The 116620-nt window shown below is 48.0% G+C and overlaps 2 protein-coding genes and 1 long non-coding RNA gene across 5 annotated transcripts; 2 read left to right on the top strand and 1 right to left on the bottom strand.

Moving 5' to 3' along the window:
• The first annotated feature begins 20026 nt into the window (after positions 1-20026).
• LOC142931027 (uncharacterized) lies at positions 20027-26098 on the top strand. Its single transcript, XR_012947027.1, has 2 exons — positions 20027-20339; positions 25373-26098. It is a non-coding gene; the product is annotated as an uncharacterized LOC142931027 (long non-coding RNA).
• A 36531-nt stretch (positions 26099-62629) lies between these two features.
• On the bottom strand, positions 62630-83661 carry ZFX (zinc finger protein X-linked). Of its 3 annotated transcripts, none has more exons than XM_032971853.2 (7): positions 83466-83658; positions 72164-72269; positions 70991-71107; positions 69609-69761; positions 68247-68387; positions 67329-67478; positions 62630-64333 (listed from the first exon to the last, which is right to left on the bottom strand). In XM_032971853.2, exons 2-7 carry the CDS (start codon positions 72258-72260, stop codon positions 63153-63155), a joined length of 1839 nt encoding a protein of 612 aa, XP_032827744.1. In that variant the 5' UTR covers positions 72261-72269; positions 83466-83658; the 3' UTR covers positions 62630-63152. The 3 variants fall into 3 exon arrangements, with proteins under 3 accessions (XP_032827744.1, XP_032827745.1, XP_032827746.1); XM_032971854.2 differs by having other exon boundaries at positions 67329-67475; XM_032971855.2 differs by lacking the exon at positions 70991-71107 and having other exon boundaries at positions 83466-83661.
• Positions 83662-84727: 1066 nt separating this feature from the next.
• Positions 84728-115117, top strand: ACOT9 (acyl-CoA thioesterase 9). The gene is made up of 16 exons (XM_032972116.2): positions 84728-84878; positions 91079-91149; positions 93951-93974; positions 96312-96357; positions 99556-99726; positions 101105-101142; positions 102215-102304; positions 102957-103060; positions 104590-104663; positions 105003-105070; positions 105654-105765; positions 107282-107372; positions 107511-107596; positions 109403-109490; positions 110597-110747; positions 112334-115117. Exons 1-16 carry the CDS (start codon positions 84847-84849, stop codon positions 112381-112383), a joined length of 1296 nt encoding a protein of 431 aa, XP_032828007.1. The 5' UTR covers positions 84728-84846; the 3' UTR covers positions 112384-115117.
• The last annotated feature ends 1503 nt before the right edge of the window (positions 115118-116620 follow it).

Here is a 116620-nt window from a genome sequence, read left to right as displayed (position 1 = left end):
TTCCAACAACTACAAAGCCTCATTCAGGGTTGGTCAAGACAAACATCGGCGCCAGGAGCAGCGCAGTGTATCATGGCCGTGATGATGTCTCCTCCTTCGTATTGGTGGACGGAGTGAGCTGCGTGGCTTGCACCGTGAATTGTTAGTGTGCAAAAAGAGCTTCATAGCTCATCGGATTCCTCCAGTATACATTCATGTTCTGATTCTGAGTTCGGTTTTGTGTTTAACCTTTTGGCGGGAAGCACCAGTAACCTCGTCACTGGAATGTCCTTCTTCTTTGTGTCGTTTGTTGGCGACAGCTTCGCGGTTGCACAAACACATCCGTGGCACCGCCACCTGCACGCGCGCTTTTACGCGCGGCGTTTAGGGGCAAATGAGGGAAATTAGAGCGAGAGTTGCAGTTCGTGGCGAATGGGTTGCGTGCGGAGTCTACAGGATGCATGCACTCATAACCTTTAGTATGCACAGGCGTTCCAGTTGGCCTAGGACAGGGGTCGGCAAAACAAAATAAGAAGAGGGAGACATTTTTTGTTCGAATTCAGTAAAAAAGAAAACCCTCAATATTTCAAGAGTCGCAATACGTGTCAATGATTATATCACGAAGCAGTTCTTGAAGAGCCGCACGCGGCCTCGGAGCCGCAGGTTGCCGACCGCTGGCCTAGGACAAGGAAAGAGTCTGGACATGTTGCGACATGTTGTTATCGGGCACGCCTGGTTAAGTACGAGGCGAGTTACATCGCCAATGTATAAATATATACGTTATGGCTACGTGTTGGGTAACGCCCTTGCTTCACATCCGATCTCTCTGCTTTCTGAATTCCCGAAACAGTCATCTTTATTAATGTATTACGTGATTGTGCACCCCTGCCAACGCAGCAGCAGCAGAAGCATCGTCACACACAAACCACGAACTGTTTCATGATGGACAAAAATGACAATTCCAAAACGCAGCTCGTTACTTTGGGAGCTGTACAGCTAGAATTGTCCCTCAAATTGGGCCCCAGCCCAACTTTTGATCAAAATATTGGCAAAAGTAATTTAGTCTCCGTTCCCCAAGCTCTGGAGCCCAAGTGCCCGCCGATGTTCGGGATTCACCCTTGAGTGGCAACAGAGGAGCTCCACGGGGCTGCCTGTGCGTGAATCATCGCTGCCGAGGTGGGGAGATGTTAACTACCTCGCCCGGTGTACAGGACGTCGTGGGTTCAATCCCGACCCTGACGCATGCTGTATATTTGGAGCTTGCGTGTCTCTCTCCCCATGATCGCGTGGATTTTCTGCAGGTCCTCCCGATTTTCCCTACACATTTACAAACAACACGCGTTTGGAGTCTTTGGCTGCTATAAATGTTCACGTAAAAAAAAACACTTGGTTGAGCTATCATTTGTTGCCAGGTCGCTTCTGAGAAAGAACTACATAGCTCAGTGGGCCTTACCTGGGGAAAAATGACAAAATAGTTTAGGAGTTTTATCGTACAGTGGACTACCACGGGTTAACCTGCAGCAAACGAGACTGATTAGGGCCGCAATGATGTAATTTGCTACTCGTGTAGAGAGAGGCGTCTTGTCAGTGATTACATGCAAATCAATAGCGGAGCTGGCGGGTGGGAGAAGTCAGTTAGCAGAATTCTATTTGTTACAGTTACGAACACTAAAGATGGTATTTCCGGAAGAGGAAATATCTATCCACAAAAAGAACCGTAAATTATACGTTAAAAATAAAAAATAAATCCAGCTACACGATCGGGCTGTAGATGAGCGATTAGTTTAATATCCCGTAACGAGAAAGATACACGTAAATCACTTGACGATGCTCGCTTTTTTTTTATTCAGTCGCACGACGTTCAGAATTTAATGATTTTTATTCTTTTCCGCAGCGCAGTTGAAATTGGCAGGAATGGGGGTGAAGAGGTCGGGACGCACACACACAGAGAGTCGTTTGAGCAAATTCCCACGTGAATGAAATTGTTGACTAAACGCCGCGACATTCGTCTGATTCGGCACGCCGCTTCTGCCGGGGCCTTCGGCAGAAGGAATATTCCAGGAATAAGTGTCCATGAGAGAGACCACAGCAGTCGGTTGGGGCTACGAGCCCCACTACGTGGGGAGGAGCGGTGAGGGCGGGGGGGGGGGGGAGAGTCCTCTCTGTCCCCGGGACTCGCACGCGGTTTGTCCGGAGCCCTGCAGACGCCCCAGCAGCTGTGACCCCCCGCAGAGGAGGAGTTGAGCCGTCACCACCTCGACCGCGCCGTGGCTGGAGACGCGCACTGCTGTTAGCACCAGGACAAGGAAGGGATTTTACCCCACGTAGGCCTGATCGTATTCTTTGGGTCTTTCGGTAAAGTCACGTAGATAGGTTCAAAGGAAATAAACAAAAAATAGTAGTTTTGTTGTTGTTATTTTTTGTTATATTTTTTAGCCTATCGACGTGACTTTACCGAAAGACCAAAAGAATATGAATTCCTGCAGTCACGACAGCTTCAAGTCAAGATTTAGGCCAGATCCTGTTACCACCCTCACCCTGATAAACACAAATACAGTAATTCCCAAATTTACGTCTCTCTCCATTTTACGTCGTTTCGCAAATTCGTCGTCGTCGTCGTCACTTTATCAATGCCACCACCTGATTTGCGTCGCCTCATTCCACACTTACGCCCCTAACGTCATCGTCCGCCCTGTCTCGTCTTCGTGGCCTCTCGGCCTTCACCTCCACCTACTGCTGCCCTGTAAACCGCTTTGATTTGCGTCGTTTCGATATCCGTCGTCGCACATTTCAGGAACGCATCCCCGACGTAATACTCTGCCTCTATATATTAATTTACTTCACCGGCATAGTCCCTTGAGGCTCTCGCGTGATTTTGAACAAAGCGCGAGTTTGGACAACACCGACGGGGGTGGATAAATACGACCCTGGTCTCGCTGAACAAAAAAGAGATGAAGCAGTGAATCCGACAGCTGCGTTTACTCCGCACTGCAGCAGCGGCAGCTCTGGCAAGAAGAAGGAGGAGGAATAAAAGCGGTGCGCCCGGCAGGCACGTGTAAGGGGTCACTCACACGGATCGACAAAATCGTGACCCCACCTCCCTTCCTCCCTTGGGTGTCAATGCCCTCGCTCGCTGCCAGACTTAGCGACACAGCCAGGTTACACAACAACAACAACACAACCACCACATACTAAACAAATTGTGCAACAACGACAAGACTCGCCGTTCGAGCCCGCCCGCCGTGCGATTCGTGGATATTTAAATGAATGTCGCTTTCTCTGCATTGTTAAAAGATGTCACCCGTTTACCCTCGAAATATTGAAAGAAGAATGGGGGGCATCCCGCAGCTGTGTGAGTGTGTGTCTGTGTGTCTGTCTGTGTGTGTCTGTGTGTGTCTGTCTGTCTGTGTGTGTGGGGAGCGGTGGTGTAGCGGTTAGCGCGCTGCGCTGCGCTATGAACCCAGCGAGCCGGGTTCGATTCGCGGTCACGGCCAACACCAGCGGCAATTATCTGAACAGGTTCTGGGCCTCCCCTAGGTCGACTCAGCCTCAAATGAGTATCTGGTGGCGATGTTTAAACATCGCCACTAGGGAGACAAAGGCGGCCGGGCGTGGTGTTGTCCACCCACCCCCTCGTGTGCCGTGCCGTCCTTTATAGGTGCTCGCTAATACCACTTGCCCCTACAGTCTGTTACAGTCTATACGGGGGATCTTTGTCTTTGTGCGTGTGGAGTGGTGGCAATGGTTAGCACTGCACTGCGCAACTAATCCGGCGAACCAAGTTCGATTTCCGTTCGCGGCCCACTCCATCTGAACCGGTCTGGACCTCCTCTAGGTCGACTCAGCCTCAAGGGAGCCATGCTGCTGGGCGTGGTGCTGTCACCCCCTTCCCCTCGTGTGCCGTGTCGGTGCTCGCTAACAGCACTTGCCCCAACAGTCTATTAAGGCTACACGGGGGACCTTTGTCTTTTTTTGTCCAGATCTCTATAACGTGATTGACACTGGGCACGAGTTTGGAGTTGCGTCTTACTTTCCGGGGCGTCTGATAATCGTGGTAATACGGTGATGGTCCATTGCCCAAAACGTCGACTGTTGTTGGATGCGTTCCTTCCGTTGGCTGCAGGGTTCATACGCAGAGTGCGCTAACCGCTGCACTCACTCCACCGCTGCAAATGAATTACTCTCATCTACTCTCACCTCCTCCAAGACGCTTGGCCAACGTGGAAGAGTCGGCTATCGGGAGCTCCCACCAGCATTGCCCCGTGCTAGATGTTGCAGGGCCGCGCCTAAATCCTTATTACGTTGAGACAATTTTTCCAACAGCTTCATAACATCTCGCAACGGTGGCTAGGAGACGTTAACTACCTCGCCTGGTATGCAGGAAGTCGTAGGTTCGATCCCGATCCTGACGCCTGCTGCTGGATATTTGGAGTTTACGTGTCTCTCTCCCTGTGGTCGCGTGGATTCTTCTCTGGGTCCACTGGGGCTCCTCTCCACATTTTGAATCGACACGGTGTTGGAGCATTCAGCTGCCATACATTTCCAAGTGACAAGCCACTTCGTTGAGCTATCACGTGTGGCCAGGTCGCTTCTCAAAAGGAGTTACGGTACATAGCTCAGTGGACCTTGCCTGGTGAAGTAAAACGTAGTTTTTTAGTTGCATCGTTTTAAATAACAATCAACGAATGTTAAGTCGGGATTTTCTCTGTTGGAAGTTCACGTAGTTGTTTTTACTTTTTCTATTATTCCGCTTGTTTACCCAGGAGAGCCTCACCGAGTCATGGGACTCGGTGAAGAGGGTCCTGCCAAGTGTACGCAGTAGAGCGGGGGCGATGTTGCTGCTGCTAATGCTGCTCTCTGTGATCCCAAGTGAGTGATTGCCGGTGCTCTTTCAGTATTTGAATGTTTGGCCAATATCAGTGACATTGTGCGCGTGTGTTTTTTTTTAGGTATGGGAGAAATCGGAGAACCCGGTAGAAACCCATGTAGAACAGGGGGAGAACACACAAACTCCACTCACTCACTCTGTAGAACAGGGGGAGAACACACAAACTCCACTCACTCACTCTTTAGAACAGGGAGAGATCACACAAACTCCACTCACTCTGTAGAACAGGGGGAGATCACACAAACTCCACTCACTCACTCTTTAGAACAGGGAGAGATCACACAAACTCCACTCACTCTGTAGAACAGGGGGAGATCACACAAACTCCACTCACTCTGTAGAACAAGGGGAGATCACACAAACTCCACTCACTCACTCTGTAGAACAGAGGGAGAACACACAAACTCCACTCACTCACACTGCAGAACAGGAGGAGATCACACAAACTCCACTCACTCACTCTGTAGAACAAGGGGAGATCACACAAACTCCACTCACTCACTCTGTAGAACAGAGGGAGAACACACAAACTCCACTCACTCACACTGCAGAACAGGGAGAGATCACACAAACTCCACTCACTCACTCTGCAGAACAGAGCGAGAACACACAAACTCCACTCACGCTCTAGACAACAGAGAGAGAACACACAAACTCTACTCACTCACACTCTAGACAACAGACTTTTTGACTTTTAAACAACTTTTATTGCCGCCAGCAGCAACAGCACTGGTGGCGATTTCGATATGAAATACACAAAGTCACCAGCGAACAAATGAAAATAAACGTTACAAATCCACGTGCTTTGGGACTAAAAGCACTGCGCACAACACGAAAGAAAAGTCACGTGGTTGTGGTGGTCATCGCGCACGCCGCGTTGACGAGCGAGCGCTTCAGAAGGTGAACACGTGGGGTGCCGTCCACGCTGGTTACAGAGAGGGGCTTGTCCGGCTCCCCAGCGTTTGAAGAAGACACGCTGTACACCACCGACACGTGTGTGGTATGCGTGCTCCAGCCGGAGCTGCGCCTTGAGCAGGCCTCTGAACACTGGAAGCACGGAGCAGCCGTCATTGTCACCTTCCAGCATCTTCTTCCTCGTTCTGTACACCGCCATCTTCGCCTGACTACAGGCGAAGTTGGCGAGGTCATGGCGTTTGTTAGCCAAGTAGGGCACCCCCCATATACGAAGCTGCTGTTGTAGAAGGGTATCCTCAGTTTCCTGAAGATGTCCCCCAAAGGGCGGAACATTGGTTTGAGCCGCTGGCAGTGTAAGTACTGGTGGGGCAGATCCTCCTTGGCACCGCAGGAAATGCACAAGTCTGTTAGCCCTGGCGAGATTCGGCCGATGGCAACGTGCAGTGTGCCAACCTCCACTGGAGGTCACCGCAGCGTTTGGCTACGGGAGACTTGTACATTTGTTTCTACTGAGGGGCGGCCGCAATGAGAGGGGAGAAATGGTCTCTCCATTTTGTGGCCGGTAGGTCGGCCAGGTTCCGGGAATGCATCGCCTTGACACAGCCACGTGTAGATCGCTGTGTTTGGGGCACTCTACAGGGGCAACGTTCCTGCAGCCTCGGGGCTTCAGTAGCTTGCCGGAGTCGCTGTGGCCGCGGGGCTGCGCGCAGGAGAAGCACAACTCCTGGAAAGAGGAGGAGGGGAGGGCCGCCACCATCTCCCGGCGCCTCCAGCTTCAGGCGCAGCTCCTTCATGGCGTGGAGCATGTCCCGCAGCAGCTTCTCCCCAGCGAGCATGGAGCGGAGCCCTGCAGTGTTGGCGATCTCAGCTGTGGTCTTCCACTTGGGCTGGTGGGCCTGCACGAGGTGGAAGACTGACCGCAGCCCTACTGATGTGAGGCGTTGAGCCAGGGTCCCTCTCTCCTCTGATCCCCTGGAAAAGGCCGTTGCAGAACGAGGGGCTCGTTCAGGAACTGCGCGAGGTCGTAGGGCACGCGCATTCTGCTCCACTCGAAGCTCCGCCACGCGTCCAAGAGGCTCCGGTGATAACCTGGCAGCCTCGTGTAGTCGACCAGGCTCAGGTCCATCAGGAAGAGCTCCTTTCCATACCCCAGGCACCCCCCTGCATTCCTCAGCAGGGCGAGGGCCGGCGACTTCCAGGGTAGCTCCTCCCGGTGGTACAGCAGTCGCCTGACTGCCGTGAGCCTGAAACTCGTGACCCTGGCGGCGACGTCCACCAGACCCTGGCCGTCCTCGGCCACCGGCAGGCAGAGAACGCCCGGCCTGAGCCGGTGCTTCCCGTGCCAGACGAAGTGCGCGAGTGAGCGGTTGACTCTGGTGAGTAGTTAAGCAGGAGGCTGGAGGGCATTGGTCTTGTGCACCAGCACGGATGCAGCCAGGGCGTTAGCGACGAGCACTCGGCCCCTGAATAACATCTTCGGAGTGAGGCGTGCCCATGTCAGTAATTTAGCCTCGATTGTGGCGGCCAGCTCGGTCCAGTAGACAACAGAGAGAGAACACACAAACTACACTCACTCTGCAGGGCGGTGATGGCCACACTTTGTTTGGCCCACCGACCATTCAGCCGATGCGCACATTTAGGCGGACCACCCAGCCAGCCCGTGACCAAACGAATTCACTGACATCTCTCTCTTAATACCAATATTGCAAAATTATTCATATTACCGAACCATCCATAAACTGAGGGCACCCCAATGGGCTCCCCCCTATCTCCGGTTGTAGCCAACATATTCATGGAAAATTTTGAAACTCACGCCATCCAGACTGCCACTCTACGCCCGACCTTATGTAAGAGGTACGTTGATGACACCTTTGTCATCTGGCCACATGGCCAGCCTGCTCTAGACCAATTCCGCGACCACATCAATTCCATACACCCAGCCATCAGATTTACCATGGAGGTCGAAAAAGATGGCAAACTACCCTTTTTGGATGTCTTAATTAAAAGGAGACATGATGGTTCAATGAGCCACTCTGTCTACAGGAAAGCTACCCATACAGATGCTTACTTGAAACCGGATTCCCACCACCATCCATCCCAGAAGAACTCCCTCATCAAGACTCTATACCATAGAGCCCAATGCATTTCCGACCAGGAACACATTACCAGTGAACTCAAGCACGTACACCAGGCTCTCAGGGCTAATGGTTACTCCGACTACACAATCCGCAAAGCCATCACTCCAGTCATGAAGAAGGATCCTCTTGTGGAGCCACTCAAAACCATCACCTTACCCTACATTGCAGGGGTCACTAAAAAGATCTCCAAAATCCTGAATAAACACAAGATCCAGGTCCGATTCAACACAGTACATAAAATCCGTGATTTAGTTCCATCTGTAAAAGATGCTGTTCCAGACATACAGTACCCGGGCGTTTACAAACTAAAGTGCCTCTGTGGTAGTAGCTACATTGGAGAAACCAAACGACATATCTCGGACCGCATCCGCGAACATAAAGCAGACTTGAAACACGGTAGGACGAACTCCTCTGCCGTGGCAGATCACTGTTATAATTCAGTGGGCTCACATGACATTGACTTCTCCAAGACGGAGGTTCTTTGCAAACCAACCGGCTACCATGAGAGATTCGTTCATGAGGCCATTCACATATACAAGCACAGAGACAATTTCAACCGAGAAGATGGATTCTGGCTTAGTAACCATTGGAAAGATGTTTTAAACCATTTCTGTTCTTAATTAATTGTATTTTACGATGACCTTCAGACCGCAGCTCTTTCGCCAGCATTGACTCTTAATACCTCTCACGCCACGGTTAATGGTATGGTTTACAACATGGAGTATAATAGCGCCTCGCAGCTGTCTCTCTCCCCCTCCTCTGTTCCGACCATGGATGAACTCGTCCGTCTGAACGGGGCCCGTAGCTATCCGTGGTGCTAAAGTTGAGGGTAAGAATCCACCCATTTTTTCGCCATATAGCATTGTGATATATAACGACTTATTGTTGGTAGCTTAGCTGATTGGAGAATATAGAGTTTATTGATAACATTAAGGTAATTTATATTTTAGTGTTTTATTGGTTCACTATATAGTACTGTGAATAGCTCAGATGTGTAGGCCTTGACTTCAACATAGTCATTTCTGTGACCAGTCACTAGCTAATCACTCAGTTATTTCAATGCTAAATTCGCCTAGTTATTTCAATGCTAAATTCTCCTGTTTGATTTGTACTAAGTGCCTCGGTGAATGTGTATGCTCTGACTTTAACGTAGTTATTTCTGTGATCAGTTACAAGGTAATCACTCAGCTATTTCAATGCTAAATTCTATGCTAATTCCTTTGTCAAGGGGTGCCTCTGCTGATGTGTATGCTTTAACTTTTAACATAGCTATTTCTGTGACCAGTCACAAGCTAATCACTCAGCCATTTCAATGCTAAATTCTATGCTAATTCCTTTGTCAAGGCACTTTATTTCCTCTCACACAGCTTAAAGGTCGTGATCTGAACGTGGCTTTTTTCACTCCAGCGCTGTCCTACCATACAGTCTCGTCCCTTCACCTGATGAAGGCCGCTTGTGTTGTGGCCGAAACGTCGTGAGAATATTATTGTGTTATTTTATTTTATCAATTTATTATTTTATTCTCATTCTACGTGACTTTACCGAAAGAACCAAAGAAGAAAAAAAACATTCATCTATTAAAACACAGGTATAAGAAGACTAAATCATGACGTTTCGATCGCAACACAAGCAATCGTCATCAGGTGGGACAATCACAGCAAGACAAAACTGCTGATGACGGTTGCTTGTGTTGCGATCGAAACGTCGTGTTCTATTATTTTTCTACCTACGTGACTTTATCGAGAGAACCAAAGAGTATGGATTCCTGCAGTCACGAAAGCTTCAAAACCAGGACAGTTATAAGAGTTTTGTGGCGGTTGCATTTATATACTGTATCATGGTTAAGGTCGCTTAATCAGGGTAGTTTACCTAACTTCATTTTTTAAATGAAATATAAGTGCAATATTATTTTACGCCCGAAACAAAAGGTAGAATTAACGTCGCCATTGTTGTCCGGATCAAGCTGCGTTTGCATCACAGCCTTCGCGGACGGCGTGGAGGAGACCACTCGCTAATGCTGCTGCTGGTGGTGTCGGGACTGCACTCTCGCAAATGCCGCAGGAGACTTTAGATCTTTAATTTTCACTTGAAGCCCGCTGCAGTACGAACGTCGTGTCACCTCCCCCGACCCCTCTCGACTTCCCAAACAAGCGGCGCGCAGGAGAATTCCCATCCACCCGGCGAGCGAACTCATCATCATCATCATCGTCGTCGTCGTCACGATCCATGGGCAGGTAGCCCGTAGGTGTCCACTGCACATTTCGTCATTTGTTTCAACTTTCCTCTTTGTCTTGTAGCGCCGATCTGCGCAAGTAGTGGCCACATCTTTTTCGGCACCAAACTCTTTGTGTAATCGTCACGCCGTGCTCCTCTGTGAGGTCTTCCTGTCTTCCGAGTGAACAGGAGAGCCAATGGCTGTGAGGGCCCCACGGCGTTCTCGCGCACCGCGTCACCGCCAATTCAAAGCCCCCGGGGGGAACGTCGAACCCGGCCAGCTGACAGGGAAGCCCCCCATGCTCCCCCCACACGGCCCCCCATCCCCCCCCCTCGCTGGCCATCCCCCCACACTGCCCCCCCATCCCTCCCCCACCACTCCCCCATCCCCCCACCCCATCGCTCACCTCCCCCCACACTGCCCCCTTCTCCCCACACCGTCCCCCTCCAACCGTCTTCGATTGAAATGTTAATTTCCTTTCGCAGTCCCCGCGGCAGCTGAGAGTTAATCGGTTATTTTAAGCCGCACTAATTTTGATTAAAAAATATCAACAATGGGGGGGAAAGGTATCCCAATTGACACGCGAAACACACAACCGAATATAATACACACACACACGCATAGACGTGGCCTCGCAGATAGGCAGACAATAAAGCGTCTCCCCTCTGTCTTTGCTAATGAGACAATCAGAATCGTTCGATATATTTAAGTCTACATTGAAAACTCTCCTCTTTAAATTGGCCTTGAGCCCCAAGTTCTGGCCGCTAACCCGGCATGTTCTGTTTGTTTCCGGACTTTCCATACACGGGCACATTGGGATCTACCAATGAAATGCCCCTTATAATTGTTAATCATTATTATATCGGTACTGTACCTCCATATATATATAAAAAAAACAAATATCGCGTAAATATAAATGTGTCGTTAATCTACCCCTAACCGACTTAGCCAATTAGTCACGTAAACAAAACGTTCCAATTAGTGACTACTTCAGCACACCGGTGTGTTGGAGAGTAAACCCACAACATCTACACTTCGAGTTCACGACGTTTCGCTGGTGATTACAGCAACCAGCTTCATCAGGCGATATGCCAGGTGGTGATGGATTAACGACACATTAATATTGACGGGATCTAACCCAAAACACCTTTAATATGAATAATAATATTCGTCGCGAAAGCCCACGTATTCAACTGAATAAAACATCCAGTCAACCACTCGGCCTTCTGGGAGTGCCATAACTCCATTACCCATTGGTTCAACACACGCACAAATCTGCACCGGTGCTGACATGCAGTGTCTCGTCAGCAGTCAGGCGCATTGCTTGAGCCAATGCTGGTGAACTGTCAGAATGTTTTCGGCGAAGACCCCTCTCTTTACGATACGGGGCCCTAGGTGGACGCGAAGTCAAATAAGCCCACAGCACGGAGTCACCGTCAGCGTCGTCGTGGGGAATGCTCTCACAGCGTTGTGTTGTGTGTCATTATTTAGAGTTTTGTACTCTATATATTGGTTAAACCGTGTGTATGTGTGAGTCTTGTGTGTGTATGTATGTTGAACTTCTTTCGCACCGGATGTAGTCAACCACGCTAATCGAAGGTGGGGGCGGGGGGGAACAAACTCAAAACAAAAACCAAACTAAACACAATATGAGAATCTGAATCTGTATTTATACTGGAGGAATCCGATGAACTATGAAGCTCTTTTTTTTACAGATTCTATTAGCTTCTTTTTTAGAAGCGACCGGCTATCACAAATGATAGCTCAACGAAGTGGCTTTTCACGTGGACATTTATAGCAGCCACATAATCTCAATGGTATTGGTCGTGAAAGCCTGCGTTTGATATATTTTAAATTCCCGCCGTTTGTGTTTTTTGCCTATGTTATTTTGAATTTACTAGAATAAATGGAAAATTTACAGATTTGTTTAATTATAAATAATCAAACGTTAGGTGTGGAATGCGAAGGCCTGTGTACGCTACGATGCAGTTTATCAACACTTGGCTCAGATCGCCGTGTAAGTAAAATGTGTGTTGTACACCCTCCTCCACCCGACACAGAATTAACAAAGTTGTCACGTGGTGAACAAACGTACCAATTTGTTACTGCTGTATCGGGTGGAGGAGGCCGTACGACACCACACATTTTACTTACACGCGATCTGATCCCAAAAAAAAAATCAGTTATGCATCGTAATTATTGGTCGCCAGGAAAGTCCCGCGCCTTAAATTGATCCACATTGCCCTATAATGGGGACGTGGAGTGAGATTTGTAAGCAAATGCGCGGTGCGTAAAACCTACAGCACTCAGAAGTGAACAAAGCCACCACTGGTTTGCGCGGTAATTCACCTCGTGAAACAACAACAACAGCGCAGTCCGAATATCACAGCCGTGTCAATCCACTGCTGGATGAAGTCAGCCCTCACGTATGGGGGCTGTCCATAAATGACGTCACGCACCTGGGGGGGGGGGGGTCAGACATTTGTGACGATGTGTGACGAGGAGGGGGGGGGGGGGTGAGAAATGTGACCGCACATCAAAATGCGAAACTTTAAATAAATATACACATGTTCTACTTAATTAAATAGACTTTATTTTAAATAAATGATTTCTCCTACAACATCGCCACATTAAATACGCACTACAATGACAATAGTTTAAAGCGATTTGAAGCATATTTTATATTTTTTTTGGGGGGGGGCAGAGCTTTGTGACGTCATATTTTAGGGGGGGATCTGACTTTTTGTGACGCCGTGTGACGAGGGGGGGGGGGGCAAAAATCGTCCAAAATCGCGTGACGTCATTTATGGACGGCCCCGATATCGACGACGCTGCATTTCAGACGGCGCCTCTAACTCCTCGCGTGTCACAACGGCAGCAGCAGCAACCAAAATGTTAAATTGACCGCGAACCTGAACAACCGCTAAGCATTAGCTGTACGAGTGGGTGGCTCGTTGGGGCGCATTAATAAACACAGCTAATTCGAGGTCGTTATCTCGGTGAAGCGGGTGAGCGAGCGTGTGCGGTGGATGTCCGCGTGGTTTACAGAGGGGCTCCGCCGCTACGGGAGGGTGCCCACCACCCACCATCCACAACCCACCACCCCCCCCCCCCCCCTAATGGAGGAGATAACTGCCTCGCTCCTCCATCTCCCCCCGGCTCCTCCATCTATCCGCTCCATCTCCCCGGCGCTCGCCCACCGAAGCGAGGGTTTCCATGACGTGGGTAAAGTCCACAGGAGCCCAGCAAGAGCTCACCGGGGGCTCGAGACCAAGGGAGTGGCCAGGCGACAACGCGCAGCCGCACCGAGTCACAATCGGAATATTTATACTGGGGGAATCCGAGGAGCTATGCAGTTATTTTTCACAGATGTCCACTGGGTCCCTAACCCAGGCGACGTTTCGGGCAATGGCCCTTCTATATGGCACATACGTAGAGATGCCAGAAGGGCGCCACGGTGGCTAGGAGATGTTAACCACCTCGCCTGGTGCACAGGAGGTCGTGGGGTCAACCCCGACCATGACGCCTGCTGCTGTATATTTGGAGTTTGCGCGTCTCTCTCTCTCTCTCCGTGGTCGCGTGGATTTTTCTGCGGGTCCTCCGGCCTTTCCCCTCCACATTTAGAATCAAGATGCGTTTACAGAATTTGTCTGATATACATTTTTTACGTGATAAACCACTTCGTTGTGCTATCATTTGTGATAGTCAGGTCGCTTCTGTAAATGAGCTGAGTAGCTCAGTGGGTCTTACCTGGTCAAATAAAAACTGTGTAGTATAAAAGAGAGACAAAGTGGACGATAACAGTTGTGGACTGCACTTGTTGACACCATGCGGACCTGGTGAGACCTACAATAAAACAAACTTGTTTTTAATAAGCGTATGAATAGTTACACTATGAGGAGCTACTGAGTACCAGGCAAACCCACTGCAAAAATGAATAATAATGAAGTCATATGTACCATAAATAAACTCATTGACGTTAAATGTAAACTCATGAAAAATGTACGGAACATTACCTTGTGGGAATATTATGTAGAGTAGACGGTGTAGAGTCGCAATAATGTTTAAATACAGCACGTTAAAGGTGCGTGGTGGTCAGGGAATCACGTGTTTGGACATCCAGAATGGTTGGGAACCACTGGACAATAGCGTACACACATCGAGTGTGAGTGAGCGTGTGTGGTACAGGTGGCGGAGCTGGTGCGTCTGCCAGTTATCTCAGTCAACCCATGGCACCTGCTGGATCTGCCCCGTAACCTCCTTGCCAGCAGTCAGCCTTGGACACCTCACGTGGCCTCGGAGTGCACTTGGTCTGGCACAAGCGCCGTGGTGACGCCACTTTGTGGCGAGTGGTTGTTGTTGTTGTTGTTGCGTGTGGCAGTTATCCTGCTGCGCTACGCACGATTTCCCTTCACGGCCAACACCGGTGACGATTATCTGAAACGGTCCTGGGCCTCCCCAAAGGCCGACTAAGGCTCAAATGAGTATCTGGTGCGGTGTGTAAACATCGCCACTCGGGGAGACAAAGGCGGTCGGGCGTGGTGCTGGCCACACACCTCCTCGTGTGCCTTTCCTGCCTTCATAGGTGCTCGCTAACAGCAGTTACTCCGACAGTCTGTTAAGGCTATAGGGTGATCTTTGTGCAAAACGATTGCCAATCTCCTGCTGGATGAGGGCCTCCCCACTCCGTACGGATCGACGGGGTTATTTTAGCACACTTCACTCACGCCTGATCAGTGAGAGTTGGCGAAGGCAGGGAGCAGAGGCATGGAGGTAGCGTAGGAGATGTGATCTCCCTCACCTGGTACGCAGGAGGTCGTGCATGTTATCCCGGAGCCTGATGATGCCCGTTGTATATCTGGAGTCCGCGAGTTCTCTCTCTCCCCGTGGTGGTCGCGTGGATTGTTCTCCGGGTCCCCTGGGGTTTGCCCCCCTCCACAATAAGAATCAACACGTGGCTTAGATTATTTTGCTACTGCTATACATTTAGACGTGTAATGATGATGACATCGGCCACTGTGATTTGAGCTGTCATCACGTGTGGCCAGGTTGGGTTAGTGGGTTTAGTTGATGGGTTTGGTGGGTGGGTTTGTTGGTGGGTGGGTTTGGTGGGTGGGTGCACCACTGTGTGGATGCCACGCGCAAGAATTCTCCACGCATGAATTTCGCGCCGTCTTTCTCAAAGCGACAAAACACCCTTCGGGACGTCTTTGAAGCCCAATTAACGTCGAATATGTGGTTAGCACACTTACTTCATGAACCCGCTATCTTTGAATAACACTGCCTCGTGTGCCACGAAGAAGGCCCATTGCCCAAAACGTCGCCTAATATATACATTTTTAGTTTTAAGTACACACACACGGTGTGATTATTGATTAATGTGGTGAGTTTTTTTATGTTAATTGTGCACCACTGCCAACGCAGCAGCAGCGCCACCAAATCATTCGCGATCGTTGATCCGATGTCACCCATTGCCTTGCAGTCACTTCCATCCATATGCATTGGCATGATCCACATGAGTCTAGAACGCACCCAATGACTCGTCTTAATGATGCCAATCCAGTACTTGCATGCGCTGTCTTACACGGCCGATATCCTGGACCATGATCGGTTTCCGTATGGCTCGGATCGCGTGGGTGTGACGTCAGTCAGAGCTAGAACCCTCCGCCACCCGACGCAGCCAGGCAAATAAAGCGGTCACGTGAACTGATTTTTATTGGATAGGCCCCGTGGGGGTTACACGTGGGCGAGTCCTGTCGACGTTTGTCGTGCTGAGGCTGCCTGGGAATCTGTGAAACAACGAAAACGGAACCGGCGAGTATTAAAACTACACCGAGGTAAGGCCCACCGAGCTGTAAACCTCTTTTAAGAAACGACCTGGCCACAAATGATAGCTCAACGAAGTGGCTCATCGCGTGGCAATATACAGCAGCTACATAATCTAAACGCGCGTTTCTAAATGTGGAGGGGAAAAACCCGCAGGACCCGGAGAGAGAAACACGCAAACTCCACATTGACAGGCATCGTCATGGTCGGGATCGAACCCACGGCCTCCTGTATACCAGGCGAGGTTGTTAACATCTAACCACCGTGGTGCCCCTTCCACCGCGCATCTGCGTTCCTCCTCCAGCTTTGAGCATCGTGCCCTTGGTGGCGCTGGAGTCTGATGTCAGCCGCGCGGTGGTGGCGGCTGCCTGGAGTTCTCCATCAGGGTGGAGGTAGCAGCGAGGGTTGGTGGATTGCTGCACTGCTGTCGCGAAACTACCCTTCCATCTGTGGGTGTCGAGGAGGAGCCATTCCCTGGCTCTGCCAGGTGAAGATGGTACAGCAAAGTGCAGACTCTTCTTCATCTGTTCCACACTCCCTTCTACCCGCGCGTCGAGGAGGAGGAGCCGGACCCTGCCTCTGCCAGGAGACGGCGGTACAGCAAACATGCGGGCTCCACTTGTCTCATCTGTTTTGGGATAGAGTGTTGCACCCTCGCACGCGTGGGTTTTCTCAGGTTGCTCCGGTTTCCTCCCACGTAGAAACACTCATCAATTGGTCGATGACACCTTAATGCATAGAGGACTGTAGAGCTTGGGCAACTGTAGGTAGCGCCGGCTCACTGCGTGGCTGCTGCTGCTGCTGCCTTAAAGCTCGTTCCTTGGTTCCTCCTCCTGGCGCCTTCGAGTCGTCCTCCTGCCCCCCTCCCCCTCTTAGAGAGCGAGCGGCTACCGTGCGTTACAAGGCGACACCACCGCCACCATCATCGCTATTATCGCCAATATCAATATTCATATTCCAACTCCTCCCGGCTCCTTGTGACGTCACGGAGAGCTGTCGCCGCGTCGGTCCCCTGCTCGGTGGGTGAGCAGTGGGGGATGGAGGGGGGGGGGCGCGGGATTCTCCGCGGTTGGTAACGAGGAGCCGTCGTTGATGATTGAATTATGACGTCACGGCTCTCGGTCGAACCCCCCCCCCTCCCCCCGCGATGGCGAGGGGGGAGGGGCTGCGGTTAGCGAACCGTTAGATGGGAGACGGTAGTCTGAGGATAGGAGCGCAGTGGGAGTTGAGGAGGAGGAGGAGGAGGAGGTGGTGGGTGGATGGCGTGGGAGGGGTTGAGGGATTGCCAGGCGCTGAGGCTGCGGTGGCGCTGTAAACGGAAGCAAGCCAAGCAAAAGCTCGGAGGCCCCAGGTAGCTCAAGGGGCATCCGATTCATGAACAAGATGGGGTGCGTGGAATAATCATCTCGAGTTCCGATCCGAATACAATTCACATAACGCAGCCGCACAATCTCTCAGCGACCTTGGTTCGCCTTCTGGTCTGACACTTGCGAGGCAAGACCACAAAGAAGGCTGTCTCTGATGTTGGACAATCAATACAATGCATCTATATTATCAGAGCATGTTTGTATATTTTTGCCACGTGTTTGTGTAATTAATGCAGACTTGACGCCTTGCAAAAGGTTTCTATTTTGTGTTTGAACATCTTAACACCTGTTTTATTGTGAGAAAGGGTAAACCCTATTCTTAATTTTCCACAATTGCTCTCTCAGCTCTACCTTGTATTCCCCTTCGCTCGTCTCGCTTCGTGTTCGCACCCCCCATTAGCACGGTTGTCTACGTAAGGTGCGAAAGAAGTTCGACACATATAGTGACTCTTCATTTATCCCATCTCACCGCATTGTCCCCTCTTGTCTTGCATCTGCTCTGTGGTCTCACTGGAGGGAGGGAGGGATGGCACACTGTTTATCAATCACATTTATGTTCCTAAATTGTCTTTATAAACACAACTCATCGCATAGATCTAAGTCACGTGACCCCACGCAACACTGGGGCATCGGGAGGTGGCCATTATAATGTTTTGCTATAACCCTGAGCTATTCATTGAAATTCCACATTCGTATGACAGGGCCGAGTCTATTCTCAGACAGGACAGTCCCCTGCTGTTGCGGTCAGCAGAGTACATACACGGGCAATGCGCTCACATTGAGTCAATGGAAGACGTGGAACGCCTCTAACAATTCTCGTTATTATTCACAACGCTTGTTCGTACCATAACCTTGGTGCCCACAGTTTCAATATTTCTCGCAACATTGTAAACATTGCCAACACGGTCCCGTGTTTCGTGGTGAAGACAAAGAATCCCCGTATGTTCATAATAAATGTTGTTGGGTGAGACGGCGTGATCATAAATGCGTCGCAACCTTCCACCACCCGACACGGCCAATCAGTAAACAAATGTGTCACGTTAACAAAACGCCAATTTTTATTATTTTATTTGTTTCCCTTCTACGTGACTTTACCGAAAGAACCAAGAATAAAAATGCCAATTAGTTACTTCTTCAACCCACCGGCATAATCACGTGATCTAACCCGAAAACATTTATTATGAACTAGCTTTACTACCCGGCTTCGCCCGGGACTTGGATTCACGACGCCCGGCCGCCTTTGTCTCCCCAGTGTCGATGTTCACACAACACACCAATTACTCGTTTGAGGCTGAGTCGACCTAGGGGAAGCCCAGGACCGGTTAAAATAATCGTCACCGGTGGTGGCCGTGAGCGGGAATCGAACTCGGGTCGCCGGGTTCGTGGCACGGCGCGCTAACCACTACACTACAATGCGTTACGCTTCCACATGCGCGGGTCACGTGACAGATTTTACGTTACAGCTCACTTGCTGTGCAAAAAATAAATGCATTATTGAGCTCCCCCCCCCAAAAATAAAGTGTATTTTTATAATTCTGCATGGTGTACAGTCTGGAAAGTAATCCACATGGCAAATTTCAAGTTTGTTGCATATTCAGGAAGTACGCTAAACATTTTGAACAAACACATAATCACAATTTTACCTTTTATATATGGAGATAATAGGGTTTTTCTCATTTTTCTGGCAACAAAACTGACATCTTTTTACAAGGAATCATGTGTGCATTAACCACAATGCTTGTGGTCAAGCACACTGATAATATGTATTATGAATAATACTGGCCGCGAAATCCTACGTATTAAAATCCCCGTGTAGCCTTAACAGACTCGCGGGGTCAAGTGCTGTTAGCGAGCACCTATCAAGGCCGGTACGGCACGCGAGGGGATGGGTGGCCAACACACCACGCCCGGCCACCTTTGTCTCCCCAGTGGCGATGATTTTACACATCGCACCAGGTACTCGTTTGAAGCTGAGTCGACCTAGGGGAGGCGGCCCAGGACCGGTTCAAACAATCGTCACTGGTGTTTGCCGTGAACGGGAATGGAACTCGGGTAGCCAGGTCCATAGCGCAGCGCGTTCACTGCTGCGCTACCGCTCACACTCACACACTCATTACTCTGCAGCGTGCTAACCGCTACACAAAGACAAAGATCCCCCGTATAACCTCGACAGACTGTTGAGGCTCGTGCTGTTCGCGAGCACCTATGAAGGCCGGAACGGCACGCGAGGAAATAGGTAGCCAATACCATGCCCGGCCGCCTTTGTCTCCCCAGTGGGGATGATTCTACACATCGCACCAGGTACTCATTTGATTCTGAGTCGACCTAGGGGAGGCCCGGGACCGATTCAGATCATCATCACTGGTGTTGGCCGTGAACGGGAATCGAACTCGAGTCGCCGGGTTCGTAGCACAGCGCGTTAGCCACTACGCAGACATGCACTCGTGACTCTGCAGCATGCTACAACAACAGCAACCGCCATTCACTTCCGATGACGTCATCACGGCGCTTGTGCCAGGCTACGTGCACGTTAGGGCCACGTGAAGTGTCGAACGCCCGCTGGCAGGAGGTCACGGGGCAGACCCAGAGGTGCCACGGGTCGACTGACTGAGATGACTGAGATGACTGGCTGATGCACCACCTGTGCCCCCTACTGTGCCAACTTGCTGTGCTTTAGACACCCGGCGCTCCGCTCGTTGTTGTGAGCGTCGCTCCTCTGCCCTCCGTTGTTGTTGGAGGGCGACTGCCTCCAACTGCCCAGTAGCGTCCTTCACGAGCCTCCTCCACAGAGGCCGATCTTGACACCGCTGGTACCAGTCATCGGCAAGTCCACTCAGCTCCACGTCCTCCTGTACCACATCACTCCATCTCTTCTCTAGCCCGTGCCGCGTCCGTTTAGCCCCCTCAATCCGGCCGAACAAAAGCTGTTTAGGCATGCGGTGGCTGGGCATGCGGGCTACATGACCCAGCCATCGCAGCCTTGCCTGCCGGAGGAGCTCGCCGATGGATTTGTGAGCTCACACAATCCAGCCTGGTTAAACCAAGGGTGCCACACACACAGACACACTCACTACTCTACAGTGTGTTACACACACACACTACTCTACAGTGTGTTACACACACACAGACACACTCACTACGCTACAGCGTGTTACACACAGACACACTTACTACTCTACAGCGTGTTACACACAGACACACACTCACTACTCTACAGTGTGTTACACACAGACACACTCACTACTCTACAGTGTGTTACACACAGACACACTCACTACTCTACAGTGTGTTACACACACAGACACACACTCACTACTCTACAGTGTGTTACACACACAGACACACTCACTACTCTACAGTGTGTTACACACACACACTCACTACTCTACAGTGTGTTACACACACACAGACACACACTCACTACTCTACAGTGTGTTACACACACAGACACACTCACTACTCTACAGTGTGTTACACACAGACACACACTCACTACTCTACAGTGTGTTACACACACAGACACACACTCACTACTCTACAGTGTGTTACACACACAGAGACACACTACTCTACAGTGTGTTACACACAGACACACTCACTACTCTACAGTGTGTTACACACAGACACACTCACTACTCTACAGTGTGTTACACACAGACACACTCACTACTCTACAGTGTGTTACACACAGACACACTCACTACTCTACAGTGTGTTACACACACACAGACACACTCACTACGCTACAGTGTGTTACACACACATACACACTCACTACACTACAGTGTGTTACACACACACAGACACACTCACTACTCTACAGTGTGTTACACACACATACACACTCACTACTCTACAGTGTGTTACACACAGACACACACTCACTACTCTACAGTGTGTTACACACACAGACACACTCACTACTCTACAGTGTGTTACACAGACACACTCACTACTCTACAGTGTGTTACACACAGACACACACTCACTACTCTACAGTGTGTTACACACAGACACACTCACTACACTACAGTGTGTTACACACACACACTCACTACTCTACAGTGTGTTACACACACACAGACACACACTCACTACTCTACAGTGTGTTACACACACAGACACACTCACTACTCTACAGTGTGTTACACACACACACAGACACACTTACTACTCTACAGCGTGTTACACACAGACACACACTCACTACTCTACAGTGTGTTACACACAGACACACTCACTACTCTACAGTGTGTTACACACAGACAGACACACACTACTCTACAGTGTGTTACACACACAGACACACTCACTACACTACAGTGTGTTACACACAGACACACTCACTACTTTATAGTGTGTTACACACACAGACACACTCACTACTCTACAGTGTGTTACACACACAGACACACACTCACTACACTACAGTGTGTTACACACACAGACACACTCACTACTCTACAGTGTGTTACACACACAGACACACACTCACTACTCTACAGTGTGTTACACACACAGACACACTCACTACTCTACAGTGTGTTACACACACAGACACACACTTACTACTCTACAGTGTGTTACACACACAGACACACTCACTACTCTATAGCGTGTTACACACAGACACACTCACTACTCCACAGCGTGTTACACACACAGACACACACTTACTACTCTACAGTGTGTTACACACACACTCTGTGTGTGTGTTACACACACACACAGACACACACTTACTACTCTGGGTGGAGGAGGTCAATGCCTTCTCTCTTTTTTTATTTTTTTCCGCAAAAAATTTCAACTCAAACAAAATTGTAATTTCCATCGACACGGACAACACGGCCGCTGCCTCATCCACCCCCTCCTCCTCCTCCTCCACCGCCTCCTCCTCCTCCTCCTCCTCCACCGCCTCCTCCTCCTCCACCGCCTCCTCCTCCACCGCCTCCTCCTCGTTCCCCAGTGTTGGTGGCATCCATCACCGTGTGTGCTCGAGGGCTTCCCAATGATGGCCAAACGAGTTTGTGTAGACAGGCCATTAGCTAACATTTGCAGTTGCTATAGAGCCTCCGTGTGTATTTAACTGTACCATGTGCAAAGCCTCAGCTGCTCCTTGGTTTGGAAGTGACATGTTCCACAAGGATGAACAATTTTGAAGCTTCCACGCTTGGCTGGGCTGCATCAAAGCAGCTGTTAAACTGCATTCGAAAAGGCTTTAACCTGAAGCATCGCTCCTATAAAAGGGTCTATTCTTAACAGTCCATTACTTTGCCCTATTTCCCCCCCCTCCGCCCCCCCCCCCAACCCACCCCCCCTCAAAAGCAAGCTTTAAAAAAAATTGAAATTTCGGTAACTATGATAAATTGTACGTGATAGCGTCGCACAATACATTTAGTAGTTTTCCAGACGGCAATTTTGCCCCTGCTATTTGGACTATGGTATCGATTTGTATCTCGCCGCGCATTCAGAGAGTATCCCCACCACACCTTGAATTGCACGTGTGAGAAATGAGAGAGAGAGAGAGGAAGATGTTCCTCTACAATGACTCGAGTAGACAAAGAGAGAAAGTGAATTATAAGATTAGTCGTCTCTGCTCCCCCCCCCCCCCCCTCAAAAGTTGCATGCGATATTTGAATTCTCCACATTACAACGGGACAATGTAGAATCACCCAGGAGAGAGAAGACCGGGTCGGACCGGTCCGGCCACGCCAGGCGTAACCGGTCCGCCGACTTGGTCACAAATCGAGCTGTGCAAAATTGTGATCCGGAAACTTGCGAGATCTTTCTACATTTCTCCAAGCATTCAAAATAAATTAACACTTTAAATGTTTTTGTTTTAAATAAAATGTATTATTAGAATTATTTTGTTTTAGCCGCACACAGGGTTGTCCTGGAATTATATTTTAAAAAAAAGTATCCCTCCCTCCCTCCCACCCACCCCCAAACAACCCACAAAAAAAATAACTACGGTAAATGTCGCGGCGAGCGCTAGAAAGACGCGCATCTCGCTCGCTCGCTCGCTGGCTTAAATGCAAATCTTTACTCTTGGCACACGAGCGAGCGAGCGAGCCTGCGACATCTTCTCTCGGGCTGCTGAATTTGATTTCTCTCTCTCTCTCCGGCTTTTCATTGTGCGGATAATTTCCCCATTTAAAGGCGGTAAGTGCCTCGCATTCGGCAATCATTTACGCTCAATTTTAGCTGCTATTTTCAATTGAGAAAATGTAGCAATGTCACTTTGGCTGAAAGGGGTTTGATTTCAATTATCTTTGCTCAAAGGACTATGATTTCCAAATACACTTAAGCAAAATTATGACATGATTTTTGTTCCCGAAATTTGTAGTTTAAAGCCCAATTAGTTGATAAATGGTCCCTCTGCAAGTCAAAATGCAATCTGCTGCTTTCCATTTGAAAGACACTCAATTATCCATGATTGCTCCAGTTACAATGCATTAAATACAGATACCCGCTATTGTGGTAATTTGCACAGAAATTAACGTGCCGAGATTTCACACGTTCAAGCCAAATGCCTGTTTCCCATTAAATCAATAGGAAAGATGAAAAGCAATTGCTGAAAATATTAGAGAATGCACCTGCCTGGTACTGTGGCCAATTACAATACAATCAGCTCAAGCTGACATTACTCGCTATTGAATTTTGGACAGAATAATTGTGCTAATCTTTTCAATTTAAAACGAAAATACAGGCGGGCAGGAAGGCACCGCAGCTGCACAGCGTGAGACAGCCACGGAAACGCGCTGGGGGTAGTAGCTCGAGAGAAGAGACAGAGGGGAGGGGGTTAGTGGTGGTGGTGGGTGGTGGTGGTGGTGTGAGGATTGTGAGGTTTTTAACACAAGAGCGAGGCGAAGGCGTCGTGTGCACGATAGGGGCCCGCGGCGCATTCTCTCAGCGAGGAGGCTCGCGAGGCGGTTCCGTGAGCCCCGCCGCCTCCGCCTCGTGCCGTATTTGTCGACACGAATACTGGGGCCAAATAATACATAATACAATAGTACATTGTTACATCACGAATATGATGATGATGATGACGCGCGCGCGCGCGAACGTGCGTGCGTGTGTATTACTCTCCCCGCACACACACACACACCGTTACACACACACACACAAAACAATGACAAAGATCATCCACATAGCCTTAACAGACTGTTGGGGCAAGCGCTGTTAGCGAGCACCTATGAAGGCCGGCACGGCACATGAGGGGGTGGGTGGCCAACACCGCGCCCGGCCGCCTTTGTCTCCCTAGTGGCGATGTTTACACATCGCACCAGGTACTCATTTGAGGCTCAGTCGACCTAGGGGAGGCCCAGGACACACACACATACAAACACGTGTGTATGTGTGTGTGTAACGGCCTGTATACAAGGCGAAGGCGTGCGTGATTCGTGTACGTCGATAGGTTTTTTTGTGAAAACAAATCTTGTTGTTGTACGGGAGGAGCGGTGCTACAGCGGTTAGCGCTGGTTGCGCAACGCAACACAACACAGTTGTCCCGAGTTCGATTCCCGATTGCGGCTAATATCACGTGGCGAGCGATATGTGAACCGGTCCTAGGTTCCGCCCGCCCCGACCAGTGTGGTGAAGTGGTCAGGCAGCCGCTATGGCCGACACGAAGTGCACAGGTCATCCATCCAGCAGTGGATATTGCGCCTTACCGCGTGATTTGATAATTTAGTTCGACAGGGCTGCGCATTGCCACGACCACCGCACGCGAATACTGACAAAACTGAACCAGTTCCAGTGGCATGTGGTTGGAACCGATGGGCCAATGTTGGACCAACGTTGTCCGAACGTTCCATGTTAACTGGAACAGAGCTTGTCCTACCTAAAGCGGATGGTAGGCGCTTGTGGTGCCATGTCAGTTGCGCGTGTGGATGAGCTAAATGTCTTAACGTCTCCAACCCGAACGAGACACCAGGGAGGACATTTCCCGCAGCAGTCCGGCATAGGAGCGCCGTCGGCCCCTTCTGACGGTGCCACTTTATGTTTCATTTGCCCACCACCCCCGCCACCCCCCCACCCCCAGGCCCAGCCCGCCAGGAGTCTAAGAATGACAACGAGCAGCTGCAAAGAAGCTGATGAGACGTCAACGTCACCGCAGAGCCGATACCTCGGGCGCTCATCGCAGCGGGCGAGCGAGCGCTGTGGGCGCTGTTCCTCCCGCGCGGGGTGGTGGTGGTGGGGGAAGGGGGAGAGAGTTGTTCGTCGTCCACGATGTTTGGCCGCAGATCGCTCGGCGCCTATCGGACAAACAAGGGCCCCCGCGTTCCGAGTCGTGGTGACATTTCGAGCAGGAGCCCCGTAAGCGTCAATGCCGACGACGTTTCCTGCCGTGCGGGCACTGCCCTCGTGAGCCCAGCAACCCGAGTGGGACGTCCGACCGGGTTCTTGCGCGGCCAAGGACCGGGGTTTGTAACGAGTTCACGTTGGGTTGAAGACGTTTAATGGATAACGACACCGAAGACTGACCATGGTTCAATTAACGTCGCTCCAACTTTTCCATGCGTGCTCCTATCAATGCTATTCTTTGGCCAGAATATTCTTAAAAGTCCTCGAGAATATTCAAACGTGAATCTCACTATACACATTATCTTGACATTTTATTATACATTTTTAAAGCGGATTAATGTCAGTGCTCCGAGTAGGATTCTGAGAAGGACAGGAAAATAACAGCGGCCTCTTCATTTCTGTTGCAGATCCAAGGGGTTTTGCTACTCGTTGGGATTTCAAAAAATAAAAACTTTAATCTGTACGACCGCTCGCTCGCTCGGCGCGTGATGATAGCTGCGTGAGGTCTTAAGGGGGGGGGGCGGAGGAGGAGGCGACAGAGTGGGGGGGGGTGCCCAGCCTGCCGGGTGCGCGATGGAGACCTGGGGAGAGGAGGAGGGGGGAGGAGGAGGGGGAGGAGGAGGGGGGAGGAGGAGGAGGGGGGAGGAGGGGAGAGGAGGAGGGGGGAAGAGGAGGGGAGAGGAGGAGGGGGGAGGAGGAGGGGAGAGGAGGAGGGGGGGGAAGGAGGGGAGAGGAGGGGGGAGGAGGAGGAGGGTGGAGGGGGGTGACCAGAATTCGCTGACGACTGCCGCAGGACACCGTGAGCGCAGAGAAAGTCCTCGCGACACCTTGACCAATATCGACTTCTTACAAACGGGTACCGACTTTCTCACTTTATCTACCCTGTTTGGGGGATGGTGGACATATTCTCCGCATATTGGGCCACGGGGTCACACCTGCGGCTGTCCATTAGCGCCACTTCGTGGTGTGGTGGGTTCGTGAATCTGTCTGTGTGGATCTGTCGGCGTTTTGTCCCCCGTGTACGCGTGGGTCTCCTCTGGGTACTCAAATCCCACAACCCCTCATCCCACCTCCCCCTGTCCCTCGGCATGCAAATTAGTCGTGAAAATGCGCCTTGAGACTCGTCTCGATAAATAAAAGTCATTGCGACTCAGAATTTATACTGGAGGAATCCGATGAGCTAAAAAGCTCTTTTTCACATATTGTATCATCGCGTACTGTTCGCTCGCTCCCGTAGAGAGAGGACGACTCAGAGGCGACAGGAGGAGGAACCACGGACGAGCAGGAAGGCAGCGCCAATTGACACCCCCCTCCCAAGCTCTGCGGTCCTCTATATGTGAAGGTGTTACTAATGAGTGTTTAAGCATGCGCGAAGAAATCGGTGCACCCGAGACAACCACGCGTGCGAGGGGGCAACACTCTGTCCCAGTGTTCATCGTTGCAATACCCGCGGGATGCTGAGTGAAAACATCCCCCATCATCATCGTGCTGCTGTCAAAACCGCAAATTATTTCAAATGCGTGGCGGCCCTCACGCTGATGATCTTATCGGCGAAAGTGGCCCCTCTGAAAATGAGTGAAGAACACCGCTCTATCCAGAAGGGACGGTTGATATTAGTCCGCAATTTCGCTGTACCACCAATCCTCGCCAGTGCCTCCACAGAGCTGCATTACAGGCCACGTGCAGTGGTAGCCACCACCACGGCTAAATAAATTACTTGGACAATTAATTATATATTTTGTCAGGATTAGATGCTGTGTGTAGTTGGAACTCGATTTTTACTCGTGGGATAGCAGGGGATCTATTTAAACCGCAGGGACAACGACGCTGCGATGATTACATAAATGACACACACATTAACTGCCTGTAATTCATTAGGGCATGCAATGAAATCGTGCGCGGTCTCAGCGATATATCCAGTTTCGCGGCGTTCCAACGCGTGCCCGATGTTTGACACGCGAAGTGTGTTGGTGTCGAGTTCGCCTCGACGCCACGTAATGCTCAGATCGCTCGCAACGTGCAATCAGCGCGCTCAACAATGCTGCCACCGAATCGCGGCAATTCACGAAAAATGATACCGCGGACAGGATCGTCGACGACTTATAATTTTATTTAAATTGCCACAGCCATTTGTGGCAATTTAGCCGTTGTAATATGCATAGCAATTAACGACTGCGTCCGACTGCTGCTCAAGCTCTTGATGATAAGAAGGGGGAAGAAACCCCAAGAGCATCGCTTCCACGTCGCGTGCCTGCGTCCGCTACCGTCCCAAGCATGCGGCGCGGCGAGCGTGTGCACTCTCGCACACCGCTGGGCCGGGTAGGGTCGGGCAACTTTCCGTTCCCTCGTGACGACAGGAGCGGGAGGTGGTGTACATCATCCAGCAGTGGATAGACAGCGAGGGCTCGACAGTACAATAGTGACGGGCGGGGGGGGGGGTGGGAGAATGATTTTGCCGATGTGAATGGTCCACGTGATAAGCCACTTTGTTGAGCTGTCATTGGTGGCCAGATCACTGCTGAAAAATGAGCTCATAGACTCAGTGGGTTTTCCCTGGTAAGAAAAAGTAATGGTTTATTTTTTTTATTTTTAAAGTGACTTGTTTCTTTTTTCCTATACTTTGCACTCCTATTGTGCTTTTGTATTGTTTGTTGTTGTGACGCTCTGACCCGCCTCTACTGGACGTCTGTGAAAAAGAGCTTTATAGCTCATCGGATTTCTCCAGTTCCGAATCAAGATTCAGATGATAATGAACGCAGCACTCACGAACGGGGAGCTCATGGCCAAATATCCTTGACCGGATCAGGCGCCCCAACCCGAGAGACAGAGATTCTTGAGACCCTCGTGAAGCCTCCCGTGGGTAAATGAAGGTAAACAAAGGCCATCGCTGTTGTTGTTGTTGCTGCTGCTGCGTGAGGCCGGCTGAGTGAGCACGGTTGTGGTGGTGGCGGTGGCGGTGGTGCTCGCTCGCGGCACTTGCCCTTATACAGTCCATAGGAATAGGTTTTACCCTTTTAACTGGCACAAAAACTGACACCTTTATTCAAGGCATCATGTTTGCAATAACCACAACACACGCAGTCAAAATGCAAACAAAAAAGACAACTCTGATAACAATATGCACTGTCCTTGAATTTGATTGGTCCACACCCGAGACAGCTTTTCTTAGAGCCTAGTCTCCATTGGTGTTGGACCAGAAGACGCCAAAAGGCGTACAACTCAAAAACAGCGCACTATCAGAGTATTGAGGGCTCGGGGTGAGCATTTACATTATGAGACCTCCTTTGCCAGAAACAAAATATAGGAATAGGTTTTACCCTTTTAACTGGCACAAAAACTGACACCTTTATTCAAGGCATCATGTTTGCAATAACCATAACACAAGAAGGCTATACGGGGGATTTGTCCCTTGTCTTTGGTAAGAGAGCACGGCTCCTGGCTGAGAAGAAGGGCCTCGCGTTCAGACCCCGTCATGTATGTCCCGTACGTTGAACTTCTTTCGCACCGTACGTGGCCAACCGCGCTAATCGGAGGTGCGGGGGATCTGAACGCGCCCCTCCCCTCCCTTCCGCCAGCGTCCACAAAACTTGCCGCCACCTTTACGCCAAATCAAAAGTGGTTCGTCCAATGGATGAACTAGCTCCTGCCACGGGAATGTGGAATTGCCACCGCTGGCTCCTAAGAAGCGTGATTGGTAAATGAGTGCCACTCGAGGTGGGAGGGGAGGGGGAGGACGGGGGGGACAGCCGCGTCACAGTGCTTTGACGCAGCCAGGAGGTGACACAGCGAGTGTCGTCTCAGGGTCAATCAGGGTCAATCAGGGTGCGTGTGAAGAGATGGGGCGCCACGGTGGCTACGAGATGTTAACTACCTCGCGTGGTGTAGAGGAGGTAGTGGGTATCAATCCCGACCCTGACACTTGGTGTATATGTAGAGTTTGAATTTCTTTCCCCGTGGTCGCATAAATGTTTCCCCCAGGTCCTCCGGTTTCTCCTTCCACATTTAGAAATATGCGTTTAAGAGTGTTTGGCTACTGTACATTTCCACGTAATAAGCCACTTGGTTGAGCTATCATTTGGGATAGCCATGTGGCTTCTGAAAAATAGCTACGTAGCTCAGTTGACCTTACCTGGTACAATAAAAAAAATAGTTTAGTTTAAATGAAGCCCCCCCCCCCCCCCCCATTCCATCGCGCTGTAGAGGGGCCACCTCTGCCGAGGTTCGCCCGGGGTCACGGCAAGGGTCCCGGACGAACCCGCCACGGGTCCCTACATGTGTCAGTTGAAGAAAAGGGGGATACAATTGTCCACATTCTACTCACGGGATACTTTTATTCATTTGGCTGTGTCGGGTGGAAGGAGAGTTGACGACGCAGATTTATGCACAAACTAACCCCAAATAAACGAATTATGAATCAGAATTATTGGTCGTGAAACCCTACGTATAACCATAAACACGTATAATGTTAGGCCCTTTGTTAACCTACTGCTGGATTAAAGCCTATCCCCGGTAAATATGGAACCGTTGGGACAACATTGGGCTAACGTTGGTCCAACGGATCCAACGTTCGCGTGTGTATGCGTGTTGAACGTCTTTCGCGCCGCACGTAGTCAACCGTGCTAATCGGAGGTGCGGGGGAAGGAGGTCAATCACACGCCCAACGTTGGGCAAACGTCGGGCCAACGTTTGCTGGGTCCATGTTCACGGCCTCGGTGGTTGTTTGACTGCTTCAGCCGAGCCGGCGAGTGCGGGTTGCCGAAGCGCGGTGGGCGGGCGTGCAGCAGCGATTCAGATGTGGATCGTGAATCCAACTCGGGTTGCTACGCGTTCACAGCAGTGCCCGCGTTGGCAGAAGCGTTGTCTCCTAATCCACGTGGTGGTTAAGGAGAATACGGATATTTGAGTATCACTGGCGAATATTTGAACCCGTCCTGGGCCTCCCCTACGTCGACTCAACCGCTCGAATGAGTACCTGATGTGGTGCGTAAACACAGACACTCGGGAGATAAAGGCGGCCGGGCTTTGTTGCTGGCCACCCACTCCCTCGTGTGCCGTGCCGGTCTTCATAGGTGCCGCTCGCTAACACCACTTGCCCCAATAGTCTGTTAAGGCTACACGGGGGATCTTTGTGGAGAGTACAGGCGCGTCCCGATACGAGCCGGGCTACGGGATGGGTAGCACAGCCATCCCGCGTCTCGCTGGCGATCCGTAGTCTCTCAGTGATGAACGATGGGACGTTACTCATTCATATCCAGCTCTTCTTCAAGCGGGGCCCGCATAAACGCAGCGCGAGTCACACCCCGGGTTGCCGGAATATTTGAGCGCGTGGACGAGGAATGCCACCAGCCGTAGCCTTAGCGACTGTGCAAACAGCGATCCCACGGATCAGGGGAGCTTGAGCCCCCGAAGTTGCTAAGTGATCGTTTGTTGAGACGTGGTATACTTGGGAGGGCCACACTCCTCCTGAGCAAACCTCTCGAGCCAGCGCCGACAATCAATTTTCTGGCAGTTGGTGGCAAACAACCCATGCAGCGATGCTCTCAGCACTTTTTGTCCGGACCTCTGTAGAGACACTAAAGTTGGCACTTTAGGCCTAATTGGACTTTTAACCTTGGTGATTAGCGGCGAAAGAATGTTCAGCCTCGCTTGTGCAGTGGAGTTGAGATTAAAAGCCCCGCAATTCACATGGCAGTTGTATCAATAGGCCGCGTCCACTCACCGGGCCCTCCTCCTCCTCTTCGGGCTGAACGATTCGTGCCACTTTGGGAGATGCGTGCTGGTACATTTTCCCTTCATTCTCAAGTACAAACTCTCTCCCGTGTGTGTGTGTACATATATTACTTTATTTAGACCGAATGGCGTGCACACACACCGCCACCTTAACCCTGTTTTTAAACGTTGCATGTGTTTTAACTCTCTTTGAGAGAGCTTCTAGCTTTGCTGCTGCCGATGGTGTGGCTGCACCACACCTGGAGCACAGGTGGAAGGAGCAGCTCTTGCAACTGCTCGCTCACGGCACCCGCTGGCGAACAGTGCCTCCACATTTAGACGGGGTACTCAAGGAGACAGCCCCCTCGGAGACGAACACTTTTGGCACGATACTTTTCCACTCTGGCTAGGCGCTTCGGAAGATTTCGGGAGTAGGTACCCACACATTACCAACTGCCAGTGCAGATACCGATATACTCTCTGTGTGGATAGACGCAGTCCGGGTTTATGTGTGGATAGATAGAGACAATCTGGTTATAAATACAACACACACATGGAGCACTATTTAAACTTCCGCGCTCGAAGATGAGACCGATTCCAATATTCGATATTTGAAGTCCGATGTTGGTGCCAGCCATAAGGGTCCCCACGATGGCGAGCCTGGTATGCGGGAGGCCGTGGGTTCGATCTGGACCCTGACGCCTGCCGCTGTATATTTGCAGTTTGCGTGTCTCTCTCCCCGTGGTGGTCGCGTGATTTAGAATTCAACGTCAAAGCGTTCGGAGTATTTGGCTGCTGTAAATTCCAACACGATGATAAGCCACTTCGTTGAGCTATCATTTGTAATGGCTAGGAGGCTTCTGAAAAAAAAAACCCGATATAGCTCAGTGGACCTTACCTAGTAAAATAGAAAATAAATATTGGTCACATTATTACTCCACTGCGGCATTACCCACCCCGTCCTCCCACCTCCGCCTCCCCTCTCCCTCCACCGTTCTGACCCTAAAGTACTTTTCACAACACCAGACGAACGTATTTCGGGTTCTCGGTGCTCAAACTTGTTCGGACTGAACATCTGATGCCCTCTCTTGCTCCTCAAGCGCTCCGTGCCCCCATCCCGCCTGTGTTCCGTGTTTGCACCCCGAACGGGATTATTACTTCCCATCTGTCTCCCCGAGGGACCACAAAGCGGAGTTAATTACGAAAGTCTGCGTCGCTCCAAGGCAACAGGAGATGGCACCACACGCACACAAAAACCACCACCACCCCCACCACCATCGCCACCACCAGCAGCAGCAGCATCAGAAACTCGGCCCGGTAGCCGAGACGGAGATAAACTCAACTAAACTTTTTGTATTTTTATTTTACCAAGTAAGGTACCACTGAGATATGTAGCTCTTTTTCAGAAGTGACCTGGCGATCACCAATGATAGCTCAACGAAGCGGCTCGTCATTATGTGGACATATTCGTTGGGTCTTTCGGTAAAGTCACGTAAGATAGTTTCAAAGAAAATAACAAAATAACCAAAAAACTACGACGTTTCGATCGCAACACAAATTAGTCGTCATCAGGATATGGGGGGGGGGGGGGGTTAGCTTCTAAAGGCAAACTCTTTTAAAAGGTTTTAAATGGGCGTCCCAAATGTCAGCAGTCAACGTTAATGTAAGTGGTGGGCTACCAGGTAAAAACGAGCATGTGAATGTAAGATCGCCGAGCATCCTCCACGGCGAGCGTGCCAAGGTGGCCATGTTAATGTGAGACATTGTGTGGACATTTATAGCAGGCCAAATTCTCTAAACGCCTCATGTTGATTTGAAATGTTGAGGTAAAACCCGGAGTACCCGGAGAAAAATCCACGCGACCACGGGCAGAGAGACATGGCAACGTCAAATATACAAGCATCAGGGTGGGGATCGAACCCCAGATATCCTGTATACCAGGCCACTGTAGCGAGATGTTAACTACCTTTGTGGCCGAGCTCATGATGAATTGGCCACGTATCGCAATGTGTGGCAGGATCCTCTTGAAAATAGTCTGAGGACTCGGTGAGACTTTCCTGGGTAAAATTTAGGGCAATTTTACAAACTGGACGCACTGAATATGGTATGCACATACAAGGACCGGGACCAGGGTGAGTTTGTGGGCAGTGTTTTAGTCTATGGGCAGTGTCAGTCTATGGGCCTCGTGAATATATGAACAGTGTTAGTCTATGGGCAGTGTGAGTCTGTGGGCAGTGTCGGTCTATGGGCAGTGTGAGTCTGGGCAGTGTTGAGTCTACGGACCCTGTTAGTCTACGGGCAGTGTGAGTCTATGGACACTGTTAGTCTATGGGCAGTGTGAGTCTACGGGCAGTGTGAGTCTACGGGCAGTGTGAGTCTACGGGCAGTGTGAGTCTACGGGCAGTGTTAGTCTACGGGCAGTGTGAGTCTATGGGCAGTGTTGAGTCTATGTATAACATCTGCACCGTCAGAGGACGCACGTGAAATAGAGCCTAATAGCTCATTGGCACAGGCGGCGTTTAGGGCCTGGACAAAGCACTGAGCCAGCACAGCCGAGACCCTGGCCTTTGAATGCCGGCAGCTGCCACCTGCTGATTTTACCGGGATCCCAGGGGTAACCATCAGTCAATCAGATCGGGTTCCCAGGGGTAACCATCAGTCAATCAGATCGGGTTCCCAGGGGTAACCATCAGTCAATCCGACCGGGTTCCCAGGTGTAACAATCAGTCAATCCGACCGGGTTCCCAGGTGTAACAATCAGTCAATCAGACCGGGTTCCCAGGGGTAACCATCAGTCTATCGGACCGGGTTCCCAGCTGTAACAATCAGTCAATCAGACCGGGTTCCCAGGGGTAACCATCAGTCAATCAGACCGGGTTCCCAGGTGCAACCATCAGTCAATCAGACCGGGTTCCCAGGGGTAACAATCAGTCTATCAGACTGGGTTCCCAGGGGTAACCATCAGTCAATCAGACCGGGTTCCCAGGGGTAACCATCAGTCTATCATACCGGGTTCCCAGCTCTAACCATCAGTCAATCAGACCGGGTTCCCAGGGGTAACCATCAGTCAATCGGACCGGGTTCCTAGGGGTAACCATCAGTCAATCAGACCGGGTTCCCAGGGGTAACCATCAGTCAATCGGACCGGGTTCCTAGGGGTAACCATCAGTCAATCTGACCGGGTTCCCAGGGGTAACCATCAGTCAATCAGACCGGGTTCCCAGGGGTAACCATCAGTCAATCGGACCGGGTTCCTAGGGGTAACCATCAGTCAATCTGACCGGGTTCCCAGGGGTAACCATCAGTCAATCAGATCGGGTTCCCAGGGGTAACCATCAGTCAATCAGACCGGGTTCCCAGGGGTAACCATCAGTCAATCAGACCGGGTTCCCAGGGGTAACCATCAGTCAATCAGACCGGGTTCCCAGGGGTAACCATCAGTCAATCAGACCGGGTTCCCAGGGGTAACCATCAGTCAATCGGACCGGGTTCCCAGGGGTAACCATCAGTCAATCAGACCGGGTTCCTAGGGGTAACCATCAGTCAATCAGACCGGGTTCCCAGGGGTAACCATCAGTCAATCAGACCGGGTTCCCAGCTGTAACAATCAGTCAATCAGACCGGGTTCCCAGCTGTAACAATCAGTCAATCAGACCGGGTTCCCAGGGGTAACCATCAGTTGATGGTCTCAGCTTAGTCACGAATGATTGCACACAAATAATAATTTGCGGCAAGGTAATTCGGCAAGACTCTGAGCCCTCCCAAGGTTCATTTTCACGGCCATGTAGAAAAAGAACCCCACGTTCTGTGAAAGTCTACCAGCGTATCTGACATCAGTGCACAATACGTTGCAACTGACGTTGAACATAGCATTCATTCGCAGCGCTAAGTCTCGGAACAAATCAATGAATTCTGCCATCCGCACACAGGTGCCAATTCCAGGACTGTCCAAGTCAGGCGGCATGGCTACTCTGTCGCACAATTCACAAAAACTCAACGCACGTATCAACAACAGCCTTAAAATAGTAGATATATAAACAGCGACGTTTCGAGCAATGACCCTTCTTCATAGCACATTAACGACTACTTCGTAGCACACTGCTCTATAGCAGAGCACGTGATGTGTGAGGCAACTGCAGAGGTCTCAGACGTAGTTCTGTGATGTCATCTTCCACAGGCCGTTCTCGGACACGGGGTGAAGAGACACTGCTTTCTGCTGAGAGTTTCACATGGATATCACAGTGTCTGGTGAACCCAACACAGTGAACACAACACAGTGAAAACTACACACTGAACACTAGACACTGAACACAACACAGTGAACACAACACAGTGAACACTACACACTGAACACAAGACAGTGAACGCAACACACTGAACACTACACAGTGAACACAACACACTGAACACTACACAGTGAACACAACACACTGAACACTACACAGTGAACACAACACTGAACACTACACACTGAACACCAAACACTGAACACAAAACAGTGAACCCAACACAGTGATCACAACACACAACACACTGAACACTACACACTGAACACTACACAGTGAACACAACACACTGAACACAAAACAGTGAACCCAACACACTGAACACAACACAGTGAACACAACACAGTGAACACTACACACTGAACACAACACACTGAACACAACACACTGAACACTACACACTGAACACTACACAGTGAACACTACACACTGAACACACCACACTGAACACAACACAGTGAACACAACACACTGAACACAACACAGTGAACACAACACACAACACAGTGAACACAACGCACTGAACACAACACAGTGAACACAACACACAACACAGTGAACACAACACACTGAACACTACACACTGAACACAACACACTGAACACAACACAGTGAACACAACACACTGAACACAACACACTGAACACAATACAGTGAACACAACACAGTGAACCCAACACAGTGAACACAACACACAGCACACTGAACACAACACACTGAACACTACACAGTGAACACAACACAGTGAACACAACACACTGAACACAACACAGTGAACTCAACACACAACACAGTGAACACAACATACTGAACACTACAAAGTGAACACTACACACTGAACACAATAAAGTGAACACAACACACTGAACACAACACACTGAACACAACACAGTGAACTCAACACACTGAACACAACACACTGAACACAACACATTGAACACAACACACTGAACACAACACATTGAACACAACACACTGAACACTACACACTGAACACAACACACTGAATACAACACAGTGAACCCAACACAGTGAACACAACACACTGAACACTACATACTGAACACAACACAGTGAACACAACACACTGTACACAACACAGTGAACCCAAAACAGTGAACACAACACACAACACACTGAACACTACACACTGTACACAACACAGTGAACCCAACACAGTGAACACAACACATAACACACTGAACACTACACACTGTACACAACACAGTGAACCCAACACAGTGAACACAACACACAACACAGTGAACACAACACACTGTACACAACACAGTGAACCCAACACAGTGAACACAACACACTACACACTGAACACAACACACTGAACACAACACAGTGAACACAACACACTGAACACAACACAGTGATCACAACACACAACACACTGAACACTACACACTGAACACAAAACAGTGAACACTGCACACTGAACACAACACAGTGAACACAACACAGTGAACCCAACACAGTGAACCCAACACAGTGAACACAACACAGTGAACCCAACACAGTGAACACAACACAGTGAACACAACACACTGAACACTACACTCTGAACACAACACAGTGAACCCAACACAGTGAACACAACACACAACACACTGAACACTACACACGGAACACAACACAGTGAACACAACACACTGAACACAACACAGTGAACCCAACACAGTGAACACTGCACACTGAACACAACACAGTGAACCCAACACACTGAACACAATACAGTGAACCCAACACAGTGAACACAACACACAACACACTGAACACTACACACTGAACACAACACACTGAACACTACACACTGGACACAACACACTGAACACAACACAGTGAACACTACACACTGAACACTACACACTGAACACAACACACTGAACACAACACAGTGAACACAACACAGTGAACACTACACACTGAACACAACACAGTGAACACAACACACTGAACACAACACAGTGAACACAACACAGTGAACACAACACAGTGAACACAACACACTGAGAAAAACATACTGAACACTACACAGTGAACACTACACACTGAACACAATTCAGTGAACACTACACACTGAACACAACACAGTGAACACAACACACTGAACACAACACAGTGAACACAACACTGAATACTACACATTGAACACAACACACTGAACACAACACAGTGAACCCAACACAGTGATCACAACACACTACACACTGAACATAACACACTGAACACAACACGGTGAACCCAACACACAGTGAACACAACACACAACACACTGAACACAACATACTGAACACTACACAGTGAACACTGCACACTGAACACAACACAGTGAACACAACACACTGAACACAACACAGTGAACACAACACACTACACACGGAACACAACACAGTGAACACAACACACAACACACAATTCAGTGAACACTACACACTGAACACAACACACTGAACACAACACACTGAACACAACACACTGAACACTACACACTGAACACTACACACTGAACACAACACACTGAACACAACACACTGAACACAACACAGTGATCACAACACACTACACACTGAACATAACACACTGAACACAACACGGTGAACCCAACACACAGTGAACACAACACACAACACACTGAACACAAAACAGTGAACACAACACACTGAACACAACATACTGAACACTACACAGTGAACACAACACACTGAACACAACACAGTGAACCCAACACAGTGAACACAACACACTACACACTGAACACAACACACTGAACACAACACAGTGAACCCAACACACTGAACACAAAACACAACACACTGAACACAACACACAACACACTGAACACTACACACGGAACACAAAACAGTGAACACAACACACTGAACACTACACAGTGAACACAACACAGTGAACACAACACACTGAACACAACACACTGAACACTAGACAGTGAACACAACACAGTGAACACAACACACTGAACCCAACACAGTGAACACAACACACTGAACACTACACACTGAACACAACACAGTGAACACAACACACTGAACACAACACACTGAACACATCACAGTGAACACTACACACTGAACACAACACAGTGAACCCAACACAGTGAACACAACACACTGAACACTACACACTGTACACAACACAGTGAACACAACACACTGAACACTTCACACTGAACACTACACAGTGAACACAACACACTGAACACAACACAGTGAACACAACACACTGAACACTACACACAACACAGTGAACACGACACACTGAACACAACACACTGAACACAACACACTGAACACATCAAAGTGAACACAACACACTGAACACAACACAGTGAACACAACACTCAACACACTGAACACTACACAGTGAACACTACACACTGAACACAACACAGTGAACACTACACACTGAACACTACACAATGAACACTACACACTGAACACAACCCAGTGAACACAACACAGTGAACACAACACAGTGATCACATCACAGTGAACACTACACACTGAACACAACACAGTGAACCCAACACAGTGAACACAACACACTGAACACTACACACTGTACACAACACAGTGAACACAACACACTGAACACTACACACTGAACACAACACAGTGAACACTACACACTGAACACAACACAGTGAACACTACACAGTGAAAACAACACAGTGAACACAACACAGTGAACACAACACTCAACACACTGAACACTACACAGTGAACACTACACACTGAACACAACACAGTGAACACTACATACTGAACACAACACAGTGAACACAACACTCAACACACTGAACACTACACAGTGAACACTACACACTGAACACAACACAGTGAACACTACACAGTGAAAACAACACAGTGAACACAACACAGTGAACACAACACAGTGAACACAACACAGTGAACACTACACACTGAACACAACACAGTGAACACTACACAGTGAAAACAACACAGTGAACACAACACAGTGAACACAACACAGTGAACACAACACAGTGAACACTACACACTGAACACTACACAGTGAACACAACACACTGAACACAACCCAGTGAACACAACACACTGAACACAACACAGTGAACACAACACACTGAACACAACACAGTGAACACTACACAGTGAAAACAACACAGTGAACACAACATAGTGAACACAACACACTGAACACAACACAGTGAACACATCACAGTGAACACAACACACTGAACACAACACACTGAACACAACACAGTGAACACAACACAGTGAACACAACCCAGTGAACACAACACACTGAACACAACACACAACACACTGAACACTACACACTGAACACAACACACTGAACACTACACACGGAACACAACACAGTGAACACAACACACTGAACACAACACACTGAACACAACCCAGTGAACACAACACAGTGAACACAACACACAACACAGTGAACACAACATACTGAACACTACAAAGTGAACACTACACACTGAACACAACACACTGAACACAACCCAGTGAACACAACACACTGAACACAACACAGTGAACACTACACACTGAACACAACACAGTGAACACAACACAGTGAACACAACACACTGAACACAACACACTGAACACAACACAACGAACACAACACACTGAACACAACACACTGAACACAACACAGTGAACACAACACAGTGAACACAACACAGTGAACACAACACACTGAACACAACACAACGAACACAACACAGTGAACACTACACACTGAACACAACATAGTGAACACAACACAGTGAACACAACACAGTGAACACAACACACTGAACACAACACAACGAACACAACACACTGAACACAACACAACGAACCCAACACAGTGAACACTACACAGTGAACACTACACACTGAACACAACACACTGAACACTACACACTGAACACAACACAACGAACCCAACACAGTGAACACAACACACTGAACACAACACACTGAACACAACACACTGAACACAACACACTGAACACTACACAGTGAACACTACACACTGAACACTACACAGTGAACCCAACACAGTGATCACAACACACTGAACACTACACACTGAACACTACACACTGAACACTACACAGTGAACACAACACAGTGAACACAACACACTGAACACTACACAGTGAACCCAACACAGTGATCACAACACACTGAACACTACACACTGAACACTACACAGTGAACACAACACACTGAACACAACATACTGAACACTACACACTGAACACAACACAGTGAACATAACACACTGAACATAACACACTGAACACAACACAGTGAACCCAACAGTGAACACAACACACAACACACTGAACACTACACACGGAACACAACACAGTGAACACAACACACTGAACACAACACAGTGAACACAACACACAACACACTGAACACTACACACTGAACACAACACAGTGAACCCAACACAGTGAACACAACACACAACACACTGAACACTACACACGGAACACAACACAGTGAACACAACACAGTGAACACAACACACTGAACACTACACACTGAACACAATTCAGTGAACACAACACACTGAACACAACACAGTGAACCCAACACAGTGAACACAACACACAACACACTGAACACTACACACTGAACACAACACAGTGAACCCAACACACTGAACACAACACACTGAACACTACACACTGAACACTACACACTGAACACAACACACTGAACACTACACACTGAACACAACACACTGAATACAACACAGTGAACCCAACACAGTGAACACAACACACTGAACACTACATACTGAACACAACACAGTGAACACAACACACTGTACACAACACAGTGAACCCAAAACAGTGAACACAACACACAACACACTGAACACTACACACTGTACACAACACAGTGAACCCAACACAGTGAACACAACACATAACACACTGAACACTACACACTGTACACAACACAGTGAACCCAACACAGTGAACACAACACACAACACAGTGAACACAACACACTGTACACAACACAGTGAACCCAACACAGTGAACACAACACACTACACACTGAACACAACACACTGAACACAACACAGTGAACACAACACACTGAACACAACACAGTGATCACAACACACAACACACTGAACACTACACACTGAACACAAAACAGTGAACACTGCACACTGAACACAACACAGTGAACACAACACAGTGAACCCAACACAGTGAACCCAACACAGTGAACACAACACAGTGAACCCAACACAGTGAACACAACACAGTGAACACAACACACTGAACACTACACTCTGAACACAACACAGTGAACCCAACACAGTGAACACAACACACAACACACTGAACACTACACACGGAACACAACACAGTGAACACAACACACTGAACACAACACAGTGAACCCAACACAGTGAACACTGCACACTGAACACAACACAGTGAACCCAACACACTGAACACAACACAGTGAACCCAACACAGTGAACACAACACACAACACACTGAACACTACACACTGAACACAACACACTGAACACTACACACTGGACACAACACACTGAACACAACACAGTGAACACTACACACTGAACACTACACACTGAACACAACACACTGAACACAACACAGTGAACACAACACAGTGAACACTACACACTGAACACAACACAGTGAACACAACACACTGAACACAACACAGTGAACACAACACAGTGAACACAACACAGTGAACACAACACACTGAGAAAAACATACTGAACACTACACAGTGAACACTACACACTGAACACAATTCAGTGAACACTACACACTGAACACAACACAGTGAACACAACACACTGAACACAACACAGTGAACACAACACTGAATACTACACATTGAACACAACACACTGAACACAACACAGTGAACCCAACACAGTGATCACAACACACTACACACTGAACATAACACACTGAACACAACACGGTGAACCCAACACACAGTGAACACAACACACAACACACTGAACACAACATACTGAACACTACACAGTGAACACTGCACACTGAACACAACACAGTGAACACAACACACAACACACTGAACACAACACAGTGAACACAACACACTACACACGGAACACAACACAGTGAACACAACACACAACACACAATTCAGTGAACACTACACACTGAACACAACACAGTGAACACAACACACTGAACACAACACACTGAACACTACACACTGAACACTACACACTGAACACAACACACTGAACACAACACACTGAACACAACACAGTGATCACAACACACTACACACTGAACATAACACACTGAACACAACACGGTGAACCCAACACACAGTGAACACAACACACAACACACTGAACACAAAACAGTGAACACAACACACTGAACACAACATACTGAACACTACACAGTGAACACAACACACTGAACACAACACAGTGAACCCAACACAGTGAACACAACACACTACACACTGAACACAACACACTGAACACAACACAGTGAACCCAACACACTGAACACAAAACACAACACACTGAACACAACACACAACACACTGAACACTACACACGGAACACAAAACAGTGAACACAACACACTGAACACTACACAGTGAACACAGCACAGTGAACACAACACACTGAACACAACACACTGAACACTAGACAGTGAACACAACACAGTGAACACAACACACTGAACCCAACACAGTGAACACAACACACTGAACACTACACACTGAACACAACACAGTGAACACAACACACTGAACACAACACACTGAACACATCACAGTGAACACTACACACTGAACACAACACAGTGAACCCAACACAGTGAACACAACACACTGAACACTACACACTGTACACAACACAGTGAACACAACACACTGAACACTTCACACTGAACACTACACAGTGAACACAACACACTGAACACAACACAGTGAACACAACACACTGAACACTACACACAACACAGTGAACACGACACAGTGAACACAACACACTGAACACAACACACTGAACACATCAAAGTGAACACAACACACTGAACACAACACAGTGAACACAACACTCAACACACTGAACACTACACAGTGAACACTACACACTGAACACAACACAGTGAACACTACACACTGAACACTACACAATGAACACTACACACTGAACACAACCCAGTGAACACAACACAGTGAACACAACACAGTGATCACATCACAGTGAACACTACACACTGAACACAACACAGTGAACCCAACACAGTGAACACAACACACTGAACACTACACACTGTACACAACACAGTGAACACAACACACTGAACACTACACACTGAACACAACACAGTGAACACTACACACTGAACACAACACAGTGAACACTACACAGTGAAAACAACACAGTGAACACAACACAGTGAACACAACACTCAACACACTGAACACTACACAGTGAACACTACACACTGAACACAACACAGTGAACACTACATACTGAACACAACACAGTGAACACAACACTCAACACACTGAACACTACACAGTGATCACTACACACTGAACACAACACAGTGAACACTACACAGTGAAAACAACACAGTGAACACAACACAGTGAACACAACACAGTAAACACAACACAGTGAACACTACACACTGAACACTACACAGTGAACACAACACACTGAACACAACCCAGTGAACACAACACACTGAACACAACACAGTGAACACAACACACTGAACACAACACAGTGCACACTACACAGTGAAAACAACACAGTGAACACAACATAGTGAACACAACACACTGAACACAACACAGTGAACACATCACAGTGAACACAACACACTGAACACAACACACTGAACACAACACAGTGAACACAACACAGTGAACACAACCCAGTGAACACAACACACTGAACACAACACACAACACACTGAACACTACACACTGAACACAACACACTGAACACTACACACGGAACACAACACAGTGAACACAACACACTGAACACAACACACTGAACACAACCCAGTGAACACAACACAGTGAACACAACACACAACACAGTGAACACAACATACTGAACACTACACAGTGAACACTACACACTGAACACAACACACTGAACACAACCCAGTGAACACAACACACTGAACACAACACAGTGAACACTACACACTGAACACAACACAGTGAACACAACACAGTGAACACAACACACTGAACACAACACACTGAACACAACACAACGAACACAACACACTGAACACAACACACTGAACACAACACAGTGAACACAACACAGTGAACACAACACAGTGAACACAACACAGTGAACACAACACACTGAACACAACACAGTGAACTCAACACACAACACAGTGAACACAACATACTGAACACTACAAAGTGAACACTACACACTGAACACAATAAAGTGAACACAACACACTGAACACAACACACTGAACACAACACAGTGAACTCAACACACTGAACACAACACACTGAACACAACACATTGAACACAACACACTGAACACAACACATTGAACACAACACACTGAACACTACACACTGAACACAACACAGTGAACCCAACACAGTGAACACAACACACTGAACACTACATACTGAACACAACACAGTGAACACAACACACTGTACACAACACAGTGAACCCAAAACAGTGAACACAACACACAACACACTGAACACTACACACTGTACACAACACAGTGAACCCAACACAGTGAACACAACACATAACACACTGAACACTACACACTGTACACAACACAGTGAACCCAACACAGTGAACACAACACACAACACAGTGAACACAACACACTGTACACAACACAGTGAACCCAACACAGTGAACACAACACACTACACACTGAACACAACACACTGAACACAACACAGTGAACACAACACACTGAACACAACACAGTGATCACAACACACTGAACACTACACACTGAACACAAAACAGTGAACACTGCACACTGAACACAACACAGTGAACACAACACAGTGAACCCAACACAGTGAACCCAACACAGTGAACACAACACAGTGAACCCAACACAGTGAACACAACACAGTGAACACAACACACTGAACACTACACTCTGAACACAACACAGTGAACCCAACACAGTGAACACAACACACAACACACTGAACACTACACACGGAACACAACACAGTGAACACAACACACTGAACACAACACAGTGAACCCAACACAGTGAACACTGCACACTGAACACAACACAGTGAACCCAACACACTGAACACAATACAGTGAACCCAACACAGTGAACACAACACACAACACACTGAACACTACACACTGAACACAACACACTGAACACTACACACTGGACACAACACACTGAACACAACACAGTGAACACTACACACTGAACACTACACACTGAACACAACACACTGAACACAACACAGTGAACACAACACAGTGAACACTACACACTGAACACAACACAGTGAACACAACACACTGAACACAACACAGTGAACACAACACAGTGAACACAACACAGTGAACACAACACACTGAGAAAAACATACTGAACACTACACAGTGAACACTACACACTGAACACAATTCAGTGAACACTACACACTGAACACAACACAGTGAACACAACACACTGAACACAACACAGTGAACACAACACTGAATACTACACATTGAACACAACACACTGAACACAACACAGTGAACCCAACACAGTGATCACAACACACTACACACTGAACATAACACACTGAACACAACACGGTGAACCCAACACACAGTGAACACAACACACAACACACTGAACACAACATACTGAACACTACACAGTGAACACTGCACACTGAACACAACACAGTGAACACAACACACAACACACTGAACACAACACAGTGAACACAACACACTACACACGGAACACAACACAGTGAACACAACACACAACACACAATTCAGTGAACACTACACACTGAACACAACACAGTGAACACAACACACTGAACACAACACACTGAACACTACACACTGAACACTACACACTGAACACAACACACTGAACACAACACACTGAACACAACACAGTGATCACAACACACTACACACTGAACATAACACACTGAACACAACACGGTGAACCCAACACACAGTGAACACAACACACAACACACTGAACACAAAACAGTGAACACAACACACTGAACACAACATACTGAACACTACACAGTGAACACAACACACTGAACACAACACAGTGAACCCAACACAGTGAACACAACACACTACACACTGAACACAACACACTGAACACAACACAGTGAACCCAACACACTGAACACAAAACACAACACACTGAACACAACACACAACACACTGAACACTACACACGGAACACAAAACAGTGAACACAACACACTGAACACTACACAGTGAACACAACACAGTGAACACAACACACTGAACACAACACACTGAACACTAGACAGTGAACACAACACAGTGAACACAACACACTGAACCCAACACAGTGAACACAACACACTGAACACTACACACTGAACACAACACAGTGAACACAACACACTGAACACAACACACTGAACACATCACAGTGAACACTACACACTGAACACAACACAGTGAACCCAACACAGTGAACACAACACACTGAACACTACACACTGTACACAACACAGTGAACACAACACACTGAACACTTCACACTGAACACTACACAGTGAACACAACACACTGAACACAACACAGTGAACACAACACACTGAACACTACACACAACACAGTGAACACGACACACTGAACACAACACACTGAACACAACACACTGAACACATCAAAGTGAACACAACACACTGAACACAACACAGTGAACACAACACTCAACACACTGAACACTACACAGTGAACACTACACACTGAACACAACACAGTGAACACTACACACTGAACACTACACAATGAACACTACACACTGAACACAACCCAGTGAACACAACACAGTGAACACAACACAGTGATCACATCACAGTGAACACTACACACTGAACACAACACAGTGAACCCAACACAGTGAACACAACACACTGAACACTACACACTGTACACAACACAGTGAACACAACACACTGAACACTACACACTGAACACAACACAGTGAACACTACACACTGAACACAACACAGTGAACACTACACAGTGAAAACAACACAGTGAACACAACACAGTGAACACAACACTCAACACACTGAACACTACACAGTGAACACTACACACTGAACACAACACAGTGAACACTACATACTGAACACAACACAGTGAACACAACACTCAACACACTGAACACTACACAGTGAACACTACACACTGAACACAACACAGTGAACACTACACAGTGAAAACAACACAGTGAACACAACACAGTGAACACAACACAGTGAACACAACACAGTGAACACTACACACTGAACACAACACAGTGAACACTACACAGTGAAAACAACACAGTGAACACAACACAGTGAACACAACACAGTGAACACAACACAGTGAACACTACACACTGAACACTACACAGTGAACACAACACACTGAACACAACCCAGTGAACACAACACACTGAACACAACACAGTGAACACAACACACTGAACACAACACAGTGAACACTACACAGTGAAAACAACACAGTGAACACAACATAGTGAACACAACACACTGAACACAACACAGTGAACACATCACAGTGAACACAACACACTGAACACAACACACTGAACACAACACAGTGAACACAACACAGTGAACACAACCCAGTGAACACAACACACTGAACACAACACACAACACACTGAACACTACACACTGAACACAACACACTGAACACTACACACGGAACACAACACAGTGAACACAACACACTGAACACAACACACTGAACACAACCCAGTGAACACAACACAGTGAACACAACACACAACACAGTGAACACAACATACTGAACACTACAAAGTGAACACTACACACTGAACACAACACACTGAACACAACCCAGTGAACACAACACACTGAACACAACACAGTGAACACTACACACTGAACACAACACAGTGAACACAACACAGTGAACACAACACACTGAACACAACACACTGAACACAACACAACGAACACAACACACTGAACACAACACACTGAACACAACACAGTGAACACAACACAGTGAACACAACACAGTGAACACAACACACTGAACACAACACAACGAACACAACACAGTGAACACTACACACTGAACACAACATAGTGAACACAACACAGTGAACACAACACAGTGAACACAACACACTGAACACAACACAACGAACACAACACACTGAACACAACACAACGAACCCAACACAGTGAACACTACACAGTGAACACTACACACTGAACACAACACACTGAACACTACACACTGAACACAACACAACGAACCCAACACAGTGAACACAACACACTGAACACAACACACTGAACACAACACACTGAACACAACACACTGAACACTACACAGTGAACACTACACACTGAACACTACACAGTGAACCCAACACAGTGATCACAACACACTGAACACTACACACTGAACACTACACACTGAACACTACACAGTGAACACAACACAGTGAACACAACACACTGAACACTACACAGTGAACCCAACACAGTGATCACAACACACTGAACACTACACACTGAACACTACACAGTGAACACAACACACTGAACACAACATACTGAACACTACACACTGAACACAACACAGTGAACATAACACACTGAACATAACACACTGAACACAACACAGTGAACCCAACAGTGAACACAACACACAACACACTGAACACTACACACGGAACACAACACAGTGAACACAACACACTGAACACAACACAGTGAACACAACACACAACACACTGAACACTACACACTGAACACAACACAGTGAACCCAACACAGTGAACACAACACACAACACACTGAACACTACACACGGAACACAACACAGTGAACACAACACAGTGAACACAACACACTGAACACTACACACTGAACACAATTCAGTGAACACAACACACTGAACACAACACAGTGAACCCAACACAGTGAACACAACACACAACACACTGAACACTACACACTGAACACAACACAGTGAACCCAACACACTGAACACAACACACTGAACACTACACACTGAACACTACACACTGAACACAACACACTGAACACTACACACTGAACACAACACACTGAATACAACACAGTGAACCCAACACAGTGAACACAACACACTGAACACTACATACTGAACACAACACAGTGAACACAACACACTGTACACAACACAGTGAACCCAAAACAGTGAACACAACACACAACACACTGAACACTACACACTGTACACAACACAGTGAACCCAACACAGTGAACACAACACATAACACACTGAACACTACACACTGTACACAACACAGTGAACCCAACACAGTGAACACAACACACAACACAGTGAACACAACACACTGTACACAACACAGTGAACCCAACACAGTGAACACAACACACTACACACTGAACACAACACACTGAACACAACACAGTGAACACAACACACTGAACACAACACAGTGATCACAACACACAACACACTGAACACTACACACTGAACACAAAACAGTGAACACTGCACACTGAACACAACACAGTGAACACAACACAGTGAACCCAACACAGTGAACCCAACACAGTGAACACAACACAGTGAACCCAACACAGTGAACACAACACAGTGAACACAACACACTGAACACTACACTCTGAACACAACACAGTGAACCCAACACAGTGAACACAACACACAACACACTGAACACTACACACGGAACACAACACAGTGAACACAACACACTGAACACAACACAGTGAACCCAACACAGTGAACACTGCACACTGAACACAACACAGTGAACCCAACACACTGAACACAACACAGTGAACCCAACACAGTGAACACAACACACAACACACTGAACACTACACACTGAACACAACACACTGAACACTACACACTGGACACAACACACTGAACACAACACAGTGAACACTACACACTGAACACTACACACTGAACACAACACACTGAACACAACACAGTGAACACAACACAGTGAACACTACACACTGAACACAACACAGTGAACACAACACACTGAACACAACACAGTGAACACAACACAGTGAACACAACACAGTGAACACAACACACTGAGAAAAACATACTGAACACTACACAGTGAACACTACACACTGAACACAATTCAGTGAACACTACACACTGAACACAACACAGTGAACACAACACACTGAACACAACACAGTGAACACAACACTGAATACTACACATTGAACACAACACACTGAACACAACACAGTGAACCCAACACAGTGATCACAACACACTACACACTGAACATAACACACTGAACACAACACGGTGAACCCAACACACAGTGAACACAACACACAACACACTGAACACAACATACTGAACACTACACAGTGAACACTGCACACTGAACACAACACAGTGAACACAACACACAACACACTGAACACAACACAGTGAACACAACACACTACACACGGAACACAACACAGTGAACACAACACACAACACACAATTCAGTGAACACTACACACTGAACACAACACAGTGAACACAACACACTGAACACAACACACTGAACACTACACACTGAACACTACACACTGAACACAACACACTGAACACAACACACTGAACACAACACAGTGATCACAACACACTACACACTGAACATAACACACTGAACACAACACGGTGAACCCAACACACAGTGAACACAACACACAACACACTGAACACAAAACAGTGAACACAACACACTGAACACAACATACTGAACACTACACAGTGAACACAACACACTGAACACAACACAGTGAACCCAACACAGTGAACACAACACACTACACACTGAACACAACACACTGAACACAACACAGTGAACCCAACACACTGAACACAAAACACAACACACTGAACACAACACACAACACACTGAACACTACACACGGAACACAAAACAGTGAACACAACACACTGAACACTACACAGTGAACACAGCACAGTGAACACAACACACTGAACACAACACACTGAACACTAGACAGTGAACACAACACAGTGAACACAACACACTGAACCCAACACAGTGAACACAACACACTGAACACTACACACTGAACACAACACAGTGAACACAACACACTGAACACAACACACTGAACACATCACAGTGAACACTACACACTGAACACAACACAGTGAACCCAACACAGTGAACACAACACACTGAACACTACACACTGTACACAACACAGTGAACACAACACACTGAACACTTCACACTGAACACTACACAGTGAACACAACACACTGAACACAACACAGTGAACACAACACACTGAACACTACACACAACACAGTGAACACGACACAGTGAACACAACACACTGAACACAACACACTGAACACATCAAAGTGAACACAACACACTGAACACAACACAGTGAACACAACACTCAACACACTGAACACTACACAGTGAACACTACACACTGAACACAACACAGTGAACACTACACACTGAACACTACACAATGAACACTACACACTGAACACAACCCAGTGAACACAACACAGTGAACACAACACAGTGATCACATCACAGTGAACACTACACACTGAACACAACACAGTGAACCCAACACAGTGAACACAACACACTGAACACTACACACTGTACACAACACAGTGAACACAACACACTGAACACTACACACTGAACACAACACAGTGAACACTACACACTGAACACAACACAGTGAACACTACACAGTGAAAACAACACAGTGAACACAACACAGTGAACACAACACTCAACACACTGAACACTACACAGTGAACACTACACACTGAACACAACACAGTGAACACTACATACTGAACACAACACAGTGAACACAACACTCAACACACTGAACACTACACAGTGATCACTACACACTGAACACAATACAGTGAACACTACACAGTGAAAACAACACAGTGAACACAACACAGTGAACACAACACAGTGAACACAACACAGTGAACACTACACACTGAACACTACACAGTGAACACAACACACTGAACACAACCCAGTGAACACAACACACTGAACACAACACAGTGAACACAACACACTGAACACAACACAGTGCACACTACACAGTGAAAACAACACAGTGAACACAACATAGTGAACACAACACACTGAACACAACACAGTGAACACATCACAGTGAACACAACACACTGAACACAACACACTGAACACAACACAGTGAACACAACACAGTGAACACAACCCAGTGAACACAACACACTGAACACAACACACAACACACTGAACACTACACACTGAACACAACACACTGAACACTACACACGGAACACAACACAGTGAACACAACACACTGAACACAACACACTGAACACAACCCAGTGAACACAACACAGTGAACACAACACACAACACAGTGAACACAACATACTGAACACTACAAAGTGAACACTACACACTGAACACAACACACTGAACACAACCCAGTGAACACAACACACTGAACACAACACAGTGAACACTACACACTGAACACAACACAGTGAACACAACACAGTGAACACAACACACTGAACACAACACACTGAACACAACACAACGAACACAACACACTGAACACAACACACTGAACACAACACAGTGAACACAACACAGTGAACACAACACAGTGAACACAACACACTGAACACAACACAACGAACACAACACAGTGAACACTACACACTGAACACAACATAGTGAACACAACACAGTGAACACAACACAGTGAACACAACACACTGAACACAACACAACGAACACAACACACTGAACACAACACAACGAACCCAACACAGTGAACACTACACAGTGAACACTACACACTGAACACAACACACTGAACACTACACACTGAACACAACACAACGAACCCAACACAGTGAACACAACACACTGAACACAACACACTGAACACAACACACTGAACACAACACACTGAACACTACACAGTGAACACTACACACTGAACACTACACAGTGAACCCAACACAGTGATCACAACACACTGAACACTACACACTGAACACTACACACTGAACACTACACAGTGAACACAACACACTGAACACTACACAGTGAACCCAACACAGTGATCACAACACACTGAACACTACACACTGAACACTACACAGTGAACACAACACACTGAACACAACATACTGAACACTACACACTGAACACAACACAGTGAACATAACACACTGAACATAACACACTGAACACAACACAGTGAACCCAACAGTGAACACAACACACAACACACTGCACACTACACACGGAACACAACACAGTGAACACAACACACTGAACACAACACAGTGAACACAACACACAACACACTGAACACTACACACTGAACACAACACAGTGAACCCAACACAGTGAACACAACACACAACACACTGAACACTACACACGGAACACAACACAGTGAACACAACACAGTGAACACAACACACTGAACACTACACACTGAACACAATTCAGTGAACACAACACACTGAACACAACACAGTGAACCCAACACAGTGAACACAACACACAACACACTGAACACTACACACTGAACACAACACAGTGAACCCAACACACTGAACACAACACACTGAACACTACACACTGAACACTACACACTGAACACAACACACTGAACACTACACACTGAACACTACACACTGAACACAACACAGTGAACCCAACACAGTGAACACAACACACAACACACTGAACACAACACAGTGAACCCAACACAGTGAACACAACACACTGAACACAACACAGTGAACCCAACAGTGTACACATCACACAACACAGTGAACACTACACACTGAACACAACACACTGAACACAACACACTGAACACTACACACTGGACACAACACACTGAACACAACACAGTGAACACTACACACTGAACACTACACACTGAAAACAACACAGTGAACACAACACAGTGAACACAACACACTGAACACTACACACTGGACACAACACACTGAACACAACACAGTGAACACAACACAGTGAACACTACACACTGAACACTACACACTGAACACAACACAGTGAACACTACACAGTGAACATAACACAGTGAACACTACACAGTGAACACAACACAGTGAACACAACACACTGAACACAACACAGTGAACACAACACAGTGAACACTACACACTGAGCACAACACAGTGAACACAACACACTGAACACAACACAGTGAACACAACACAGTGAACACAACACAGTGAACACAACACAGTAAACACTACACACTGAACACAACACAGTGAACACAACACACTGAACACAACACAGTGAACACAACACAGTAAACACTACACACTGAACACAACACAGTGAACACTACACACTGAACACAACACAGTGAACACTACACAGTGAACATAACACAGTGAACACAACACAGTAAACACTACACACTGAACACAACACAGTGAACACAACACACTGAATGCATGTTGAGCTTCTGTCGCACCGTACGTAGCCACTCGTGCTCAACGAAGGTCAAATTTGAATCCCTATAGGAACGTACGTTTTGACCTCATGTACTTGTTCATGAATGTTCACGTGGCTTTCTTACGCCAAACAGTGCATTACCGCCATCAGTCGTGATCTATACACTGCTGGATGAAGCCTCTCCAACGCCGTCGCCTGAGATACATTGTGCCGAGATGTTAACTACCTCGCCGGGTATGCAGGAGGTTGTGGGTTCGATCCCGACCCTGACGATGCCTCTATGTTTGGAGTTTGCGGTGTCTCTCTCTCGCTGTGTTAGCGTGGAATTTTCTCCATGGTTCTCTGATTTCTCCCCCCCCCCCTCCACATTTAGAATGAACACGCGATTAAAGTATTTGGCTGCTATAAATGTCCACGTGCCATTAAGCCGCTTCGTTGAGCTGTTATCTGTGATAGCTGATAGCCAGGTCGCTTCTGAGAGAAGAGCTAAGAAGCTCAGTGAGCCTTGGCTGGTCAAATATAAAAACAAGCGTCTAGTTTCGTTTAAGAACGACGTGATGTCACGCCGCAGTGAGCATTCCCGCGGGCGCTTTTTCCCCGCGTTGGCTGCCACTCAGCGGCGAGTCTCGGCCACGCGCCGAGCAGAGAACGTTCCTGACGGCGCCCAACACTCACCACGTCACTTGCACGCAGTCGAAACGACGCCCCCACTACCCGGAGCACGTGCCCCAATACCACGTGCTCTCAATGGCGGCGTAGTGACGACACTATCAGCACGTGCCCCAACACCACGTGCTCCTAATGGCGGCGTAGTGACGATTCTATCAGCACGTGCCCTAACACCACGTGCTCCCAATGGCGGCGTAGTGACGACACTATCAGCACGTGCCCCAATACCACGTGCTCCCAATGGCGGCGTAGTGACGATAGTATCAACACGTGCCCTAACACCACGTGCTCCCAACGGCGGCGTAGTGACGACACTATCAGCACGTGCCCCAATACCACGTGCGCCCAATGGCGGCGTAGTGACGATACTATCAGCACGTGCCCTAACACCACGTGCTCCCAATGGCGGCGTAGTGACGACACTATCAGCACGTGCCCCAATACCACGTGCGCCCAATGGCGGCGTAGTGATGATACTATCAGCACGTGCCCTAACACCACGTGCTCCCAATGGCGGCGTAGTGACGATACTATCAGCACGTGCCCCAACACCACGTGCTCCCAACGGCGGCGTAGTGACGATTCTATCAGCACGTGTCCTAACACCACGTGCTCCCAATGGCGGCGTAGTGACGATACTATCAGCTCAAGGGGATGCAGCAATCGTTCCGGTGGGGGGGGGGGGGGGGGAGCGATATTTTATTTGCCTCGCACGGTTGCACCCAGGCTATTGTATATCACGGCTCACCTTGCATATAATAATCACATCGTGGTTTGCGCTCACGGTCTCGAACATTTAACGTCGTAGGGAGGTGGCGCTCCGTATTCGCAAAATGCGACCATGACAGCTCCGTACGATGATTAGCTCTTTGCAATATGACGTTACCGCTTCATACTCTTTGGTCCGACGCGACTTTAGCGAAAACAACCAAAGAGAAATGGATCCCTGCAGTCACGCAAACTTCAAATCTAGTTACTGCTCCAATTAAATGAAAACAGTGGGAACGTAAATGAAAACATTGCCGTAACAAGTGAATTGAAAGCGCGTCTTAAATAAGTTGTGGTTCCTTTCCACTGTTGAAAGCAAATCTCATGGTGGTTGATAAGGGGCCGTCCATAAATGACGTCACGCGATTTTGGACGATTTTTGACCCCCCCCCTTCATCACACGGCGTCGCAAAAAAGTCAGACCCCCCTCAAATATGACGTCGCAAAGCTCTGCCCCCCCCCCCCCAAAAAAATATATAAAACATGCTTCAAATCGCTTTAAACTATTGTCATTGTAGTGCGTATTTAATGTGGCGCTGCACTCTGATGTTGTAGGAGAAAACATTTATTAAAAAGTCTATTTAATTAAGTAGAACGTGTTGCCTATATTTATTTAAAGCTGCGCATTTTGATGTGACGTCACATTTCTCAAATCCCCCTCCCCCCCTCGTCACACATCGTCACAAATGTCTGACCCCCCCCCACCCCAGGTGCGTGACGTCATTTATGGACGGCCCCATGCTCACAACGCTCCTGCCTGCTCCTTTTGCCGTCTCTCGCGGCATCCCTCCACACTTCCCTCTGCCAACTTTTCAACTTTTGCTGCCACACTCTTTGGTTCTATTGGGTAAAGTCACGTAGGTAAAAAATTAAATAACAAAAATCACGACGTTTCGGCCACAACACAAGCGGCCTTCATCAGGTGAAGGGACGAGACTGTCTGGAGCTAATCACTCAGCTATTTCAATGCTAAATTATATGCTAATTCCTTTGTCAAGGGGTGCCTCTGCGGATGTGTATACTTTAACTTAGCTATTTCAATGAGCCATTTCAATGCTAAATTATATGCTAATTCCTTTGTCAAGGCGCTTTGTTTCTTCTCACACAGCTTAAAGGTCGTGATCTGCGCGTGGCTTTTTTCACTCCAGCGCTGTCCTCCAGACAGTCTCGTCCCTTCACCTGATGAAGGCCGCTTGTGTTGTGGCCGAAACGTCGTGATTTCTGTTATTTTATTTTTTACCTACGTGACTTTACCCAATAGAACCAAAGAGTATGGATCCTAGCAGTCACGAAAGCTTTAAATCTAGAATTTGCTGCCACAGTTCACCCTTGGTCGCTCATTAGCGCCCCGATAAAATCTCTCTCTCTAAAACCAGCTCGAGCCCTCCCGCAGACCGCGTGGCTCGTTTGTGGCAACAGCCCAACTCTGCAACCTCTCCCTGCCCACTGAGAGCCTGATGCAGCCTCTTACTGCTCCCTCTCCTCGTCTCTCCTGACCCTGCGCGATGCCGTTCCTTTCCCATCATTTCCTCTAAATCCACATTCCTTCTCTTGCCTCTCCCCCTTCAATTACTCCCATTACCGCGGTGCGTGCCGCGGTGGGGGGAGGGGGGTACACAGCTGTTTGTTAGAACCACGTCCTTAATTTGTCACCACATTGCTTTCCTTAACGCAGCGCTCTGTTACGTGTTTTTTTTACATTTCTGAATGCATAACTCAGTCGGTGGTGCAGCGGGAGCTAATGTAAACCCGGCAGCCAGGCCGTGTGACGCAACGCCAGTGTTTTAAGATTTGGAGTGGTGAATGAATTTCCGTAACTTTCATTATAACAATAATCACTGTTCCAAACTGTAAAGGGGAAGACCTACGAGACGGTACAGATCGCAGCGCTGATGAATCTCTCTTGGGCCACTTTCCGCTTTGGGGTGCCACGAGAGGCAAGTTACCGCCCTCTCGCGGTGACTCTTCAAAGGGAGCGCGACTTTCCAGCAGCAGCAGCGGGCCCACGTGCCAACACCGCCAATCTCACGCGAGCTCAGTGGCGATGGTGCCATCTCTCCATCTTATTGTATTGATCTGTGCTCGTCTCTTTGGGTCTCTATGCCTCTGTGCGTCTGTGCCTCTGTCTTTGCGTTTCCGTATCTCTCTGTCCCTGTTATCTCTTTGTGAATGTCTCTGTCTGTCTCTCTGTGTATCCACGCGCCTCTGTCTGTCCTCGCTGCATCTCTCTGGCGTTTCAATCTTGATTTGAAGCTTTCGTGACTGCAGGAATCCATACTCTTTGGTTCTTCGTTAAAGTCACGTAGGTATAAAATAAAGTAAATCACGACGTTTCGGGCGCAACACAAGCGTCCGTCATCAGGTGGGAAAGCAACCCATTCATCCACACGGCCGCTTGGCTGGACACAGGTAGTAGGGAATTGAAGAATCTGCCGCTCCGGTAGATTGAATCGAATCGAAATATCAAGTTTCACAGCGGTGGTGAAGCTCCCTTGCCTTTTCTTAGTTATAAAATGTTGCAATGTGTGATTTGTGTGCACAGATCGGAGATGTATCTCATATAGAGTACTGTGTATGATGTATCCATCACCCATTCCGCTTGGGGGAGCTGCCAAGGCGATTCACTGATTCGCAGATCACAGGGCCTGCGATTCAGAGGTCACCCGTTCGATTCAACCTCCCGAAGGGGGAAGTTGAGACATTGAAGGCCACTTCCTTAAACGGCACCACAGCCGCCTCCGTTCACCGAGCAGCGGTAACCAGAGCGGCACGCCAAGTGTTGATCGATCGGCAAGCTTACTTATGGCTGCTCTAAAATGTCCACGTGATTAAGCCACTTCGTTGAGCTTTTGTGGCCAGGTCGCTTCTTGAATAATAAGCCAACAGCTCAGTGTGCTTTACCTGGAAAAATAAAAGTTTTTTTTTTGTGATTTCCTTACCTTTCCTAAACTTTACTCTCCCAACGTGTTTTTGTAGTTTGTTGTTGTAACTTTCTGACACGCCCCTTCTGGACATCTGTGAATAAGAGCCTCGTGGCTCATCGGATTCCTCCGGCAGTCGAAATATTCAGATTATGAAAACATGGGTACGCCTACAATTGTTAATCTCAACTGGCGTATCTCTGGCGCCATCTGCTGTGAGTGCGTGGTGTTGTGTCGGCCACGCGGTGGTGAGGAGCGGTGGTGGAGTGGTTAGTGCGCTATGTTACGAACACGGCGACCAGAGTTCGATTCCCGCTCACGGCCAAAATCGGTGACAAATATATGAACCGGTCATGGGCCTCCCCTGGGTCGACTCAGCCTTAAAGGAGTACCGGGTGTCATGTGTCAACATCCCCACGAGGAAGACGACGACGGCTGGGCGTGGTGCTGACCACCCACTCGCTGCTTCGTATGCCGTGCTGGCCTTCATAGGTGCTCGCTAACAGCACTTGCCCCAACAATCTCATGGCGATACGGGGAAATTTTGCCTTTGATGTTCTGGGGCGCGGTTGCGCAGTGGTTAGCGCATTGTGCTGCGAACTACGCGACCTCCAGTTCGATTATCGCTCTCGGCAAAAAAAAGAGGTCCTGGATTTCTCCCAGGTCGACTCATCCTTAAATACACACATTGTGCGGTGTGGAGACATCAGAACTAGGGAGACAAAGGCGGCCGGGCGTGGTTCTTGCCACAACACCCCGTCGCGTGCAGTTACGATTATCTGAACAGGTCCTGGGCTTCCCCTTGGTCGTCTCAGCCTAAAATGAGTATCTGATGCTGGAGACAAAGGCGGCCGGGCACGGTGCTGGCTACTCACCCCTTCGTGTACCGTGTCAGCCTTCATAGGTGTTCGCTAACAACACTTGCCCCAAAAGTCTGTTGAGTTAATATGGGAGATTTTTTTTATTTAAAGCTTTCGTGACTGCAGTAATTCATATTCTTAGCTCTTTCGGTAAAGTCACGTTGAAGGGAAACAATAACATAATAAAATGTATAAAACAATAAAAATTCTCACGACGTTTCGACCATAACACAAACGGTCGTCATCAGGTGACACCAGGTCGAAACGTCGTGAGAATTTTTATTGTTTTATATATATTTTATTATTTTATTGTTTCCCTTCAATGTGACTTTACCGAAAGAGCTAAGTATATGGGAGATTTTTGTTTGGGTGTTCCAAAGGTCAAAGAGACAAATGCGAATGCACGTGTACACGGTGGCTTTTCAATTGGCTAGATTCCAGGTCTGAGAATCAAAACATGTTGCTTTGACTGTGTGGAAAATGGACTGCCTAGTTTGTTTTTAAATATAAATATAGCTGAACACAGGGCCAAATGGCAAAGCGGCCAGCGGCAAACGACAATTAACGTTGCAACAGACGAGCGTGAACTCGCTTCCTGAAACGAGCCGCGGGTATTCTAAGGGCCTGGGTAAACGGGACGATTGGAGGGAATTCCAAAGTGGAGCGGTTGCACTTTAAGTGGCAGATGTGCCAGAAAAAGCACCACGTGGTTTAAGCAAAAGTAAAAAAAAAGAATTTACTTTTGACTTGAAAGTAGCAGAAATGTGGATGAACCAAACATACTCCTCCCTCACGGATCCCGTGGCGTCATTCAAGAGAGAGGCGTGGGCTATCGTGGGCCGACGTTGTCGTCCAAATCCGCCAAAATAAAACGCGTTACCACCACTGGGGAGAAACAGGCGGCGATTGCCGCCACCTACGGCGAAAACTTAGCAGGACCCCCTCCTGGGGACGTCTTGAAGAGGCCTTCCTGGCTCAACAGTCGGTGACACGCGACCCAACTTTATCGACCTACACGTGTCCGTTCAACATGCGCGCCGCGAATGCCGGCAATGACGCTGTACGATCCCTATTGGTGGCAGGCGGCGCGGTGGTAACAGCTCGCGCCTCACAGAAAGACATGCCTGGGATCGACTCCCAATCGGGGCGCCCACTTCCTGTGCGGAGTTAGTGTGTTCTCCCCCCCTGTTCCTCATGGCTTATCTCCTAATTCTCCGGTTTCCTCCGATAGCTAACAAAAAAGATCATGTAACTGGTACTGGCCAAACATCCCCAATGCTAATAAATTAAATGCAAAATACTCAATTAGGGTCACACAGCAGCAACATCGCCCCCCTACTGCGCAAACTTGGCAGGACCCTCCTGAAAAGTATCGAGGCTTTCCTGGTTAAAGCTTGGTAGTAATAATAAACAAATAATGTCATCCAGCGCTAATAGACACATATTGGACACAATCATCAGCACTAGCCTGGTCACTTGTGCAACATGTACACATCTGTACATTGAACAGGAAATGCGCTCCTGTGAAACAAACAAAAACACTCAACACACGAGTCAATAACACCAAACTTATTTAAAAAGCATAAAATCCGTATAAAAAAATACGTAATTGGTCACCAGGTGGTTCAGTCATGAAAACATGAAACATTATTTTGCGGCGAGAATATTTTCATATCTTCGTTAAATGCAGAGGGACAAACGTATGGAAAATAGGCGACGATCTGTATAAATAACACAAGGCAGGCCCGCAGGATGGGCGGCTACGTCCGTCAAACCAACCGCGCGCGACCCCATGCGCCCCAGTGAACAACGCGTGCGTCATGCTGTCATGGCCCGCAAACCAAATGCTAAATTGTACAAAAGCGGTTTTATTTTTTTTTTAATTTCGTTCACAACTGACAAGCATTTACAGGTAGGTGGGACGCTCACTGTAATAGAAGTAAAAATTACAAGTTGAAAGTAAAGAACGAGATACGTTCAGCCAGGTGTTGTTTTTTTTTGTTTTGTTTACCCCCAAATACTACCTTTCCCAAAAACAAAATGGGAGAATAACACCTTTACCCTTAAATGATAACTATTAATTCTTATTATGTTACAGCTTTACATTTACAAATATAATCCACAAACACAATACTTTGTAAAACATACAAATATACACAAGAAATGTGTGTGTGTGTGTGTTTTTTTTGTGAATAACGCACGCACGCACGCACGCGCGCGATGTGCGCGTGCGTGCGCAGTAGATTTCAATATAGATGATGATGACGACGACAGAATAACCAACAACGTCGTTCGGTAGGGCAAAGCGTTCGGGGCCAAGCATCTCAAGGGCCCACCACACACCACCACCACCTCCCGCCTCCCCGCAGGCCTACACTTGCCCTTTGTGTTGTTTTATTACGTGCGCGTTTTTCTCCGAGGGCCGGCGAAAGCCCTTGTTGCAAAAATCGCAACGGTGCGGGTACTCCTTGGTGTGGATGGAGATGATGTGCCGCTTGAAACCCGACGCGTCCGTCGTGTTGTAGTCGCAGTACTCGCACTGGTACACCTTCTTCGCCTGGTGCTGGCGCATGTGCTTCTTCAGCTCCTTGTGCTGACGGAACGAGTTCTTGCAGCGCTTGCACTTGTAGGCCATGTCTTTGGTGTGCACCGACAGGATGTGCCGGGCGATGCTGAACGGGTCCGCGCTGCGGTAGTCGCAGTGGCGGCAGTGGTGCTGCTTCTTCCCCGTGTGCGCCACCATGTGGCGCTTGAGGTCGGAGGGCCGGTAGAAGCCCTTGCCGCACACGTCGCACTTGTGCGGGAAGTCCTCCGTGTGCACCGACACGACGTGGCGCTCCAGCTCGCCCGCAGTGGCGCTCAGGTGGCTGCAGTGCTGGCACTGGAAAACGCGGTCGGTGCCCAGGTGCGCCGCGGCGTGCTTCTGCAGCTCGCCGCCCGTGAGGAACGCCGCGCTGCAGTCCTCGCACCTGTAGGGCAGCGCGCTGGCGTGGCGACAGCGCATGTGCGCCTTGAGGTTGGAGCTGGACGTGCTGCGGTACTCGCAGTGGGCACAGGCGTAGGGCTTCTCGCCCGTGTGGATGCGCACGTGCTTCTTGAGCTCCGACGGGTGGCGGAAGCGCTTCCCGCACTCGGGGCAGCAGTGCGGGAAGCTCTTGCTGTGCACCGCCTGCAGGTGGTGGCTCAGGAGCGACGGCTCCGCCGTCTCGTAGTCGCAGAAGCGACACTTGTTCATCTTGGCGCCCTTGGTCTTGTGCGTGAGCTTGTGGTTGGTGAGCGCGACGGGCTGCGGGAACTGCTTGCCGCACTCGTCGCACTCATACGGCCGGTCCTTGGGGTGGCCCAGGCGGTGGCCCTCGAGGTGGGTGTGCAGGTTGGCCTTCTTGTTGGTGGTGTAGTCGCAGTCGGTGCACTGGTACTTCTTCCGCCCCAGGTGATCCTCGGGATGGTTTAGCATGTGCTTCTTCAGGAATCCCTTGGTCTTGAACTTCTTCCCGCACACAAAGCAAGGGTGCACTCGGATCTTTTCCCCATTCGGGCCTACGATAATACCTGTTAAGAGACGCAAACAAAACGCATTTATGAGCATTGTTGTACGTGGGCCCGTTAACACGCGCAGTCACTTCATTACGTATCGTCGGACGGATTAACGTGTTCGCTTGAGCGCATTAAAGTTGGTAGTTATGGATAAAATACATAAAAAAGGCATCCGTTCTGAGCTAATTGGGAATAGTCTGACATGGTTCCTCTTATATAACAGGTATCCGTCATACATCGGACTGGGAGCTCTGCCCGAGTTTGGACATTTGAAGAAAATTGGAAGACAGTCCTCATGATAGCAGCTCCGATGTTTTCTCAACACCCATCGATCTCTTCCTGCCAATTGGCCGGGAATGTATCCACTCCCAAGCGAGCTACGTGGCTGGTGCACGGTGGCCGCCGCCATCATCATACCACCTCGAGCGTGGCCCGCTGGGCCTCTCCTCCCCTCTCGTTCAGCGCTGTCCCCCTCTCCCATGTGCTCTCGATTATAAACAACGCCCGGGCCGTTACGTCACGCACGCGGCGCGCTATGGAGAGCTCGCGACAACAGGCGAGACAACTCATTCAACTTGCAAAGCGGCCGCCACCGCCACGCAGCATTCGCTCGCTCGCACAGAGGAGAGGAGAGGGAAAAGGAGGGCTCAGAGGCGCCAGGAGGAGGAACCGCAGACGAGTTGGAAAGCAGCAGCAGCAGCAGCCACGCGGTGAGGAGTCCAGCGCTACCAAGCATTGCCCAATCTCTGCGGTCCGCATTATATGAAGGTGTCATCGGCCAATTAATTATGATTCATTTTGCCAAGAAAGGCCCACTGAGCTATATCGCTCTTTTTCAGAAGCGGCCTGGCCACAAATGAGAGCTCAACATAGTGGCTTATCACGTGGAAATTTATCGTAGCCAAATACTCGAAACGCACGTTGAGTCTAAATTTGGAGAGAAAAACCAGAGGACCCGGATAGAAATCCACGCAACCAAGGGGAGAGAGACACGCAAACTCCACACATACAGACATCAGGCTCAGGATCAAACCCACGACCTCCTGTATACCAGGCAGTCCACGCTTTGCTGCATTGCACAATAATTAGGTTTCAAAAAAAGAAGTCGTTTAGGAATATTAACTTGACACTCACTCATGGTGTGCTGAACTGTGGTAGTCACGACCTGACAACGTCACAGCACACTCACTCATGGTGTGCTGAACTGTGGTAGACACCAGCTGACTACGTCACAGCACAGACACTCACTCATGGTGTGGTGAACTGTGTTAGACACCATCTGACTACATCACAGCAAAGACACTCACTCACGGTGTGCTGAACTGTGGTACACTCGAACTGACTACGTCACAGCACAGACACTCACTCATGGTGTGGTGAACTGTGGTAGACACGACCTGACTACGTCACAGCACAGACACTCACTCATGGTGTGCTGAACTGTGGTACACACGACCTAACTACGTCACAGCACAGACACTCACTCATGGTGTGGTGAACTGTGTTAGACACCAGCTGACTACGTCACAGCACAGACACTCATTCATGGTGTGGTGCACTGTGGTAGACACGACCTGACTACGTCACAGCACAGACACTCACTCATGGTGTGCTGAACTGTGGTACACACGACCTGACTATACGTCACAGCACAGACACTCACTCATGGTGTGAACTGTGTTAGACACCATCTGACTACGTCACAGCACAGCCACTCACTCATGGTGTGCTGAACTGTGGTACACACGATCTGACTACGTCACAGCACAGCCACTCACTCATGGTGTGCTGAACTGTGGTAGTCACGACCTGACTACGTCACAGCACAGACACTCACTCATGGTGTGGTGAACTGTGGTAGAGACGACTTGACTACATCACAGCACAGACACTGACTCATGGTGTGTTGAACTGTGGTAGACACCATCTGACTACGTCACAGCACAGACACTGACTCATGGTGTGCTGAACTGTGTTAGTCACGATCTGACTATGTCACAGCACACTCACTCATGGTGTGGTGAACTGTGATAGAGACGACCTGACTACATCACAGCACAGACACTCACTCATGGTGTGCTGAACTGTGGTACACACGATCTGACTACGTCACAGCACAGACACTCACTCATGGTGTGTTGAACTGTGGTAGAGACGACTTGACTACATCACAGCACAGACACTCACTCATGGTGTGTTGAACTGTGGTAGAGACGACTTGACTACATCACAGCACAGACACTCACTCATGGTGTGCTGAACTGTGTTAGTCACGACCTGACTACGTCACAGCACAGACACTCACTCATGGTGTGGTGAACTGTGGTACACACGACCTGACTACGTCACAGCACAGACACTGACTCATGGTGTGCTGAACTGTGTTAGTCACGACCTGACTACGTCACAGCACAGACACTCACTCATGGTGTGTTGAACTGTGGTAGACACCATCTGACTACGTCACAGCACAGACACTCACTCATGGTGTGCTGAACTGTGTTAGTCACGACCTGACTACGTCACAGCGCAGACACTCACTCATGGTGTGAACTGTGTTAGACACGACCTGACTACGTCACAGCACAGACACTCACTCATGGTGTGTTGAACTGTGGTAGACACCATCTGACTACGTCACAGCACAGACACTCACTCATGGTGTGCTGAACTGTGTTAGTCACGATCTGACTACGTCACAGCACAGACACTCACTCATGGTGTGGTGAACTGTGGTAGACACTATCTGACTACGTCACAGCACAGACACTCACTCATGGTGTGCTGAACTGTGTTAGTCACGATCTGACTACGTCACAGCACAGACACTGACTCATAGTGTGCTGAACTGTGGTAGACACCATCTGACTACGTCACAGCACAGACACTCACTCATGGTGTGCTGAACTGTGTTAGTCACGACCTGACTACGTCACAGCACAGACACTCACTCATGGTGTGCTGAACTGTGGTAGACACCATCTGACTACGTCACAGCACAGACACTCACTCATGGTGTGCTGCATCCGAGTGGCCACGTTCTTCTTTCGGCTTTGCCTGCGATGGTCGGTTTTGTTTGTGGGAGTCAAGATCACTTCATCGGCCTTGCTCGACAGGCTCAGCACACCGTTGCTGTCCACTGCATCCACGCCGCCTTCTGCTGAAGAAGCAATTCACACGTTTGTACATTTTACGGCAATAATCAAACATCTCTCCCCCTTGACAAGTTCATGCAAATTAGCCAGTTCATTCACCAATCGAGACGCTTCGACGACATCAAGGAGGATCACGATTTACCGCAGGGTCCGAAACAGCCCATTGATGTGTTCCCAAAATAAAGGTATTTATGAATATGTTAAAATAGTTTCGCACTCAGGACAATGCTGTCGTTTTTCTTACACCTGTAAAAGTGCAAACTCTGTCACCTGCATCTTGTTGATATAATTCGCATAAGGTTAAGGCACAGCCCAGAAATGGCATGCTCATGACACTGCTCGTGGAAGAGGCCTCCACTAGAGCAGGGGTGGGCAACCAAAAGAACAAGATGAGCCATTATTTTAGAATTCAGTAACAAACTAAATATTGCAAGAGCCGCAATGTTCTGTGAACACGAGACGGTGGGTCCATAACGAATAACGTCACGGAGCAGTTCTTAAAGAGCCGCACGTGATGCCGGAGCCGCAGTTTGCCAACCCCTGCACTGAGAGGGTGTTTTGACCGACTCTTCCAAGCTGGCCAAACAATGTGGCAAACTTTCCCAGGTTAAGTCTGTTCATGTCAAGACATTAGGCAATCATACACAACATTTCCACACACACACACGAATATGCCCAGCTATGGTGATGCAAATAAAAAATGTTGTTTTTTAAAGATAATTGTAAAGAGGCTTATTATCACAGCGATTTGCTCTGACGTCCTAACGGCATACCGTATGCAGACGTCCAGGACACGGGCAGGATCTCCTCGTTGAGGGCGATTTCCTCCACTCGGGGCTCCGACTCCAGCGTGACCGCCTCATCATCACCAACAATCACCTCCATGTACACGTCGTCCGTCATGTCCGCACAGCCTGGTTGAGACATTTCAAAGATCGGCAAAAACAGCCTTTACCAGACTGTTGGGGTAAGTGCTGTCCGCGAGCATCTACGAAGGCCGGCACGGCACATTAGGGGGCGGGTGGCCAGCACCACGCCCGATCGCCTTTGTCTCCTTAGTGGCGATGTTTACACACTGCACCAGGTACTCATATGAGGAAGAGTCGACCTAGGGAAGGCCCAGGAATGGGTTCAGATAATAGTCATTGCTGTTGGCCGTGAGCAGGAATTGAACTCAGGTCTCCGGGGTCATAGCACAGCACACTGATCATGACACTACCGCTCCCCACATTAAGCACGTACACACACAATCATGAACACATTCTTACAATAACACACAGCGTTTCGCAGTCAACGTCCTACCTAAGCACGGTTAGCTACGCATGGTGAGAAAGAAGTTCAACACAGTTACATAGAACCAGCGCTAAATATGGCTGTGAGAACTGTTGTTCAATTTACCGATGAGATTAAACATTAATTGACACGTTAAACCTTTGTACACGTGACTATTTAATTTGCTGAGGGTCTTGTATTATTTGCTTTCTTACGCAACAAAGACTTACTGAGACTCAAGAGCATTTTTTCAGGAGAGTCCTACCAAGTGTTCGCAGTCGTGGGCAATGTTGTTGCTGCTGCTGCCGCGTGCGACCCCAATTGAGAAATTTGCAGGCATATTTTTCAGCATTGGGATGTTTGGCCAATACCAGTCATATTGTATGTGATTTCTTTTTTTTTAAAGCTATGTGAGGAAACTGGAGACCCTGAAGGAAATCCATACAGAACAGGGAGAGAAGATACAAACGCCACACATATAAACTCACTTAATCTCACTCAATCACTCACTCTCTTAAACCCTCTCAACACTCTCTGCAGAACAGGGGGAGAACACACAACCTCCATGCAGAAAAGCACCCCGAGTCAGCAATTCGACCCAGGCTCTTCTTGCTGTAAGGCACCAGTGCTACAACTGCGTTGCCACGCTGCCGCCTATCTAACGACACGAGTTTAGTCAGATCATTACGTGGACGAGCTCCCCCAAAATAATACATTATTAATCGCATTCAGACAAATTAACGCACTAATTTTTTTCAAAACAATCCACCAACCCTTGCCTACAAATCGCCGGCTTGCAGGCGTGCGATGTGCTCTTACCGGGCGGTCCGCTAAGTGTGACATCGCACGGGCGTGTAACTTACTGATCTCCTGCACTTGATCCTGCGGACCATCCATTGCCATGTACACGAGCTCTTCCTGTGGAACTGTGGTGATGCTCGTGGAATCCAGCACTCCCACATCTTCCTGCTTGATATGCACATGCGAAGGGTCGATGGCCACACCGGACGCTGCCCCTGCGTCATGCGCACAATCCGCCACGCGATCCACAAAATCGTTACACTTTCACAAAATTGGACGTAAAATCCCCGCCACCACCCTCTGCCCGAATGAAATCGAGACGTCCGTTGCGGACACGCGCCTCGACTCCTCCGTCGGCCGCAAAGGTCCCTCGTGTCACCCGACGGCGTGCGGGACGTGAAGAAAAACAGCGGCGTCCCAGTCGAGAGCATCGCCCAAGGCCCGAGGGAGGAACGGCCGCTGTCTCTCTCTGCTGCCCCAACGGTAGCGGGGACCGCTCTCAACCGCGGCCCAACAATAACACGACATGGAAGATGAAGGTGTGGGGATATTTTATCCACAAGTAGAACGATCGGGGGACTCCCCTCCACCAAACTGCGAATGCGGTGAACTGAAAACCACCAGTCACATATCACTGATGACTCCCAATACAACGTGCTGTATTTTGGTGGAACAAGTGGGACTCCGCTCAGTTATCCCACATGCCATGGAACGGCTTAAAACATTACACGTACATTGTAGCCTGCTGCTTTTTTTCAAATGCCATACCAAAGAAGATGCACCAGGTAACTCTTTCAGGCCTCACTATGCACAGAGGGCACAATGGTCCACTCAGTGTTTATCTTATATGCATGCACATTCTTTGATACAAAGGCAATGATCAATTAATTTAACATTAAACGTCAAAGAGTTTGCATGGATTTTGAATTCCGTCGCCGAGTACCGGGCAAAGTGTGCTCACATTACATAAATATGTATACAGAGGAAGTCAAGCTGATATCAAGCGCCGAAAAAGGATGAATATTATGCAATAATCGTTAGATGATTGTATTCCTTGGTGTCTCTTCTCTAATGACTGTCTAATCAGACCTATCACAGCTCAGCCAACACACTTAACTTCAGTCAATCAAGCAAAGTGAAATGGTAACGTGTACACCTTGTTGAAAACTCCACGCGTCCGTGAATAACACAGCATGGCCTAAAAAGTTAGAACATATAATAGGCGACGTTTTCGGGCAATGACCCTTCTTCATAGCAAACAAAAGACTTGGATTACATATTCGATGATGTGTGCAGAGCATTTATAGGCACAACGAGCACTATTTTTTTCCCAATGTCAATTAGTGGTAGATTTCTTTTTTGAGAGCAATGAATGCGTGACTAGGGCACGGAAGGGAGGTTTGCATGCAAAGATTAGGTTATTCTCTTTTTCTGCTGTTCGTACCGGAGTTGTAATGCCCATTTTCCGTCTTGAAGATGTAAACTTTGATAATGTCAGAGCAAGTATTTCCATCTCTCTTGATGTCAATGTCCGCCTTCAAATGGGATCCATCTATATCGCCTGTGGAAATGTAAATGTGGTGACACGGACAAAGTCCATTTAAAAACTGGACAGGTTCATCAATAGCACTGTGTACGTGTGTGGCATTATAAATAAATATATATATTACAGCCAATGTTTGGGGCGCACAGAGTGGGCCAAGGGAGATGGAGTGGATAATAAGAGTTGTTATTCGTGCACAAATTCCAACATAGCATCACCAAATAACTTATTTCAACAGAGCAAAGGTTAAAATAAAGGCTGAAAGCAGTCAACAAGGCAGATGTACCGGCCGGTTAATGACCACTTATCTGTGGCAATGCTCACTTCTCTGCGGAAACATGATTTCTGTTACCTCCTTCCACTGACCGCTTTCTTCAACTTCAAGTGTTTCGATTCTCATGTGCGTGTTACAAGTGACCGACTTCACCGGAAGACCGGAGCCATCGGTGGAAAATTACACATTACCCTGATGGAGGCCAGACTCTCCATACAACGACCCAACGTTTGACCTCCCACAAAGTGGTAGTTATTTTATTGCCCCAAAAGGGATGATAGGCTGAGTCAGGGTTTTTGTTTGCATTGTTTGTTGCATGTATGCTGAAACTTCTTTCGCACAGTACGTAGCCAGTGCCGATGCGAAGATTTGAGGATCGAAGGGAATAGATAACGTGTCAGCGCGTGCATTCACTTACGCCAAGGGGTAAATGCTAACCCGTTAGAAAGTAAGAGGAAACCTTGAGGTGGGAGAGGCAAGGGGGTTAATAATGATGACTGAAACGGCATGACGGTGTCTAATTTTAAGGAAATTATTCTGGTAATGCTGCTGCGTTGGCAGCGGCATGCAAACCACAATTAATGAAACAACTCGACGCGTTCCGTGTCACTAATAACGCTTTGTGTGTTTGCAGCCTTAAAAGGAAACATATATAATGGGTGACATTATGGGCTATATAAAGAAGGGACATTGCCTGGAACATAGCCTATTATATAGTTTTTATTTCAAAGACACGGATAGTGCTATTGTCCAACGCGCAGAGTTGTTGTTTACTGCGGACACGGTGAGGTGTGGCTTACCCATTGGCTGATCTTGTTCCATTTCTACCAAAGTGGCGATCACATTCTCCTCTTGGAATTGCAGTTCTGTGTTGATGCTGTCCTGATCCATATTCATGGTTCAGTTCTACACCAACACGAGACACAACATGTGCATGAGCATTGTCAGAAACCTTGCTCGGTTAAGAAATGTAGAATATATTTACATATACAGAATGCATTTTGTGTAGAATTACATTAATGTTTGTAATGTGAGGTAAAAATGTGAAATTCCTCCTTAACATTTGGTCGAATTTTTTTTCCTTCTCTCAATTCTGTTTATGATCTCAGTTTCATGTCAAGCGATGAAGCGATTTTTCTTCAGGGCTGTAGAAGCGAGCGTTGTACCACCTCGTTGGCACAAGAACGGCCCAAACAATAACATCACAAAATGACAGAGGAGGGGGGGGGGGGTTAATTCATTATTTGCAGTTTGCCAAACGTCCACCGGAACCGGAATGGCTCTCGCCCCTCCCAACAATCCACCCTGCACAAGCTTCACTGCCGTTGATTCATTCTCACAACCCTTGTTGCTGCTGCCGAGCGACACCGCCACACGGCACCACGGAAGTATAAACTAGTTTTATCGACCTTGCCTGCTGTTGATATTTTTTTCCCCAGGCGAGGCTGAAATAAAATTCAGCTGCGCCAGTGATACCCGGTTACGTGGAGCCGCGCGGCGTGCTGTATTGGGCTTGCGTTTTGTTAAAATAAAAGCAAAAAATGTACATTTTGCTGTACTGAAGCAGAAATCAAGTGCAACAGCAATGAGGTGCAGCAGTGGTGAAGTGGCACTGCGGTGTAGCTGTGCTAGAGCCCAATGTGGTGCACAAAGCTGCAATACAGTGCAGGCACAATAACATGAAACTTCCCACGCTTTGTTTGCACATTTCAGAACACTGGCGACCCGCCGCCAACCCCCCCCCCCAGACTTGCTGCACAAGCCTGGGTCCCTCGCCAGTCAATAATTGTTGTTGTTTTTGCTCTTGTTAGTTTGCACATTCCCACCCTGCAATGTCCTGTAAATGCCACCACTGCCGATGGTCTTGGGCTGTGGTATTGTGTAACAGCGCTACTTAGTGCTACTTAGTGCTACTTAGCTTAATGGGGCCTCACCAGCTGAATTAATAGTGCCCGAGTCTGAGAAAGAAATAGATAAAGTGTCAGCGACTAGCGATGGATGGTGTTAGCAGGAGGCTTAATGAACTCCAGTGGTTAGTACCGTCTACCAGGCGCAAGATTGCCATACTGAAACACATGCATAGAATTTACATCGAAGGGAGAGCATGGACTGAACTGAATAGGTTTAGTCAACAACCGTCTCTCATGTTGGTGAAATGGACCATGATATAACAAAAAAAGTAATACAAAAAACACGTGACTTGTGATACAGGGGAATACCGCTCTATGTATCGTACAGCCACTGACTGGAACGAGGAGGATTTTCCAAACACCAACATTTTATGTAAAATTTTTTTAATGTGATATAGAATAAGTTTGACTGGTGATAACCTTTGGTTTTTGAAAGTGATACATTTGTAATATTTCTATAGTTTTTTTACCACTGGACAAAGGTCCAGTGACAATGGTCCAGTCTTTTCCCCATTATTTGAATCAACGACAATGTTTCTGAGCCATAAGTCATAGCAGGCAGTACACACTGAACACAGCGACTGGAGAGCATTTGCAGGTGAATACAATAATTATAAATATCAAGAAAGGTAATTGGGATTGGGCAGAACACGTCTCTATGTGGGATGATGGCCGATCGCCAAAAAAAAGTAGCTAGATTTGCAGCCAAGCAATAACGGATAGGTGCCTGATGGCGCGTCCACCCGCGGAGATGGAGCGACACAATCAGATTGTGTGCAGGTACTAGGTGGATTATTAAATCGTACGATTTGCGAATGGTGGCAGCTTGGGGAGGCCTTCATCCAGCGGTGGATTGACTATGGCCGATGCAATAATGTGCAGCTGCATTAAAGTGCAGTTGAATATGAGTCTATCCCTTGCTCCTGCATAAATGTATATTCCTATTATTCTTGTGAACGACAAACTATAACGGCATTCATATTCTTGGTTCTTTCGGTAAAGTCACGTAGAAGGGAAACTTTACCGAAAGAACCAAGAATATGGATCCCTGCAGTCACGAAAGCTTTAAATCAAAATATAACAGCATTAGCAACAACTGCAGTGGCAAGGTTAAATAAATACCTTCTTGCCCGGCCTGTGGTGTGCCAATCCATTAATCAGAATCTTTTTTTTTTAATCCTGGAAAAATCCGATGAGTTATGAACCTCTTTTTCACAGATTTCCAGTTGGGGGAGGTCAAAAAGTTCCAAGAAAATGTAGAAAAACCGATAGGAGTGCTATAGGATTGGAAAGGTAAGCAAAATAACTAAATATAGTCAAATGATAATGAAATAAACATTTGTATTTACGCGCTAAAGCCCACTGAGCTTTCAGTTCTGTTTCAGAAGCCAACTGCCACAATTGAAAGCTCAACGAAGTGGCTTATCATGTGGAAATGTATAGCAGCCAAAGACATGTTTGTAAATATGGACCAAAAAAACCGGAGGATCCGGAGAAAAATATGTAAGCACACGAGTTAAGTTGTTTCCAAGAATGTAAACCCAACACAAAGGATGGCTCAGTAAACAACGTCCAAGACATCTGCTGGTTCGTACCGTCACGTTTTAAAAATGTTTTTCTTGTGACACCATAAACTGACTTTGTCTCGCTTAGTCCACGAGGCGGCGCCAGAGAGCGTGACAGACGCACGACAACAGCACGTTGTACGTTGTCAGAATCAGAATATTGGCGGAATCCGATGAGCTATTAAGCTTTTTTTTCACAGACGTCAAGCATCTATGTTGAACTTCTTTCGCACCGTACGTAGCCAACCGTGCTGATCGGAGGTGCGGGGGAAGGAAAACAAACGAAACACACTAAAAAAAAACTAAACACAAAAAGGTAAAACATATTTTTTTTGATTTAAAGCTTTCGTGACTGCAGGGATTCATATTCTTGGTTCTTTCGGTAAAGTCACGTAGAAGGGAAACAATAAAAATAATAAAATATATAAAGCAATATGTTTATTATTTTTATTATTTTATTGTTTCCCTTCTACGTGACTTTACCGAAAGAACCAAGAATATATATTTTGTTTAACCAGGTAAGAAATCAAGAGGCCAGGATAGTCTCTCATTTGTAAGAGTGACCTGGCTAGTGAGTGACTGGGTAGTGAAACACCGAGGCTGCAGTGTGAATTTCACTCAGCCACGGCACGCCGCATCACCACAAGTGAACTCGAGTAACAACAACGCCACTGCAAAGGTGATGGAAGTTCCAAGTTTATTTTTTGTTTAACTAGGCGAGAACTTAGGAAGCTAAGACGGGACTCTCATTCGAAAGTGACGAGCTGCTAGGCGCGTGGGCGAGACTCGCCACGGAGTGGCAGCCAAAGCGGGGAACGCGCCCACGGGAATGTTCACCGCGGAGTTCGCCTTGCGGGTGAAATCAGCTCGTTCTTAAACTAAACTATACACTTGTTTTTATTTGACCAGCTAAGGCTTCACTGAGCTTCGCAGCTCTTTTTCAGAAGCGACCTGGCTATCACAAATGATAGCTCAACGAAGTGGTTCATCATGTGGAAATGTATAGCAGCCAAATACTCCAAACGTGTGATGTTGATTCTAAATGTGGATGGAAAAACCGGAGGACTCCAAGGAAAATTCACGAGAACACAAGGAGAGCATGCAAACTACAAATATACCGGTGTCAGAGTCGGGATAGAACCCACGACCTCCTGCATACCCCGGTGATGGCGTTAGCATCTCGCCACTGATTGAATCACGAGTCTGAATCACGACAATTCATTGGAACCGCAGGGAGGTGAATCGTTACAGACCCCTCCAGGAGGCAGGCCATTAAAGGAACGTCCAACTCAAACCAAAACTGTCGTTTATTTAGTAAACACACCGACACTGTACGCCGTTATCTGCAGCGCGCGCATGTAAAGGACTGTTGCTGAGAAAGTTGCGCTTTTGTGAGTGATATCCAGAGGCAGTAACAGAAAACGAGCTCCTCAAGATGTCCCCAGCAAGGACTCGAAATCACCCGTCCGAGAGAATCTATGAACTGTCATGTTTGGGGTCAAGTTTACAAAAAACTGAATCGATAAACAATTTTTAATTTTGCCAGGTAAGGCCCACTGAGCTATATAGATATTTTTCAAAACCAACCTGGCTACAAATGGTAGCTCAATGAAGTGGCTCATCACGTGGAAATTTGTAGCAGCCAAATACTCTAAACACGTTTATAAATGTGGAGGGAAGAACCGGAGGATCCAGCTAAAAATCCAAACGATCACGAAGAGACACGCAAACTCCAAGCGTGCAGAGGCATTAGGGTCCAGATCAAAACCACGACATCCTATGCACCAGGTGAGGGAGTTAACATCTGGCGGAGTAGATCCTTTCATCGTTTTGTTATTAGAGAATACGTGCAGGTTCATGACATCGTCCAAACTGTCAAGCAAAGGACGTGTGCTTGGACACTGCACGTTGCTATAAAGCATGACGGATGACGGTCAACATTAATAACCGAGTGGCAGGCAAGGAATGGAATAGGCCCCTAGATGTTGTCTAGTTTGTTCCATCAGTCTCAACATGACATTTCCCTCCAGTTTTCTTATGATCAATATCTCACATTTACAATTCAATGCATGTCATGAGGATAATAATAAATGTAATCAATTAGTAATTAACTGATGACATGCCCAATTACGAGGGCAAGTTATACGGGTGAAATGATGCACCACCCGATGTGATGAAATGTCATAATTAATGGTCGTGATTAAAATAAAGAATTCTCATCAACGTTGTGGTGTTGCTAATGGCTGCGCTGCCAAATAAACCCATTCAACAGAGTACAAAACAAAAAAATTATTACCAATTAAATTCAGCGTATGCGTCTTCGGCTTACTCGGAATGTACCGCAAAGTATCCGCTCGCTCTCGAAGAGAGATAATGACTCAGAGGCACAGGAAGGAAGAACTACAGAAAAGCACCAAAGGCAACAGCCAGGCAGTGAGGCAGCACCAAATTCTTCCCCAAGCTCCGCGATCCACTATATATTAAGGTGTCATTGGAAAACTCATGAGTTGTTTATACATATGGGAGGAAACCGGAGCACCCAGAGAAAATGCACGCGTGTGAGAGGGTTACACTCGATCCTATATAAACAGGACAGGTGGAGTCCACATATTTGGGCTACTGCCCTCTCCTGGCAAGCAAGGGTATGCCTTCTCGATGTCCACGGGGAATGACATTTCACAAAATTCGTGTGATCCACCCACTCTTGCTGCCTCCACAGTGCTGGATTACAGGTGTCCATAGACACCACTATCAGACTCATGCGCTTTTGAGTACCCAGGGAAAAATCTCAAATATGGGTAGGGGGGTGATAACTAAAAAATCCACACATTAAATTCACAAACCCATTCGCTGTCCTGTCAGCTCTTGGCCACCTCACAACCCCAGTGAGTCTCCGAGTCTTACAAATCATAAGCGTGCTCCACCACGCCTGGCTAAATGTGCACAAATGGTTCGCGCACAAAATCTACATGGAGCGGACTTAGCGAGTTCACGGTGTGCTAGGGTCGTGAGACCAGCGGACTGTGAAGAGCGACGAGGATTGCAATGCAGGGGTACGACGAAGAAGGGAACTGTTGTATCAACTGGCTCTCCTCGATAGTGGGGTGCAAGATGTATGCATGTTAAACTTCTTTATAGCACCGTACGTAGCCCACCGTGCTAATCGGAGGTGCGGGGGAAGGACAACAAACTAAACACAAAAAGCAGTTCTAAAGAAATTTGTTTTCAATCTAGCACGTAAGACTGTTGACGCGAGGTCAACACATACATGACCCCTTATATTTTATAATCATAACGTAGAACGTTTAACGCGAAACACTTTTCCTTTAAATATAAGATAAGATTTTCACATGAAACAAAGTGATGGGAAATGCATTATTTACCAAGGTCTCATTACCATAATGTTACAAATATCAGCGTACATATAACATGTAATTACGGAGGTCAGTTTAAGGTCACACTAAGTTGGGAGCACATTTGAGACAGGAAGTTGCCAGAATATTTATTCTTAACATACAGAGAGGCAAGTTATTTTCCCAGAGCTTTGGGATGTTGCTCTGGAAGGATTCGGGCAGTGGTCCGAAAAGACAAGCAAAGTCTTTCAGAGGGGTGCAGGCAGTAGCATGGATACAGTGCAGGATAAATTACTGATAGATTACTGATGAACCACCTGTGGAGTTTTATCAGATTGACATCCTAACACTTTCAGCTCTGTATGCAGCCAATGCCGCTATTGTGTGTAACATAATATCAAGACATTAGAATAATGCTCGCAGCAGCTGCAACCGTTTTAAGTTTAATCCTATAATTTTTGGCTCCTGACCATATCTGCCTCCAGGCAAATAACTGCCAGTGCGAGAGGCGCCTACTTCCAAAAGTTAACAGTTACGTTCCAAGAATGATTCTAGTTTTCGTGACTGCAAGGATCCATACTCTTTGGTTCTTTCGGTAAAGTCACGTAGATGAAAATAAAAATAATTAAGTTATTTTCATTTTATTATTTTCATTCTTTTTAATTTTCATCTACGTGATTTTACCGAAAGAACCAAAGTGTATGGTTCCAAGAATGGTTTGGTATTTTATTTTCAAGCTAGGATAAGTGGACATTAAATGATGCTTAATATTGATTTATAAGTACATGGAATTGTGATTAACCCGTCGAAAGATGGGATGACGGCCAGTGGTCTAAACATTTTTTTTCCAGGAAAGGCCCAATAAGCTATGTAGCCCTTTTTCAAAAGCAACCTGGCCACAAAGGGTAGCTCAACCAAGTGGCTTATCGTGTGAAAATTTATAGCAGCCAAATACTCTAAAAGCATGTTTCTAAATGTGCAGGGGAAAAACCGGAAGACCCGGAGAAAAATCCACGCAACTACGGGGAGAACAAGCAAACTCCAAATATACAGCAGGCGTCATTGGTTGGGGTCGAACCCACGACCTCCTCTATACGAGGCAAGGGCGTTAACACTTCGCCACCGTGGCACCCCGAGAGATTTTCCTCACCAGTTTTTAGATCTATACGTTCAAGAACCACATGTATGCCAAAATATGTTTTTAAAATTGAGTGGGGCTCGGGGCAGCGTCCAGATCGAGGGATCTCCACACCACAGAAGTTGAGAATCCCAGGATTAGAGCAGGCGTTAAGTGTTTAAAGCCAATACATGTTTTTCATGCGTCAATACATGTTTGCTATGTATGTGTCAATGGAGAAACCCTTGCAAACGAGATGCTCCAACGCAAGGGATTTCCAGGTGATTTTTTTACTCGTAAATTCAGCAGCTTCAGAAAATTGTCAAGGAAAGGCATAACTAATGCTGAACACGAGACACAATGTAATTACAGAAACATAAACGTTGAAATTCGTGAGCAATAGTCATTCAACTCAAATGGGATTTAAACACGGATTGATTTCTCAACACCCACGTGGTGTTCATATTCTTTGTTTCTTTCGGTAAAGTCACGTCGATAAAAAAATAATTGTAATAAAAAAAGTGAGCGTACTGGCAGTCTAGAATGTAGCCTGGTAGACTGTTTTTAAACTGGTGAGCGTATTGGCAGTCTTTTTGTGTTTATTTTATATTTTATTTTTATTACTGAAAGAACCAGAATAAGTCTACATTATAGACTGCCAGAACGCTCACTCAGGTTCAGTTTAATAACCATTGCTACAGTCTACATTATAGACTGCCAATACAGTCTCACTTTTATTATTTCTATCTCCGTGACTTTACCGAAAGAACAAAAGAATATTAATTCCTGCAGTCACGAAAGTTAAGTAAAAATTTACCCATGTGGTGACTTAAAATGGGTTGACAGTCAGTGGAATGGCATGCATATATTTACGCAAATAAGTAGGTTAATATTCGATACTCTATTTGTCCTGTGATTGAGAAATACATATTTTTCAAAATTTGTAAAATATTATGAATCCACATAATCAACCTCACAAACCTCGGTTATTCAAATAAATATTAGTTATTCAAGCAAAGAGAGGAAGTTGTCAATTCTCATCAATATGACACTGTAATTTGTGTGAGTTGCGTCTGGTAAGAGCTGAACCCACCGATGAACACGTTTCTAGATGCGAGTGATGCAGGGTGGGCTTCAGGGTGTGAGCAACAGCAGCGGCAAAACTCTGGAGGAGGAATCATCGCAAGCTTTTATTGCGTGTCCCAGCGTGTGTTCTGCGCATAGCTTAAAACGTGAATGTCAGTAACGTGTGCACGCTTAACACCTGACTATATACAGTACTGGAGAACCCGTTACATGTTGTAACATCCTTGCATTACATCAACAGTGAGTAGGAAACAAACTAAACTATTTTCCATCACGTAAGGCCGACTGAGCTGTATAACTCTTTTTTCAGAAGTAACCTGGCCACAAATGATAGCTCAGCGAAATGGCTTATCACGTGGACATTTATGGCCACCAAATACCGGAGGACCCGGAGAAAAATTGACGCGACCACGGGGAGAGAGAGACACGCAAACTGCTAAATATACAGACGTCAGGGTCGGTATTGAACCCACAACCTCCTGCATATCAGGCGAGGTAGTTAACATCTTGCCACCGTGCTGCCCATGTTTCCATGCCCTCATCTTACTGTCGTCTGCTGCCCTCCACGACACCAACAAACACTCGTTTCCTCAGCCTGCTATCTTGGTTCTCTTCCCTCTTATCCCCAATTCAACTGACTCACCTTGTTAATCAGTTCCCTCCTCTCCTGTCTCAGTGTGACTGTACCACTCTCGCCTTGCACGCCCCCATCCTCTCAAGCAGTTCTCCTTCTGCTGACATGCCCGATCCCAAAAAAGGTGCATGCGTGTTGCAGCCCTGGATGAGAGTGGACCACTGAGGGGTACGGCAGCTGTGTGAGCAGGCCCCAGTTCACTTAACTGACATGCCAGGTGAAAGTCAAGGCGGCTTTAGATTACAAGTAAAACATTTACAACTCTACGGTACAACTCAAGTAGCAGAGCACCAAAGCTAACGTTCATCAATTTAACCCGCGGCTCCATCCTCACATTTGACCACCTATTTGGTCTTTTGAAAGATGTCCTCTCATTCATACGCATGGGGTCATCTGCCTTTGACCAATACTCAACAATGAAGTGAGAAATTAGACCAACGCAAATCAAAATTGCCAAAATGCAACACACACGGCTGTTGTTATTGTGAGCCCTGAGGCAGCGGTAGAAATGTCACATTCCTGGGGCGTGGGTCAAGGGTTTCTCTCCATATAGAACTGCTGCAGACCTCACACACACACAAGTGGTACTCGTTTTATCGCCCATAAAGGTATGGATGATGATGACGATGGTGATCATGGGCGGATCCGACCCATGCCCGAGACCTGAACTCTTGACCTTTTGATGTCTCCTGACAGCAGCAGCAAGAGCAGCAGCAGCAAGAGCAGCAGCAGCAGCAAGAGCAGCAGCAGCAGCAAGAGCAGCAGCAGCAAGAGCAGCAGCAGCAGCAGCAAGAGCAGCAGCAGCAAGAGCAGCAGCAGCAGCAGCAAGAGCAGCAGCAGCAGCAAGAGCAGCAGCAGCAAGAGCAGCAAGAGCAGCAGCAGCAGCAAGAGCAGCAGCAGCAGCAAGAGCAGCAGCAGCAGCAGCAAGAGCAGCAGCAGCAGCAAGAGCAGCAGCAGCAGCAAGAGCAGCAGCAGCAGCAAGAGCAGCAGCAGCAGCAGCAAGAGCAGCAGCAGCAGCAGCAAGAGCAGCAGCAGCAGCAGCAAGAGCAGCAGCAGCAGCAGCAAGAGCAGCAGCAGCAGCAGCAAGAGCAGCAGCAGCAGCAGCAAGAGCAGCAGCAGCAGCAGCAAGAGCAGCAGCAGCAAGAGCAGCAGCAGCAGCAAGAGCAGCAGCAGCAAGAGCAGCAGCAGCAGCAGCAGCAAGAGCAGCAGCAGCAAGAGCAGCAGCAGCAGCAAGAGCAGCAGCAGCAAGAGCAGCAGCAGCAGCAAGAGCAGCAGCAAGAGCAGCAGCAGCAGCAAGAGCAGCAGCAGCAGCAAGAGCAGCAGCAAGAGCAGCAGCAGCAGCAAGAGCAGCAGCAAGAGCAGCAGCAGCAGCAAGAGCAGCAGCAAGAGCAGCAGCAGCAAGAGCAGCAGCAAGAGCAGCAGCAGCAGCAAGAGCAGCAGCAAGAGCAGCAGCAGCAGCAAGAGCAGCAGCAAGAGCAGCAGCAGCAGCAGCAAGAGCAGCAGCAGCAGCAAGAGCAGCAGCAGCAGCAGCAGCAAGAGCAGCAGCAGCAGCAGCAGCAAGAGCAGCAGCAGCAAGAGCAGCAGCAGCAGCAGCAAGAGCAGCAGCAGCAGCAAGAGCAGCAGCAGCAGCAAGAGCAGCAGCAGCAGCAGCAAGAGCAGCAGCAGCAAGAGCAGCAGCAGCAAGAGCAGCAGCAGCAAGAGCAGCAGCAGCAAGAGCAGCAGCAGCAAGAGCAGCAGCAGCAAGAGCAGCAGCAGCACGCAGCCAACACACCGAGTGGATATGAAAGGACCCGACCCAGGTATTGCTGGCAAAAGCCCGCTATTATTAATTGCCCATTACCAATCCAGAAGAGTCCGTGCAACATATAACGACGCAATGCCCGATCCACACACACACAAAGGAGACATCGCAGCGATACATTCCGCTACTCCTGACGCGGTTTTCTGTCTTGACCACCTTTCGTGTGAAATTGTAGTGGTTGCTCTGCATCTACATCAGCCATACAAAAGGACCACAATAACCACTACCGTCCATCACCACAATCTGCACAGATCGCCGCCGAGCATCAACAAACACCCCAACCAACACCACCACCCGTCATCATCCCGTATCACGGACACCACCACCACCACTATCACCACGGGGCCGCCACCGCCACTACTTTCACCACGTCTCCCGCGTCTCTCTTGCCGCCGGGCCTTACGCTTCAATGCCCGCGCATCCTCGCCTGTGCCCCTGACTGCAGCGACGGGACGCGACGCGGTAAGCGTGTGGCGGGACCGCGCTAAGGCCTCGCGGGAGGCCCTCGACTCGCCTTGAGCGCGGCCCGCACAGGGGGCCCCCCGCTACGGGGTGGCGTTGGACCGCGCGGGACACCCCCCCCGCCGCCGCCGCCGCCGCCCGCGTTCATCGCCGCGTGTCGGCGCGCGTCCTCACCGCCGCGTGGCCGCTGCGCCGCGCTCCCTCCTCGCTGCTCACTCCATGCGCGGCCGCGCGGCGCCGCGGGTCCTCCGCCTCCTCCTCCTCCTCGTCGCGAAAAGGGCGCGGGCTCCGCTCCGCAGGCCTCGACGAGGATAGCGCGCGCGTCATGACGTCACCGCGCAGCGGGCCTCAGCGCCGTGGCGTCACCCCGCCGTACGTCATTGCGCAACAGGCACACACACACACCCCCCCTCCCCCCCTCGGGTGACGTGACGTCATCGCGCAGAGCGTTGGACGAATTTGACGTAGCGCTGGGATCCGCCAATGCCGAGAGGGCTGGACATTACGTCATGCGTATCCCGTCACTTATTTGCACTATTGCGTGATGTATGCATGTATGTTGACCTTCTTTCGTATCGTGCGTAGCCAACCGTGCTCATTGGAGGTGCGGGGGATGGACAACAAACTAAACACAAATGTCCTCATATTCTTGGTTCTTTCGGTAAAGTCACGTAGAAGGGAAACAATAAAATAATAATAATATAAAACAATACAATTCTCACGACGTTTCGACTGCAACACAAGCAATCATCATCAGGTGTGAAAACCACGAGGATAGCGCGCGCATCATGACGTCACCGCGTAGCGGGCCTCAGCGCCGTGGCGTCACCCCGCCGTACGTCATTGCGCAGCAGGCACACACACCCCCTCCCCCCCTCGGGTGACGTGACGTCATCGCGCAGAGCGTTGGATGAAAATGACGTTATAGCGCTGCGGTTTTCACACCTGATGATGATTGCTCGTGTTTCAGTCGAAACGTCGTGAGAATTTTTTTTATTTTATATTTTTATTGTTTCCCTTCTACGTGACTTTACCGAAAGAACCAAGAATATGAATCCCTGCAGTCACGAAAGCTTTAAATCAAAACAAAGATCCTCTATGACGCCATCTACGTTCATCACATTAATCGCGCAATGACATCATTATATTTTCTCCGCACGGTGTCAATATATATAAATTTCGTCACAGACACAAACAGCTACCGGATTATAAGGCGCGCCCCCAACTTTTTATTTACAAGACAAGGAGAATAAATGCGACTCATGATCCGGAGAATTATGCAAATGCATCGTCATAACAAAACGACGTAATTTAACCTCTAAAAGAACGACATTACGTGTGACGTCATCACGTTCTATATTAATGTCGACGCGCCTGGTTTCTTACGCAACTGACTTTACGCCATGACGCCTACTTGTATCGCTCGTGACGTCATCGCGCACTGGACCATCCAAGTGCCGCGTTTTGCGCGTGACGTCACCACGCGCGTGACGACGACGTCACCGCGTGAGAGTTGAGTCACACCCGTGGGTGCGCGTCCGCCGGGTGTTCTGTCATGGCCGCGATAAGTCGCATCGCTGTTCGCAGGTGGGAGCGCGGCACTTACACTGAATACACTCCCTTTCATTCACTCACTGTCATTCACTCTCATTCACCTCCTCCGTCGTTCACTCACACTCCCTTTCATTCACTCACTCTGTCATTCACTCTCATTCACCTCCTCCGTCGTTCACTCACACTCGCTTTCATTCACTCTGTCGTTCATTCACACTCCCTGTCATTCACTCTCATTCACCTCCATCGTTCACTCACACTCGCCTTCATTCACTCACTCTGTCATTCACTTTCATTCACTTCCTCCGTCGTTCACTCACACTCCCTTTCATTCACCCAGTCATTCACTCACACTCCCTGTCATTCACTCTCATTCACTTCCTCCGTCGTTCACTCACACTCGCTTTCATTCACTCTGTCATTCACTCACACGGCCTTTCATTCACTCACTGTCATTCACTCTCATTCACCTCCTCCGTCGTTCACTCACACTCGCTTTCATTCACTCTGTCATTCACTCACACGGCCTTTCATTCACTCACTCTTTCATTCACTCAATTCACTCCCTTCGTCATTCACTCACACTCGCTTTCATTCACTCGCTTTCATTCACTCACACTTGCTTTCATTCACTCTGTCATTCATTCACACTTCCTTTCATTCACTCACTGTCATTCACCTCCTCCGTCGTTCACTCACACTCGCTTTCATTTACTCTGTCATTCACTCACACTGCCTTTCATTCACTCTGTCATTCACTCACTCTGTCATTCACACTATTCACTCTCTCCGTCATTCACACTATTCACATCTCTCCATCATTCACTCACACTGCCTTTCATTCACTCACTCTGTCATTCACTCTCATTCACCTCCTCCGTCGTTCACTCACACTCGCTTTCATTCACTCTGTCATTCACTCACACGGCCTTTCATTCACTCACTCTGTCATTCACTCTCATTCACTTCCTCCGTCGTTCACTCACACTCGCTTTCATTCACTCTGTCATTCACTCACACTCCCTTTCATTCACTCACTCTGTCATTCACACTATTCACTCTCTCCGTCATTCACTCACTCCCTTTTATTCACTCACTCTGTCATTCACTCTCATTCACCTCCGTCGTTCACTCACACTCGCTTTCATTCACTCACACTCGCTTTCATTCACTCTGTCATTCACTCACACTGCCTTTCATTCACTCACTCTGTCACTCTCATTCACTCACACTCCCTTTCATTCACTCACTCTATCATTCACTCACACGGCCTTTCATTCACTCACTCTGTCATTCACTCTCATTCACCTCCTCCGTCGTTCACTCACACTCCCTTTCATTCACTCACTCTGTCATTCACTCTCATTCACCCCCTCCGTGTGAGTGAATGAGTTGCACGGTGTTGCTTTTATACTGATGACAAATGAGAGTTAAGCGCTCGGTTCACTGGCCATCACAGCACTGTACCCAATTAGGCGTAACGTAATAAAGTCCCCAGGGTCATGCAAAGTACCACCACCACCACCGCTAAACCAAAGGGTCGTGATGTCGACCGAGCGACCCGATCCATGCGTTGCTCTTATTTTGAGACGTTTTTGGGCCGGGCCACGCGACCATCTGGCCAAACCTGCGGAGTTGTTCGAGCATTCACCCACCACCGCCCGACACGGCCAAACAAATTAAAAAGTCGCGTTGTACAAGCGGTGCAACACGCCAGTTAATTATTGATCGTTTCAGCTCACCTAGGGTTAGTTGGAGAACAATTGTCGCAGCTGTATTCGGCAATTGGATAAATGACTGGTTCACTTGAAATATTGTCAAGCATGTTGAGGACGCAGAGGCCAGGAAGTCATTTCTGGTCGTTGAGTTTTGGCTTTGTAAACGCAGAAGTCGTGCTTCTGACACGAGCTTTCTCTCCCCTCTCATGTCTGCTGTGTGTGTATTATGCATGTACTGTGTGTATACTGTGTGTGTATTATGCATGTACTGTGTGTGTACTGTGTGTGTGTACTGCGTGTGTACTGTGTGTGTATTATGCATGTACTGTGTGTGTGTACTGTGTGTGTACTGTGTGTGTGTGTGTACTGTGTGTATTATGCATGTACTGTGTGTCTGTACTGTGTGTGTGTACTGTGTGTGTATTATGCATGTACTGTGTGTGTGTACTGTGTGTGTACTGTGTGTGTATTATGCATGTACTGTGTGTGTGTACTGTGTGTGTACTGTGTGTGTATTATGCATGTACTGTGTGTGTGTACTGTGTGTGTACTGTGTGTGTATTATGCATGTACTGTGTGTGTATACTGTGTGTGTATTATGCATGTACTGTGTGTGTGTACTGTGTGTGTACTGTGTGTGTATTATGCATGTACTGTGTGTGTACTGTGTGTATTATGCATCTACTGTGTGTGTGTGTACTGTGTGTATTATGCATGTACTGTGTGTGTGTACTGTGTGTGTACTGTGTGTGTATTATGCATGTACTGTGTGTGTGTACTGTGTGTGTACTGTGTGTGTATTATGCATGTACTGTGTGTGTGTATATGTGTGTACTGTGTGTGTATTATGCATGTACTGTGTGTGTACTGTGTGTGTATTATGCATGTACTGTGTGTGTGTACTGTGTGTGTAGTGTGTGTATTATGCATGTACTGTGTGTGTGTACTGTGTGTGTACTGTGTGTGTATTATGCATGTACTGTGTGTGTATTATGCATGTACTGTGTGTGTGTACTGTGTGTATTATGCATGTACTGTGTGTGTATTATGCATGTACTGTGTGTACTGTGTGTGTACTGTGTGTATTATGCATGTACTGTGTGTGTATTATGCATGTACTGTGTGTGTACTGTGTGTGTGTACTGTGTGTGTATTATGCATGTACTGTGTGTGCATTATGCATGTACTGTGTGTGTATTATGCATGTACTGTGTGTGTACTGTGTGTATTATGCATGTACTGTGTGTGTGTGTACTGTGTGTGTGTACTGTGTGTGTACTGTGTGTATTATGCATGTACTGTGTGTGTACCGTGTGTGTGTACTGTGTGTGTACTGTGTGTATTATGCATGTACTGTGTGTGTACTGTGTGTATTATGCATGTACTGTGTGTGTACTGTGTGTATTATGCGTGTACTGTGTGTGTGTACTGTGTGTGTGTACTGTGTGTGTACTGTGTGTATTATGCATGTACTGTGTGTATTATGCATGTACTGTGTGTGTACTGCGTGTGTGTACTGTGTGTGTACTGTGTGTGTATTATGCATGTACTGTGTGTGTACTGTGTGTGTACTGTGTGTGTATTATGCGTGTACTGTGTGTGTATTATGCATGTACTGTGTGTGTACTGTGTATGTATTATGCATGTACTGTGTGTGTACTGTGTGTGTACTGTGTATGTATTATGCATGTACTGTGTGTGTACTGTGTGTGTATTATGCATGTACTGTGTGTGTACTGTGTGTGTATTATGCGTGTACTGTGTATGTATTATGCATGTACTGTGTGTGTACTGTGTGTGTATTATGCATGTACTGTGTGTGTACTGTGTATGTATTATGTGTGTACTGTGTGTGTATTATGCATGTACTGTGTGTGTACTGTGTGTGTATTATGCGTGTACTGTGTGTGTATTATGCATGTACTGTGTGTGTACTGTGTGTGTATTATGCATGTACTGTGTGTGTATTATGCATGTACTGTGTGTGTGTACTGTGCGTGTATTATGCATGTACTGTGTGTGTACTGTGTGTGTATTATACATGTACTGTGTGTATTATGCATGTACTGTGTGTGTGTACTGTGTGTATTATGCATGTACTGTGTGTGTATTATGCATGTACTGTGTGTGTACTGTGTGTGTACTGTGTGTGTATTATACATGTACTGTGTGTGTGTACTGTGTGTATTATACATGTACTGTGTGTGTACTGTGTGTGTACTGTGTGTGTACTGTGTGTACTGTGTGTGTACTGTGTGTGTATTGAGTGCGCTATTCGTGCCGTTTCGTTTTGTGCATCCCCATTTTTGGGAACTAAACTCAACACAACTATTTTTTAGAAACTAAACACATTTTTTTTTATTTTACCAGGTAAGGCCCACTGAGCTATATAGCTCTTTTTCATAAGCAACCTGACCACAAGTGATAACTCAACGAAGTGGCTTATCACGTGGAAATGTAACACTCTAAAGGCGTGTTGTTGATTCTTAATGTGGAGGGAAAAACCGGAGGACCCCTGAGAAAAATCCACGCGACCACGGGGGAGCGAGAGAGAACATGCACACTGCACATATACAGCAGGCGTCAGGGTCAGGGTTCCAACCCATGTAATGATACATCAGTGGTAATCGGTTTCATTATTTATAAATGAACTAATTGCACGCGTAAGGATGAGAGAATTGCATTAATGCTGTGATCCCCATCCCCCTCTCTCTGTGTCTCCATGTAATTCTAGATGTAGTCTCCATGTAATTCTTCGCTTGCACCTTTCCACACTTCTGCTCAGGCTTTGTTTCATTCTCTTTCTCAGAGTTTAATGTTTCCGATTTTCACGCCGTATACACTGACACTCTTAACAGGGCATGTTACCCGTTATATATACATTCAAGGCCGTAATTATAATATATATTATATATATCACATCCCCCCCAATATTCAAATATTCTCAAAATGCCCCCCCCCCAAATATATTGCTATTAAGAAATATTAAAAAGTAATAATAATTGCTATGCTATGTAAATAAAATCAACAATTTGTTAAACCTTGGCCACAATATCTGGACTTGTCTTCATTTACATCAATGCATAGATTGCTGTTCATATGATTGTGGTTATGGTTGTATTTTATTAATCCCTAATCTCTACCATTACATATAATGAAACAAGAAATTGTAAAAAAAGCAAAAACAGAGCAATGTAATACAATACACTAGTAGACATTGTAAAAAAAAAAAAAAAAGTATATCCCATGTGTTTTTTTAATATTTTAGGCAGGAAATTAGTTTTCAAATTTAGATATTTTTCTGGGTTGAGACCCCCAGACCCCTGAAAGATTTGGTCCCCCCCCAAATCAGAGACTTCGTATCGTATTGGCAGGCATGGGCGGACCCCGTTGCTATGAGGGATCATCATCGTTGTATCCCTCGATAAACCAGGAGGTGAAACTAACCCATTGAGATAGAATCAGAATCTTTATTTATCCTGGAGTAATCTGATGAGCTATGAAGCTCTTTTTCAAAGGTATTCAGTGGTCAATGTGAGGCACGCGAAACCACCATTTTGCAAGGGACCACCTGGGCTATGATGTATGTGTGTATGTTGAACTTCTTTTTCACCGTACATAGCCAACCGTACTAATTGGAGGTGTGGGGGAAGGACAACAAACTAAACACAAAAATCAGTTTTTAAGACATTGGTGTTCAATCTAGATTTAAAAGTGCATAGCCCCATTGACTTCCTAATATCGAAGGAAGAGCGTTCCCAGACGGCCTCAGAAGCTCCAGTGGCTTCGTAATATCAGAGGGAAGAGCATTCCAGACGGCCGCAGAAGCGTGGTGATGGTCGTAGGACGATGGCCGGTGATCGGGACTAATGATAGAGCGGCAGCTGAAGGGGTGGACGCATCCGAGAGCACGTTTAGCGCGGAGATGGAGCCATGAGACCAGGTTGTGTGCAGGCCGCAAAGTGGATCGCATTGCATCGCAGGACCGCGGGAGATGTTACGGCTCGTAGAGGCTTTTAAAGTTCAACGTACATACACCCAGCGGTGGATACTCTACCACGTTCAGGTTAACGGGGCAAACAAAGCTACGAGGAAGACAACAACAACAACTCGGCACGTTCGTCAACAATGCTGCGTGTGCATCACCTGAAAAGGAAAATGATAAAGCAGTCGACGGTCCGGGCAATGGCCCTTCTTCATACCGCGAAAAATAAATTGATAGTTCAGTGGTCTTTACCTGGTGAGAATAAACACAGTTTAGTTTTATTTGTATATATTTTTTAAAGTAATTTGTTTTCCTTTCCTACACATTGTATTCCTATCGTTTTTTTGTAAAGAGCTTTATAGCTCATCGGATTCCTCTGGATTCAAGCTGAAAGCGAGAAGCCGAGTGTGTGCTGCGTCAACAAATGACGCTGGCACGCACCACGCACACTCGCGTGCCCTGTTGACCTTAGCGGGCGCTCCCTGACAAGCGAGCATGACCACATGGAGGCTTTGTGTCTCGTCCTGCAGGCTGGGATGGTACCTGCAGACGCAGCTCCCCGCGGCCGCCCGCAGGGAGTTTTCAAGCAGCCAGGCGGCAGGTCAGTACGGGTGAAGCATTCAATTTGTTTGCACGGTGATCTAACCTAAAATAAACCAGTGATGTACGTATGAATGTTTGACTTCTTTTACACCGTACGTAGCCAACCGTGCTAATCAGAGGTGCCGGGGGAGATGGACAACAAACTAAACACAAAAGCGGTTCTAAAGAAATTCGTTTTCAATTTAGTGGAAAGTAGTGTAGTGTGTATTGTAGTGTATAGTGTGTGTAGTGTAGTGTATAGTAGTATAGAGTGTAGTATGTATGTTGAGCTTCTTCACACCATGTGTAGCCAACCCTGCTAATCTTTTGAGAGTTTTGCTAAGTGATGCGATGATCCCAATGTTGTTACGACTGTGCAAGGTCTAGTCATTTGACTTTCATAAAAGTTGGTTAAAGGTACAGGGTCAGCCCCGCAATTTCTTGCTCACAGCACTGCTGTCAGAATGGCCTCCATTGTCGGCATGGTGTCTGGCACGTGCCTGTAATTCAGTGCTGTGGAGGCAGCAGCTAGGGTTGGTGGATCGCTCCACACAATCGTTGTGCAACTCCTTTCCCACGGGCGTCGAGGAAGAGCCACACTCTGGCTTGCCAGGAGAGGGCGGGACGGCAAAATGTGTATCCCACCTGTTCCATCTGTACGGGATAGCGTGAGTTTGTGTCCCGTTCACTGCTGAATCTCGGAACGCGTAAGCGGTTTAGCGTTAATTTTATTTAGAGGCGTAGCGCCGTTGTTTTTAAAGACATCACTCACCGCAGAGAACCGATAGCGACACGACCTCACTCTACGATAGCCGGCGACAAACTGTGCCACACGCCCCCATGCATGGCCTTGTGGGAGCCTCGGTACCGATAAAGTTATTTTAATTTTAGTGTTCCTTCCAGTTTCCAATGACGTGTGTATCATCATAACAGTATCAGAAAATAGACTTATGACGTACACGTATGTTATTGTAATGGCAAAGAGTTAATATGTATAGAGGATCGCAGAGCTGGGGCAAATTGTTGGTAGCGCCGGTTTAGCACGTGGCCACTGCCTTCCCCTGCTAGGTTGAAGCCTCTCAGTCGCTCTCTCCCAGAGCAAGCGCCATGCGGCACTGCCGCAGTGCTACATGTTGAAACTATAGAGTCCCTCTACGGGGGGACGTATAAAATAATCAAAATAACCAATTGAGAAATTGGTCACGTGGGATTCCAATTCATTAACAGCATGAGCAACATAATTATAGGTTGGTTTAAGTAATTGATTTGCAAATGATAGAATGAATATTTTAAAATTGACATCGTGTTCTCCTTTCAGAGAGAGGAAGACATCTAGTAATTTTCCTCGTCCTTGATGTGTGGCTTTTGAACCAGAGAAATCATAAACATCTCACCACGGTGGCTAGGAGATGTTAACTACCTCGCCTAATATACAGGAGATCATGGGTTCGATCCCGGCGCTGACACCTCTATATTCGGAATTTGAATGTTTTCCCTGTTGTCATGTGGATCTCCAGGTTCCTCTGGTTCTCTTCCATATTTAGAATCGACATGTTTTAAGGGTATTTGGCTGCTATAAATGTCCAAGTGATAAGCCACTTCCTTGGGCTATCATTTGTGATAGCAAGGTCGCTTCTGAACAAGAGCAGAATAGCTCAGTAGGCCCTTATCTGGTAAAATCAAAAATAGTTTTTAGCAACAATATATTTTTTATTCACTCGGTGATAAAAAAAAAACCTCAAGGATTCACCAAACCCTGAGCAATGAAATCTCCTTTGACGTCCTTGTTCAATTAAACTTGTCTGCCTCTGAGACAGCTGAAGTGGCAGGTAAAGGCCATACGTACAACCCGAGAGCATGCTCTGCCAGGATAGACGGCGGGAGACCGTGTTGGCGGTGATACACAAAGTGTAAACAATCTGGCAAACAAGTCCATCATTCATTCAACCTTTATTTTACGTGCCAATAGCGCCCTCAATAAAGTCGGCATCAGTGCACATTACTGTTGATGGGGAACGGTACAGGGGGCATGCAGCAACAGCAACGAGAAGGGAAATCTGTCATGATCTCAGCGGCTAACACCGACTGCAACCACGCGCAAAATCATGTGCAACCGTGCGCAACGCATAGCGCGAGGGTAAGTAGTAAATATAAATAAATAAAATTACAAGTAAAGAGACAGTTTTATGTTGTATTTTATAGCAAGGCGAGTCTGAGTCGGCGCGTCTTGCACACACCACGGAATTGAGAGGCACTCGGCACGTTTCGGATGTCCATCAAGAGAGCATAGCGCTGAAGAATATTGGAAAGAGCAAGCAACGTTGTACCCGTGGCATACACCACGGGTAGGGGAGTGGGGTCAAGGATGGAGGGATTCTCTTTCAGCTCAGTGACTTTGGTTTAACAGGCAAATGAATACAACCAGGGGGCGTGACTTTCAAACTAACACATTCACGTTTTCAATGGCACCCGAGTGTGGCACGTTAACAGGTTGTATGTATGTTGAATTTTCTTTGCTCCGTACGTAGCCAACCGTGCTAATTGGAAGTGTGGATATTAGCATTATGTTGTTGATATACAACATTATTAATACATTTATTATATTAATAGCATGGTTGCCAAAGGTGTGCTTCAGTCACTCCATACAGAAGAAAAACACACTTGATTTAAATAGAATATGAAGAATAATACGCGACCATTTAAACATTAACCATTTTGATTTTTAGTGTCCACGTTGCTGAAGCAAGATTAATGAAACGTATTCCTCTATCCTGACATTGCATTGAAATACTCATTCTCTCCTCACCCCCGTTTGTGTAGGTACTGGCATGATAATGACTGAAGGTATGTAATATGTTTGTTTGTAATCTTGACCTGTGTTCCAGTTTGTTTGAACGTACAGTCCCTGAGGGACGGAAGTAAAGATTGTATGTCATCCGAGCCAACCGCAACCACCCCATAGTGCCAATTCGTTCACGATAACGATTTTGACTTTGATGTGCTATAAAGAAGGGCTGTTTCCCAAAACGTTGGTAAAAATATATATTTTTCCTTTTATTGACGAGCGCGGTGAGTTACGTTGGTTGTGCTTTGTGCACCGAATGCAGCAACAGCAGCAGCAGCAGCTTCATAAAACAAATTGATGGTGATGGAGCCACGCTCTTTTACACCAGGGCGTCTCCCACATCTCACCGCTACTCGCTTGGAGCAGGCACCCCCAGTGGCAGCTGTCCTTGTGCAGCACAAGGAGACAGCACCGGGCATGCTAGCGGGCATGAGCCTACCAGTAGGGGGTGATAATTGCTGCAATGTTTGATCCCAGTTGATTAATTGAGTAATTGGGATCACACGTGGGCGTATTGGCGGTACGCCAGTGCAGCATTACAACACGCCGGCCCTTGCAAAACAGCGTGACGATGTCGCTGTTGCCCTTCGGTGAGCTGCAGACTCTTCATGAGAAGTTACCTTCGGTTCAGCAGCTGCTTTCCCATTGGAACGTGTGGTGACAAGAGTCGTAATCTTTTGATGCCACAGTCCACCAACAAATTATTCCGGAAATGAATCGAGGAATTGTCCTACCAAGTCTCGGGTACGAGAAGTCAAATCTGCTTTTGGAACATGGAGCAGCCAATTGTCATCAGGCTGGGTGCTGCTCTACGGCAACAGACTGTGAAGCTTCGTGTTCAGCTACTCGTGACTTTCGTCTTCCGACCGCTTCGACATCTCGAGAGCTGATTTTGACGCACACCACCCCGCAAGATTTTCTGACTTGGGTTGCGAATCGCAGGAAAATAAATTATTATTGTGAATTTTCTTTTTTTTAATTCCGCCTACCGGTGTACCGCGAATACGTTCATTTATTCACCCAACAAAGCCAACTTTCATCACGAAGTGTCGTGGAGTTCATCTGGACTACGTGCGGTGAACTGTGTGACTACGAAGCGTGCCGAAGGCTTGCTGACAAAGGTCGTATCAGAGCCACGTGTGTTATTCTAGCTACGATGGTGGGATGCCCCATACACAATGTCACGTGTTGTTTTAAACTTCTAAAAATATGGTGACCCATGGGAACACAGTCACTGTTTTTTTCTCAGCCGTGGGGCTGCTAATTAAACTCACGCGTGTTCCAACTAACTCTCAAGCTGTGCTGCTCACGGCGCTCTTAGCACGTAGAGTCCATAGTCAATCTTCGGATTTGGCCTGATAACTTACAGTTGCCTTAAATGGCCCTCGTTCAAATGACATTGGCTTCCCAATCGTAAGAGAGTGTGTACGATTGCCAACGTGTGGTTCATCACGTGCAAGCTTGTTCAGCGTGGCAGAGAAAATTAGTAAGTGGAACCATTCGAGGCGGTGTTTGGAAATAACCCCAATTGCGGTGAGCGTAACGCGTGCCTCCAACTGGCAGATAGAAGCCGTTGCCGCGTGTCCATAACACGACCAGTCACACTCTTCAGGCAGCGATTATAATAATAATTTCAACTTGTAACAGCAACAATAATAACGCCGACTTGTAACGCCGCTCCACTACCCCACAGTGTTCACTCCTCGCTTGCGTGGAGAGAAGATGACAAGCCACAGACGAGCGGCAAGGCAGCAGCAGCAGCAGCCACGCGATGAGCTGGCGCTAAAAAAACTATTGCCCAAGCTTTGCCGGTCCTCTATTTATAAAGTAGTTTTTGGCCAATTTGGTAATGGCCCACCACATGGCCGCTTGCTTGTGGTTCCTCGTCGCGCCTCTCAGTCGTCCTCTCTCTGTGACCCAGAGCGAGCGAATGCGGTGCGGCGGCGGTGGCGGCGGTGGTGGTGGTGGCGCACCGTTACAAGTTGACGTTACTGTCCGTTTACAGTCATACGAAACAATTGGCAAAATTAACAAAATAATTATTTTAGTCTTGATTTGAAGATTTCGTGACTGCAGTAATCCATACTCTTTGGTTATTTCGGTAAAGTCACGGAGGTATAAAATAAATAAAAAATATATCACGACGTTTCGATCACAACACACTGCTGGATTATTTTTTCCGCCTTAGGATGACCGCTTGTGTTGTGATTATTTTATATTTATTTTATACCTACGTGACTTTACCGAAAGAACCAAAGAGTAATTATTTTAGATTATTTTAATAATGTGTCATTTGCGATCGTTTGATAAGTGTTTGCCAAATCTTTTTTTCACAGTACGGCAAAAGCTGCAAGAAATCATCGGTGTGTCCGACTTGTGGAGGTAAAGATCATCATTGTCATCCTCAGCAGCTATGATAAATCCACTGCTGGATGAAGGCCGCCCCAAGCTTTCGCCATCCCTCACAGACTCACCTGCCAACAATCCACGTGGCTTCTGGACAGCCGCTAATCTCATCGCCCCATCTCTGCATTGGACGTTCTCTCCGGCACGTTCCGCTCTTTGGCTGCCACTTCGTAGTTTCAGCGTGGCTACGTGGCCCGGCCAGTAGCTGCTTGTAGCGGGCGGTCACGGTTCCAATCCAACGGCCACCCTGATTATTACCGCAGGAGTAATAATAAACATTGTAATACAGCAAACCCTTCCCTCTCACAGGTTTAGCTCTCGCGCCTAATTTACCGAGGTGCATTTCAACGATCGCGCCCCTGTGGTTCGACCATTCGCGGTTGCCTGTGAGATCTCTGCACACATTGTAACTGTACTGCTCATGACGATGCTGCCGTGTATGAACACACGCACCATCATGTCTCCATGTGCCACCTTGTCTCGCAAGCGGCCCATCGCAGGTCCTAGGGCACACGCCCTTCCCAGCCTCCACTGAATAGCCAGTGAGGTTCAGGCGCACGATTCTTCGTCCTGTAGTATACAGTGCTTTTCGAGGATACGTGTACGGTATTGTACACGACATTCCTTTTTTAAAATTCCATATATTTACCGTACAAGTTATATTTAACGCTAGAAAATGTTAATCATTTGACATTCAACATATACTTCCTGTTTAACGTGTTGGGCTGATGTAGGGTAACATAAAGCAAAAGGAGGGATGGGTGTCATACCACGAACCTCGAACCAAACCCGAGTTTTCTCATTTGCTTTTGAGTTTACGGATCGCGGATTTGCCGTTTGCGGCGATTTTCAAGAACGTAGCCCCCACCGCGATTGGCAATGGTTTGCTGTACTACGCACATTCCGCTTCAGTCAGTGAGTGTACATAATTGTATGTTGAACTTCTTTCGTACTGTACGTAGCCAACTGTGCTAATCGGAGGTACGGGGGAAGGACAACAAACTAAACACAAAAAGCGGTTCTAAATAAATGGAAGTTGAAGACCCCCTGACGTCAATCGCAAGACTCGGCCATCGTGTACCAGCGTCACGTAGTAGGCTTTCGCGACCAATGTTCATAATCAAGGTTTTTTGTGTTCGATCGCGTCAATTTAAATGTGTCGTTAAACCCGCCACCACCCGACACCGCAAACTGGTAAGGTTTGTCACGTAAACAAAACGTGCCAATTAGTTACTACTTCAGTGCACCGGTATGTTGGAGAGTAAACCCACAACATTTGCAATTCGAATACGATTTTTCGCTGGTGATTACAACTAGCGTCATCAGGCAATTAGCCAGACTCGTGTCCACATTTGTCAAATTCGAAAATTCCACCACACATGTTGGGATCTCACACATACACAGTGGCAACAATCTTCACCCCCTACTGACAGATCGATGCCCCGGGTCACTCTTACAAATGAGACTCATCCTGGTCTTTTCTGCGTTCAGTAGGTGATGGAGGATCCAGTAATCAGGCGCCTCGCTTGTGGAACGTCTTGCCCTGGTCCGTTAGAGACACTTTGTCAGTCGGGGCTCTTATGAAAACACATTTATTTTTTTCTTGCGTATCCCCATCTGTGGAGGGTTGTTTTCCCTCTTCATTTTAACGTTGAGGGTTTTTTATTGGGATTGCGTTGTAAAGCGTTGCGAGGCCTTGTGTGAAGTGTGCCACATACAACTGAGTTTTACTTACTATTCTCACCTGGCTACACAAAATCAACTTGACCTCTTGACCCGCGACGTCTCCTGGCCAAGCCAACCCATGTGCTCTTGATCCGCGTGCTTCCCTCTGCGCGCACATCGGCGCAAACCCCAAGTACGCGGCACCCCGTGCTGCTTTGCGCGCTCTCAACCGTGCAAAGTGAGCATCATGCATTCCTCCCCACTTGTGAACGTTCGCATTTTTGTTTGTGCCCGGGAATAGGTGTGTGCATAACTCGGTTTGGTGGCAGGGCACCCATTCACTTGGGTTGGTTAGCTAAGCCTTGCCAGACGGATACGCTTCGTGTTACTGTGGTGTCATGACATCTCTTCTTGTTATGTCATTCCTCTCTGCACAAGTATGAAGCAATAATAATATTTAGTTTTATATATATACAGCGTTGTCGTTCGTGCAGATTGAAAATCTCACAATCGCTGAGGAACCGCAGCTGCAAGGCAGCAGCCAGGCGATGAGCCGACACTACCAGCAATTGCCTAAGCCTTGCGGTCCTCTCTACGTTACGATGTTTCGATCCAACAGATGAGTTTCTACGTGTGAGAGGAAACTGGGCCACTCGAAGAGGGGGCAATACTGTATCCCCTACAGAAGGGACGCATGACATTATTGGGCACGTTGCTCTAGCCACCTTTGCCTGACGAGGCAGTAAACGGCTCCCCCTCGACGCCCACGGAAAGGGATTTTCACATCGTTTTTACCGTGATCCACCAGACCCTTGTTACGGTGCGCCGCCACCCCCGCCGCCGCACTGCATTCGCTCGCTCTGGCACACAGAGAGAGAACAACTCGGAGCCATTACCAAATTGGCCAAAGACTACGTTGTATATAGAGGACCGGCACAGTGCTAGATTACGGGGGAGCACCACCACACACTCGCGCATAGACCCATAGACTCGCACAGTCAGAATCAGATTGGCAAGCCTCTCGGACATGACCGTGTATGGCCCTAGCTGAACAGTTTACCCAGGTGCTTTGTATTCATTCCAGTGGCACTACAGGCTACTGGAATTGGGGGTGGGGGAGGTTCAGTTACACCGCATCCGGTGTGACCAGGGTAGGGTGTATGCTGCTTTCAAATATCGAGGGGGCATCATACTACGATGTGATAGCCCACTGTGTGAATGCGGGGAGCAGGAGACCCTGGTGCACATTGTGTCTGGCGGTGAAGTCCGTCAGGGTGTGCTGGGCGGGCTGGTTGTTGCCCTGCACGTGCTGGAGGAGGAGGCTGTCATGTAGCTCTGTGGCTACGTGGGCTGACGTCCACTTACAATGTAACATCGACAAACATACTATTTATTTAATTACTATTTTTCTTGTGTATCTGGTGCTCAAACCGCACGACAGTCACGCGTAAAAGCAGTCGTTGAACATATAATAAAGTGAACCGCTACTGCTGGGCTGTGCGGGTGCAGTGACCACGGCAAGGTGGCGATGGAGCGCAAGGCCCAGAGCGAGCTGCTGCCCACCAGCCAGGACGAGCTGGAGCCCCGCAGCATGAAGGATAGCTACCAGGAGGTGCTGCTGCCCCTGGGCAGCGAGATACGCCTCCACGAGAAGTACCTCAACTTCCACAAGGGGGTCCGGTACGCACGGTGCATCTACAAGGCCCCCCTTGCCGATCAGCTGCTGGGCCAGGGCTTCCCCAAGCCCGTGGTGTGGGTCCCCGGGCGGGGGGGGGGGTGGGGGCGGGTTGTTATTTTGTTTTGACCTACTTCACCACGCCGGTCAGTCCAGGTCGGTGAGGTTCATTCCAGTTTCTTTCCCTCCGCAATCTGTGGGCTGGCAGTGAGATAGGCTCTCCTACACCGCGAGTAACAAAAGTGTTGACACATTCGTCAATAACACTGGCCTAAAAATATAAAACCTATAACAGGTGACGTTACGGGCAATGGCCCTTCTCCGTAGCACGGAGCCCCATACCTCAGGGAAGATGTGATGCCATGATGGCAAGATGTTAACTGCCTCGCCTGGTACACGGCAGGTCGCAGGTTCGATTTCGGACCCTGACGATGCCTGTTGTATATTTGGAGGCTGTGTGTTCTCTCTCCATCGTGGTGGTCGCGTGGATTGTTCTCCAGGTCCTCCGAGTTTGCCGATAATCGACACTCGTTGAGATTATTTGGCTGCTGCTGTAAATTCCCACGTAATGATATCAGCCACTGCGACGAACTATTACGTATGGCCAGGTCGCCTCTGAAAAAGAGCTGAAAGCTCCGTTGGTTTCACCTGGGAAACTATAAACTGTTTCTTAGCGAGAGGAAGTTGTAAATTCTCATCAATATGACACTAATGTGTGTGAGTGGCGTCTTATAAGAGCTGAACCCACCGATGAACACGTTTCTAGATGCGAGTGATGCAGGGTGGGCTTCAGAGTGTGTTCAACAGCAGCGGCAAAACTCTGGAGGAGGAATCATCGCCAGCTTTTATTGCGTGTCCCAGCGTGTGTTCTGCGCATAGCTTAAAACGTGAATGTCAGTAACGTGTGCACGCTTAACACCTGACTATATACAGTACTGGAGAACCCGTTACATGTTGTAACATCCTTGCATTACATCAACAGTGAGTAGGAAACAAACTAAACTATTTTTCATCACGTACGGCCCACTGAGCTGTATAGCTCTTTTTCAGAAGCGACCTGGCCACAAATGATAGCTACACGAAGTGGCTTATGTGGACATTTATAGCAGCCAAACACTCTAGATGAATGTTTCTAAATGTGGAGCGAAAAACCGGAAGACCCGGAGATAAAAATCCACGATACGACATTGGAGAACACGCCGACTCCATATATACAGGTATCAGGGTCGGGATGGAACTCACAACCTCCTGCAAACCAGGCGGGCGAGTTAACATCTCGCGACCGCAGCTGAATACTCTGACTTCAAGTATTTGGTGAACATTAATGTATAGAAAAGGCAGTGTTTAACCAACGTTGTTTTTTGTCATTCTACTGCAATACAGGTTTGGAAGGATTCTTGAAGATTTGGACACATTTTCAGGTAATGACAATTTAGTTATAAAAATGTAGCGGCCAACGCCGTTGGTGCCACCACTCCGTGCCCACAGCTTCCCTCCTCCTGCCAGATTCCCTCCCCTCGCCCCCCTTCACTGCGTCCCGTTCCTGCCCTACCCTTGCGTGATCCCTAAGTACCCCTCTATCGCTGTTATTCATTTCTCAACCCTTGCACGCCCCTGCCATGTAAATCATTCTATTCTGTCACTGTTTTTTTGACTATATTAAGCACCTTGAATGTTGGCTATTGGATCATAATACTAGCTAATAGATCATATTGTTGGCCATTGGATCATAATACTGGCTATTGGATCATAGTATTCGCTCATAGAAATGGTTCTTAGTTCGACACAAAACCACATAATACACAACACGTCGCGATCATCAGGGTCATTGTAGATTATATAAATAACAGCAAATAAGCAGATGGCTCACCTCCTTCATATGTCTTCTGTCTTGTCTTCTGTCTTGTTCATGTTATGGGCTTATCCTGCTTGTGCGTGTGTGTGGTTTACTCAGCGTCTCCACGGAGTGATGCTCTCAGCTGATCTTCCTCAGGCTGATGTTGGATGGGTTGGCCACTTTTTTTTGCGTGTATAAATATTTTTGTATTCGACATCCTCACATCATACATTGATGTGTGTCTGCATGTCTGTTGAACTTCGTTCGCACCGTACGTTGCTAACCATGCAGTTCTAAAGAAATGAGTTTTCAATCTAGACGTGTACAGGTGAACATTCTGCCGTTCCGGGCGGTAGTTCCAGGGACATCGGCGGTTTCAAGCCGCGGTCCCCCACACCGGGCTCCTCGGAGCAGCGGGGAGGAGGGAAGGGGGATGGGGGAGGGGAAGGGGGATGAGGTTGGCCGGTCATTGCCGTTCTGAGTTCAGGGGTAGAAAACTGGTCTAAAGTTTATGGGCTTGACCCCTTTAATGTTTCCTAACCCATTGAACGTCGCGTAACGTTTTTAGGTCGTTTGCTGGGTTGCGTCCATTAGGTAATGTCCAGCAGGTGACGTTACTCCGGGTGCTGTAACGACCGTCGTGACCTCTGTTGCAGTGCTCATCAGCTACACGCACAACAAGAACCCAAAGTCCATTACGTCGCCTCTCTCCATCGTCACTGCCATGGTGGACAAGATACACCTGGGTACATTGCGAACGTGATATTCAAAATGTAAAAGAAAGTCATAACGACAGTGCATTTTATTGTCTCTAGGCCGTACAGCTTCGGGATGATTTGCGTGGAGGGTTCTGCATTGGCGTGTATATTTGTCCTTTTCAGTCGGTGGTTTTGAATGCGGGAGAAAAACACCCGAGTATCCAGAGAAAACACAGTCATGACAGAGTACAGCACTCAGAAGTGCCACTCGGGCAGGTTCATGAACCCAGGTCCTGTATTGTCATCTCTCTCATTCTATCTCCCTCAGTCTCTCCCCCTCCTAGGCTCCCTCTCAGTCTCTCTCCCTCTCAGTCTCTCTCCCTTTCAGTCTCTCTCCCTCTTGATTAACGTAGACTTTTGATGCCTTGCAATAGGTACCTATTTGGTGTTTCAAAATCTTCACACCTGTTTTATTGCCAGAAGGGTATTCTTATTCTTTCACTTGTACACAGTTAGACAGAGTGTGGGGATTACTGTACGGACACGTACAGCGTGCTGCAGTCAAGGCGTTCGTTGGCTGCAGGCAGGCGCCAGGGCTCTGCGTCGATGTCTCTGCGCGTTGTGCCTGGCGCCGTGCCGTTGCGTGCGTGTGTCTGTTGATTTGGGGTTGACGCGGCGTTGCGGCCGTCTCGTGGGACAGACCCGAGGACTCGAGTGATCCGACCGGACAGCGACATCAAGTTCTGTGGCCACGTGTCCTGGGCTGGCTCGTCTTCCATGGAGGTCAAGATGCAGATGATGCAGGTAATCTTCGCAACAAGCCAGGGTCGGATGCACACAATAGCATCAGCAAAGATTCAATGACGTCTCATTTTACGTACATTGCAATATATGGCATAGAAAAATAAAACCCCCACCCGTTGTGCTACGATGTGCACGCTGCATATTCACAATTGCGATTTGCTGCATATTCAACCCCGTGGATTGAATACACTGCATTCTCCATGAGAGCTCATAGTGAGCCAGGCGTGAAGGCAGAGTTTGGATTATCCACATGGTAGAGCCATGGACTCTCCAGTGTGCGAGCGCACATCTGTGTATACGTGTGTAGAGTGAAATACGCGGTGCGCGCAGTTAACCGAGGGCAACTGAGGGCAAACGGGTGCGCGTGTGCAACATGGGGGTTGCACGGACAAACCGCCAGTTGTTAAGGGGCGAAGCAGCTGCAAACGGGGTCGACCAGTTGTGCACATTGAGACCGGAGGTGTTGCCAGGGTGACGGGAGATAAGGGTTGATTGATGGGCCAACAGGCGCCGGCCTGGCGAGAGCTTAAATAGACGCACGAGAGGTCTCGGATAATTAGCAGAGGGATATAAGGGTGCGTGCGGGAGCGGAGGGGGAGTTGTTGTTGCCGGGGACGAAGAGTGAAGACATCTCGCCGCTGACGCTCCAGCCGTCAACGGGACCTCAACCCTCACGCCGCCGCCGGGCGGGTGTTGGCTGATCCCCCCGCCCGGGGCAGACGAGTGAGCGGGTCCGAGGGACCGTAGGTGAGGGCAGCGGTGGAGATGTAGAGTTGCTGTGTGCGAAGACGCTGTGTGCGAAGACGCTTTGTGCGGAGTCGCTGAGAGCAGAGCTACTGAGTGCAGGATAAGTGAGGTGGAAGGTCGATAAGAGTGGGGAGAAGTTAAACATAAGTGACCGTATAGATAGTTATAGGAGTGCCTACAACTGGTGCAAGAATAGGTGAATAAAGTTTAAGCAGGTGACTTGTTATAACGAGTCGGTGCGAGTAGTTTACATTCTGGAGATGCTCGTGAATAGCAGATTTCGCTGATAATGATATTGGCCTACGAAAATCTATGTTTTATGAATTACTGTCTGAGAAGCTCATCTCTTTATCACATTCTCTCTCATCACTTCATCTCATCTTTCTCTCTCTCTATGCAGTAGTCATGTCGAGTTCCAAATGCGATTTGCGGATAGCCAACATCACGGATAGGAAGTTCGTGAATAACGAGGGAATACTGTATATATTAAGGTTCTTATTAAGATCTTAATGCGGGTTAGAGTTTTGGTATGTATTAGGTTCAGAGTTAGGGGTTAGCGTCAGGATATATATTGGGGCATGCGTTTTGCATATTTGTTTGCATGTTTTACCACAATTATGTGTGTCTATTTGGCGTTTGATCAATTTAACACCTCCTATATTATTACCGTCGTTATTATCTTAGCATGTGGGTATGCTTTGGCGATCCTGTGCACCGCTGTACGTGTGTACCATCCGTGCGGTGCCGACTTGCCGTGCTTGCGCCCTTGTCGTCTCCCCCAGGTCCGCGACGAGGGTTGGAGTCCCGTCCTCGACGCTACGTTCGTATTGGTCGCACGAAACCCTGCGACCAACAAGTGAGTCTTTCCACCCCCCCCGTTCATTTACAATCAAAGTCCACTGCCGGGCGGCGGCGGTGGCTACGCACGTGGCAGTCCGTGGAGGCAGCAGCCGCAGTCAGCGTTGGTGGATCGGTGCACACATGATAAAATGTTTCCAGAATGCAGTGCAGCAATTAGTGTACTGATTTCTTCTGCCTCTTTCTGTATGGGATAGCGCCGAATGAGTGCATAAGCACAGATCCTCGGCAATAGCCGGCACGCGGCGCGGCGCTTGTGTGCGTTCGTGTGCGTGTTTGTGCACGTTTTTGTGGGTGTTTGTGTGACGCGTCACTTCTCCGCCTTGTGACGTTCCAGACGAGCGTTCGTGCACCCGCTCAAGCCCGAGGGGCCCGAGGAGATGGCGCTGTTCCAGAAGGGGGAGAGTGAGTGTCACGGGGGGAGAGTGAGTGTCACGGGGTGGGGGGGGGGTCCCCCAGTCGTGAGTGAACCAACCCCACTCTCCAGTGCGGTGTCTACAGTGGCCGTGTCCCCAGTAGTGAGTGCGCTGCGCTACGAACTCAGAGACCCGAGTTCTATTCCCGCTCATAACCAACACCGGTGACGATTATCTGAACCGGTCCTGGCCTCCCCTAGCTCGACTCAGCCTCAAATGAGTACCTGGTGCGGTGTGTAAACATCGCCACTTGGGGAGAGGCGGCCGGGCGTGGTGCTGGCCACCCACCCCCTCCTGTACCGTGCCGGGCTTCATAGATGCTCGCGAACAGCACTTGCCCCAACAGTCTGCTAAGGCAATACGGAGGACCTTTGGCTGTAGTTCCCGCATCTCCGATTAGTGAGTGCAGTTCAGCCTAAATACACACGGGTTGGGTGAAGCATGCGGTGGTGGTAATCGGTGACGAGGTAATTTATTTGTTACTGTAACCCTCCACCACCCGACGGTGGTGGTGGTGGTGTTCGCCGCTGTGACGCTCGCGTGGACGTCGGCCGCTCCGTGACTCTGGGCAGTAAACAAGCTGCGCCGGGTGAATACGAGCAACGCGTCGCTGCTGAAGATGGCACCGACCAGCGAGGAGCGCGAGATCGTCCATAAGATCTTCCTGGGCACCCTCGACACCCGGTACGCGCACACATCCCGCACCTCCGATTAGCGCGGTTGGCTACGTACGGTGCAGAAGAAGTTCAACGTACACACATACCGGACATACGTACGTACACACAAACACAAAGATCCCCCCCCGCCGCCACCCGACGTGCCTCCCATGTAGCCTTGAACACGCTGTCGGGGCAAGTGCTGTTCGCGAGGATCTTTGAGGCTAAACTATTTCTACTTTACCCTGTAGAGCCCACTGAGCTAATTCGCTCTTTTTCAGAAATGACCTGGCTCTCACAAATGATAGTTGAACGAAGTGATGAATCACATGGAAATTTATTGCAGCCAAATGCTCTTAAACACACCGTTTCTAAATGTGGAGGGAAAAAACCGGCAGACCCGGAGAAAAATCCACACGACCACGGGGAGAACATGAAAACTCTAAATATACAGCAGGTGTCAGGATCGGAAAAAAACCCATGACCTCCTGCCACCGTGGACCCCACGGTGGCGAGATGTTAACTATGAAGGCCAGCACAGCGCACGAGGGGGTGGGTGGCCAGCACCACGCCCGGCCGCCTTTGTCTCCCCAGTGCCGATATTTAAACACCGCACCAGATTCTCATTTGAGGCTGAGTCGACCTAGGGGGAGGCCCAGGAATCATCACTGGTGTTGGCCGTGAGCGAGAATCGAACTCGGCTGGCCAGGTGCATAGCGTAGTGTGCTCACCGTTGCACTACGACACCCCCCATATACATACACACGCATACACACCCTCAACAGAGTATCAAATATCACTAAGTGTCTGAAATTCCCAAGTGCAAACAAACATTTGGCAGCAACAGCTGGGGGCATCCCTTCAGAGCACATCTCGGGGGCAGGGGGGGGGGGGTCGCTGCGATTCTGCAGTGGGGCAGCTGCACAATTTGGTTGAGGGCAGAAGGTGACTCAGCTTCAAATGAATACCTGGTGCAATGTGTCAACATCGCCCACCAGGGATACAAAGGCGGTCGGGCGCGGTATTGGCCACCCACCCCCCGCGTGTGCTGTACCGGCCTTCATAGGTGCTCGTTAACAGCACTTGCCCCAACAGTCTGGTAAGGGTATATGGGGGATCATTGTCTATTCGGGTGATATTTGGTGGTGGTGATGGTGGTAATAGCGAGGGGTGGCGGTAACAGTGAGGGGTGGTGGTGGTGGTGGAGTCACTGGCTTTGCCGTCGGGGCCATCGCAATCTTGGGATTATTTACATTTATCCCAAGATGCAGCGGTGGCCGCCGGGTAAATATTTTGGCGAGGCACAAACCCACGGGTGGCGGGAATGGGAGAGGGTGATGAGGGAGGGGATTGGGAGCGGGTTTATGCAGTTTATGATCTACGTAACGACCAGGTAAGTATCGCTACGGGTGTCTTTTTTACTTCACAAGTAACTCCCGGACCCGCGAGCCCCAACGACGAGCCACCCACCGTCTGTGTGGACAAGGCCCTTGGGTGAAATTCCAACCGCAATGACGTGCCAAAAATCCTGTCTCTTCCCCCAGTACGGTGAGCTTTCAAGGGCGCTGCCTGCCTGACAATAGCATGTGGATGGAGAACGCCAAGCTCAAGGGATTGCAGATTTGTCATCCGCAGGTCAGCGAGCGAACGTGTGCGCGCTTTGCCGACAGCTTCGGCAACAACGAAAGCCCCCTTGCATGAGCGAGCGGCTGATGGCTCCCCTCTCGCCCACCCCCCCCCCCCCCGCCACCCCCCGTGCCATCTCGCCAACAGGAACGGAACATCCACAACAAGATCTTCGGTGGATTCCTCATGAGGAAGGCGTTCGAGTTGGCGTGGGCCAATGCCTATGTGTTCTGGCAAGTGTCAGATACGCAACTCCTAACGTCACGACATTTTCATTGAAACGGTTACCTCACTGGGACTCGTCGACGGGCTTGAGAGCGCGTTACTGTGCCGTGTGTCGTGTGACCAATAAGACGACTTATTTGTTCGGAACCCCGTGGTTGTGACGGTACACACGCAAGGCGATGGGGACGAGACAAACGATGCACATGGCGCGGAACAAACGAGATACGGGACAGCTGGAACTGACGTGAGACGAGAATGAGACTGACACGTCTGTATGTATGTGTATGCATATATGTGTGTATGTTGAACCTCTTTCGCACTGAACGTAGACAACCGTGATAATAAGAGGTGTGGGGGAAGGACTACAAACTAAACACAGAAAGCCGTCCTAAAGAAATGCGTTTTCATTCTGGATTTAAAAGTGCATTGCTCCATTTTCTTCCTAATATCGGAAAAAAAGAGCGTTCCAGACGGCCGCAGAAGCGCATCTAAAACCACGCGATACGGTGACCGTCTTTGGCCAGCCAAAAGCCGCGGCGAGGATGACCGGGGTTCAAGTGATGGTTTATGCTCCTTAACGAGATCAGCGAGGTATTGTGATTCGTTTGTGGCAAGCACTCTGAGTGTAATGAGTGCGACATTATAATGTATCCGTTCGGCAACCGGAAGCTCATGCTGCTCAGCGAGCACTGGACGGACACGGTCGGATCTGGCAGCACCGTCGCGACACGCGCCAGAGAACTTTGTGCGTGCTGCAGCTTGCTAATGTTTGTGCCAGACGTTTCCCGTGAAGCGGACGTTTTATCTCCTTTGTTATTTATATTCACCACCACGACACTGACAGTTAGTTTGAGTTACGTGTTTTATGAATTTGCGTCGAACTGGGACCCCAAGTCGTCAAGAGATGCTCCTTGCTCATCAACATCTGACAGTTCAGCATTGACCTGAGCAAAGCTTTACTCTGCTGATGAGACACTGTACGTCGAAACCGCTCCAGAAGTGTTTGATTGTATTGAAACAATGTTGCTGAAATGATGCAATCCAAGAAGGCGGTGCAGAGCTAATGTGTGTTGTGTAAAAGATACTTTTATTTTTGTCTGGAGAGACGGTATAAATGAAGGAGACATTAACATGTTTTATTATCTCTTGGGTTAGATCGTGGAGGTATCATGGCAATTGCTTAACTATAATAGTACGCGAGAGCTGAGCTGGCGTGAACACCTCATGATGCTAGATGTCATCTCCAGCGAAACATCATACAGAAAAATTGTCCAGTACTTTGCTCAGGCTTTTAAGCGTTTCTCCTCCTCCTCCTCTGGTTTGGTGAGAAACCAAACCACCCGGCACATTCGCCCATCACGTGACAACTTGATTTGATTGGCTGTGTCATCGGGTGGTGGAGGGCCATAATAATACATTAAAAAAAACATGACTTCATACCCACATGGCAACCCAGAAGAAAGCGATGACGACGCGTGAAGGAAACGCACTGCCCGCTTGTTTGATGATGACGCGGTGGCTAGGAGGTGGTCGTGGGTTCGATCCCGACCCTGGCGCCTGCTGTGTATTTCGAGTTTGCATGTTCTCTCCCCCAGTAGTCGCGTGGATTTTTCTCCTAGCCCTCAGGGTTTCCACTCCACATTTATAATCGACGTGCGTTTAGAATATTTGCCTGGTATACATTTCCACACGACGAGAAGCCACTTCGAGTTATTAGCCAAGTCGGAGCTATACAGCTCAGTGGGCCTTTAGCAGGGGTGTGACCCGACGGATTCGATGCCAACGTTGCTCCCTCTGTCGCTGTCGCTCCGCAGCGGAGAGCGTGTCTACGTGGTGGCCGTGGATGACATCCTCTTCCAGAAGCCCGTTGAGATCGGTGCCCTACTCTATCTCAACTCTCAGGTACCCGCCGTTCTACTCTCCATCCTTGCGCATCACGAACGGATACACTTATAAGGTCGTCGCACTCAATACACACAAGGTGCTTGCCACAAATGAACCAGTTAGGGAGCCACCGGAGCTGTGCACTTTTAAATCTAGATTGAGAACTAATTTCTTTAGAACTGATTTTTGCGTTGGTTTGTTGTCCTTTCCCCCGCACCTCCAATTCGCGCGTTTGGCTATGTACGGTACGAATGGAATCCAACATACACACATACATACATCACCTACTCTATCCTTGTGCATCGTCTCTTCTCCACTGCCCACTCTCTTTCTCTTCCCTCCCCTCGCCCCTCCACTCCGCCCCGTCCTTCCCTCACCCTTGCTGACCGCCGCCACCGCCGCACAGTACCCCTCTGTCGCGATCACTCATTCCTCAAACGTTGCATGCCCCTGCCATCTAAACAGTTCTGTTTTGTCACGTGTCATTAAACAATGTAAAGTGCCTTGAGTGAGGGCGCTCTATAAATACACAAGAAGATAATATGATGGTGGCGGCGGCAATGCGTTCAGGAACTGAATGCCAATGTCGAGGTCTGCTGCTGGACACGACGAGAGGGATTCAGCAGAGTTGGTGTCGTTTTGCTGTTGCTCCTCCGTTGAAGGAGCACAGACCACGGTGGGTTTGCTATGTGGTCCGTAGTTTGGGGTGCATGGCCACACTTGCGCTACTGTGGCTTGTCTTGTATGTATCTTTACGGGTCTCCATGTATCTATGAGTTATGTATCTCTGTGTGTCTCTACAATATGGGTAGGGAGCGTTAGTGTAGCGGTTGGCGCACTGCGCTACGAACCCAGCGACCCGAGTTCGATTCCCACTCACGGTCAACACCAGTGCCGATTAGCTTCATCGGTCCTGGGCCTCCCCTAGGCCGACTCGGCCTCAAGTGAGTACCTGGTGCGGTGTGTACAATTGCCACTGGGGAGACAAAGACGGCCGGGCGTGGTGCTGGCCACCCACCTCCTCGTGTGCCGTGCCGCCCTGCGTAGGTGCTTTTCGCTAACAGCACTTGCCCCAACAGTCCGTTAAGGCTATACGGGGGGGGGGGGAACCTTTGTCTCTGTAGGTGTGCTACACAGAGGGCAATAACATCCAGGTGCGAGTGCAGAGCGAGGTGCACGTGCCGCAGCTGAAGGAGCACTACACCACCAACGTCTTCCACTTCACCTTCATGGCCGACTCCGCCGTTCCGAAGGTGGCTCCCAAGTCGTACGGAGGTGAGGGGTCGCCGGGAAGGCGTTCGGCACGTGGCCACGTTCCGCCACGTGCCCAGGTTAACTGGCAGTAGCAGACACTCGAGGAGCCAAGCTCGCCTGTGTTTTTTTTTTCTTGTTTGCTTTTTTATAATTGTTGTTAGCAGCTTTCTCTTTCACTTGGATTGTATCTCAACTTGTGGGTGTAGTTTTATTTTTACATTCAGTGCTTTGAGATACTTCAATATGATAGCGCGTCTTATAAAATATAGATGGTTACTTGCGTGTAGCGTCATAGTTCGTGCAAATTGCCTTCTCGCAATCACTGAGGAACCGCAGGCGAGCTGGAAGGCAGCGGCCAGGCAATGAGTCGGCGCTACGAACAATTGCCAAAGCTCTGCATTCCTCTCTACAGTAAGATGCTTTCCACCGATTATTGAGTGTTTATGCATGTGGGTAGAAATCCGGAGCGCCCAGACAAAACCCACTTGTGAAAGGAGGCTAACACTGCGCCCTACAAAAGAGACAGATGATAATCTGCACTTTGCTGTACCGCCTTCTCCTGGCGAGCCAGGGTTATGGCTCCTCGGTGCCCACAGGAGGAAAGTTTCACAATCAGCTGTGTGCGATCTACCAACTATCGCTGCCTCCACGGCGCTGGATTGCAGGCCGTGTGCGTAGCCACCACTGCTGTTTCAGCACAAGCAATCCTTTCAACAACCACCATTTTATTTGGAGAAGCAGCTTGTGCCGGTTTGTGCGACTGCCTTGTAAAAATATGTGCGTGCACAACGTCACTAAATAAGTAGTTATTCGATCATTTCCACATACACCCTCGCATAAATCCCACGTTTGCAGGATTTTGAGTGCGGTGTGAAAGAAGTTCAACATACATACAAAGCCATCCAAGACAGTCATGGTGATAGAAGTTGTCGAGTTATTGTGTCAGTTAACATCCACAACAACATTAAACAAAATAACTGTCGCTAAGGCTGAGGGAGACACTTTTATGTTGCGGTAAATATTGAGGTTGAGATTTTAGGACGAAATCAAACCATCGGATGAATGTGTGTTAAAGTAGCCAACGTGTCACATCACCAACTGCCAAAGCGTAAGTCATTTACATTTCTTTCTAATTCCGGCTAATATAATTAGGATATGAAATGCAACTTGTCACTCATGGTTTCATTTACAGCTGTCTAAATTAGCTCAAGCCTCCAATAGACCACGTGACTTGTGTGTGTGGCCACCCCCACTCTGAACAACTCCCCTCTCCCCGCCCACTGTGAGGACAAACACCGCTCCTCTTCGTGGAGCAGCAGCGTCGAGGCCCTCATGTAGCCTCTTCCTCCTACCTCTCCTCATCTCTCCTGACCCTGTCCCCCCGTTTCTCCATTCCTTTCCCATCCTATTCCTCTTATCCCCCATTTCTTCCCTTCTCTTTTTTCCCTTTCCTGGTCTTTCCCCCATCCTCGACTCTACTCCTCTTCCCGCTGTGCGCGCCAAGGGAATACAATGTTGCCGGTTCATTCACAGGGGCACTACTGTCGCGGTGTTTCGATGATGGTGGTGGTGTAACGCACACTCTTCCCCATTTTTTAACATTTCAGAATCCATGCTGTACCTGGATGGCAAGCGGCACTTCCAGTCACCTGTGTGATGGACTCGCCGATACCCCGCGACTCAATGCAGAACTCTCACGGCAGATGACGCTGTGGCAGTTTCGGAGTTCACGCAGAAGGCGCCGCGCTTTCTCAGCGTTAAAAAAAATGCAAAAACAAAATGCCCTTCATTTCATTTATATGACAATGCATTACATTCTAGGGTTACATCCGTGTATCCTGCACATTTCCAAACTTTCTTTCAGAAAGAGTTGTGTTTGCTTTACGCATCGAAGAGAAGCTTTTATCCACAACGAATGTAAGGCTCAGTCTATTGTCAGGCATGAAAATCAATTACTTAATAATATTAAATATCGAAGTTGTAACGTGCAAACATTTCCCTGTCCACTTTGGCCGCCTGCTCTACGATTACAGCCCAGTGCCACCGTGGTCCACATCCCCATCTTAACAAACGAGGCCCAGGGTTATCGATAATCGCGTAGTGGGGGGAAGTTAAAACCCAATAAAAAAATATCGGTTTACTAACCGGCGACAACCCACACTGACCAGCGCGGTGAAGTATGATCAAACAAGCCTCATGACCAACAGGGCGTGGGTGAGGCCTTCATCCAGCAGTGGACTGACTAGCGGCTGTACGTTCTATACGTTTAACTTTGTACGTAACGGGCGGTCACGTGACCACACTCGAACGGGCCGTGCCGTTTGGACGGCCGCTCGCTCCAATCGCTGCGATCTTCGATGTCGTTGAACTGGGATCTGATCGTTGATTCCACGACTCTCGAACCGATGATCAATTCCGTGATCAATTGCTGAAAAATTTGATGATCAATTTAACAACCCGTATTCCTATGGCGGGAAGCTCCACGTTATTTCAGCATCAGTGGTTTTATCTGTGGGGCAATCGCTGTTTGCTTTCTGCAAGACGGTACTAATTAATTTACCTTAGAGTGATCGAACTGCCAAGGTAATCCCCGACTGAGATTTGTGAGAAATGCACTCACCTATGACACACTATAATTACTAAATGGCCAGTATCACGCACATGAAGGCTACTGTTAGATTCTGAAAATGTGCACTTTACCCGGGTCAATTACTAGATCTTGGGGAGAGGAATGGATGCTTCACATTTACACATTTCAACCCACGGTCTCAACACATGGTGCTGATTGCTTCGCTGCGTTTGCCTTTATAAAGTCTGAAGCTATGTAATATGATCTGATCGTCAACATTTCGTGAGAGAAGATGGCTTAGTGCCATGAAAACTCACCAATAATATTTGGCGGTGATGCCGCTGTTGGAGGTGCTCAATCACAGACAACAACAACTCAACACGATTGTCACTCGCACTGTGAGTGGCCTTAAAAGGAAAACATGTATAAATATAATCGGTGGCTGTTCGGGCAATGGCCCTTAATCATCATACATAAATGTAAATGTGTGATTTAAAGCTTTCGTGACTGCAAGGATTCATCTTCTTTGGTTCTTTCGGTAAAGTCACGTAGAATGAGAATAAAATAAAACAATAAAATTCTCACGACGTTTCGGCCACAACACAAGCGGCCTTCAGGTGAAGGAACAAAAAACTGTCGGGATGACAGAGCTCCAATGAACGCTGCTAAGATTCGTAGCGTCTTTTAAGCTGGTTGAGAGAAGAGAGGCACCTTGACAAAGGGGTTAACATATCAAACAGGATAATTTATCATTGAAATAGCTGAGGGATTTAGCTTGTGACTGGTCACAGACCAGTCACAAGCTTTAACATAGCTATTTCTTTGAAGAAGGGCCATTGTCTGAAACGTTGCCTCTTATATATTGTACTTTTAATTTTAAGGCCACGCAGTGTGACTGACGGAAGCGTTGGGTTTTACTGAAAGCTGATCGGGTTGCTTTGTCCAAGCCTGTACAGCAGCTGAATCGTGACGACGGAGGGTTAAGTAGTTGAACGTTATTGTACACAATGGTCTCGGTCTCAATTGGGGCGTGGTATTTTAATTGTTTTCTAGAAAGTCGGATGAATGCAAAATGCAAGCCGAGAAAATGTTTATTCACATTACAGATATGGCTCGTCTGTTACTTTCCTGCTACACAAGTGTTGAACAAAAGTATTTTAACGTATATTTTCAAACTTGCTTGACATGTTTATTTAATAGCACGATGCGAGTTTTACTGCTTGAGAACAAACTTGCTTGGGAGATCTTGCATCCACATTTATTCACGCGCTGCGTATGACCAAACACCCCCTCCCCCCTCCCCCTTGCGCGCTTGATTCCCATCGCTCCTCGGAAGCTAAGGGATGAACAGGTTTTTAGCCTGGTGAAGCGCTTGGATGGGCGACCACCACGTGCACACTGACATCTGTAAGGCGCCAATGCGGACACTCGGGGGCAGTGCAGTAGTTATTATATTCGCTCTTGTTTTGCACTTCACCCCACATTCACCAACTCGAACTGACCAGCGTCGTTGTGAAGTTAAATATCATTCACTGCTTGCACATACGTGGTGAGGCCCTCATCCAGCAGTTGATTAACAAAGGGGCCGTACATGTGCATACAGTCGCCATGCGTGCTCTGACCGCCTCCAGTATATTATCCAGGTGTCTGTTGAAACGCGTCTCGTGTGCTGAATGAGTTGTGCGCAGGCTCGGCAAACACTAAGACCAGGGTTCAGGTGGGTGTCCTCACGTTTCACAACGTTTGAGAACGGTTGATGTAGATTTCTGGGTGGCCTGGGTATTGTTTTTGGGTTTAACGTTCCATTAAACTTCACAAAATGTTTGTGTGTGATGTGTATTCTTAAGTTAGAATGTGAGCGTTTGAAATGTTTTTGGTAATCTTTGAATTTGCCAGTTGTTGTAAACCTATGGTTTCTGAATACAAATTCATATTGAAATTGAATACAAATTCAGAAACGAGTACGTCTCATTGGCCAGTAGTCGCAACATTTACAATTGCAGAGCATTAAAGATCAAGATGTTACCGTGGCCAGAGCTGGAGATGCCATCGCCGCACTTGGCCAGCACTTTCTGACCTCCGCCAGGTCCTGCAGCTTATGCTCAAGAGGGGGGAAGAGAGGGATTAGCGAGACGGAGGCAGCAGAAGTGAGCTGTGGAGAGGAGCGGCGTGGAGAGGAGAGGGCTTCAGACTGGGGACGACCATAAGGCAGTCGCGTGATTGACGGGAGGCTTGAGCCGAAATGAACTTTCCACATTGCTAAGGAACTGCATTGGAAGTGAACGCGTGTTTTTTTCTTCTAGTGATATAGCAAGTACATATTTTAAGATGTTCATCTCACAAAACATGTTTGATTATTGTTTTATTATTCTTGCTGCACAGAGGCCCAAAGGCCCCCCAAAACGCCAAGCAACCAGCAACAAACAGCACGACTGTTTTTAAAGTTGCAATCGATGAGTGTACCACGTTTCTTGAATTGAGCAAGGATTCAAGAGCTTGGTGAAGAGAGGCGATGGGAGGGGATTCCAAAGTGGATCAGTGCGAGGGAAAAGACAGAAAGAGAAGCGTTTGTACCTGCAGTGACACTGGTGGCGAGTGGGTGTTGTGCCCTGCAGCGCCGTAGATGGGTAGGCGGCTGAGTGGATGCGTGAGGTCGTCACATCTATCATTTAAGGAACGAAACAGGAGGATTTATCCACAAATCTGGCTGTCGCCTGATGAAGCTAGTTGTAATTACTGGCGAAACGTCGTACTCGGGTTGTCAATGTTGTGGATTTGCTCTCCAACACACCGATGTGCTGTACTAGTAACGAATTTGCATGTTCTGTTCATGTAACAAAACTTGCTCATTTGTTGTGGCGGGTTTAACGACGCATTTATATCTGTATCATATAATACAGGTATTTTGGATAAGAGGCCGGCCATAAATGACGTCACGCGATTTGTCAATGTTGTGGATTTGCTCTCCAACACACCGGTGTGCTGTACTAGTAACGAATTGGCACGTTCTGTTTACGTGACAAACCTTACTAAATTGGCTGTCGGGTGGTGGCGGGTTTAACAACACATTAATATTTACACGATCTAACCCAAAAAACCCCTCTTGTGTATTGCTACTTGTTGGACCAGGGGTCGGCAGTCTGCGTCTTCACACGCATTGCAGCTCTTTTAATAACGAGTTTTTTTTGTTTAACCGAACTCGAAAACGAACGTCTCCTGTTGTTATCTTGGTTTCCGACCCGTCTCGTATGACTCTCCGTGCGTCACAGCACAGACACACTGCGCTCTCAGCATCATTATAACAGGACGGGACGGGGAGTCGGTG

This window comes from Petromyzon marinus, chromosome 47 (assembly GCF_048934315.1).
Source record: "Petromyzon marinus isolate PM22_M1 ecotype Great Lakes invasive population chromosome 47, UKy_Petmar_22M1.pri1.0, whole genome shotgun sequence".
NCBI lineage: Eukaryota > Metazoa > Chordata > Hyperoartia > Petromyzontiformes > Petromyzontidae > Petromyzon > Petromyzon marinus.
This window is presented reverse-complemented; position numbering and strand designations above follow the sequence as displayed.

Excerpts from the sequence above, each read along its gene's own strand:
- ZFX (XM_032971853.2), bottom strand. The coding sequence starts at position 72,260 with ATGAATATGGATCAGGACAGCATCAACACAGAACTGCAATTCCAAGAG. Across the intron at positions 69,762-70,990 it reads AAATGGGCATTACAACTCCG|GGGCAGCGTCCGGTGTGGCC; the intron begins GTACGAACAGCA and ends CGCATGACGCAG. Across the intron at positions 68,388-69,608 it reads GGATCAAGTGCAGGAGATCA|GCTGTGCGGACATGACGGAC; the intron begins GTAAGTTACACG and ends TGTCTCAACCAG.
- ACOT9 (XM_032972116.2), top strand. The coding sequence starts at position 84,847 with ATGGCCGCGATAAGTCGCATCGCTGTTCGCAG. Across the intron at positions 105,071-105,653 it reads GCTGTTCCAGAAGGGGGAGA|TAAACAAGCTGCGCCGGGTG; the intron begins GTGAGTGTCACG and ends GACTCTGGGCAG. Across the intron at positions 107,597-109,402 it reads GCCAATGCCTATGTGTTCTG|CGGAGAGCGTGTCTACGTGG; the intron begins GCAAGTGTCAGA and ends GTCGCTCCGCAG.